Source organism: Gastrolobium bilobum, unplaced genomic scaffold (assembly GCF_033153095.1).
Source record: "Gastrolobium bilobum isolate Gb01-03AN ecotype WA unplaced genomic scaffold, APGP_CSIRO_Gbil_v1 utg19093, whole genome shotgun sequence".
Classification (NCBI taxonomy): domain Eukaryota; kingdom Viridiplantae; phylum Streptophyta; class Magnoliopsida; order Fabales; family Fabaceae; genus Gastrolobium; species Gastrolobium bilobum.
Window position 1 is genome coordinate 4,076 of NW_026900020.1, and position 127,177 is coordinate 131,252.

General features: G+C 36.7%; 3 protein-coding genes and 1 non-coding gene across 4 annotated transcripts; 3 read left to right on the top strand and 1 right to left on the bottom strand.

The window, feature by feature from the left end:
• The first annotated feature begins 532 nt into the window (after positions 1 to 532).
• LOC133294883 (pantothenate kinase 2-like) lies at positions 533 to 3,249 on the top strand. The gene is made up of 6 exons (XM_061493640.1): positions 533 to 702; positions 802 to 960; positions 1,321 to 1,404; positions 1,717 to 1,911; positions 2,004 to 2,075; positions 2,866 to 3,249. Exons 1-6 carry the CDS (start codon positions 670 to 672, stop codon positions 2,965 to 2,967), a joined length of 645 nt encoding a protein of 214 aa, XP_061349624.1. The 5' UTR covers positions 533 to 669; the 3' UTR covers positions 2,968 to 3,249.
• A 1,824-nt stretch (positions 3,250 to 5,073) lies between these two features.
• Positions 5,074 to 5,145, top strand: TRNAP-UGG (transfer RNA proline (anticodon UGG)). Its single transcript has one exon. It is a non-coding gene; the product is annotated as a tRNA-Pro (tRNA).
• Positions 5,146 to 6,604: 1,459 nt separating this feature from the next.
• LOC133294884 (dof zinc finger protein DOF5.6-like) lies at positions 6,605 to 8,079 on the bottom strand. Its single transcript, XM_061493641.1, has 2 exons — positions 8,026 to 8,079; positions 6,605 to 7,549 (listed from the first exon to the last, which is right to left on the bottom strand). The coding sequence occupies exons 1-2, from the start codon at positions 8,077 to 8,079 to the stop codon at positions 6,605 to 6,607; spliced, it is 999 nt and encodes a 332-aa protein (XP_061349625.1).
• Positions 8,080 to 29,018: 20,939 nt separating this feature from the next.
• On the top strand, positions 29,019 to 119,851 carry LOC133294882 (serine/threonine-protein kinase ATM-like). The gene is made up of 47 exons (XM_061493639.1): positions 29,019 to 29,129; positions 29,571 to 29,673; positions 29,806 to 29,940; positions 31,497 to 31,658; positions 31,758 to 31,953; positions 32,051 to 32,207; positions 32,303 to 32,442; positions 32,842 to 32,929; positions 34,228 to 34,331; positions 37,834 to 37,932; positions 38,467 to 38,523; positions 38,745 to 38,817; positions 39,420 to 39,494; positions 41,024 to 41,065; positions 41,136 to 41,206; positions 41,910 to 41,958; positions 45,185 to 45,256; positions 45,419 to 45,574; positions 45,669 to 45,758; positions 45,833 to 46,020; positions 48,661 to 49,261; positions 49,384 to 49,455; positions 55,875 to 56,036; positions 62,369 to 62,491; positions 70,492 to 70,619; positions 77,014 to 77,170; positions 77,432 to 77,478; positions 77,547 to 77,610; positions 79,829 to 79,903; positions 88,087 to 88,206; positions 88,471 to 88,656; positions 89,413 to 89,534; positions 89,624 to 89,693; positions 89,813 to 89,940; positions 101,482 to 101,623; positions 101,707 to 101,844; positions 101,933 to 102,031; positions 102,134 to 102,180; positions 102,463 to 102,655; positions 103,495 to 103,716; positions 104,090 to 104,161; positions 106,447 to 106,516; positions 107,794 to 107,808; positions 109,301 to 109,412; positions 109,532 to 109,655; positions 117,988 to 118,125; positions 119,729 to 119,851. The coding sequence occupies exons 1-47, from the start codon at positions 29,055 to 29,057 to the stop codon at positions 119,849 to 119,851; spliced, it is 5,682 nt and encodes a 1,893-aa protein (XP_061349623.1). The 5' UTR covers positions 29,019 to 29,054.
• Positions 119,852 to 127,177: the final 7,326 nt, after the last annotated feature.

A 127,177-nucleotide genomic window follows, 5' to 3' on the forward strand; every position in this document is an offset into this window, starting at 1 on the left:
TGCCATACTGACTCATTTGTCTTTTTGGTTCTGATGGGGGCTTAAGCCATCATTGCTTCTCGTAAAGGAAGAGTGACCATTTTGCCACGCTTGGCAAAATTACTTACCAGACTGTCACGCCAACAGTAAATTTTGCCAAAATGCCACGCGGAATATTTCGCTACACTGTGTAGCGAAATATGTTTGCAAGTAATTTGCTACACAGTGTAGCGAAATATGCCATATCAGGATGCACAGGCAGCAAAAATGACACGTGTCAAGTAGGCAGAATCCAAGCATAATTCGCTACACAGTGTAGTGAATTTCTGCCTGCTTGACATGTGTCATTTTTGCTGATTGTGCAGCCTGACATGGCATATTTCTCTACACTGTGTAGCGGATTACTTGCAAACATATTTCGCTACACAGTGTAGCGAAATATGCCGCGTGGCATTTTGACAAAATTTACTGTTGGCGTGGCAGTTTGGTAAATTTTTTTGCCAACCGTGGCAAAATAGTCACGGTTCCTCTCATAAATCATGTTGCAGGTAATCTGAAACCCTCCTTTTGTTTCAGGAAACAAGGCTGCTTACTCTAATTGAAGGTGTTCTTGCTGCAAATATTTTTGACTGGGGATCTCGTGCATGTGTGGATCTTTATCATGAAGGAACTATTATTGAAATTTACAGAATGAGTCGCAATAAAATGCAGCGACCTTGGCGGGTAGGTGGAGTTAACATATCTGCTGATAAGGGTACTTTATTTCTGAATTTATTCATCATAGCTGGTAATTGAATACTAAGCTAAATATTTCTGATCTAGGTGGATAATTTTGATGTCTTCAAAGAGAGAATGTTAGGGACGGGAGACAAGAAAATGCCCCCTCATAGAAGAGCTTTACTTTTTGTAGATAATTCAGGTGCTGACATTGTTCTAGGGATGCTTCCCCTGGCAAGGGAGCTACTGCGTCGTGGAACTGAAGTGAGTTCACTTTATGTATTTTGGAAAATTTAAAATTCCTGTATTGGACTACATTTGTATTTGATCTTAAGCGTTCCCCTTCAAAAAAAAAAAAAACAATTTTATTTGAATTTCAACTATTAGCAATTATAATAAATGTTTTGGTTTACTAAAGATGTTCTGGTCATAGTTGTATTCTCGGTAAGAAGTAGATACATAATATTGTTAAGATCTATTCGTAGCTGACAATCTCCAATGTGAAATATGCCTGCTTACCAAAATTATGATTTATCTTTGTCCGTTTGGCTGCTATACAGTCACTTTGGCCAATGCCTTTAAATTTTATGTTGTTACCATGATATAATGGATGTGTTCTAACAGGTAGTTCTGGTTGCAAACTCACTTCCTGCTTTAAATGATGTGACTGCAATGGAGCTTCCTGATATTGTAGCTGAGGCAGCCAAGGTTTGTGTAGTTTTGTGAACTCTAATTTGATCTCAGTTATTTTTTATGTTTAAGGGGTCCCTTATATAATGGAATAGGAATAGTTATATTATCTTTCCTTGTAATATAAACCTCCCTTTACAAATGGAATAAAGTGGTCTCGCATTCACTGTGATTTAAAAAGGAATGACTAGAGTTCATTTGTGTAATGCAAGTATCTACAAAAGTGTCGTTAGAAGTTTCCAATATCATTGACCTTATATTCAGTGTCCATTTGTTGATTTTACTGTAACCTTATAATCCTTCAGTGGAACTAATTCTTCTAGTTTACAGCATTGTGACATTCTAAGGAGAGCTGCAGAAGCTGGAGGTTTGATTGTGGATGTAATGATTAATACCTCAGACAGCTCTAAAGGAAATTCGTCTTCAGTCCCCTTGATGGTTGTTGAGAACGGGTGCGGTAGTCCATGTATAGACTTAAGACAGGTCAGCTCTGAGCTGGCTGCTGCTGCAAAAGATGCCGATTTGGTGGGAGGCTCATTCCGTTTATTTGATAGCATTACTGTGGATTTGAGAATATCTAGGAGAATGTATTCTAATTAACCTTTTGTTATCTGCAGATAATTTTGGAAGGGATGGGAAGAGCTCTTCATACTAACCTCAATGCTCGGTTTAAGTGTGATGCTTTGAAGGTAACGTCATCTGGTTTATATACCTAATAGCTATTATTACAGTCAGATGAATATAATCTGGCATTTTTCATCGTTGGGTTTTGGCTTAGAGCTTACTGAGCTAATGCTTCTCTAAACTCTATTTTCCTCTTTTCTATGATGATTATCTTGTGTTTAGAACTCCACTACTTGGGGTTGTTACATGGATTCATGAACTGATTAGGATTTTTCATGTGGATTCTATTTCTCATCAATCGGCCATATCTAGAATTATACATGCTTTTGGTCCCTTAAAGCCTTCGACTTCTAATCAGTATTTTCAGGAACTCATGTTTTTGTAAATCTTTGTGAATTTATTTATGTGCTGTACTTACTTTATCACATCAGGATAGACAACCTTCTTGCATATTGTTGACAGTTGGACTTACTCCCGAGCTAATATTAGTATATTATGTATCGGGTTAATGGCATTCTTATGGGAATGGATCCCTCGTGTATCGTTTAACTTGATAAGGTTACATGAGATGATCTTAGCTGTACATAGACAAATCAATGGTTTTCTTTTTCTCACTTTCCTAACAATGTCATATTTGGGTGCCATTAATTTGTCTATAGACAGTAGATATCATTTCACATGAGATCATGTGACACGAAAGGATCCATTCTCATTCTTATATATCCATTGCCTGCATATATATGCCTCGGTTTATGAGAGGGAAATAGCCTCCAAGTGTTTGGTTTGACACATTTCTTCTCCCCTTGTTCTTTGTCTTTATTCATTTATTTATTTGTTTGTAAATATTTTTGGCAGCTTGCCATGGTGAAAAACCAGAGATTGGCTGAAAAGTTGCTTGGAGGGAACATATACGACTGTATTTGCAAATACGAGCCTGCTAGTTTAAAGCTTCCATGAGCAGTTGATTTTCTGGTTTAATCAGTATACTTGTAGGGGATATGAAAGACACTTCTGGTAGACGAAATTTTTGTTCATATGTAACCTTATGTTTTATGTTTCTTTTGTGCACAGGGCAATATCGTTTTTTTTTCCCCGCAAACTTTTTACTGGATGCATGTAGCATTTTATTTTATTTTTATAACTTTTGTGTTTTGCAATAATCTTTTTTTCCTGTAATTTATTTTGGATATTTGAAACATTTTATTATATAAAATCATCGTTAGAAGGGTTTTCTAATTACGACAGTGTTCGAGGAATTAGTCTTGGTCAAAGAGAACAGAATTTTAGATGACGAATATGAAGTGTGCGCGTTGTTTATGCATGTCTAGATTTTCTTTTCATGTATCCTGCTAGGTTTACAAAATAGGAATATCAATTTTATTCCAACTTTTTGGTTGTGCGAAAATGAATTATGATACCCTTGACACATCTTTAGAAGGAAATGTGATTTTTAGCAACTAGTAATTAATAAATTGTTTTGTTTATTTGTTATATTGTAATTTTGTTGGAGTTGGAATTAATGGATAATAAGGCCTACTTTACCCAATAAAAAAGTAGACAACTAAGGCTATATTTACTTTTATATTTTAGTGGATCAAAATCATGTACTTTTAATTAAATGAACGACAAATATATTAAACTTTTGAGAATAGGAGTCAAGTGTATAAATTTTGGTTTTGTATGCTAAATAATAGAAAAAATTTATTTTTAAATAGGATATAGTATATGAAAATAAAGTTTGAGGTAGGTTGTGAGTTATTCCCTTGGGATTGAGGGGTTTATTTTTGGCAGAACAATCTTGGTGTTTTTATATGCCTGTAACGTGATAACTTTTTTTTTTTTGAGACGTAAAGTGATAACTTTTTTGCTTCAGTTTGAATCGATGGCTAACTGGGCTTATTTATTTACATTGTTTGATGAGTTAAGGGGAGTCAATAGCTTTTTTTTTTGGAGTTACCCAACCCTAATTATCTCTTTGAGACGAGTTGGCTCCCTCCGGTATCCCCACGAGCTTCGACTCTTTGAGCCGGCTATGGGACTAATCCGGAGTGCGGGGGAACAGTGATGGCTAAAGGTTCAGCCCCCTCCCCAAGAATGCATTCAGCGGGAATCGAACACATATCCAACTCCACTAACTCAGCGCCAAGTTACCAACTGAGTTGCACCCATTGGGTAGGGGAGTCAATAGCTACCTTCTATTGTACAAGGGAGTAATTTGCAGTTCATGAAAAGTTTGAGGAAAATAATATGCAATTTTCCCTTTAAATATGTTGTATTCATCACACTAATCATCAGTGTTTCGTGGCCTAATTGGGCACCTAGGTTTTTTCAGAATTGTTTGACTGATCTTTTTGTTAAAAAAAGAAAAAAAGAAAAAAAGAACAATAAAATAGCTAATGAACTTGGAGTTCAGTGGATACCAGCCTCAATTTTTAAGACTAGTATGCTATTATATGTTCAATCCTGTACTTATTTAATCTGACATGATAAATTCACTTTGAAAATCCCAAGCCACATTCACCATCCTTAATGCCCCTTACCTCATAGTATTGTTCCCCAACGCTTGAATGTGAATATACTATTCTAGTGTACTTTTATTAGATCCAAGAGCATATAGTGTATAGATAATAAAACCAAATAGCTGATGAGAAAGAGTTGAGCAAAATCATGAATCATTTAATAGCTGTTAGTTTTTTCTACCAAAATAAAAAATAAAAAATAGCCCTTAGTTTTGCTAAGAGGAAAATGGAAACAGAAGAAAACAAAAGGATTTAGCTGGAATGATGTGTCTGGATCACATTTTTGTTTTAGAATATTATGAGTTTAATTTTGATTTATTATCAAAGTTACAATATCATCTAACAATGTGTAACAACATTAAAGGAGTTAAATTTTTTAGGTAATAATTAATTAATTATCATAATCAAAATTCTTTAATGATTTAACAACGTTGTTACACATTGTTGTTAACAACAATGTAAAGAAATTTCGTATGTCACGTTGTTTTATTTTCTTGCACAGACAAGTTTTGTTACTAGTAATATATGTCTTCAACGAACAACTGGGCATTTGGTCTAGTGGTATGATTCTCGCTTTGGGTGCGAGAGGTCCCGAGTTCGATTCTCGGAATGCCCCAATATTTTAAACTTTTTGCTATTCTTGAGTGGCGCGTGGATTAAAAGGCCACCAAATCAAGTAGAATTCTCAGCTTAAAAACTCTGCCACGCCAGCGAATAATGTTTGCCTCCAAATAAAGTGTCAATTCACCTTCTTATGTAATATGTTACAGTAACTTGATATTTTTACTAAAGCATATACGGTTAGCTACTAATCAGAGAAAAAAGAAAAAAAGATTGTGTAACTAGTTCAGCATTCACACAGTTAAATTCCCGGGAAAAACAATGAAAAAAAGAAGAAGAAAATAATTTCAGATTGAAGTATATATTCATCCATTCTTTACTGCATAAAATTGAAATATTCAATTTTGACAATACGACAAACATCCTAGTTAGAGAAATGAAGATGTAGCATATAAAGTATTACTTGTATTATTGTATATCAAGAAAAATAAATAAAAATTCTCTGTTTCTTTCATACATTAAAAAATCTACTGAAAAATAATACTCTGTGCCTAGCTATAATGTGCTTGGTAATTGGTAAAAGGAAATGAAAGACGGTGGAAAATAAAATCGTTTACTTAATATCTTCTTGCTTGATAGGAGTGAGAAAAAAAAAAAGATGAAAAAAAATATATATAATGAGAAAACAATCATAATTAAAAACATATTGCCGTTTACTTTTAACTCTCACGCACATGCACTTAAGAATAGGGTTGGAAATTATGTATCTCACAATATAATAATAAGCAGTATTTCAATTTTAGTTGCTTTACATTTTTATTTTTTTTGCATTAACCATGCAAGCTCAAAGTAACTTTCATCCCAAGGTTATATCTGACTTAAATGCATGTTATTCTTCTGTTTTCCTTTTTAAGCCTTCCAAGTTAGATCGAAACAAGTCCCAAGTGTTATGGAATATTCAGTATTCACAATTCAGTCTCTGCATAACTGAAATTTTTACTCCAAGAAAAATGATCAGAAAAATGATTTAAAATGTCTTATGAAGATATATGTCAGAGCAGTACTAGTAATTAAGGACATAAATAATAACCCCACAAGCATAGAGACAAAGGGTTTCCATAAAGATAATAATATATATAGTACTACTGCATTTTCTTTAACTGGAAAAGAACTACCATATCTTCCTCGATGTTACATCATATATAAATCCTAAAGCTTTCATGACGTGTCGCACACAAAGACACAAATATATATATATAAACCAAAAGGTAACGCACCAAGGCAGTCGAATTGGACTCTGAAGCTTCTCATTCACACTGTCTTGGTTAAGTCAATAGAACCTGAAAACCACCAACACTACATAGGAAAATACGAGGAACCCTCCCTTCAAAAGGCTTAACTTATGTATATATATATATATATATATATATATAATATTATATAAAAATAAAATATATATAGGTAAAGTGATTGATCAAATTAACCCAGCCAAGAGAGAGCTTAGATTTTCCATTTTAGACCAAAGGATTTGTTGTGGAAGATCCATAGCCGTTCATCATGCCAGTCCATGATCCTGGACCGTTCAGATACCCAAATGATTCTTTTCCAGCATCAGAGCAACCCTGGTCTTGCCATTCAAGGGACAATAGTTTAGGGTTTGGTTTCACATCATCAATTGAGGCATTATGGTCCTCCTTAGCATCATATGGCAGCATTAGCCTCTGGCAAGAGTCCATTAAGTAAGCCCCATTATTAATTATATTGTTACCATGATCAAGGGACATGCCACCAAATGCAGGAGAACAAAGATTGTGAAAATTTGGTGACATTCCATTTTGAGTAGTACCATTCATGTCTCCCAACCCAACAGCCATACCCATATCACTATTTCCAAAAAAATCAAAATTCCTAGAACTACTCCCAATTATGCCTTCCAACTTATTTTCCATGAAGTCAATAGGCCTAGGATGGTTCTCGAACATACCAATGTTATACTTGTTATCCATGAAATTAGGGTTTCCCAATGCTCCAGCATTACTCCCAAGTAAGTTACTGAGGTGGGAAAATTGCATATCTGGGAAAGAAAGTTGAAGATCTTTGGGGTTGTGATGGTAGGAGGGACCTGGTTGTTGAGCTTGGTTTTGATTATTAGGTAATTGGTCATTGGATTTCTTGGTAGAAACTTTCTTGTTCTTTCTGCAACCTCCACCAACAGGGATGTTCCTAAGAGTGCCTCCTTTGGTCCAGTACCTTCTGCAAGTCTTGCAGAAGTACCTTGGCTGAGAGAGACTGTAGTTGTTGTAGTAGCAGAATTTGGTGTGGGTTGAATCACACCTTGGACACTTTAGAGCTTGGTCATGAGGTGGTCTTAGCCTTCTCTCTATCAGTGGCCTTGAGCATGTAAGCATGTCTCCAGATGGTGATGAAGAATCCATTCCTGAATCCTCGTGAATTGTGCCCTGACATAATTTTGCATAAAAAAGAAACAAGAACTGAATATAATGATATAAGGGAAAAAATGTGTTACGTACTATAAAATTTGTCTTGTTTGATATTAATGTAGATGTCTTTTTCTTTCCATTATTCTTTTTGTTCTCTTTCTAGCTACTCCTAATAATTTTCTTTTCCTTGGCTTTCTCTTTTTTTTTTCTTCCCTTTCCCTTTGAACCATAACACACTCCTGTCGAACTCATAATGCAAGACAGAGAGGTAGTGCAAGACACTTTATATATAACAAGGTAACTATGATTAACTAGTAACCTTCAGCAAAAACTCTCTTGCCAATTAATGTGAGAGAACTGATAAGTATGAGGGATCAATGTGAGTTTAAATCACCATCCACCAATGTGCTTCTCTCATGCGGAAGACATATGAGAATTGATGATAAAGAAAATTAGAGGCATATGTAATATACATTTTGACGTGCATGATATACCTGCAACCAATGATCTGATGATTCCATGCAGACATGCAATGAAGATAAACCCATTAACAGTGAACCGGGACCCTGTTTTCCTCTGATGGAACAATGTACTTTGTTAAACTAAAGTGCCACTACTTGTAACAGTTTGTGAATGGCATTGCACGGAGAAAGAAGAGGGACTTGAGCTATGAAGTGTTGTAGGTGTTTAAGTGAGAAGAGATATGGAGAAGAGAGGGTATGGTGTGGTATGTGTGTGTGGTTGCTACATGGGACGAGACAGCGAATAAGAAGGAAGAAAAAGGTGAGGCTAGTGAGTAAGAGGGTGCCATGTTGTCCCTCAGCTAGAATGTTAAACCCCGTCGGTGACAACAATGGTGGGCCTTAACTTGTCTCACTAGTACTAAATCTTCACTTGACAAAATGGACGTTTGGATTTGGTCACAGTCACTAGTTGTTGTTGACTTGGCAGAATGACAACCGTTGATGGTGATTTGAATTGTAACAATAGCTTCATGATCTGACGTGACAGAGGGTGAGAATATTTGGGTCCCCGATAAAGAACGCATACCGAAAGAGCACTCTACTTGTAAGCCCCACACACCCATATATTGGACCCACTCAACCTCCTCCCACAAGCAAGGGATATATTCTCATTTCTCACACGCGCCCATGCTTCTCATGTGCCCTCTTTCTTTCTTTCCCTAGACAAATAACCCTATGTTCTAAAATCAAAGCCTTCAGTTTTGGGTTAGATCCTCTATCTACTCTTCAATTTTTGCTTACCCAAATTAGATTAAAAAAAAATAGAACGTTTTTTTTTTTTTACATTATCTATTTATTATTCATCGATTACTCAAATTGGGCGGCTAAGATGATATGGACGGTAAAGTTTTCCCAATCAAATTTTAACATAATTGTATTTTCTCAATTGATTTTGCGAGGGAATTTGTGAGGAAAAGTAGTAGAGAGGATGAAATTAGCGACGAAATTTGCATAGCAATTCCCTCACTATATAGGATTTTTCTAGTAGTGACTATAATTAAACTAGAAGAATCTCTTACCAGTTGACCCATGTGCTCCGTAATAAATGAAAGTTTTTTATGTCATCACTGTATTGCAATTTTCTTCTAGTCCTATTATTGGTCTAATATAATATCTATCTATATCTTTATTCTTGTTTCAAATTAGTATACCAGTGTTAAATTCAAACTTTGAACTTATATTCCACAACTAGGCGGGTTGGTTTAAAATCTAGCTAGGGAATAAACTGAAAAGCTTTCATCATAAGGGTGACACCCGAAAGAGAAACGAGGATGCTATCTTTATGCAATAAGTATAGAAGATGAATAACATGTAGGATATAGTTGGCGTGAGGAACACACCCCACTCTACAGGAACCAAAGTACATGCAATGTCAGGCGAATAAAGTGTGTGTGTGTGTGTGCCCATGTTAATTACTGCGTTCACCTGAATTCGTAGCTAGTTAATTCGTTCTTGTGATGAGTGGATGTGGATGTTTTTCTTTTTTCATTGGGTGGTCGTTTTCTGTCTGCTTTAGTACAAAGATGGATTATTATTTCAATCATAAGCAAGTTATCATTGCTACTCAGTGCTTATCTTCCTTCTAGGTACTTGTTACTTGTTAGCTTCTGCTATGGAGTGTAGAATCATGCATTGGGTGCCTGCTGTCTGTAGGTAAAGGGTCACGTAAAGATGAAACAGTTAGAGCCAAAAGCACCATCCGGAGGATAATTTGTTTATACTGACTTCTAACATATCATGAAAGTTATGAGCGATAAACCAATGAAAGAGACACAATTATAAGCACTCCTTGGACTTATAATCGCTATAATTTTACATGATATCACAATAAGATTTGAACTATTTTACATCATTGTTTATATTTTTAATCTTACTTGTTCATCTTATTTATATGGGACAATTATAATATTTTAATTATAAGTTATTTGATACAAGTGAATCAATAGTGTAAAACTTATTATTTTTACTTTGTTGTAAGAATAACTTGACATATAATATAAATTTACGACAGCATGACATGTGCAGAGCTAAAGATTTCAGTGCGTATGATTACAAACTCAATAATGCGGTAGTGTAGCCTCTTGGCTTTTTGCCATGTATATGCACATGCCGTGCATATGCCTTTGTACAATAGTAGGTATCTTGTAAATTAACAAGAAGTATCACCTTTTGAGATAGAAATACTTCAAACTGTGAACAAACTTCATTCTCAAGCTACGTGTTTTCACTTCCTACACCTAAGTTGCTTTTTTTTTATCTTCTTTTGTTCTTTCTTTCTTTTTCTTAAAGAAACCAAATGAAAGTTCAGAAAAGGCCAAGCAACACCATACAAATTTAAAAGCTGGAGTCGTTCTTCTCAAAAACACTTAAAGCGGGAAATTTTTTAGGATGATTTTTTTTTTATGAAAAATTTTGTAAAATTTTTTCCTTAGAATTAGATACTCCTCATCCTCTTCCGATTATTTTTTTTCCCCTTTCCTGTTTTGTTAAGAGGGTATCAATAACGTTAACCCACTTTTTTACTTTCTTAATTTCCAAATTGTTTTGAGCTATATTCCGTGCATGGATATATATAAAAAGCCACTATATATTAATTATTATTTGATCCATGCATGGATCGAAGGCACAAGCTAGCGGGTAATCTGCCAAACAGAGAAAGCATGTAACTGAAAATGAAACCATATATAGTCCAACTAAAAATATTTGGTTTATATAAGCTGTAGATATTTTCCGGTTAATGTAGACTGTCCCCATGCATACAATAGAATATATCACTAGGCTTCTAATTGGTTACATATGAGTTATATATATATGCATGTGGTCCGCGATATGATGTTGGTCAAAAATTCGAACACTTATACCTCGTTATGGGTGCAGTCAATTTGGTTCTTTAGGTCCAATTCAAGGGATCAGCCCCCACCATGATAGATCTTTTATATCTATCCCAAAGTTTTCCTTTCACATGTACAGCAATGATGCACACAAGAAAACCAATTTAAAAAGCCCCCAAATCCCTTAGGAAGCCAATATTCATTATAAATCATAATTGGTATTAAAAGTTTCAAATTAGAGCACCACATATCAATATTACGGAGAAGTACATTTCTTGGGCCAAAAGAGACTGCAGAATCCAAAGCAACATTTATATGGTCCAAATAATTGTCTGATCCTGGTGTACCTGCCCATAGAAAAAACATAATACCATTATTACGTGTATCTGGAATTCTTTGGTTCATGTGCTTATTGCTTGCGACTACGTGTATGCAAAGAAATTTCAATAGTTAGTATATATATATATACGCATGCGCGACACAACAAACGGTGACTGCGGCGCGCAGGGAAATTGGGTAAGAGATTTGAAACAAATTCCTAGTTCGAGGGATTTTGTTTTGTTGTGGATCAGCGAATCTATGAGGGTAGTGGTGGGGTGGACAATATCTTTACAAATCACTACCATATTTTTTTTTTATTGGACAATGTTAATCAGTGTATTTGAGTTACTTGTCAAAAAATTTAAAATAAAATGTTAAATAAAATAAAGCTTTTAAAAATCTTGACGTATCAAATGTTATAAGCTAGCTGGATTTTTTTTTTAATTTATATATTTTAACCTTATGTGTACCGTTGGTTATTGCTTTTTTGTCCCCTGATTTGTTTTCTGGCTAGCAAATAGCAATAGTTCAGCAAGAATGATTGGTGTTTCTGCTATTTTGCAGCAAGATGGAGTCCCTTTGAGGACCCACGTAACCTCGCCTTAGGCACCCGACCATATGTCCCTCAAGATTTTTCCCTAGCTAGGGTGTCGTCGTCGACGTTATGATTACCTTCTAGTTTAGATATTGGTTCTCTTTCACATTGGGAACTACATGTCAAAAGATTGAATACAAATTTAACTTTGGCATTAATGTTTTTATGTTTATGAAATATCTCTTACGGAGTTTTATATATGTGCAGGAGATAAAATTCTCCTCTAGCATGAGAAATATTACAACATTTAGCTTTTTGTCATTATATAAGCTTGTATAGAATTTCATAAATTTTAAAAATGTATTATTTTACAACAACTTTTTTATTTGAGATGTCTATTTGTAATCTTTCCAAAAGGGGGAAAATGTGTATCATTTAAAAGGATATAAAGTTGTATCATTTTAAATGAGAGAAAGAGATAAATCATTGGAGAGAGAGTGAGGAGAAAAAGTTTTAAAGTTGTGGGCCTCACCTCTTTATGAAAGTAAACACTTTTTTCCCTTCCAAAAATTATCTCAACCTTTATCTCTAATATTTACATATACTTGTTAAGGAATTATATAATATAAAAAAAGTAAAATATCTCCATCTAACAATTTAAATTTTGGGGTTGAGTTAGCTTTTGTTGATGGTTCTCAAAAATTGAGATCCATTCATTGTTTATATGCTCTTAAATTTCCTTTTTTGCTATTAAGTTTTGATGTTTTATTCCAAGTTTGTCTTCAGGAGCAATTTATGATTAAACACAGCTGTAGCAACTAGCAGATTTGGAAATCAGGGAGCAACTCGCAGTTCTGTGCAATTCCTGAAAAATGTTTCTCATTTTCAGGAGGCCCAATGACCATTTAGAAGAGGCCCAATTTAGAATTAAAACAAACTTCGAGAAAAAGAAAGAAGAAATACAAAAGAGAGACAACAAGACACAAGGAGCAGAAAAAAAACATTGTGCTAGCATCTTTTTTTTCCAGAAAAAGAAACCAACTAGGAGTTGACACGTCAACGGAGCAAAGCGGAGAATTGAACAGTGTCCTTGCAGCATCACAACACCAAAATACAGCAAAAAAAAATACATAAAAGAAGCTTAGAAGAAGAAATTTAGGGCTGACTTGACAGGAGCAACGTCACTCATTAGAAGCAACTAATGAAATCTACACCCTTGATTAAATCAATGGCCAAGACAGTTCCTTCAAGGAACCTTTCACCTATAAATATTGGATAAATCACTACCTTTAGAAGCTTTTGGCACTCTTAGTCTATTGTTTTCCTTAGGATTTTCTTCTATTCTTCTATTTTTATTTTCTTTTTGCAAGTAGGTTTTAATTATGTTCCTTAGTATGAGCTAAGCAATTTTAGTAGGCAGGGGTGAAGTAGAAGTCCATTTTTGTCTTAGGTTGAACTTGTAATGAAAATCTATTTTCTCTAATGAAATGTGTATATTTCTTGGTATAATGTTCTAATATTGTGATATCCCTTGGTTTGCAACCTCATCCCAGGACCACTTGGTCGTTGAAACCCTCATAAGGCAGTGTGAAGCAACATTAGAAGTCTTAGGATATTTTATTCTAAGTTAGAGGAATACCCAGAAGGAGGAGCACTGTTATTTGTAAATCACTTTTGCTAGTGATCCCTTCAGCCATGCTCTTAGGAGAAAGCAAACATAATCTCCCTTGAGTTTCAACTCGAGACTCCTCAAGTATCTTGGAGCAAATACGGCCGTTTTGCCTCAACTTACTTAGGGAGCGAAATGGGAAGATGGAGCAATCTGTCTCTATAGCCTGAAAGGATGCTGGGAGAATATTTTAATTTTGAAAACCTATGACATTGTAAGAATGACCAAGAGGGCGAAAACACCAACCTAAGCCTATGATTTTTTTATCTTGATTCTACGTTATTTTATTTCTTTATTATTGTTACTTGTTTGACAAAGTTAAGAATTTTTCAACCATCATTTCTCTTTTACTCTTTGTTTCTGTCATTGTTGCTCTCGATATCTTTATTTTCTGTTCATTGCTCCCAATTCTTCCATTTTCCAATTTCTTTCAAAGCAAAGTTCAATAGAACTTAAGGGAAAAAATCAACTCTAGTCACTCAGATTCTTTGACGTTGTTCAACCAGCTGGTGACAAGTCTTGTTGGCTAACCTTGGTTTGAGGACGAATTGGCTCCTTGAAGCGAATTGCTTTTTACTTATTTTTGCTTTGTTTTCTTTTTCTTATTTACACTTATTTTAAACGCACTTTTCAAGTTGTTCCCTGAGGACGATAATTTGGGGCTCATAACAGACCCTATATTACTTGATGCGTACACTTGCGTAGTTTGAGTAGATTTGCTCTTCATTTTGATTAATTGCTCATTGGACAGAATAGTTGCTCTGCACTACTTTTATAATTAATCCTAAAAGATATTATATTTATGATTATACTTAAATTTATTATATTCAAATTCATAATGTATATTCATATTCGTAATGTATATCATAATCATTTAAAATTTTACGTTTTTTAATTAATAATGTATATCATATTCACAATTTTACTTAAATTTAAATAAAATATTAATATTTTAAATATATCAATATGTATATTCATTCAATATTATACATATATATTCGTAATGTATATCATATTCGTTTAAATTATTATTTTGTTTTCCTCGTTTAACTTTTTTTTTCATTTTTTTGTTTCATACATATCAATCACTTTATTATATATCCTTATGTATTGTATTTAAGGTTTAAAAAATAATTACGAATACCCTAAGTTTACTCGAAAAAAATATATTTCAAATTATTTATTATGAAGTTAATTTATAAATTATCTTGACTTTTTATTTATTTTAAAAATATATTTGAAATTAAAAATATTATTTAAGATAAATTAAATATGTATTATCAAAATAAGTTATTTACTTTCTTTAGATAATTTTATAACGATATCAAATAAAAATTAGATAAAATAAAATAATATTTGATTTAAATTTATTTTCTTGATAAAAATAAGTAAATGTATTAGGTGAGGATATAAAATAAAAATAATATTTGATATAAAATAAAATAACTTCCGTCGAAATTTGTTGACAGAAATAAATTCTGTTGAAAATTTTCAACGAAATCTCTAATTCCGTCGAAAAAATTGTTATCAACAAAGTTAAATTCGACGGCATGTATTCCGTCGAAAACTTTATTTTTGACATAATTTTTTCTTCGAAAAAATTGACTTTTCTAGTAGTGTCCAACTTTTTGTACATGTAATATATAACAATGGCCAATCAAATTAAGATAATCAAGAAATACATGAACAAGATTTTTTTTGTCGGCTGCATGTGCTTAAATCGGAGAAAAGATTTCTCTCATTGTCTGCATCTCTTTAAATCGGTGGATGTTTTCAAAGAACGAAAAATATCAAATCTAAGATTTCGTTGCTTATGATCTCCACCAATCATCAAAAGCATTCAATAAATGTATTTGGCTTCATTGACCGTTGAGTGCTATAGTTTTAAAATTTATCCTCAGCCTGCCACCCTGCTAAACGGGTGGGGCGGGTTGTAACATCCCCTATTTAATTATTCTAAGGAATATCACATTATGTATAAATAAATAAAATATAGAGTAGTGTGAGCTTTTTAATATTGATTGATACAACAAACTTTACTTAGTTACCTGATACATGATTCCTGGTCAAGTACATATATTTTACATTCTAAATATTTTACATCAGAGTCTACTTCTTAAACTACATTACATCAAAATAGTACATATATGTTACATCCTAACTACTTAAAGTTACAATTTATACACTGCTTCCACTTCATCTAGTCAGTTCTATATGTAAATGCTTCCACTCTATCTTGATAAAATACAGCCACCACTTGTTGATTTCCTAGTATAATATAAAACTCTGATCGGTCTTCATAGAAATAGACGAAAATTCTCCAATTCTCGCCGGTGAAACACATACTAGGCATGATGACTTTCTAGAGAGGTTAGCATAAAAACAAACACATGTGAGAAAAATCTCAGTAATTTTAAGGTTTCTTTAACAATAATCACTCAAGCCGTAATAACGGAAAATACCATTCTCTCAAATAATTTTATAAAAATGAAGTAATATAAAATAATTTACAAATAATAGATCGTGTAATATTTAACTGAAGCTAATTAAATCCCAATTTTATGGGTCTATGTATGTGAAATGGTCGGATTGGCAGAGCTCAAGCCAGATAAGACGTCCCTTACCCTATAATTGTCTGATCCCAAACCTCTAAGAGTCAATTCACAATATAAATCATATAGTTAAAATTACACATTCTCTTAACATCCTTTTGGTACCCAAAATTCTAATAATCAAGCAATCAATTTTAAAAGAAGTAAAATTCAAAACTAAATAAAATAAAATTAAAGGTAGGAATGTAAAAAATTTTAAGAAAAGAATTTAGCAGAGTAACAGTGTAATAATTTTCTAAAAAAATTTAACTAAAAAAAACAACAAATAGTGATAAGAAGAAAAATGAGAGAATATTTTTATCTCTCAATATTACCTTTCTTCGATTTCCTTTAATTTCTTTTCTCGATTTTCTCTTTGTGTTGTATCTGATTTCCCTCTTTTCTTTCTTCTTTTTTACTCTCTCCTCTCACAGATTCTTTCTTCTCCTCTTTACTTTCGTTTTGTCTCTTTTATTTTAGACCCCCCTGTGCAACTTCCTTTTGCATAGATGAAGATGCATATATATATATATATAGGGGTAATTGTAATCATTATATATTTAGAATCTAGTTAAAATCTAATGAATATTTAACTAAACCATAACTAAATCATTATTACCTAAAAAAATCTACATGTTAACCTTATCTTTCTATTCTACGTGTCCCATTTTGACATGCCATGTGTTTATTGTTTCTACCATGTATTTGTAATACATTGTATGCAATATTTATTTATTTTTCCTTTTACTTTTAATAACTAACAACAAAACAATGGTTTTAAGTATTACGTATTAGTTAAATTTTAGTATGTTATCATATAAGTCTGTAGATTGTACATGTTCATAAATATTAATAATTTATAGAGATAAAGTAAATCAATACTTATATAGTTATACATAATATGTTATAAAATTAACTATATTTGTTATTCATATTTTATAATCAATTATTTAATATTTCTTTAATAATGAACATATAAATAAATAATATATTATAGTGTATGAATTTATTTATTTATTTATTTTTATAGGCAAATAATGTTCATTATAAATATATTTATTTATTTATTATTATTATTGTTATTATTATCTTTTATTTAAATATTACATTTCTCCTCTCCTAAATAAAATTTTGACATACCTGAGAGGAAAAATTTCGGATAATTTTGTCGTAATTCTTCTTCTTTTTCCCACGTGGCTTCATGTGGTGAAAGTCCTTCCCAACGTACTTTAATTAATGGAATCGTCCTATTTCTCAGTTGCTTCAGATTTTTATCAAGGATTTGGGCTGGTCTTGTACTAATAGTCAGATTCTCTTTGACTTGTACTGAGTCTATATCAAGAATATGAGAGGGATCTGGAACATATTTTTTAAGCTGAGAAACATGAAAAATACTGTGGAGATTAGAAAGATGAGGTGAAAGAGCAAGTTGGTAATGTAAGAACTCGCACCGTTAATTAAGGAAGTTAATTAATTAATTATGTGAAATTAGAAAACAATTTCATAGTTGACCCTAATAATTTTTATGAGGCTCTAATAATTATAGTAAGTGAGTAATAATGCTGAAAGTCGCTTTTCTGACGAAAAGTGCAGATACCGGTTCTGCTAGTCGGTATAAATGCGTACCGATAAATTATCCCGAAAAATTATAATAAGTGCATCAATATTCCTAGAATAATATGTAGGACTGTGATTTCAAGTTTCAAGTTAAAATAATGGGAACTGGTGCCAGAACTGATACTGGCTATGGAAAAGCGCGTACCGGAAAGGTGCTTCAAAAAATATAAGAAAAATATGTTAAATCCTGTAAAATTTAGTAGGTTCAGAATTCTGAGTTTGGGATTAAAATGCTAAGCGTAGCAATTAACGTTAATATTGTGTGTTAAGGTTTAAGTGAGCTATATATATAACATTTCTGAACAAAACCCTAGGCCATACACTCTTCATACGTGACTTTGGTGGCTGACCAGCATTCCCTTATTGATCCATTGTCTTCCCTCCTCTATTTCTTGAGCTTTGAGGCATATTCCTTCATGAAAACTTCTCCTAAACACATGTGGTGAGTGAGAGTGGGCATTGGCAGTGTGTTGGTGGCCTTGTTCTGAGTTTCCAGCCACTGTGAGTTGGTGAGGGTGTTGACCTTGTGTGGTTTGGGTGTTGGGAAGCCATGGTCATGACATTTGGAGGTCCAAGTAGTGACCTTTGAGGTGAAAGAACCAACCTTGAGCATAATTTTCGTTTTCCTTGGGAAGTCAGAATCTTGGAAGCTGGTTGTGAGCTCCAAGAGCAACCTTTTGTTCTGTTTTAAGCTTTGGGTAAGTGACTCAACTTTGATCATGTGTTTTGATGATTAAAAGAGGTGTATTGGTATGTTTAAGGAGTTAAACAAGTAACCAACTGATATATGAACCTTGAACAGAGTAAAAATGCATGCTTTGACGTTTGGAAGTGTTAAAAATGGAACCTTAGATGGATATCTTCGCGAAATGCAAAAACTGCATTCTGTCGCGAAATATTCGGATATGGATATCTAGATATTGATATCCAGATATGATATCCGGATATTGATATCCGGATATGAGGTTTTTTGATATCCGAATATGGATATCTGGATATCATATCCAGATATTGATATCCGGATATGTCCCCGACAAATATTCGGATATTCTGGGTTTTCGAGGAACAGTGGCTTACTGTTCATCCAGAACTGATGTTTGGGGTTTGTGGACCCTAGTTTGAGGAAGTTGAACTTCTGTAATAATTGGACTAAGTCAGAATCAAGTGATTAAGGGCTTGTGGCTTTGTGTGAAGCCTTAAGATGTAAAACGTAAAAGAGAAGCGTTGTCTTTATGTTTATGCTATTGAGCTATGTTTATTGATATGATCGCTGGTCCAAATCAGATTGTGATTCTGCTGTGTTTGGACTGTGAGCTTTGGTTGAACTCTTGGCTTGGATTGTTAGCTTGCAAGGTAAGCTTTCGTGTCCTCGGTTTAGCCATGTTGTGGTTTCACATACCCCATGGGGGAATAGTTTATATGCATGCTGTGTTACATGCTTCAGTTATTTTGAAATGCTTTTGAGCTGGTATGTGCAATGGCTTATAATATGTATGTGTTGTTTCCACTTAGTCGGTAAGCCTGAGTATGTAGCGTCATACTTTAAGGGTTGTCCGGTCTACATGTTGTAGTTCCGTGACTAGAGACATACTTATGTTATTTATGTTATGAGGTATTTCAGTTAGCTGTCTTTTGCAATTTACATACATGCAATGTTTTGAAAATGAATTAAGCATTCAACTTGGCTAAGTATAATGACGTCATAATTGAAAAGAAAAAGATATTCCGCAATTATAATTAAGCGCAGCTTAATACGATGATATGATAACATTACCGGATATATACGGGGTGTTACAAGTAAGCAACTGACCCTATATTTCGGAGTATTTGAAATGGACCAATATATCTAGGACTTTGTTTTTTAATTTTGAGGGTTCTACCTACACCTGTGGTAGGAGAAAGTTTGAGAAAGACATGTTCACCTTCTTCAAAAGCCAAAGGTTTACGCCTGTTATCAGCATAATTTTTCTGCCTGCTTTGAGCTTTTTCAAGGTTTTCCTTGATCATCTGAATTTGTCTCGAGGTTTCTTCGACTAATTCTGGTCCCAACAGTTGCTTTTCTCCTTTTTCATACCAACACACTGGAGATCTACATTTTCTTCCATATAGTGCCTCATATGGAGCCATTCCAATACTAGAGAGATAACTATTGTTATATGCAAACTCTACTAATGACATATATCTATCCCAACTACCTCCTTGTTCAAGAATACAAGCTCTGAGCTTATCTTCTAAAGTTTGAATGGTTCTCTCAGTTTGGCCGTCAGTTTGAGGATGATATGCGGGACTAAGTCTTAACTTAGTTCCAAAGGCTTGTTGTGAAGATCTCCAAAATCTAGAAGTAAATCTAGGATCTCTGTCTGACACTATACTTAGAGGTACCCCATGAAGTTTGACAATTTCTTTTATATACAACTGGGCTAACCTCTCAATGGAGTATTGAGCCCGAATTGGTAGAAAATGAGCAAATTTGGTTAATCGATCAATGATTACCCAAATTGCATTGTAACCCTCTTGGGTTTTTGGTAAACCCATCACAAAATCAGTGGCTACACTTTCCTATTTCCACTCTGGGATGTCCAATGATTGAAGTAATCCTGAAGGTTTTTGATGTTCAATTTTTTCTTTCTGACAAACTAAACATTTTGAAACATACTCAGCTATATCATTTTTCATTCTCGGTCACCAAAACAATTTTTTAAAATCTTGATACGTTTTAGTAGAACCAAGGTTAACTGTGAACTTACTGTTATGTGCCTCATCCAGTATTTCTTTCACCAACCCTTCATTCCTAGGTACAACAATTCTTCCTTGAAATTTTACCAAACCATTTTCTTCTCTGATAAATCCTTTCTGCTTCAAATTTTTTTCTAAACTGGGGTCCTCCTGCTGAGCTTTTCTAATTTTCTCTATTAGCTCATTATCTACTCTTATTTCACTAATACCCAAACTTTGAGGCAATACAGTCACAAATAATCTCATGTCCCTAAATTTTTCTAATAGCTCCATTTCTTTGATCATTAAATGTGACATGTGTAAAGATTTTCTGCTTAAAGCATCAGCCACCACATTTGATTTTCCTAGTTGGTATTTAAGTTCAAAATCATAATCTTTCATAAATTTCATCCATCTCTTTTGCCTCATATTTAACTGTTTTTGGTCAAACAAATATTTAAGACTTTTATGATCACTAAAAACCTCAAATTCGACCCCATACAAATAGTGTCTCCAAATTTTAAGTGCAAAAACTACTGCAGCCAATTCTAAATCATGAGTGGGATAATTTTTCTCGTAAGGTCTCAACTGTCTTGATGCATAAGCTATAACTATTCTTTCTTGCATTAAAACACATCCCAATCCCTTTCTAGATGCATCATTGTAAAACTTAAATTTTCCTAATGGATCAGGGATTATTAAAATCGGTGCAGAAGTCAACTTATTTTTCAAGTCCTAGAAACAATCCTCACACTCTTGTGTCCATACAAAAGGAATTCCTTTCCTAGTTATCCTAGTTAAAGGTAATACAAATTGTGAAAATCCTTTAATAAATCTTCTGTAATATCCTGCCAATCCTAGGAAACTCCTGATTTCAGTGATAGTCTTGGGTCTCTCCCAGTGCATTACGACCTCAATTTTACTAGGATCAACTGATACTTCTTCCTTTGATATCACATGCACTAAGAATTTAACTTTTTCCATCCAGAATTCACATTTTGAAAGTTTGGCATATAATTGCTTATCTTTTAAATTTGTAAAACTATCCTTAAATGCTCCTTATGTTCCTCTTCATTTCTGGAGTATATTAAAATATCATCTATAAACACCACTACAAACTGATCCAAATAAGGCCTAAAAATCCTATTCATGTAATCCATAAATACAGCTGGAGCATTTGTCAACCCAAAAGGCATTACTAGATACTCATAGTGTCCATACCTAGTTCTAAAGGCTGTCTTTGGAATATCTTCAGTCTTAATTCTAATCTGGTGGTATCCTGACCTCAAATCTATTTTAAAAAATATTGTGGCTCCTCTCAACTGATCTAAAAGATCATTTATCCTAGGCAAAGGATATTTATTTTTAATAGTGACTTTATTTAATTGTCTATAATCCACACATAATCTCATACTTCCATCATTTTTCTTGACAAAAAGTACTGGTGCTCCCCAGGGTGACACACTTGGCCTAATGAACTGCTTTGATAAAAGTTCTTCTATTTGTTTCTTTAATTCAACTAGCTTTACGGGTGACATCCTATAGGGTGCAATAGAAATTGGCCCTACTCCAGGTATCAAATCAATAGAGAATTCAATTTCTTTGTTTGGGGGTAAACCCAGAATATCATCCGGAAAAATCTCTGAGTATTCAGAGACGACAGGAATATTAGTTGTATCAGGTTTAACCTTTGCTTCTGAAATATTAAAGAGAACATATCCTTGTGCTCCTTCTACTAGACTTTTCCTAAGTTGAGAAGTTGACAAAAATAAAGATTCATTGAGGAACTCAGACTCTTTTGTAAAAATTATCTTTTTATTCTGACAATCAATAACCACACAATTGGCAGATAACCAATTCATACCAAGAATAACATCTATGTCAATCATATGCAGACAAACTAAATCTATTTCAGACAATCTTCCTTCAATTTGAAGAGGATAATTTCTACAGATTTGAGATGTGGCTATTCTCTCTCCAGTAGTAAGAAAGATTTCAAGATGAGAAGGTAAAATAAAAATTGGTAATTTTAACTTTTGAACAGAAGATAGAGAGATGAAAGAATGAGTAACTCCAGAATCGAACAATACAGTCATAAGAGAATCTTGTATTAGGCCCGTACCTTGAACCAAAGCCGAAGATTGAGCTGCTTCCCGACCGTTAAGAGTGAAAACTCTTCCTCTTGCTGTAGGTTGGTTAGATGAATTATGACTTTGATTCTGCGGGCATTGCTTCAACATATGTCCAGGCTTTCCACATTTAAAGCATACCCCTTTTCCTGCTACGTATTATTCAGCATGATTCTTCTTACATCTCGGACATACCTGAATTTGAGAATTCATCCGACTTGCATTTTTTCTCCCTCCATTGCTAGCAAAATTATTTCCCGAGTTTTGTGCTTGTGGAAATCTTCCTTTGTTGTTGTCCTCATTCTTTCTCCGATTGGAAGTTCTATCTTTCTCCCTTGCTTCCTCGGCCTCCTTCATGCTTGCTTCAATATCTCTGCACCTGTTTATTAATGATGAAAAGTTCCTTATTTGATGTCCTACTATCATACTTTTTAGTTCAGGTTTTAATCCAGATTCAAATTTAGTTGTCAGCCATTCCTCATTAGGTTGATTTTGTATGTAATTAGAATATATGGATAATTCTTCAAATTTTGTCACATATTCTCCAACAGTCATGTTTCCTTGTTTCAGTTCAAGGAATTATATTTCTTTTCTGTTTCTTACATTTTGAGGAAAGTATTTTTTCAAAAAGGCATCTTTAAAGATTGTCCAAGTAATCTCTGTTCCTTGGCTTTGAAAATATCTTTTGGTATTTGTCCACCAATGCTCTGCTTCTCCAATCAACAAGTATGTGGCAAAGTTTACACAATGAGTATTAGGACAGTCCATTACTAGGAATATTTTCTCAAGTTCTTTTACCCATTCCATAGCTACCTCAGGATTATAATCTCCACGAAAAGTGGAAGGCTTATGCTTACGGAATTCAATAAGTCCTTTATAATCAGTATTAGGTCCTCCCTGAGTATTTACAGTTCTAGGTCCACTTTCACTTTCAGAATTATGGGTGTGATTTCTGGTTGCACGGTCCTCCCTCAACTCCTGAATAATTTGTTGATTAGTTACAGTCTGTTCTCTAAGAGCTTCGGCCACCCGAGTAAATGCATCAGTTACTGGGTTAACTTCTGGTTCAGAAGTTGAAGATGTTTGTCTTGTATCTGCCATAGATCTACATATATTGTTTTATGATAGTGAGTTGATCAGGCTCATTAAAATAACTCAAAATATGCATGATCTATGACAAAAAAAAAACAAGCAACTATAATAGTTTTGGTCTTTTATTTACCTGAACCGCTGCTCTAATACCATAAAATGTAACATACCATATTCTAATTATTCTAAGGAATATCTCTCAATATTACCTTTCTTCGATTTCCTTTAATTTCTTTTCTCGATTTTCTCTTTGTGTTGTATCTGATTTCCCTCTTTTCTTTCTTCTTTTCTACTCTCTCCTCTCACGAATTCTTTCTTCTCCTCTTTACTTTCGTTGTCTCTTTTATTTTAGACCCCCCTGTGCAACTTCCTTTTGCTTAGAAGAAGATGCATATATATAGGGGTAATTGTAATCATTATATATTTAGAATCTAGTTAAAATCTAATGAATATTTAACTAAATCATAACTAAATCATTATTACCTAAAAAAATCTACATGTTAACCTTATCTTTCTATTCTACGTGTCCCCTTTTGACATGCCATGTGTTTATTGTTTCTACCATGTATTTGTAATACATTGTATGTAATATTTATTTATTTTTCTTTTTACTTTTAATAACTAACAACAAAACAATGGTTTTAAGTATTACGTATTAGTTAAATTTTAGTATGTTATCATACAAGTCTGTAGATTGTACATGTTCATAAATATTAATAATATATAGAGATAAAGTAAATCAATACTTATATAGTTATACATAATATGTTATAAAATTAACTATATTTGTTATTCATATTTTATAATCAATTATTTAATATTTCATTAATAATGAATATATAAATAAATAATATATTATAGTGTATGAATTTATTTATTTTTATAGGCAAATAATGTTAACTATAGATATATTTATTTATTATTATTATTGTTATTATTATCTTTTATTTAAATATTACACGGGTCGGCCCGAGCCGTGCCCGTTTTGTCGGCCATAGTGACCTTCCAATTGAAACTTCTTGCATTCTGCATGTGTTAGAATGGAAAAAATATAAATGATATTTTTGAACCATTTTTTTACGCACCCACAGGCCTCAGATAAAATATCTCACCAGTTATCTGCATTGTTGTAAATTATTGGTAGTACCTGTAGAACCAAAAATTTCAAATCCAAGGTTACTTTGCTCTTGATCTTCAACACACATGAAAAACATGCAATAAACGTACTTGTCTTCATTGTGGCCCTTCATTACTACAGTTTTAAAATTTTTAAGAGCCAAGGTTTCCGTCTTAAAACTGGAATTTTCTCTGAAATGTTGTACCATTCCTTCACGATACAAAATTCCAGGGTTGCCACTCTCCTTGCAATGTTTCAAAAATAATAATTTGGGTCTTTCTTAAACCTTTTCAGAATATGAACAGTAGAATATCCAGATATTGATATCTGGATATTGCGACAAAAGCGAACCTATTTTAGTAAAAATTCGACATCTAGAGTTACAAAGCTTCAAATTGAGTGAGATTTAGACCTATGTGAAGCTAACATATAGGGATATACCCTGTAAAATTTCATAGCCATTGGATAAGTGGATTGGTGGCAGTTTGAGTTTGAAGTCGAGACTTGGTTGTTGGAAATTCAGTTTGCAGCAGTCACTTTGCGAAAGACATAACCAGAGTTATACAACTCCAATTGAGACATATAATATGTCGCTGGAAAGCTTGAGATGTCTAGTTTAACATAGTAAAATATAAGAATTTTTTGTAAAGAGTTGAAATTCAAATTTTAAAAATAGTAAAGAAGGGTTGAGATCACGTTCGCATATAGAGTTGGTTCCTTTGGATTGTTCTTCAAGGAAACGACTTGTAAACTCTATTGTGTTAGTGAGTGATGTTCTAAGATGTATAGGACCCTAGGGAGTTGACATAATTCCTCCCACCTTGAGTTGGTATCCCCATGTAAAGAATGACTATGTAAAAAATATTATTGAAACAAGCGTCGTAAACTAGTATATTTGCTAATTGTCGTTAAATCTTTGAAAGAGATTGTGATTTTGTGAGAGCTTATGATTATGGTCCTTAGGATACTGAGTGTACATTGGAGTATGTTGCTGATAAAGGTAAGCTTTTGGTCCTTGGTTTAATCCATTGTTTGTTCCACCAAACTCCTTGGGAGGTTAGTTTATTTGTATGATTTGTTTTTGAAAATAATATCTGTTTACATTATGAATATTTGATATATTATTGAGCTGAAATATGTTATTATGCATTTCCATATGTATATGTATGTGGGGTATTCTACATAAGATGGTAATCCTTGAGTATGGTAGGCTACATTCAAGATGGTAAACCCGTATGTGAGGTACGAGGTGGACTTCTTGTACTGTAGATTGCAGACGTACGTAATGCCTATTTTTTATTCTCTGGCCAGTAGGATGCATACACACATACCATGGACATATGCTTCATTATACACTGTTATATAATGCTCATACTATTTTTATACTTATATTATACCTGTAAGTGAACATGGCGCGGAGGAATCCTTGAGGACATCTGGTTTACTGAGATTTGTCAAAATCTCACCCCGTTTGCGAAACATTTTTCAAGTACTGAGATTATTGATATTGATGCATCTTAAGGCAAGAGGCCGGTGTAGAGATTCTAGCATGACATGAGACATGCATTGCTAGCATTGTTGTTTATATACTACCATGAGATATGATTACCTTTTTTTATGCTATGTGTTGTTTGTATTTGGGACGAACATAGGGATTGTCTATGCCTTCTTGAAGAAGCTTGTTTATTTTTGTTAGGGAACATGTATAAATTTACATTATTGAGTATTTGTAGTTTTTAATATGATGTGTATGTAGGATGACCTAAGTAACAGATTGCTGGTGCTAAGATGTATGCATGTATCACTTAATCAAATCCTTTTAGATATGATGATTTAGGAGCCAAGGAAGGTACTAGATAATTTAATTAAACCACATATATAGTTGACACTTATTGTATGTCTTAGGTAAGGACAACTAAGTACAAGATGAAATGATATGGGGCAATGAGTTTAATTTTAAACCCTCATCCCAAAGAGAGATATTTCATTTTGCCATTGTCATGGAATATCCAGATATTGGGGATTTAACATCCGGATATCAGGTATTCACATATGTCATATCCGGATATATCTCCGACATATATGCGGATATTATGGGCAAACAGATGCAAAAACAAATGTTTAAAAGGGAATGCTTGTAGACCTAATGTAATTTAAATATGGAAGGCTTAAATCCATATCTACATAGAGTGTGATGCCTTAATAATTGTAAAGGAAGATGAGAGTAGCCTAATGCTTTGTTTGGGAGTCGGTTTTAGGAGGGGAAATAAAGAAAATGGAGGATTTTAGAAAGCCTTTCCCTTGTTTGTGAGTTTAAAAAAAATGAGGGAAAGGAATTGAGGATTTTTACTAAACCCTCCAAAACCCTCCTTCTTTTTAAAATTAAAGTTCCCCCAGTTTGGGGGGTTTGAAGGAGAAAATATTAAAAATCACTCATATACCCTTAGCATTAAAATGGAAAACTACGTAAATGTGAATCATTTTTAAATGTGACATTATTAGAAAAGTCTCAAATACCCGATAGAATTATCGACGAAAAATATTTCGTCAAAAATAGTGATGAAATTTTTGATGAAAATCATATACGTCAAAAAATTTCGTCGCTTTTTAACGAAAAATATTCTAATGAAAAAATAATTTTGGGATGAAATTTTCGTCGTTTACAACGTAGAAATTTCGTCGAAAATATGATCATTTTTAGTATTGTGAAAAGTACATAAATAATTTTGTTAGAATTTTTAAATTTAATTTGTAAAATATAATAATTATATTTGTTTTAAAAATGGGACAAAATGATAAAAATATCTCATTAACCCTCTATTTTCTTCCCTTACCATTTTTTGAACTCCCAAACAAAGGAAGGTGATACCCTCTAATTTCCCCCTTCCTTTTCCTCCCTCCTCCTTGAATCCGACCTTCCTTCACCTCTCTCCTCCTTTCTTTCCCTTCCAAACTCCCAAACAAAGCCTAAATAAATAATTTAGATATGTTGGATGTCTTAGTGTGTGTAATTGTTGAGACGTTACGTTGAAGAGCGTTTCTCTCAAAGTACATAGTTCAAGTAGTGTGTAATTAAGAATGAAGGTAATTAGTAAATGAGATAATTGTGGAACAAGTAATATAGAATGAAACTAATTCGACATGCAAGTAACTATTATAAATTGATATAGAATGGAAAATTTTTTGTCACGTGCTTACACGAGATTAATTATGAATTAAAAATAAGTAACTTCCACATTTATATGATTAATTAGCTGCGCTTAATACTATTCTGATGATAATACATGGAGTGCACATTGGTTGTTACAGGTTATGTTTTTTATTTAGTTCCCATTAAAGGTATATACTATTATTGTTTTATTAATTTATTATTACTATTGTTAGTAATTGGTTAAGTGTGAAAAAAATTGATTCATAGGGTTTAAAATAGACACTGATATTTTTATCCTCCCGTGACTTCTTTCTTCTAGTAATAAAGAAGATAAAGATGAGTCAAGCCTGTATCATGAGCCCAACTTGAGAAAGAAAACTTCAGCTATTTGTGACTTATTTGATTTCCTTTTTTCATTTAGTTTTCGTTTTTTGTTTAACTTTCGTTTTTCATTTAGTTTACGTTTTTCAATTAGTTTACATTTTTATTTAGTTGTTGTTTTTCATTTAGTTTCTGTTTTCATTTTGTTTATGTTTTTTCATTTAGTTCCTATTACGGGTATATACTATTATTATTTTTATTAATTTATTATTAATATTGCTATTAACCGGTTAAGTGTGAAAAAAATTGATTCATGGTATTATTCATTTTTTGTTTGTTTTTGGTAATCTTATTATTCATATTTTTATTCTCTAGTAGCTTCTCTCTTCTAGTAATAATTAATGGCTTTTCTCTTCTAGTAATAATGATATAATAGATAAATTATTGTTTGATGAATATAATTAATAATAAAAAACTACTTTTATTTTTTCATTAAATGTACATTCAACATTTTTTTATTTAAATTGACTTTTGCTATTCTCTCTCTCTTAACGCTTCTTAGTTTTTTCTAAACAAATATTTTTCAAATAAATTATTACAAAATATGTGCAAAAATTAATCACTGGACCAATTTGTTTAATAAATACACCAAAATTTTCATTTCAATGTTAGGTTAGCTAGCTCTTAAGGAATAAATGCTCGGTGCCGTCGTGTATCGGTTTTGCGTCGTCTCACTTCAAATAGACCACTTAAAGCATTGAAACATCTAACCCTGGTTTTCCGTTGTCTAAAACCCTTCGTTTTCCCGCCATATCTCTCAACGCCCAAAACCCTAGCTTCAAGATTACACTGTGAAACCTGTGCTGCTTCCATTATTTGGATTAGATGTATAGCCATTGAGTGCGTAACGATCATGGAGACGGTCACTTCCAGAGACGTTCAAGAGATTGTAGACAAACTCTCATCCGACAAAGCTAGAGCTCGCGATGTAACCTTCATTCTCCCTTCACCAACTAACTATTTTGCTTCCTTTGGTCGCCAACAATTTGAACCACAGTAGTATTATAAATAGAGAGATAATCGAATTAAATAGTGATTTGTCTTTTTTTCCCCCTTTTCTCTTTCATGTTCTACTACCAAAGAAATTCGAATTTTCTGGATCAAGAATCTTAAAAGCTACTTATTTATAAGGTTTACTGAAGTGATGTTTCGATCCCAATTGCTGAAATTAGTGAATTTAAGAATAAAATTTAGGCAGTTTGCCGAACAGATGCTATTGTACATTCATTTCTTCGTTTTACTATATGATGCTCTGTTATAGTTGAGCCACATGATCTTGATTCATTTTTGGGATTTACTTTTTTATGTGCATCCTCTGAGGATCGTGTATTCGATTCTAATTAGCTGTTATTGTGGTGTACTGATCCAGGAAGGGATCAAGTTATTAAGTACATGGTTAGAAAGATCAAAGAACTTCATCAAATTTATTGGACAGAACACTGCAAAGCTTAGACCGGATGAAGTTGCTCACTGTAAGATTATTATTATTTTCAATAAATAAAACTTACATGCATCGGTGGATGCAATACTTATAAGATTACCCAAGCCAAGGTGTAATTTTTACTTATGATTTATTTGTTTATTTTAAATTTTTGTTGGGGCAGCTGAAACATGGCCTTTTCTTGTTTCTTTACTTATTCAATGTGCGTCGTTGGAATCCTCGAGGAAAGATCCAAACGTGATATATGCAAAGACTCTTAGAGTTGTTGTGCAACGAGCGGAAGATGCTAAATATTCAGGTTAGTTGGAGGTGGTTTAGTTCTAAACGTGCTTATATTTTTCTGCCCTTTTAATTAGAAACAAGTAATAAAATAAGAAGTTAAATCCTAAAATTAAGTGCTCCCAAAAGATGGGTAACAATCTGCGAGAAGAAAAATAAATGATTATTAGACTCCAAATGTATCCGCAACTGTAAGACATAGGTCTTGGTAAAGAATGAGATCTTGAACATTTTGTTCCTTACCAATGAGCTAATATACTCAAGTTGTAATACCCTTTTGAGTTTTTATTTTATTTTATTATGTTCTGGAAAGATTTGATACTGGCCTCTGGTGTTATTTTAGACACAAAGGAAAGAGAATTCGAAGTCCCCGAAACCTCTATGTCAACTTATAAAGATTTGACAGATGATTTGTTGCATTTTCTCTTGTTATCTTATAACATGTTAACGATCATTTTTAAGGCTGTTGGAGTTGTTAAAGGATCATCATGGATGTGTTTATTGATTCATTTGAATATTGTTGTTATTTTAAGATTTTGATTGTCTTCTTGTTACTGGAGTGATTGCTGATGTGAGTGCTTAGAAGTTAATTTATTTTTAGTTTGCTCTCTTTTAATGATGGTTCTAGTATTTGCTTTTGGTATGATTTGTGATGTTTTTGTATTGTGAAAGCCCCTTTTTCCATTATCCTTGTTTCTCAGCATTGCACTGGTTCCCATGTTTCTATGCTCTGGAGGAATTGTATATTTTCTGGAATTTCACTCTACAGGCACTCAAATGATGGGGGGAGCTTATGATTTACTATTTCTCCTTGCTCACTTTATAATGCCAATCTTTCTAGGGACTTTAAGCGAGGAACTTTCCACCTTATTTTTGATGCCCTTCCCTGAAAATCTTCTGTTTTAAATTATCATCCAACCTCCAATAGTATTAGTTCCGCACTGCTAATTCTGTATGACTTGCTGAGACACTTCCATTGTAGAGATGGATCACATGTTAAGAGCTTGCACCATGTAATTAACAGTTTAATTCAAATAATAACTAGTTAAGTTAATTATTATGTGGTTAAATAATACAATGAATTTTTAACTCAACTGATGAAAGCTAGTTTCAATGTGGTTAATAAGAAATCAAAATAAAATTAGATGTATTTAAATATATCAATACTATTGAAAAGATCGAATTCTACTCTAGAATTGCCCGTAATTTTTTGGGAAAATTTCAAATCAGGAACTTCAATAAAAATTTTACGTTGAAGGAAAAATAACCACTTGAAATGATTAATGGTTATTATGTATAGTGTATGGGCTTAAATAACCACCATGAGTTGTTATTGCTTTTTCATGATAAGTATCTTTATCGAGAATTACTTTTTCTAGGGTTTGCATGCTTTTTCTTTACGTGTGTGAAAATAAAAAAAACCTTTATCATTTAATAAGTGTGCGTATACTTTTGCGGCTTTATTCTGGCTTTCTATTCTACCTTTACCAAAGAAAAATATGAGAAACCTATCGTATAAATTTATTTTGTGACCTTTCCACCTGTGAGTTACTTGTTTTTCTTTTTATTGTTTAGGGAAAATTTTGCCATTGTCATCTGTGATTATACCACTTTTTAACCATGTTTTGGATGTCCTGAGAAATGTTCCACGCTTTCAGTCAGAGTATGGGATTATCCTTCGGCATCTATTGACAGTTAGGGATTATAGTTTCCACATGAAGAAGCCCATTTACCGCAGTAAGTTTTTGTAAACATGAGGCGTGCACCATCCCCACATCTCATCAACACTATCTTTTTTAAGTTTTTTTTTTCTTCAAATCAAATTCTTTTGGCTAGGCCTGGTGAAACTGTACATTGGTAAAGTTGAAGCGAGCTTGAATGGGAAAATTAGTAGGGATTCTACTCCCAAGGGGGAGGTGTTCCGCTATATCTTAACGCTTCAGTCGCTTTTGGGAAATCCTCCTAGAGACTACCCTAATAATCTAAGAGAAGACATTGTTAAGGGGTTTGTTAGGATCTGTTCATTCATCAGGTATTTCTTAAGGTGATTCAATGTTTTTCTTTTCTTTTTTGCTATTATTATAATCTGCTGATTAGAATATGTCACTTGTTTTTCTTACTTTCTTCAGGGAAGAGGGAATGACATCACGCAAGCTTATTGAGTGTATAAATACATATTTGTTAAATGATGGTCCTAATTTGGGCTTTCAGCTGTTAGAGATCCATAGTGCCATGCAGCAGTTTGTGTTCTGCTGTTGGCTGACAACACATGATCGAGTTCTTAAGGTTTCTTGCCATTGTATTTTAAAGCAAAATACTAGCTTAACTTACAAATTGTTTTTAAAATTTTGCAAATTGCTCTCTTAATATTTCCGTTGCAGGATTCACTTATATTCTATGCAAGGATACAGTTAAATTTAATGAGAGGTGCTGGTGATAGGAGTTTATTGGTAGAACAGCTTTTGGATGTGATTTGTAAGGATCTTGATCAGGGTAGCATGTCTAGTACTTCAATTCCGCGGTGAGTGTTTCTAATGTTATTCATTTCATATTGTTAATAATGGATCTTTTAGTAGTTTTGTAAAGAAACAATTCAATTCAAAAGCTTAAGCTGTTGGGTGATGGTCTTTTTAATGATTTATATTATTTTCTAACACACCCCTTTACGCAAGAGCCCTTTAGGCTTGAAGCGTAGATATTGCACAGGCCAATTTTTGGTTTACCTTGTGCTTATTTAATTTCACTAGAAAGTGGGGGGAGAGGGTGAGAATCAGATTCGTGACCTTGTGGTCATTGAAGCTCTGATACCATGTAAAGAACAAATTCAACCTAAAAGCTTAAGCTGTTGGATGATGGTCTTTCTAATGATTTATATTATTTTCTAACAAGTTTAAGATGATCTTAATGAACTTTCTACCAGGGGGAACAGAAATAAAGATGATAAACTTGGAGCTTTGAGTAGCTCACAATGTGGCTTGGTGGAGCTTGCAGCAGTTCTATTTTATAGGGTAGTTACTACAAACTCAGCCACCTGGTTCTGGGCATCATATTGAAGCTTATGGGCTTAATTGTTTATAATTTGTTTGTCCTTTTCCTGCAATCATTTTGATTGAGTCTGATACAATTAGTCAATTACTTAAGAATCTTCGTGGTTTTTGGTATGCTTCCTTTTTCCTTCAACGTTATTGTTTGCTATTGGGTTTGCTGGTAAACTTGGAGCAGTGGCTCGTGGTTTGTTTTAGAGATTCCAATAAAAATAAGGAGGCAAAAATGTTATGGTAGTGTGTGATATTTTGCAGTGCCCTTGTGTATTTGGTTGCAGCAGAATGCCCTCATCTCTATGGGCTTCTCTTTGCCCTTAGATTTACCTTGGTATAGTATTGTCTTGATTGACTTCTCTGGTGCTCTGCTTATGGTTTTTTAAAGTGAGTTTCCATTTATGATATGCAGAGAAGCTGGGTAGTCTTGCTGCTTTTTTTATTCTTTTATTTTCCCTGTTATTTAGAGCTTGTTTGACACTTCTTTTTTTTAAGCTAAAAGTTATTTTTAAGCTAAAGTTAAAAAAAAGCTTAAAAATAAAGTTAAAAGCTATTTGTTAATTATATAAAGTTATTCTCAGGGTTTTGAAGGGAGGGAGATGAAATAATTTGTTTTAGGGTAAATTACTAGGGTAAATGGTAAAATTTATAAATACAAGTTTAGAATAAAGATAAAATTGAAAAATAAATATGAAAACTCTTAAAAGTTGATATATATCTTATAAAAAGCTCCTCCCGGGAGCGTTTAGCTTTTTCTTTTTTTCTTCATTATAAAAAATAGCTCTTTTTATGATATAAGAGCTTTTGTAAAATTATGTTTGGCTATACTTCTCCTTATAAGGAGAAGTGAAGCTAAAAGTAAGAGCTCCCAAACAGGCACTTATATTTCTGACTTGGATGGAGGTTATCTTTACCTCACAATAGTTTTACTAGCCTTCTTTTCTCTCTAATAATGATTCATTTTCCTCACTTCCTTATAATTGATTTATCGGAATGTCACCATTTTTGCCAACTATAAAGTTATTTATGTTTGGAGTTTCTTAGTAATGTTTGTAGATTAAGTTGAGAATGTGGCTATTGTATTTTGGGTGGTTGTGACTGAAAGATCACGGGTTTAAATCCGGGAAACAACCTCTTTGCAATTATGCAGAGGTAAGGCTGCGTACAAGGATTGCCCCCACCTTTGTTAGTTGAGGTTTAATAAGGAGTGGTTTTTTTTTTACTATAAAAAATTATCATATTGCTTGCTAATCTGATTTATTACTCAGGCATGCCTTAATACAACCAGAGCCTCATTAAGTGAGAAACGGGTTAAGAGGGATCCAGCTGCTTTGATCTTGAGGGAGGCACTCATGAAAGGCAAATGGTTATGGTAATTCATAAGCTAATTTGAGGGTTGCTTTATAAATCACATTCTGTAGTATGCCATACTGACACCAAATGTGATTTTTTTGCCTCTTTTAAGGAATTGGTTTTATCTCCTTATCCTTTGTACACTTTTTCTGTCCTATAATAATAGTCCTATTTAAAAAACCAATTATTTTGAAAAGCTTCTGTTTTAGTTCATATTTATATCAGCAAACTTTTGTTTTGGGTTCGAGGCTTCTCCATCTGTTGACCTCTGTGTTCTGTGTACCCTTGGGGTCTCTTTCTCATAGAATCTTCAGCTATCTGTTAAAATCTGTGTTTTATCATGCTAGAACAACTGATAAACAATATGATGTGTTTACATTATTGCTTTCATAACTTGTACACGATCATTTTCGCTTTCACATATTTCAAAAGATTAGAAATTGGGTAGTGCCTCATTTTCCACCAAGGCCTTTATCTCAGACAATAACTTTGATGCATTGAACTTCTACTATAGACTGTGCTTGGATTGCTTGGAAACAATGGGTTCTGAATTGACTTTCAAACTCTCGCTCAGTATGAACCAGCAGTATCAAGCCGCTGAAATCGAGGGTTTGAGGCTTTATAAAGAATTCTATTAGCTCTTTTTGGCTTAAATTAGTGAATGCAGCAAGGGCATGAATTGAAAAATCAATTTCGGGTCTGGAGCATAATCATCATTTTATTGTAGTTTTACATAAAATTCCCTTCTTTACCAAATACACTTAATTTAAGATGAAAAATAACTTTTCAGTTGTTACTCCGTGTATAGTGATCTCTCTGATCTCTCTACTCTGCTCTTTACTTCTCTCCTTGTCTTCTCATATTTCTTATTAAGAAAATGTTTTTGATGTATTGGTGTGATGTTGAATTGTTTGCATTGTTACGTGTTAGATTGCTGTTAATAGCTTTATCCAATTATAATTTTTCATAGAAATGGAAGCATTAAGAGAGAAATTGATAGAGAGAGAGAACAGTGGGAGAATTCTCTAAAAATATAATTATTTTCATTATTCAGTGAACCCTATTAATAGTTCTGATATATATATAGGTAGGATCCTTTGACACCAAATCCTAACCGTTGATTTCATGAATCTAATGGTTATAATTTATTAGGTTACACTTATTAATTAATTATTAATTCTCAATAAATGAAAACACCATTAGATTGACAGAAATCAACGATTAAGATTTGGTGTCAAAGGATCCTATCCTATATCTATCTATTTATCTATATACACACACACACACACACACACATATATATATATATATATATATATATATATATATATACATACAGTTAAAACAGTGGGAGACAACTGTTTTAAGTAACACTGTTTAACAAATTCTGTTACAAGAACTGAACCTGACTAACTCTGCTAACTAATAAAACTAACAGCAAACTAATATACACATGGTGTATATCTCTAACAGCTTCCTTTCAAAGTCAGGGTGGTTGCAGTAAATGAAACTGGTCAAAAAGACAACAGAATCTAAGCTTGAAAGAGGCTTAGTGAGGATATTGGCTAGTTGGTATTGAGCTGGAACATTAACTCCAATTGAGCTTTGTCACTGACTTTCTCCTGAACAAAAAAGATATCAAGTTCCATTTGTTTGGTTCAAGAAATGGAGAATTGGATTATGAGAAAGTGACACTGTACTCAAGTTGTCACAGTATGTCACATGGGAATCTGCAGTATATCAACAGACCAAGTCTGGCCAGTGGAAGCCCCAGAAGAGGCAAGATAGGCCATTGGAGGACCTTGCGGCCTCTGAGTGTGGAGGTGGTCCAAGAATACCGTGGGCGAGGTAGGTGCACCATTAAAAGCCGTTGGTGATGAAGCAGGGATTGATGCATGAACAGGAGGTTTAGGAGGGCGAGGATCACCTGAATTTCGGAAGGGGTTGGATGTTGAGACCATAGCCAGGGTCCATTCAATCTTTGAATACCATGTTACAAATTGTGCTTGAGTACGAAAATGAGAGAAATTGCAGGAAAGTGAAAGAAAATGATAGAGTAGAGAGAGAAAACTGAGAAAGTGTTTTCTGAGAATCTAAGTTTTTCCATTTTTCAGTGAGCTCTATTAAGAATTCTGATGTATAAAGTGCCAGTTAAGAGCAGTCTAACAAATTTTGTTACACTAGAAGTGTGCCTAACTAACTCTGTTAACAATTACAACTAACGGGAAGCTAGTATACACGAGATGTATATCTCCAATATATATATATATATAGGGTCAGGATCATTTTACACCAGTGTAAGTTACACTCCTAATCTTGTCCGTTAATCCCACTTATATCTAAAGGCTCAAATTTTTAAGTAATGTGAGCCATTGGATACAAGTGAATCAATAGTCAAGATTGAGTGTAAGACTTCTAACTCTTATACCAGTGTAAGAATATCCTGCCCCATATATATATATATATATATATATATATATAGGATCCTTTGACACCGGTGTTAAACTTTGAAATGTGACACCAAATCCTAACCGTTGATTTCTGCCAATCAATGGTTATCATTTATTGGAAATTAATAATTAATTAATAAGTTTGATTTCCAATAAATGGTAACCGTTGATTGGTGGGAATTAAGAAGTTTGATTCCCAATAAATGATAACCGTTGAGTGGCGGAAATTAATGGTTAGGATTTGGTGTCAAAGGATCCTGCCACACACACACACATATTGAAATGTGACACCAAATCCTAACCGTTGATTTCTGCCAATCAATGGTTATCATTTATTGGAAATTAATAATTAATTAATAAGTTTGATTCCCAATAAATGATAACCGTTGAGTGGCGGAAATTAACCGTTGATTTGGTGTTTACATCATTATGTACACACACACATGGTGTTTACATCATTATGTAAAAATGTAAACTTTTAATACCTGTTTGTATCCTCTCTTTTTTAGCTTCTCTTCTCCTTTTAAGCAGAAGCTAGGCCAAACAGGTTTTTACAAAAGCTCTTATAATAAAAAAAAGCTCGTTTTTTATAATGAAGCCAAAAGCCAAAAGCTCCCAGGAGGAGCTTTTTTTTAAGCTCTTGTAAGCTTTTCTTGAAATGAGATTTGAGCTTTTAAGTTAAATTTTTTATGTAATCACCAAACAACTTTTAGTTCTTTTTTAGGCTTTTTTTTAGCTTTAACTTAAAAGTAGCTTTTACCTTAAAACAAAAGAGGACCCAAACAGGCTCTTAGTGGAAATTGAATTTCTTTGTTTACATAACCTGATTGTTGGTATTTAACTTATTCGGTTTTAAAGTTTTGTTTTGTGTGTAAAATTTTGGGTTTGTTGAATTTTTTGTTATCATTTTCTCATTTTACAGTATCTGCTTGTATGCTAGAATCTGCTTGTATGCTAGAATCTGTAGTAAAGTAACACACAAATCAATTTTGTTGTGTTGTGCATTATTGATGGAGATTATTTAAATTAAATATCATCATGCCAAAGTCTAACGGATGATCTATGCTACAGGAGTGCTGCATTTTGTTCTCTCACTCGAAACTACCATACTCACATTTGCAAAGATCTGTTTCTCTACTGGTTTGAAGGCATATGGATGAGCTTTGACAGGTACTTTGGGATTGGCAGGGTAAACAAAGGAACGGTTGTTGTTGTCCCTTGTTTCAACATTGGTGGCTCCCTTCATATCTTTCTTATGCAAAATCATAGACGGTTTTCTTGCCAAAATACTGCATAGAAAAGAGTGGACATTATGATTCCTGACTCTCTTGCCCTCTCTTTGCTTTTTATGGTTTTAAAATTTAAACTTTTCAGGATTGCAATCATTTTCACTTTTATTCATTCACTTCTTTTCTCTCTCATCCTCTCTTTGCTTACACTAATTTTTTTTTTCTTTCTCCTATACTCAAGTTGCTTTTTTATTTAATAACAAAAAGTAAACATTATCTGTGGGAATGTTGTGCATGCTTAGAGAGACAATTTATGCTTGGTAATTTTTCTGGTTGGAATGTGAACTTTCTTCGAACACTCAGGTGCTTTTCTCATCGTTTGAATTGAATATCTGTTTACGCATGCATGACACATCTTTGTAATGAAAGAATGTTCATCATCACCATCATTAACAAAGTTGGGATAATATTGCAGAATCCTGAATTCGGCGAATATTGATTGTGCCTATGATGGTTTGTTGTGGACTATGCGGTATGCTGCTGTGAATTCCCATAAGTGTTTCGCTTTTTTATTTTCTCTTCTGATATGCATATAAATAAGATAGTTTGATGCTTATGCAGTTCAGATCATTCTTGGAGTTTATTCCTTTTTTTCATATTACGTATATCATTCTGGTCTATTTGAATTGGCACCATGGATCCTGGTTACCATCTGAATATTGTCAACTTATGTCTGTTTTCTTGCATGTAAAGGAGTTTGCAGGAACTTTCATCTGTTCTGTTGCTTCCAAACTCAATGATGGAGATATCCTCAATTTCAAATGAGGTCTCTTTTTCTCGCACATATTCTCACCTGTCCTTCTTTGATGTATGCCACACTTATGCCTCCAAATTTTGACACTTGACATATACTAGTTATGTGAAAAGCCATTGGGGAGCTTGTTTTGGATTAATGTGCCTTTTCCCTTCCTTTGTTGTATTTTCCTTGTTTCTATGGTAAGGAGGATATCTTATTTCCTCCTTGCCCTTGTTAAATTCTCTGGAAGAGAAATTGGAACAGATTGTATGTCTTTTAGTTTGCTATTTAATGATCTGTGGATAGACTCTGTGAATGCGTTGTAGTAATCAATGAAGCTAGCAATGTAGAGAAGTGTTATAATTATTAAAAGGACAGCAAAATACTGTATGTACAAGAATCGAACCTAAACGTCTGATTTAGGCTAATTGAAAATTTTGAATAATCTTTCATTGAAACTCAAGTTTTAATTTAAATGTATTCCATAGCAGTTACTGACTTTTGACAATTTTATCATTAAAATTGATTACTTTTTAGGGCTGTTCTGGACAATTGTCACTATTCTTGTTGCTACTCCAGTATGATATTTTCTTGCTAAAGTATGCATTGATTGGTTAAACTAATTTTTGCAGTTCATCAATGGTTGGCAACTACTATGGAGTACTTTAGTGCATGGATTGCCTATTTTCAGCAATATATCTGCTCTTGTAAGTTTTCTTGACAGATCCATCCTCCCAATTTTAAGTTGTAGTTTTTTGATGGGTAATGGGTATTAAAATGATCCTTGTAGATCACTATTGAGTATAGTAGTATGTGTAAAGAACCTTGGGATACACCACCCCAAAAGCTAGCTCAAAGGGTGGGAGTGCCCAAGGCCTTATAAACTCCACATTAGTTGCACATACAACCAATGTGGGATTATATATCTCAACACGCCCCCTCACACAAGAGCTCATTGGGCTTGAAGAGTGGACAATGCAATAGGCCCAGCCTACCTGTGCTAAGAAACGCCACAAGAGAAAGTAGGGGGCGGCGAGGCTTTGATACCATGTAAAGAACCTTGGGATACACCACCCCAAAAGCTAGCTCAAAGGGTGGGAGTGCCCAAGGCCTTATAAACTCCACATTAGTTGCACATACAACCAATGTGGGATTATATATCTCAACAGTATGCAAGTGTCATTCCCGCAGAGTATGTTATTGTAAGGAACCGAGTAGACTGTGAGTGAGAAGTGAGAAAGAAATGTATATATGGTGTTCGTATAGCTGATATCAGTGAGATATCAGAATAGAAACGTGATTACAGTATAATGAAGATGAAAGAACTTGGCATCCCTGAGTATTCGCGAGGCTCAAGACTCTCTTAACTTACTTCCCAGTACACTTTGGATGCCCCCACTCCTTTCCCACTATTCCCTCTTATCCCCTTCTCCCTACCAAGGCACTTGTAACAGCCTTTCCTGCCAAGTGAGAGCACATGGTTTTGGCTTGTGAAGGGCCCAATCCTCTACAATCCTTCCTGGTGTACACCCTCATGAGGGGTTCCTAACAGTTATTAATTCAAATAAAGAGGTCTTTTGAATGACTTACTAAATTAACAGATTAAAAAGAAACTAAAAATTGCAAAAGAATGAATCAAGATTTGAGTGAAGACAATGATGATAGGACTGGTCAAAGGATCATTATCCATTGCTCGACAATGACAAGAACAATTGATATTAGTATTTCTCACAATTTCTAATTTGAATTAACAACTGTAGATAGCAATAGTTTTCTGTATAGGATTAGGATAGTTTTCCTTGCTTCTAAAGTTTCTATGCATTATTTTTTTGGGGGTATCTCTCAGATATAAAGGTAGGTTGGAGAGTTCTTTTGAGCTGATGTATTTTTATTTCCTTCACTTCCCCATTGATTTATTTGTTTCATGTGGAATCCGGACTGTTCTTATTCTTTGCTCCTTTTCTTTCTTAATAAACTATCCATATATGATTTTTGTTTTCACTTTTCCGTGATTAGAAAATTATGTCTCCGTTGTCTGATTGGTTTACTCGATATCTTGTTACTAGAAAATTGATAGAAAGTTTAGTTGCTAAAGTTTGGTTAGTTTTTTTTTTGGATTATTTTTTAGTTTTATTATTATAATTATTATTATTTGTAAAAAACTAGAAATTGTTTCTCTCTTGGTTATTTCTGCTTAAGTTGCCATTTTGATTTTGATAAAGACACTTTGATGCAGGTGGATGCTGCTTTGGTACTTCTTAGTAATATAGCCTCGAATGTGAGTTATAGAGTTTACACATTTAAGTATACAGTTAATAATAAATCTTACGCAACGTGCTTCTGTCCAGGATTTAGTGAATACATGTGTTATACCTCAAGATGTGTGGGATCTTCAGTTTTTCAAAAGATCAACTTCAATGTAAGTGTCTTTTACCTTGATTACATCACATGGAAAATATGGTTGTAAGATTCTTACTGAATAAATGAAAGTATATCATTTAAGTGTGTAAATAGATCCAATAATACATCATCGCACTCTTATCAAAGAACTGATTGGAGCTCAGGCGCTCAAATTTCCATGGATATGTAGAATACCTTGATACTATTCTTGTGATTATTTAGAATGATGACAATGAAAGAAATTTGGGTGTCGCATTGTAGATATTTCAAATAAGTTAATTGCTATTTTAAGTTTTAATTTATATATTGTAGACACATTTGCTGATTAAATACCAAAAGAAAAACCCATCTGCAAGCCATTTGATCCCTCCTACTAGTTGTGTGACCTCTCATTTTTATATTTTATAGCATAAGGACTAGTCAAATATGTAGACACACTATTACACTTCCCATGAAAGAGAATAGTAGTCACCTTTTCAGCGTGGTGTGTTTATGCTGTATGTTCTTACTGAAGTGGAATAAGCAGTGTAAATGAAGCTTTTGTTGAAGTATGAAAGCCAGAGTAGCGAGGAAAGGCATCGACCAATTATTCCGAATTTATCATTTATAGCTTTTTCCCCGCTTTTCCTATTTTTCTTGATTCTTTTCTGAATATGAAATTTGTTATATACTTGATATTACTACGGCATTCTTATTTTGCTCATGATTTGCCTTTTATGCAGACCTGTCTTGTATTTTTTCTCATGTTACTTTTCAAGGAAAAGTTCCCATGTAAGTTGCTAAGGGAGCATCATATATATATATTTTTATTTTAATATCATCTATTTACTTGATGTTAAATTCTAAATTGTCTTAAAAGCTTAAGTCTATATAAATTGTATTAGCCATGTGTGTTTTGTCCTCGGGATTTATTTTGCGGAATTGAATTTGAAGAGAATAATTTCTACAAGACTTGATTTTGGTAAGTGTTAGAATATCTTAGAATATCATAGGTATATATGATATGACATCATAGATATACTCTGGAATCAAATTAGGATAATGTATGTTAGGGACATAGTTATCCATTGCGGGTAGGAGGGTAGTGGCCAACCCTAAAAATGCTATAGCAGTAAAACGGATAGCATTATAGCCGCTACATTGAAGTTCAATTATGTGATATAAAATATAAAATATAAAATATATAATTATTCATATAAAATAATAATACATTAATATTAATTTTACTTATTCAAAATAATTAGCAGAGAGAGAAATCAAAACAGTTAATCATATATTCATATTAATATATAAATAATACACATTGGACTATTGGAGAAGGAAACATGCAGATGGTTTTTGGGCTTGACTTGCAACAAAATGAATGAGAGAGACAGATGGAACCATTCCTTCTTCATGGAAACATAGTAAGAGAGACTGAAGGAATCTGCCATAGATCGAAACAGAATCAGTGAGATATCAAGATTGTGCTGCAGTCAGAGAGATTATGCTGCTGTAGGCTTGCCAGAAAATAGGTGAGAAAGAGGGATCAAGGTCGGAAAATGAGTGAAAAAGAGAGATGAAACAGAACCACCGTTGCAGATCGAAATTTGAAGAAAATAGATCCTAAAGGACATAGGGTTCAGAAATAAAAAGGATAAAAGTCCAGTGTACCATTAAAATTAAATTCTTAGTCAATAATACCCTTAACATAAAAAAATCTCTATCCCTCCCTTGTAGTGTAGAAATTGCACCACTACAGCTGCAAAATGCTACTTCAAATTGTGGCTGCTATGGCCGCCACTGTAAATTGTAGCATCGCTTGCGGTTTGTTGGGGCTGAGTGCCACTACCCGCTACTGATGCGGTATAACGCGCTATAGCGCGGCTTTTTTCATCAAATATTCTATGTGGACTGATGCAGACACAATTTCACCCTATCTAGTTTAGTCTCTAAATTCTCTAAACATCACTTGTAAGAATCAATGTTAGGTTTGCAAATTATATTTTAGAGAGTGTCTATCCATATCTTTAACCCCGAAAGGGTAGGAGTGATTTTAGACACTTATCTTATTCATGAACTTTCACTAAAACCAGAAAGTATTTCCTTGTTTTGGCTCCTTGAAACACTCATTTTATCATGGTTCGAGAATAGGATTCGATTGAATGATTGATGATTGGATTGGAAACCTGGCCTTTTTTTTTGCTGACGTTAAGCCCATCATTAAATAAATTAGAGGTTTTAGATAAAAGGCATTCATAAATTTGATATTTGTAAAGAACCGATTCAACCCAAAAGCTTAAGCTGTTGGGTGAGGCTACATTAATGGTTTTATATATATCTCAACACGCCCCCTCACACGAGAGCCCACTGGGCTTGAAGGGTTGACAATGCACAGGCCCACCTACCTGTGCGAAGAAAGAAATTCCACTTGAAAGAAAGTGGGGGGCGGCGAGGATCAAACCCGGGACACGAGGCTCTGATACCATGTAAAGAACCTTGGGATACACCACCCCAAAAGCTAGCTCAAAGGGTGGGAGTGCCCAAGGCTTTATAAACTCCACATTAGTTGGCTCATACAACCAATGTGAGACTATATATCTCAACAATATTAAACAAAATAAATACCTTTTGTACTAAGTAAGAATTTAATATCAACCACTGTTCTTTATTCTAATGCTTCCATAATATAATAGAAATCATACAAAGTTAGTTTTCATGAATTGAGTTTTTCTCCCTTAATAAAGAAATCTTATCACATTATGAAAATATTTAATTATCATTTGATTGATTTTTTGATAATACTCTAATTGATATGAGAGAACATAGGTTGAGATGGTTTGGACATATAGTTTGAAGATCCCTAGATGCTCCTGTGAGAACAAAAGTTTTTATCAAAATCTAGACAAAAGAGAGAAAGAGGTGAACCAAAATTTACTTGGGGGAAATATTAAAACAACTTAATGGAGTGTGAATTAGATTGGCGATTGATATGTCTTCGTATGGATTGGAGGAAAGCTATTAACATTGTTGGAGGAAGGGGGTTAGACTCATCTTTCTTCCTATATTTCAGATAGTCCCTATTTAGTCATTTTTCCCTTCATTTTCCTTTCATTTCTTTATTCAGTTATTTAATTTATTTCGTCTCTATTTTTTCCTTTTTATTTTTCAATTTTTATTTTTACTACTTATTTTTTCAATTTTTTCCTTTTCTTTATCTATCTTTATTTTCACTCTATTATTATTATTATTATTATTTTTTGTATTTTTTTTTCAATTTTTCAATTATATTATTTGTTTATTTATTTATTTATTTTTCCTCAATTTTTTATTTGGGTTCATCGACCACCTACCCCAACTATTTTGTGATAAAGGTGTTATTGATGTAGATTCTAATTTGTTAAATTCTTGCATGTCATTTTCTTATTCTGTGTGATTGCCTTTTTGTATCTATCTCTCTCTCTAAATATATAGGAGTTATGAAGAGCAAAAGTTTTATCATGGGTACAGGCACAGTGGCACCTTTGACCAGGTGTCAAATATTTATTGGTTACTAGTTCTCATGATATCTGGGTGGAGTCTAGCAAAGTATAATCAGAAAGTAATAATTGTTTGATAACTGATCAAGGTCACTCGATCCTGGAACAAAAGTTGGTGCCGGATTAATCCCCCTCTATATACATATTTCTAGCTGTTGAACTTTCTGAATTGAGTCAACGAAGTAGTAGATAATTTAAATTTTTGGAACTCTATTGAATTTCTTATCTTTGTCATATATGATGAGTATATATATACAGATGAAAAATTGAACAAGCTTTAAACCTTCATATGGTCCATTTCTATATCTACTCTTGTAGTGCTCTTCTTTTGGTGACAAGTTCTATTTCTTCCTACAAAATAAAGTCCAAGTTTTGCAAATGTGCATGTGTGGGTAATTTTCAAGCTTTTTAGGTAAAAATGAAAAATATTTATATCGGAGCCACTTTTGTATTTAATTTACTGTCTCCATATTGTGCAGACTGACCTCCGGGATATTTTACATCTGAGGAAGAACCTTCTAAGAGCATCTTTGAGTAATCTTAATTGGAAGGTGCGTTTGCTTTAACTTTTTATGAACAAAGTATTTTAATCTTTCATAATAAATGTTATGAAAAATATGGTGATAACAAAGCTGAAGGGTACAGCCCAAACATGTAGGGAAAGCATAGTGTACTCTTGGTTTAGTTTCTGTTTTCTGTTCCTTATTATGCAGGGTTATTCAACTTTGAATGAACGGATGGTGTTGTTCCTTCCTAGTGCTATGTACGCACTTTGTTCAGGTTGTGTTCCTTTTACTCAATGCTTTAAAGAACTTCCTTTAGTATACAGCTCTGTCCACGTTGCTGAGGTTCTAAATGACTGTCTTAAGGTACAGCCTAGCCACTCCTGCCCACAACTAATTTTTGATCAAATAGTTTTAATCAAACAGTAGCTAAGAAACTGAATTGTGATGTTAACTGTAGTTAGAAGACTCTAGATACCAATGTCTACATGAATTTTTGGATTGCTCTGTGGAAGTTCTCACAAAAATTGACAAGGTTTCTGAAGTTGAGGTCTGGACCTTCATTTAAAGAATCTTGTATGTGTTATCATTCATGATTTCATTAAGGCAATTATAGTTTTTCAGGTTTCCCAATCGCAAAGATATCCACGTGTACGTATTCCCCATGAAATAAGTGATCAGCTATTGCATGAAATGGAGAGCTCTATTCTTGGAGCATTGGTGGAAGAAGAGATTAACCAGATGCGGTTACCTGATATTTTCTTAATATGTTCTCTCTTGTCTAACATACTATATGGATCTTTTTTCACAAGGTTTGTCACATTAAAGGTCATTCTTTATCTATATTCTTATACCTTTGGTACTACAGTTATGGTGTATATGTTTTCAAAATGGATGTAGAACAGTTGATCATTTTCTTCCCTGTGCCTCCATGTAATTTGTACTTTTGTGTATGATGAAGAAATGGGTAAAGCCTCCGCATGTTACAGAGTTAATATTGTTGTGTTTCCATGTCATTAGTACTTTTGGTATGATGAAGAAATGGGTAAAGCCTACACATTTTAGGGAGTTAATTGGTGTGTTTGTCTAACTTTTATCTCAATAAGAATTTCACTCACTTATGAAAATGGTTTTCCTCCTTTTAATTTGAAGTTTGTGTTATATATATAAAAAAAGAATTATATTGAGTTGATGTACTTAGAGATTAAGTGGGTTGGAGAAAAGGCTAAAGAAATGAAAAGTACCGGATTCGAGTTATGGTACACAGGTATAAACAAGAATAAAAATGCAGTTGAGATTGTGATTGATAAAAGTTTCAGAGACAGGATTGTTGATGTCAGAAGAAAAGGCAACGAGATTATTTTGGTTAAGCTTGTAGTGGGTTATTTAATTTTGAATATCCTCAGTGTGTATGCCCCTCAAGTTGGACTGCAATATCAACTTTGGAAAGATTTGAAGGAGGTTTTAAGGGAGATACTAGATGAGAAGATTTTCATAGGGAGAGGTCTAAATGGACATGTTGGTAAAAGTAATGGAGGTTTTTACAAAGTTCATGGAGGTTATGGCTATGGACAAGAAATAAGGTTGGAGAAGATATCTTGAATGTTGTTCTAGTTTGTGATTTGATGCTAGCAAACACTTTTTTTTGGAAAAAAGGGAGTTACGTTTAATCACTTATCATAGTGTCAAAAATTATAGTCATATTGATTTCTTTCTTGCTAAAAGAAAAGATAAAATCTTATGTGTAGATGGTAAAGTCTGTCTTGGAGAATGTGTAGCAATGCAACATAAGTTGGTGGTTTTAGATGTTTGGTTAAACAAAGTACATAAAATGCAGACGAATACTCAGAACCCAGGAATAAAATTGTGGAAGCTAAAGGAGGAAAAATAAACAGAGTTCAAGGAAAGAATGCTTTAAGAAGGACCATGGTAGTTTGATGGAGGAGCAAATGAAATATGAAACGAGATGACTATGTGTATCCAAAAAATGGGAATGGGGGTTGTTAGGGGAAAGCAAAGGGAATAGATCTCAAATGAAAGAAACTTGGTGGTGGAATGAAGATGTGTAGGAGGCAATTAAATAAACGAAAGACTGTTTTAGGTGTTTGCATAAATGTCCTAATGATGAGAATTTACAAAAGTTTAGATTGGCTAGAATATAAAAATGTTAAGAAAGCAGTGCGAGAGGTTAAAGGCAAGGTTTTCTCTGAGTTGTATAAAAATCTTAGGAGCCAGGATGGTGAAAAAGGTACCTATAAACTTGCAAAGATAAGGGATAAGAAAAGTAAAGACTTGACCTAAATTAGAAGCATCAAGGATGAAAATAAAAAACTTTTGGTAAGAGATACAAAAGTTAAAAAATGGTGGATGAACTATTTTAATAATCTTTTCAATGGGATAGTGACAAAAGTGAGGTGGATTTGGAGGACACTTATGATGATTTGAACAAAAGATTTGTGCCTAGAATCAAAGCGCATGAAGTTAAGGAGGTATTATAGAAAAGATATACTCGTAAGCTTGTACTTATTTACAAAAACAAAGGATGTATACATAATGTTCTAGCTATAGATGTAATAAACTTATGAGCCATACTATAAAACTGTGGGAGAGAGTTATTAAACATCACTTGAGAAGAGAGACCAAGATCTCTATGTAAATCTATTCAGATTTATGCCATGAAGATGCGCCATGGAGGCTATTTTCTTGATATGATAATTTTTGGAAAGATATCGAGAAAAGGACTTACATATGGTGTTTTTAGATCTCGAGAAGACATATGATAGGGTTCCAAGAATGGTTCTAGGGTGGGTTCTTGAGAAGATAAAAGTACGATCAAAGTATGTAGAGGCAATCAATGATATGTATGTTGGTGCTACTATATATACGAAGGCTTGTGATGTGATGGGCCTTTAATAAATACTTTTATTAAAGGCCCATCATAATGGAACATCAAGTTATTTTCCTGTCACCGTAGGTGTACACCAAGGCTCTACTTTGAGTACTTATCTTTTTGCTCTAGTTATGAATGAACTAACAAAAGATATCCAAAATGAAGTGCTATGGTGTATCCTATTTGCAGATGATATTGTGCTTATTCATCAGACTAAGGTTAGTGTTAATAGAATATTAGAATTGTGGAGAAGTACGTCAGGGTCTAAGGGATTCGCAGATGTATTTCTCAGGATGAATTGGAAGAAAACTACTAGCATTAGCATTGTGCAGGGTTAGATTCATTTTTCATCGTTTGTTCTAGATGATTTAATAGCATTGAACATGTCTGATAATTTTTTTTCCTTTTTTTTAAACTGGCTGAAGTATTCTATGTTATGTAATTCTATAGTTAAAAATTCAACTATAATGTGTTTTTGTCTCAATGCTCCTTTCACCTGATTTTCACCATTATTTTACCCTTTGAATTTTATTTTTATATATTTTTTTTTGAGTTTTTTCAGGAAAAAAATTGTTTCACTCCAATCAAAGTTAAGCCAATACTTGCAAGTGATGCTTGATAATGCTGCCAGAATCATTCAAAAAGACGGTGATCTCCGGGCTTTTAGTTGCTTAAGTGATGATCCTAATGGTGATGATGTGGATTCTCTTGCTGCTTCTGTTCGTTGTTTCCTTTCATCTCCTCTATTTTACAAATGGAGGGATCAAAATTTTGTGGACTTTGTTCCATTTGGTGAGGTAATCCAATCTGTGGAGAGACTCTTGAAAGCATTTGTCAATCTATATCAATGTTATTCTCAGCATGTGATGAACCTTCAGTCTGAGACGATCATGCAAGATATAGCTTCAATTGGTAGTATTCACGGTTCTTGCTCACATAACAGTAGTAAAAGCAGGATTGTGGATATGGAATTGGATGTAAATGATGATTCTAGAGACGTAGATAGTGAAGCAGTTGGGAAAAAAATAAGCAGTGGAGTTTCGTCTTCTGCAGAGAAGTGGAAAATGGGCATGGTATCACTTATTTCCAGTTTTTTCTCTGCTTCACACGTTCTTACGTGGGATATCCTCTTCAAACTAATGGAGAAAGAATATGATCCTAAGGTAGATTTTGACACAGTAACAATTGCTCAATGTCCTTGAACTTATTAGTTAAATATTGATGTTTTCTTCGTAATTGAATGGTTTCTTTTTGTTTCTGTGATTTTTATCCTTTTTAAATTCAGGTGCGTGAAAAAATATTGTATCATCTCTGTCAAAATCCTCATTGGTCTTCTGCTGCAAAATTTATTGGTTTGGTATGAAACTAACTGGGTCTATATTTCAATAAACTATTTCATATGTATTGTAAATAATAATTATTTAGTTATTATTTAGTCATTTATTTATTGTATTGGGCCAAGCCCATTAGGTCAAAATTAGGTCAAGTATTCTCTATAAATAGAGAACCCTTTGTACAAATTATTTACAATTCTATAATATATCAGAATACCTTTTTCAAGTTGGTATCTATCAGGGCTCTCGATTCTGCGGGTTCTGCTTCCGCAAATCACCATCTTTAAAAACAATTGAATCTGAAATATATTGTATATTCAAGTGTGTAAGTCTGTACAAGGAGGCTCTCTATTTATAGAGACTAAAAGACCTAATGGGATGACCTAATGGGCCAAGCCCACAATCTAGACTATTCTAATAATAATAAATTAATATTATTTCTAACACTCCCCCTCAAGCTGGTGCATATATATCAAAAGCTCCCAGCTTGTTACAAATATGATCTATTCGGGGACCTCTAAGATCTTTAGTGAATACATCCGCAAGTTGATCATTGGAATTGACAAATGCTGTCTCGATCTCCCTTGACTGGATCTTTTCTCTAACAAAATGACAGTCAATTTCTATATGCTTGGTCCTCTCATGAAAGACTGGGTTAGAGGATATATGCAAAGCGGCTTGGCCCAATGCCACGAGCAGGAGCCTTGGTGCCATCAGCAAGAGTAACAGAGGGAAGATTATTAGAAAAGGTAAGGGAAGTAAAAAGATCCTTATTACCACAAAGATGATCAGTAGCACCTGAGTCTATTATCCAGGGTCCAAGAGACGATTGAGAAAAACAAGCAACATGATTACCAGTATCTGGAGCAGGTGGCTGAGAAGAACTCTTCTGGAGAAGGGCCTCATAGTCTGCAGCGGAAATAGTCACTGATCCGGTAGAGGGCGACACAACATCTGTTTGAGCAAAGTTCATATGTGGTGGCTTCAAGTGAGGGTACTTTCTATAACAACGTTCTTCAATGTGGCCCAGATATTGGCAATAATTACACCGAGGCCTTTGTCCTCGGCCACCCTGTCCATACGACCGCCTTGTCCGCGGCCACGACCACGACCGCGTCCACCATTGTTCCAATTACCACGAGAGACTAAAGCAGCAGAATCAGACAAGAGAGCAGTAGAGTCAGTAGCTGGCACGTGTGCGGGGGCCACCTTATCTTGAAGATTCAAAAGGCGCTGAAAGGTCTAGGATATGCTGGGAATCTCAGTACTGGTTAGAATGTTCTCACGAACACTTTCTAATCCGTCAGGGAGACCAGAGAGAGTCACAACCGTAAAGAGACGCTCCACTTGCGTCCTGTACACGGTAGCATCCGCAGCATGAGGTAACATAGCCAAAAATTCCTGCATCAAAGAACGAATCTTACCAACATAAACTTCCATACGAGCTTCGGGTGATTTGCGCAAATCCATCATCTGGGAGACAATGGAATAAAGTTGCTGAATATCATTGGTGTAGAGGTTTTTGGCTTCCGTCCACACATCATAGCAGGTCTCAAAGGGAATGAAAAGATTGAGAAGAGATGAATCAATGGATTGCCAAAGAATACTGAGGAGCTGAGCATCAACTTTCTCCCATTCAGTCATCTGATCTTTGGAAATATCAGTCTTCTTAGTGGTGAGATGTTTGTCATGGCCTTGACCGGTAAACCAGATCTTAACGGAGGTAGACCAGGTCTTGTAAGTGGCAGATCCGGTCAATTTCAGAGTTGTGATAGATGGAATAGCACTTGAAATGATGCCGGAAGAATGTTTACTGGTTCCTTCCATCAGGAACAGCGATCAGACAACCAAAAAACTGTAAAAATCACGCGAAAAAGGAACAAAGTAGCGACTTTTGCACTGGAAACCCTCGAACGGAAGAGACCCACAACGAACGGGCACCGGATCTGGAAGGAGGAGGCAGAGGCGAGCCTGTCTGCCTTGGTTTGGCCGGAATAGGTGGCCAGAACAGTGCACACGCGCCGGAGAGAGGTGGCGCGTGAGGCCCACGCGCAGACGGCTGTGGTGGCGCGTGGAGGCGCGTGCGGCGGCCGTTTGGGACGGGTCTTGGACAGAAATGGTCGCCGGCGTGAGGGGATCCTGATCGCGTGGTTTCTCGCCGGAAAGGTGGCCGGAACAGTGATGAACAGTGACGGAACAGTGTTTCTGGCGATGTGAGCAGTGTTTTCCGGTCAAATAATGAAGGAGGATGACGATCTGAGATCGAAAAAGGGTCTAACAATGTTCGGAGGGTTGAAAAAGGTTGCCGGTATGATGCATGGCGGTAAAAAGGTTTGCCGGTATGATGCACGGCAGTAAAAAGAAAGGAAAAGATATATATGCGGAAGCAGAGCCCTCAGATCGAGAGCTTTGATACCAAATTGAATCTGAAATATATTGTATATTCAAGTGTGTAAGTCTGTACAAGGAGGCTCTCTATTTATAGAGACTAAAAGACCTAATGGGCCAAGCCCACAATCTAGACTATTCTAATAATAATAAATTAATATGATTTCTAACAAAAACCAACCCTATTTGCTTCTTGCCGCCGGAAAAAAAATTTTCGGGGACCTTTTGGATCGTGAGGACCCCTGTTTCACTCCGTTTTCTTAGATCTTTCATTCTACGGAGGTTTCTTTTTCATCAGACGACCAGAACAGCTTAAAAAAAAAAAATGCGGTACGGTTCATCGCGCACTGTTCACGCGGCACTGTTTACTGCACACTGTTCACGCGGTACTGTTCACAAAAGAAAAAACTTTTCTTGCTTGTTTTTTGTCTCCTCTCCATGGATCAGCTTAAACCCGTTATTGATAATATGTGTAAGCCATATGACCGTTCTTTGATCTTATCTTGTAAGAACACACATTCTACATCTCTTCTTGCTTCTTGCACTGATTTTAAAACCTCATGGATTTTGGATTCTGGTGCAACTGATCATATGGCTTGTCGTACTGAGTTGTTTTGTTCTTATCATCCTACTGTTGGTAGTCATACTATATCCGTAGTTGATGGATCCCATAAATCAGTTATTGGTTCTGGTAACATTCAAATTCAACCTTCCTTGTTTCTTAAGAATGTTCTTTATGTTCCTCAGCTTTCTACTAATCTTATCTCCACTCAAAAACTTACAACTGATTTGAATTGTTCTATCACATTTTTTCCTTCTCATTGTGTTATTCAGGATCTTACCACGAAGAAGACAATTGGAGTTGCTAATGAACAGAATGGGTTGTATCATCTCCTTCCAAAACATGCTATAAATGATAGCAAAAATCAGTTATTAATGACACGTCATCCTTCTACTGCAGAGTCTATGATTTGGCTCCATCACAAGCGTCTGCGACATCCACCATTTAGTCTATTGAAGTCTATGTTCCCTTCTCTGTTTCTCAATCAGTCGGTTGAGACCTTTCATTGTGATGTTTGTGAATTTGCAAAACACCATAGAGTGTCATTTTCTTCTAGCACTATTAAAAGCTGCGAACCTTTTTCTCTTATCCGTTTTGATGTTTAGGGCCCTTCTAAAGTGCATAGTGTTTCAGGTGCAAGGTGGTTTGTTTCTTTTATTGACGATTGTACTCGGGGCTACATGGATATACTTGATGAAAGACAAGTTTGTAGTAACAGAGATATTTATTCGGTTTCATCACATGGTTGAGACTCAGTTTGGTAAGTGTATTAAAAGACTAAGATATGATAATGGTACTGAGTACGTCAACCAACGCCTGTCACAATTCATTTCAGACAGAGGTATGATTCATGAGCTCACATGTGTTGATACCCGTCAACAAAATGAGGTTGCTGAAAGAAAAAATCGTCACCTCCTTGAAGTTGCTAGAGCACTACTTTTCCAGTCATCTGTTCCTAGTTCTTATTGGGGAGAAGCCGTGTTAGCTGCAACCTTTTTGATCAACCGTTTACCTTCAAGTGTCCTTAACAATATCAGTCCTATTCATTCTATGACTTCCTTCTTTCCTTCTGTTCCCATATTGCAGAGCCTTCCACCAAGAGTGTTTGGATGTGTTGCCTTTGTCCATGTTCATAAACAACATCGGAATAAGTTGGATCCTAGGGCTCTTAAGTGTGTCTTCCTTGGTTATACCTCTTATAAAAAAGGGTACAAGTGTTATCATCCACCAAGTCGAAATTTTTTTGTTTCTATGGATGTCACCTTTCAAGAATCTGAATTTTATTTCCTGGGTCTTCATCTTCAGGGGGAGAACAGTTCTTCAGAAGACTCATCCCCTTCCTTCTTTGAGTCTGGATCGTCCTTGTCTACTCCTACACCTCTTCCTAGTGTGTTTGCTCCTGGTGTGTCAGAACCTTCAAATACACCGAGATACGGTAGATTTTGACACCTGAATTGGTATATCAGAGGAGGAAACAACCCATACTGTCTCACCAGCAACCTCAATCGTCTGAACCACTGGTAAGTCCTGAATTTCCTGTTTCTGATTATAATATTATTGCCTCTCATGATTTGCCTATTTCTTCTGATATCTCTGATGACTTACCCATAACTTACCTATTGCCCTAAGAAAAGGGAAAAGATCTTGTACTCAATATCCTATCTCCCATTTTGTTTCTTCTACTAATCTTTCTGTGCAGCACAAAAGCTTTGTTTCGGCACTAGATTCTATTTCAATCCCAAAATCAGTACATGAAGCTTTGAAAGATGAGAATTGGGCTCAAGTCATGCAAGAGGAAATGAATGCATTGGTGAAAAATAAAACATGGGAGGTTATTGATAGACCCAATGGAAAGAAAGCAATAGGGTTATGCCCTAAAGTGTAATTCTGATAGCACTCTTGAGAGATATAAGACTTGATTAGTCGCCAAGGGTTACACTCAGACCTATGGCATTGATTATGAAGAAACCTTTGCTCCAGTTGCAAAGATGGATACGGTGAGAATCTTGTTATCCCTTGCTGCTCATTACAATTGGGATATAAATCAATTTGATGTGAAGAATGCTTTCCTTAATGGTGAGTTAGAAGAAGAAGTCTACATGGAAATCCCTCCTGGTTTTGATTATGTGAATGGAGAAAATAAAGTTTGTAGATTAAAAAAGGCCTTGTATGGATTGAAGCAGTCACCTCGTGCCTGGTTTGGAAGATTTACTAAGGTTATGATGACTTTAGGATACAAACAAAGTCAAGGAGATCACACTCTTTTCTTTAAGCACTCCCAAGATGGGAAGCTCACTGTGCTCCTTGTATATGTTGATGATATTATCATCACAGGTGATGATTTTGTGGAGAGACATATTCTGCAAACAAGACTAGCATCTGAGTTTGAAATTAAAGACCTTGGAAAACTGAGATATTTCCTAGGGATAGAAGTAGCTCATTCAAAAAAAGGAATTTTTATCAGCCAGAGGAAATATGTTCTTGATCTTCTCAAAGAAGCAGGAAAGCTCGGGTGTAACCCTCTAATACTCCTATTGAGCAGAATCACAAGATAGGCTATGAAGAGGAGAGTCCTCCCATTGATAAAGGACAATATCAACGGTTAGTTGGGAAATTGATATATCTGGCTCATACTAGACTAGACCTAGCTTATGCTGTTAGTGTTGTCAGTTAGTTTATGCACAATCCAAAGGAGAAACACATGCAGGCAGTGGAGAGAATTCTTCAGTATCTTAAAGCTACTCCTGGTAAAGGATTATTATTCCGGCGTGATGGCCATCTCTCTTTAGAAGTCTACTCTGATGTTGATTATGCTGGATCTGTGACTGACCGTCGTTCTACCACTGGTTATTGTATGTTTCTTTGTGGTAACTTGGTGACATGGAGAAGTAAGAAACAAGATGTGGTTGCCAGATCAAGTGCAGAAGCTGAATTTCGAGCTATGGCTCAAGGCATTTGTGAGTTACTGTGGCTAAAAATTGTTCTTGATGACCTCAAAATAAAATGTGAGGGACCTATGAAGCTGCTATGTGATAATAAGTCCGCTATTTGTATAGCTCATAATCCAGTTCAACATGATCGGACTAAGCATATTGAGGTCGACAGCCATTTCATCAAAGAGAAACTTGATAGCGGGTTGATTACCACTCTATACATTCCCTCTGGGCGTCAATTAGCTGATGTATTGACAAAGGGACTTTCTTCAGACAGATTTCAAGAGCTTACTAGCAAGCTGGGAATGATAAATATCTATTCCTCAGCTTGAGGGGGAGCGTTGTAAATAATAATAATTTAGTTATTATTTAGTCATTTATTTGTTGTTTTGGGCCAAGCCCATTAGGTCAAAATTAGGTCAAGTATTCTCTATAAATAGAGAACCCTTTGTACAGATTATTTACAATTCTATAATATATCAGAATACCTTTTTCAAGTATATGGGAACACATACCACTGATTGCCTTCACTATTTGTGTCTATACTTGCGTTTTGCAGGTCAGCGTAATGAATGATATTATTGAAGAGCAAGTTAGACTTAAGCTTGCTTGTGATAATGTATTGACTTCTAACCATGCTTTACTAACTAACTTATCCTGCCTGGATGCTATTGGTAAGGACAAATGTAGCCTGTGCTTGGAGGAAATTGAAACTGAACAGGTACTTTTAAATTTCAATATATTTGGATTTTTAGCTTAGATTGCCTTCTAGGGACAATGAGTTTCTAGCATTTTCTTTGAACAATTATAAAAAATAAGTATTATTTGATGAAAATAATTTTTGTGACTAGATGTTACATGTAGAACAACGCAAATGCTAGGAAAATCTGTATTAGTTACTTCTGTTAGAAAGTCTAAGTTCCGGTCTTCACAAAACTAAGTAATAATGAGACCCTGCCGTAACTTTTTATGAACAAAAGTGACAATCAATTTGATAGGATACAACCCGAAAGTTGGATGAAAATGGAAAGAAAAACTAAATAATGTATTGTTATTTTAATGAAATAGGGATAAACCCTAGTATGAGTGATTAAATCACTCAAAACAAGATAAAACAAGGATTGAATATTGTAGAAATTCACATAGTAGTCAATAGTGGGCGAGCCGCGCCGGTTGCGCATTGCGCAACCCCACAGCTATTTCCGTTATATCTAGCTATTGTGGTATATCTAGCTACTATTAATCTATTCTGCTATTTCCGCAATCGCAACTCGCTATAGCGCTATAGCATTTTTCAGGGTTTGCCTCAACAGGCTGCAATTTGCTTTTAACTACTATGGAAATTCGAGGGTCTACAACCCTCCTAGCCTAGGGCTTTCGAGAGATGCATGGTATATCCCAATTTCCAATAACTCATTAGTCTCCTATCACCTCCTCCTTCTCCCCTGTTTATCGCAGATTACTCATAAATATATCATCAGTCACCCTTAACTACAAAACCAATCACCCATAATTACATAGTCAATCATCAATAAATCAAGCCATAACTACAAAACCAATCACCTATAATTACATAATCAATCATTTATAAATTGACCTCTTAAATACACAATCACCTATGGTTAATACCCATAATTGTTATCGGGAACACCAATAATAAGATCCCTTCATTTATTATGCACACTTAATATAGTGATGGTTGGTGTATTCCTATTAATACTTCCCCCAAAACTTTCACGTTGTCCTCAAGGTGAAGGCCAGTCCATGAAAATCTCCCCCGTGATCCCACTACATGAAATGTAGGGACCCACTTATGTACGTAACATAAAAACTTCCACTGAGATCCCATTGCACTTCTACAACTACTCAAGGTTGAGGATGATAGATCTGCAAATTGGTGATTGTAATGCCATCTAATCCAACTTTGATGTCGTTCCGGTTTGTTGGGCCAAAACGAGGTTTCTTGGGTCTGACTAAGTATAACCGAACCATGGGATCACAAGACCAAATGCCACAATTGACATATGGTAAGGGAACCATGTCCCTGTGTAGGCCTGGGAATGTCGTGGGAGTGCTTTGGGTATGATACATTTTGCTATTAAATTGGCCCAATTTTCCTAAGCCCCTCCATGACCTATTTTCGTCCTTTCTCTTCAAAGCGTTGGTAGCTGCTGCAGAGATCTCTCCTCCTTCATAGGAAGGTTCAAGTCTGGTGGATCAGGTGATGGTGATAGTAGGTTGGCCACCTCCTTTGGTGACGTTGGCATTGCTAGTATGTGCATATCGCTTGTCTTAGCCTGGAATGGTGTGCTCCCTGGAGTAGCTCGCATATTTTCCCTTTCTGCGATGCGTGGTTGTTGATACAATTCAAGGTTGCACTAAGTTATATTGAGCTGAATGTTGGTCAGCACATAGGCAACATGAGCATAAAATGAGAGTAGCATAAATGAGTATGTTAAGGTGGATGTGTGGTTATACGAGGATAGATAAGATAAAAAATGAAGATGTTCAATGAAAAGTAGTAGTACCGGTAACTGAAAAGATGAGGGAATATAGATTGAGTTGGTTTGCGCACGTAATGAGACGACCTTTTGATGCTCCTGTAAGAACAAAAGTTTGTTATCAAGAGCTCGACACAAAGAGAGGTAAAGGTAGATCGAAACTTACCTAGGGAAAGGTAATTAAACAAGGCTTAATGGAGTTAGATATAGATTGGCGGACGGAATGAGAAAAGCTATAAGCAGGGTGGAAGGTTAGACCCGTTGTTATTCGTATGTCCTAGAGGGTCCTTTTTTAGTCCTTTTCCTCTTCAATCCCCCCTCTCCTTCTTTTCCACTTGTCTTTTTTCTTATTTCCCCTTCTTCATTTATTTTTATTTTTAATCTCCTCTTGTATATCATCGGGTTCATCTACCACCGTCCCCAATTTGCTTGGGTTAAAGGTGCTGTTAATGTTGATGTTAATCTCATTTATGAGTTTTACGGTAAAATTGCACATTAGTATTTTACCCAGTAAAATTTACTATTCACACTTTTTCCCAAAAAGTCTCTAAACTGTCAAAATTATATTCTTAATTTAATTTTACCATTTTTATCTCCAAAATAATATATAATTATTCATTTCGCAGGTTTAACCTTTCATTTATCTCAATTACATACTCGTCAGTATATGTTTTCCCAAAACTGTTATAGCAGGTTGTAAAAGCGTTGTGGCAGGTTTTATTGTTTATCAACATTTACTTATGTGGGTTATTATACATATACCTATTTAGTGACATAGAGATTGGAGAGAATCATGCGAAATTTTCTCTTGTCTGCTATGGATCAGTTGAGGAAGGATCTCTGGAAGGTTCGGAAATTTGTTGTAGGCTAAAAGTGGAGGTTTGGGTTTGGTTAACTTGGTAACTAAAATTTTGCTTTGGTGTGTAACTAGTTATGTCCTTTTCCGGAGGAACCTTCTTCCTTATGGCATGCACTAAGGTTTGAATTAGATTAGGTGGAATGCCATTCTGGCGCTGATTGGTACTCATGGAAGCCCCTGGAAGGCTGGAAATTTATATCATATTTCTATGATTCTTTCCTTACTTTAGTTCCTTAAATTTGGGTGTTGGTTCTGAAATTATATTTTAGGAAGATGTTTGGATGGGTGCATCTCTGTCATGGAGGCGCTTCCATGCCTTTATGACCTTTCTTCTTTACATAATGCACCAATCCATCGTTTTCAGGGCGACTCTTTACTCTAACTCATTTCTTTAAGATTCTTAATGTTAGAAAGACTGAAGATGTACAATCATTCTTTCTCCTAGAAGACATACAATCAGAATGAAATACAGGTTCATTTCACATCATAGATTTCTCTTTGCTCTCTCTCTCTCTCTATTATTTTCTTTCACTTTCCCTTACTTTCTCTGAATTCAAAAATCTATCAGATATGGAGGCCACCATCCCTACTGCTGTGTTGACCACCATCCCGGCCCTCCCTTTCGTATGGGGTGTCCTTTTGCATATTATTATCAATGAACTGATTCACAATATATATACAATTGTGGAATATCTTTTCATACACCAGAAGCAATCCTTTTCCTATCTTTTCATACACCTAGAGGATTCCTTTGCCACAACTTCTAGAGCGGGATCAGCAGCTTCACTCCATTTAGATGGCTTATATGTCAGTTTATTTGAATCTTTGGTAACATGAAGAAGATGGTTATATACCTTACTTGAAGAAGGGAGATAATCCCTTGTCAGGAGCTGAGTGCCAGCATTTTCTTAAGAGCTAAGCCAAGTGGAAAATGAAGCCCAATTTTCTTCAAATGCAGGCAATACCATAGTGTAGTAGTTGTATCGTATAATGTTGTCCTTTTTGTTTGTTCAGAGGTGTTGGTGATGTGCAAGTCTTGTTTGCTGCAGTAGTTCTTAACCATCTCAAATTGTTGATTGGCATAATGGATGGAAGGGTTCAAAGTTTTCTGGATTTGAAGCTAGTGTCCGCTAACTTCTATAAGCCAATTTCCCCAAGCTGATTTATCTGAATCAGGAGGTGGGTCATTAATCGGTTAAGTGTAGCCCCTTATCAACGCTGGCCATTTGCTGCTTAATTATTTAGCTGGATGGTGGATGATTTGCCTTACCAGTCACTTGTCAATCTATGCTCTTTAATGCTAGCAGTAAAAGATAAACTCTCTCACAACCTTAGGCTCAGTATTGTAGTTGGACCCATGACACAATAGTTACTTCTACTTGCTTGGCCTCAAAACTCTTATCCGATTTGGTGGCCATATCGCATGACAAGAGCAACATGCAGAATCTGGCTGTATGTCACTGATTTATAGATGCCCACAAAGCTAACTGATTATGCACACAAACCCTAGCAAAGAAAACACTAGTTTACAGCTATGTAGCACCGACTCGACACACGACACGACACTCCGACACGTCAATCCTAAAAAAATATGAATTTCGATACGTTGGGACACGTTTTAATATTAAATAATATTTTTAATTTATAGTGTATATTTCATTTAATATTCAATAATTTAACAAAAAATAAAACTAAACTAAAAATATCCATCAATTTAACCAAAAATTGTGTTTGCTAAAATGTGTTTGCTAAGTTTGAAGCGAGTACCAAGTAAATTAACGAGCATGCAGTCCAAAAAAATAAAATTCATTCATACACGGCATTCATTACTCTTGAGAATTTTTTTGAAAGAAATAGGCTCAATATGTTTACAGTATGTGAAATTTAATTCCTTATCTATATTCTCACTGCAAACTACACACTAAGAAATTTCTCTTGTTCTAGGAACACCCGAGACTTTTTCTTTAAACCAACCTATCTTGGCTGAACTGAAGTGTGAGTAGTTTGAAATACAAAGAGTAATAAATTAAATAGTAACGTGGAACTCTTTTCAGTTTGCAAGAGGTTTTGATGCTGAGAGCATGAAGGCTTTTGAACTAAGGAGCCGTATCCATACTCAAGCAGGTGAAGATAATAATACAGAAACATACTAACATAGAGTGATCATCAAAAGATGTTTTTTTTAAAATTTGTTTACACTAGTATAACTCAGTACCCACATCCTCAAAGAAAAAGGAAACAGTAAAACTCAAAAAAAACAATAAAACTCAAAAAAATAAAATGAGCATGCAATCCAGTAAATAAACAAGCATGTAGTCCAAGAAAATGCCACAGCAGTCATGGAATCTCAATCGAACAAGTTATTACAAAAAAAAAGAAAAGAAGGAATCAAACCAGTAAATAAGAGACCACAGCAAGACAGAGGCGGATGGGAGAGAGAGAGAGAGGGACAATTGAAAAATAGCAGACTAGTGACGGAGGCGAGGCGATAACAAAGAAGGATCCAGACCAGTGAGGTGGAGGCGGATGGCAGAGACAGACGAAGAAAGATAGCAGAGTGAGACGGACGAAGATAAGATGGCAGAGAGAGAGTCAGAGAGTGAGACACGATAGAAAAAAAGAGGCTTAGGTTAAGTTTTTTTTAAATGTTATTTTTTTAAAAAAATTAATTTTATTAATATATTTTAGTTTTTTTAAAAATATAATTTTTTTTAAAAAAATATTATGTTTTTTACGAAAATACCATTTGACCGTGTCGGACACGGTCAAATTCGCGTGTCGAAATGGTCAACGTGTCGAGAAAGTTGACCGCGTGTCGGACACGATACTCCCTATATTTTGAGGTGTCCGTGCTTCCTTGGTTTACAGACTACTAACTCGAACATAATTGGGAAACCAACCGTAAGAACAGGTTCTTGTCAAACCTCAAAATGCAGAATCAGAATTCTTACATCTGAGCATGTAGCAGTTGCGACTAATTGAGTCATATTGGATCTCATAAAGTGTGACACTTTATATCACGTGAGCAGAAAAAATACATTAAAAGAATCTCAAAAGGGTGAAGTATGACAGCGAATTGGGGATTTTAGGGAGATTATTTCGAAAAATGAAAATTTCGGGTTTATGTGAAATCTGAATCAGAGGCTCTTGATGACTTGTTATGATAGAGTTTTGGAAAGGCGATACACTGACATTACTTGTTTGGTTTGCAACTCGTATTACGTTAGGAACAAGTGCAGTAGACACAAGCCTCATCATGTACGAATCCTAACTTAAATAGATAAGCCTATAGCCTAATATATTTTTTAACAAAGTGGAAATATTCTCTGTCTCTGTCTCTCTATCAACTTTTTTTTTGGTATTCAGATTGCTATACTCATGTCTCTTTGTTGTTTCCTAATTTCTACTATATATATACCTAAAAGTTGTCTGGTGAAAGCATATGAATGATTTTCATATTATATCTTTAACACACACACAGATAGATATATATTTTGTCATAATGGAGCTTTCTACTTTGTTTCATACCAAAGTATGCTGCTTATATTCGTGTCAGACATGATTTCTAAATAAACAGGATTTTTGGTCAGAAAACATAATTATAGATATCTTTTATGAAAATTGACATCCATTTTTGTCATGATTTATTCTATAGTGTGTTTTTCTTAAGTAGCTATTGATTTGTCTATGCAGTGCTTTCTCTCACTAGGAAATGTGGTGCATAAACTTTCAAAAGTTTATCTTGATTGGTTTGGACGAGTGAAGCTGATTGGTTGCATCTGGAATCTTGTTTTACTCCATCCTCAAATTGGTCAGGTGATTTTTAGATATTTCGCGTCAAGACTAAATTGCCATGACCCTATGAGGCAGATATAGTCTTAAAAGCACGATAGGTCAAACAGACTTATTGAATAAATAGAAAACATGAACTGATATAGGGTGAAAGATACTGTGATAAGAACCCAACCAATAACATGTTACAAAACACAAATGGAGATTTGAATGAAAACAAAGATTTGTATTACTGCTATAAAACTGATACAAGGAATAGCAAATTGATCGGAAATGGAAAAAATTACAAGCAAAATAAAAATAAAAATAGGATAGTGTAGAACAATTAGAGAGACTTTAATCTCTCCCAAATTCAAGGTCTAAGCTCAATTCCAGATGCCCGTTTCAGCCCTCTCCATCGTTACTTAACCACCTATGTCTCATCTCCCATGCCACTTATTCTGTTAGATTCAATTAAATTAGGTTGCAACTAAGTGACTGAGTCAGCAGCTGGGGCCCACTTTCTCCTCCTTTTATCCTTTTTGTATACTTTCATAGATCGGACCACTTCATTGCCAATTACATGTATTGGAGAATCATTTAATCAGAAAGTTACCCATCCAAATAAGTAGGTAATAGTTATATACCGTGTTCTGGGTTTACACGATAAGTATGGCATGACATTTATATCTTAACACTATCCAACAAGTTGGAACATAAATGTCAATTATACCCAGCTTACAAATATAATTAACCTATTTCCTCTAACAGCCGTGTGTTATCTTCTAGTTGCTCTTCAGTTCTCATATATCCTATAGAGATGTGACTCGACTGAATCTTTTCCCCAAATGAATTGACAATTGACTTCATTGTGCTTTGTTCTCTCTTGAAAGACTGAATTTGATGTAATATGAGGGGCTGCCTGATTATCACACCACAATCACATTATTTTTGAACTACTCAATCCAGTCTCTTCTAACATCCGTATCTATCGAAGATCTCAATTAGATTGTGCCATAGATTCATACTCAGATTCAATACTTGACCTTGCATCAACACTATTTTTTACTTTTCCATCAAATAAGTTTTCACCCAACAAAGACGCAGTACCTTGATCTTTTCCTCCTTTCAGTTGGGAACTAGCCTTGTTTGCATCTAAGAAAGCCTCCACCCTGCTATGTCCATGTTTACTACAAGGAGGCACTTTCTTCAAATAACACAAATGTTCAATACAACTTCCTAATGACCAGTAGAAGATGTGAACTAACTCACTAGGAAACACAATTTTAGGTCATCTATCTGTGAGGTTATGTTTGCCAACAACATCCACTATATGTCTTGATCTGTTACCGATTCTCCATTATCTGGCTTGAGCTTAGAATTTGAAACCTTTGACATATTATATGACTCGCACCCAAGTAGGCCAATCTCGGTCAAGAGATCAAGAATGTGCTTTCTTTGGGACAAAAATAATTCCTTTGTTTTGTGCTTCTTTCGCACCAAATCTTTAGTTTTAAGATACCGCTTAAAGTGCCCTCATTTGTCTTTTCCAAGCCCTAGTTGTCACTAAGGGCTCGTTTGGTGGACAGGACAGGATAAGGGTAGGATATGATATGGGGCTGATAAGGATAGGATATGATATGGGGCTGATAAGCCGATATCATGTCCTATGTTTGATGAGCACCTGATTAGCAATCTGATAAGATTATGTAGAAGGAGAAAGGAGAGAGAAAAAACAAAATATAATGCAATAAATATAAATATATTGGGTAGCGTAGGGATATATTGGGTATACAATATTGGTATCCTATCCTATTGAATCCTAACCCAGCTCCCCCCATAGGATAAGAAATCATGTATTTGATAGGATAAAATGAGACAGTAGGATAAGCTAATCATATCCTATTGACCCACCAAACAAGAGATAAAAGTAAGATATGATAAGTTATCCTATTCTATCTTTTTTATCAGGTGCTCCAAACAGGCCCTAAATGTTCTATCAATTAGATATCAAAAATGCCTTTTTACATGACAATTTATCGAAGTCTGAGGAAGCTTATATGGATCGACCCCTTAGATTTATTGCTTATAGGAACTCTTAGTTGGTGTGGCAATTTAGCAAATCATGGTGTAGTGAGAAATAGTCATCCCAAGCTTGGTTTAAACGCTTTAGGGCAATTTTCCAATAATTTAGCATGACTCGTAGTGAAGCCAATCATTATGTTTTCTATCAGTATTATTATCCTGACAAATGCATATATCTTGTTTATATGGATGAACTTGTCATTATTGGTAGTTATTGAGTTGGGATCAAACTACTAAAACCACACTTATTCAAATATTTTTGGACTAAAGATATTGCAAAGCTATGATATTTCTTACGTGTTAAGGTGACAGTTTAGACATGACATCTCTGTCTCTCAGAGAAAAGCTTCAAGTATCTTAGAAGGAACTGACATGCTAGGGTGCAGACCCATTAACATGCCTATGGATCCTAATATCAAACCTCTACTAGGATAGTTGGAGTCTTGTTAGGAAGTTAATTTTCTCACAGTAATGTATAGGCTAACTATACTCATATAATTACAAAAATTATGATGTCTAACATAAAAAAGTAATAATTAAGATATCTATAATTTTTGTATTTATTACATTTTATTTATGTAATTAACTGTCCAATGTGTTGTTCAACACATGAATTCCCTTATATTTCTTTCATTTTCTTCCTTTAACATATTATCTAGAGCCTGATGAGAGGCCACTCTCTATTGTGTGTACCTTGTGGACCTATTGCTCACGATTAAAGTCTTCTCCCAATAAATCGTGTTTTACTCCATTTTTTGACCTTACTCTGTTGTGATGTCTTTATGATTGCATCTTTGGACTCTGTTTGCCGATGGTCTACTTAGATTTGGACTGTCTTCTACAGCTTGGCCCATCCTTGGTTGTTCGTGCCTAATGGCTGCCACACAATCTCTGATACGTGTTTCTCTTTCTCTGTCGCACTCTTTAGACACTGGTGGTGGCATGTTGCGTAACTCTCATATCCTCATATCTGCCTTTCTCACCCTGAATTGACCCTTTTTGGGTTGTCTCTCATCTTCTTTGCTACCTAGTGTGACTAATGGTTGGATTTGCCTTCTATGAAGACTTTAAGGACACCCAGACGTCTGTAACCCCTATTTTTACTTACTATGTCAGGGCCCCTCTCCATTGACAAGCTGGATGGAAGCAATTATGATACCTTGGATTCGAATTTTGGCTTATCAAGTAGGACTATGTGATCTACATTCTTACCAAGATTTCATGTCTTTTGTTGAGCTCTCGATCATCAAAATCCAACACTTACTCCTCTTTGAAACCATTTTTTCGCACCCGTCACTTGCGAATTGGTTTGTGAGCATGCCAAGGTTCTTTATATTGATGAGACTCAATGTCTTTATGAGTTTTGCGACATTATCTGAAGAATGTCATTTCCCCTCGGAAGTTTGAAAGTCCCATTGCTTATTTGGGGAATCTTCTTGGAGCTCTCCATGATTTTATCACTTTTACCTTTTGTTGAGAGACCGTTGAAGGAAATTGAGCAACAAAGGTCATGTTGTTCCTTTGTTATAAATATTAGGGTGTATATTTGTAATTTATTCATATTCTGATTTGATTAGGTAGATTAGTTTCCTTATTTGTTAGCCCTTTTTTTTTGTAAATATTAGAATTATTATTGTAATTATTAGAATTATTTCATTATTTTGTAATAGTTAGAATATTCTAGAAGTGTGGTGAGCACAGAGCGAACTATTCTTTCGCCTTTTACTAAAGAATACTCTAGAAGTTTATTTGGGCTTAGCCCATTAAGTTTTTGTAGTCTCTTTAAATACATAATTCTTGTACAGTTATTGATACAAATTTTATAATATACAAGTCCTTCTTTCAATTTGGTATCAGAGCTCTCGATTCTGAGGGCTTTGCTTCCGCAAACCTTGTTTGGCTCTCACTGCATCGAAAATTTTTTTTGGGTACCTTTTTGACCGAGAGGACTACTACTGCACTCTTTTTTACTCAGATCTATCATTCTACGGAAGTTTCCCTTTCTCCGGACGACCAACACAGCTTCAAAATGACTAGACAACACTGTTCCGGCGACTTTTTGACTACAACCAGTCTTAGACAGGTTTGCGCTCGCCGAACGACCTCGCTGTGAAAATCCCAGTTCCGACAGACCTCACACGCGCTCCTACAGCCACCAGTCATTCTGCGTGTGATACCTTCACGCATACAGCTTCATCGGCGCGTGACAGTGACTTTCCGTCTCGAACCACTTGGGTTCTGATCGCCTCTTCTTTCTCTTTCGGGATCGTTGCTCATTTTTAAATACGACTTCATTTGATCGTCTTGTTTTTCAAAAGGGGCTTGTTTGGATCTTTTTAAAGTTTTCTGATTTGTTTGGTCGGGTCAGATTCAAAAGGGTGCTGATGGTTCTGATTTTTTTGTGTTTTAGCAAGCATTATGTCAGACATTGAAGACACTTCAACCAATCAACCATCTCTTACACGCTTTATGGCTTCTCTTTCTCCAAATGATCTTCCTGCTGCATCAAAATTACCGTCTTAATGGAAAAAATTATTTATTTTGGTCCCAGCTTGTTCATATGATCTTCAAAGTGCGTTGTAAGATTGCTCATCTTGAAGGACCTGTTCCTGCAAAAAAAGATCCAAAATTTGCTAATTGGGATGATGAAGACTATTATTATGACGTGGCTATGGAACTCTATGACTCGAGGTTAGTCAACATTGCATGTTCCTGCCTACTGCTCTTGAGATCTGGGATGTTCTTAAGAATACTTATTCATTGAAGCTATATGTAGCAACCTACTATGATTTGAGGGATAGGATTTTTTCTGCCAAGCAGGGCTCCCTTTTTGTAATAGAATATTATGGCATTATGAATGAATTGTGGACTGAGCTTTATCAGTACCAGAGTTTGAAGATGGAGTGTAGTAAGGATTCAGCCATTCTGGCCACCTCCATTGAAAACAATCAGATCTTTGATTTTCCTTTTGGCTTCAACTCCGAATATGACTCTATTCGGGTTCAAAATCTTGGTAATGAAAAATTACCTTATCTTCTTGAAGTTCTTTATACTGTTAGGGGTGAAGAAGGTCGCAGGGCTGTCATGATGGAGTCAAAGTTGTATGAAGGATCTGTCATGCTCTCTACTCTAACTCCTTATGTTTCTAAGTCCATTGACGGATCTTTTATGATCTCGGCTAAGCCACCTTTGGTGTCCTTTTCTTCTAGGCCTAGCTAAGAGTGGCGTTGGTGCAACTATTGTAAAAGACCAATTCACCCATAGGAGGTTTGCCACTATCTTTACGGAAAACAACAGGTTTTGGAGAAGCTTGGTAAGACAACCTCACGTGATCAATCCTTTTTAGCCTCCTCAAACATTCCTTCTGTAAATAAGACCTCATAGATTCCTGGTGAATTTATTACTATTCGTCGTGAGGAATTGGAACGACTGAGGTCCTTATTTGAATCTTTTAATAAGCCCTCTGGTACTGGTACTTTGTCTTCCTCGGTTATGCTCCCAACAAGAAAGGATATAAATGTTACCACCGTCCAAGTCGTAGATTCTTTCTCTCTATGGATGTTAGCTTCCATGAATCTGAATCCTACTTTCTACATCCTCAGCTTCAGGGGGAGAACTATATAGAAGCTTCATCCATTTTCTTTGAGTCTGAGTCTTCTTGAGTCTCCCTTTCCGTTACCTACATCTCCTACCCCAAATGAGAAGGAAGACTTAGTTGCTGAGGATGAAAATTCATTTGATTCCTTATGTGATATGCCTCCTAGCGATCGACAGAAAGTACGCAAAGCTGGGACCCCCAAACTATTGTACCAAAGGAAGAAACAACCCGCACTGCTCCACCAGCAACTGCAATCGCCTGAACCGCTGGTAAGTACTGAATATACTAATTCTATTATTCTTGAGCCTGATATTAATTCTGATGACTTACCCATTGTTGTAAGGAAAGGGAAAAAGTCTTGTACCCAACACCCAATTTCTCATTTTGTCTCCTCTAAGAATCTCTCTATGCAGCATAGAAGCTTTATTATAGCTCTTGACTCCGTTTCAATCCTGAAATCAGTACATGAGGCATTGAAGGATGATAATTGGGTCCTTGCCATTCATGATGAGATGAATGCATTGGAGAAGAATAATACATGGGAAGTTGTTGACAGGCCAAATGGAAAAGAGCAGTAGGGTGCAGATGAGTGTATACTCCGAAGTATAATTCTGATGAGACTTTTGAGAGGTATAAAGCTCGACTGGTAGCCAAGGGGTACACACAGACCTATGGCATTGATTACGAAGAAACATTTACTCCAGTGGCCAAAATGAACACTGTAAGAGTTCTATTGTCTCTCGTTGCTCATTTTAATTGGGATTTGAAACAATTTGATGTGAAAAATGCCTTTCTCAATGGCGAATTAGAAGAGGAGGTTTACAGGTAGATCCCACTAGGATTTAACTCTACAAATGAAGATAATAAAGTTTGCAGGTTAAAGGAAGCGTTGTATGGTGAGATAGACTTGAAGCAATTCCCTCGTTCTTGGTTTGGAAGATTTACCAAAGTTATGCTTTCATTGGGATACAAGCAAAGTCAAGGAGATCATACACTTTTCTTAAACATTCTCAGGAAGGTAAGACCTCTATCCTTTTAGTTTATGTTGACGACATTATTATACCAGTGGATGATATAGGTGAGAAATGTGCTCTGCAAAAAAGACTGACTGCTGAATTTGAAGTTAAAGATCTTGGAAAACTGAGATATTTCTTGGGATAGAAGTTGCTCATTCAAAGAAAGGGATATTTATTTGTCAACGGAAGTGTGTTCTTGACCTCCTTAAAGCAGCAGGAAAACTTGGGTGTAAACCTTCTAGTACTCTGATTGAGCAGAATCACAGACTAGGAAGTGAAACTGAGAGCCCTCCAGTTGACAAAGGAAAATATCAATGAATAGTAGGAAGATGATATATTTAGCTCATGCTAGACCTGATTAGCTTATGCAGTTAGTGTTGTTAGTCAATTCATGCATGATTCGAGGGAGAAACACTTGCGAGTTGTGGACAAGATTCTTCAATATCTGAAAGGCACATCAGGCAGAGGGCTATTGTTGCAGAGAGAAGGAAATATATACTTAGAAGTTTATACAGAAGCCGATTATGCTGGATCCGTGACTGATTGACGGTCTACTTCTGGCTATTGTGTGTTTCTCTGTGGAAATCTAATAACATGGAGAAATAAAAAGCAAAATGTGGTTGCTAGAGCAACTGCAGACGCAGAATTTCGAGCCATGGCTCACGGTATCTATTAGTTATTATGGCTGAAAATGATTCTTGATGATCTCGAGGTGAGATATGAAGGATCTATGAAGTTACTTTGTGATAACAAGTCAGCTATCTGTATAGCCCACAATCCAGTTCAACACAATCGAACCAAACATATTGAGATTGATTTCTACTTCAGTAAAGAGAAACTAGACAGTGGACTGGTCATTACTCCATATATTCCTTCTGGTCGTCAATTGGTTGATGTTTTAATTAAGGGTCTTCCTAATGATAGATTTCAAGAATTTACTAACAAGCTGGGAATGAGAAATATTTATTCCTCAGCCTTGAGGGGGAGTATTCTAAATATTAGAATTATTATTGTAATTATTAGAGTTATTTCATTATTTTGTAGTAGTTAGAATACTCTAGAAGATTATTTGGGCTTAACCCATTAGGTTTTTTTAGTCTCTTTAAATTCTATAATATAAAAATCCTTCTTTCAATTCCCTTAATTTAGGGGATCTATTATCCTCCTAACTTTACTCTCTATAATAATGAATTTCGTTGCCTATGAAGTTGTGGGCTCTTTGTAAAGTGCTCTATTTCTTTCTAGCTCTGTATTTCTCCCTGTTTTACCATTACAACTTTCGAAATCAACTTGTATTATTTCTGACTTTAATGCTTGTCAATACCTTATTTATTCTTTTTTGGCAGACAATGATAGAACGGTTACTTTCGATGCTCAAAGATACTGACTACCGAGTTCGATTATTTCTAGCAAGGAGAATTGGTGTTCTTTTCCAAACATGGGATGATCATGAAGAGCTATTTCAGGACATTTGGTATGTTGCACTTTAAATGATCTCAGCTAGTTAAATTATAATGTTAGCCATGGCAATATTTTTAATGAAATAGGTTTTTTCACAAATTGATGTTTCCGTTACTTGAATATGAAAAGAATATGTTTTGTATTAATCTGATACAAAGAGTTGCAATATATAGAGACCCTAATGGGCTTAAGTGAGAAGCTCAGAACTAATCCCAAAGAATATTTACAGATATGATATATGTAGCGCAGCTTGATTATCACAAATGAGTGTCATGTGTTGTTTCTGTTCACAAAGATGAAGCTCCTGAATCAACTGCTTTAACCAGATTAACTCACATGTAGTAATTGCCATTGCACGATACTCAGCTTCTGCACTAGATCGAGCAACAACAGGTTTTTTCTTGCTCTTCCAAGAAGTTAAGTTTCCTCCAAAGAAGACACAATAGCCAGAAATAGAGCGCCTGTCTGAGGGTGATCCTGCCCAATCAGCATCTGAATAACCACAAATTTCTGTATTTCTCTAATCCGAATACAACAAACCTTTTCCTAGTCCTCCTTTGATGTACCGGAGGATCCTCACAGCAGCATCTCAATGAGAATCACAAGGGGAATCAAGGAACTGATTAGCCGTACTAACAGCGAAAGAAATGTCTGGCTAGTCACAGTAAGATAATTGAGCTTCCCAATTAGCCTCCGATAACGACCAGGATTAGATAACGGCTCCCCCTGTCCGGGCAATAACTTGTCATTGGGATCCATGGGTGTATCAATTGGTTTACACCCCAACATACCAGTCTCTTCTAGGATATCCAAGGCATACTTCCTTTGACAGATAGAAATGCTCTGTCTAGATTGTGTTACCTCAATTCCCAAGAAGTAACGCAGCTTCCCGAGGTCCTTTGTTTGAAATTGACTGAATAAATACTGTTTTAACTGACGAATTCCAGCTTGATCACTCGCGGTGAGAATGATGTCATCAACATAGAGTAACAAATAGATGCACTTATCAGGAGATGTGATCCTATAAAATACAGAATGGTCAACTTTACTGCGAATTAAGCCAAACGCCTGAACAGCAGAACTGAAGCGACTGAACCATGCCCGAGGAGACTGCTTGAGACCATATAAGGATTTGCGAAGACGACACACCTTCCCAGACTCCCTCTGAGCAACAAAACCAGGTGGTTGCTCCATATAAACTTCTTCTTGTAAATCACCATGAAGAAAGGCATTTTTGATGTCAAGTTGAAGGAGTGGCCAGTGACGAACAACAGCAAGAGCAAGAAATAGGCGAACTGACGCCATCTTAGCGACCGGAGAGAATGTATCGCTATAATCAAGGCCGAAGATTTGAGTAAAACCCTTTGCAACTAGGCGTGCCTTGAGTCGATCAACATGGGCATCGGGTCCAACTTTCACAGTAAAAATCCAGCGACAACCAACTATAGACTTCTCTGGAAGAGCAGAAACAAGGTCCCAAGTGCCATTGAAATGAAATGCAGTCATCTCATCAAGCATCGCTTGGCGCCACCCTGGATGGGAAAGTGCTTCACCTGTGGTCTTAGGTATAGAAACAGAAGAAAGACTAGAAACAAATGTGAAATGAGGTGGAGAAAGACGATCATAGCTCAAAAAGGTACAAAGAGGATAAGGGTTACGAGTAGTACGTGTACCTTTTCGTTTAGGAAGAGTCTCTGGTGAAGGAGCCGGATGGGAAGAATCAACAGTAGTGAGCGATGAGTCAGCAAGAGTCGAGTCGACAGGAGGCACAGTTTTGCGACGCTGATAGGTGAGAAGTGGACAGTCCTCAGGTATGGAAGCAATAGGTTGCTCATCTAGAATAGAAGCACCTGCAGCTGTCAAAGACAAGTCAAGAAAAGGAACGGGAAGAACATGATCAACCTGTGACATCTGAGATGGGATAGAATTAAAGGGATATTGATCAAGAAAAGTGATATCAGCGGAAACAAAGTAACACTTAAGATCGGGAGAATAACAACGATAAGACGAGAATAACCAAGAAAAATACATTTAAAGGCTTTGGATGTTAATTTGTCCTTACAAGGAGTGAGATCATGAACAAAACAGGTACAACCAAAGACATGTGGGGATAGAGGATAGAGAGGAACATCTGGAAGCAATAAGTTATAAGGAATGTCATTATTATGCACAGATGAAGGCATACAATTGATGAGAAAACAAGAGGCAAGGACTGCATCGGCCCAGAAGTGAAGAGGAACATGCATGTGAATAAGAAGAGTTCGTGCAGTCTCAATGAGATGTCTATTTTTACGTTCAGCTACTCCATTTTGTTGTGCAGTGTGAGGACAAGTAGTTTGGTGTAAAGTACCCTGTGTGGCTAAGAAATTAGAAAAGTCAACAGAAACATAATCCTTAGCATTATCACTACGTAAAATATGAATAGAAGCACCAAATTGAGTATAAATTTCAGTAGAAAATTTTTGATAAATAGAAAATAAATCAGAACGGTTTTTCATTAAATAAATCCAAGTACAACGTGAAAAATCATCAATAAAGGTAACAAAATACCGAAAACCTAAAACAGACACACTATGACTAGGACCCCAAATATCTGAATGAATAATTGAAAAAGGAGCATCAGCTCGTTTATTGACTCGATTAGCAAAGGAGGAGCGTATGTGCTTTCCTTGCTGACATGACTGACAATCTAAAGCCTGAAGACCGGATAAAAGAGGAACCATCTTCTGCAATTTTGAAAGATTAGGATGCCCGAGGCGACTGTGGATGAGTTGTGGAGATTCTGTTAGAGAACAAGCAACTGAAGGACTCGGCACAACCAGGTAGAACATATCCCGTGACTCACGACCCACTCCAATCGTCTTCCCCGTACCCGGATCTTGCACAAAAACAGAATAGTTTGAGAATGTGACAATACAGTTAAAAGAGTTGATCAATTTACTAACAGATATTAAATTATAAGAGATGTCTGGAATGTAATAGACAGATGTCAAGGTCAATGAGGAAGTTGGACAGATTTGTCCAATCCCATGAACAGGGGCCTTAGTGCCATCAACAAGAATAAAAGAGGGTAAATTATCAGAATATGTAAGGGATGAAAAGAGTTCCTTATTACCACAGAGGTGATCAGTAGCACCTGAGTCAAATATCCAAGGACCAAGTGATGCAAAATGAGAAACACAAGAAACGGGATTACCAGTTTCTGAAGCTGAGGCCTGAGACTGAGGTGAGGCCTTCCTGAGAAGGGTCTGGAGTGCTGCTTAGTCTTCAGAGGAGAGAGACTGTACCATTTTAAGCAGTATCTGATTGAGCTATATTAGCAGCATGCATGGTTGTCAAACTCGAGATTCTATGCAAACTCGGAAGGTCAACCAAAATCGTAAATCGCAGAATCGTAACACGGATCGTAGACTCGTAACACAAGATACAAATTATATTTATATATATTTATATGCATATAAAGTAATATAATAAGCAAATTTAATTCAACCAACTAGCAAAATAATGTCATATAATAGTCATAATCACATAATGTCTCAGACACATAAAGTCATAGCACAAAAGATCAAAATCCAAAACAATATATCAATCAAATCTCAAAGCAATGATGGAATGTCATAATCATCCTCCGCCCCATCATCTTCATCACCATCTTCATCATCATCTTCATCTCCATCATCTTGCATAATGTCTTCTCTACCTTCCCCACCAAGTTCAGAACCACCATCATCTTCACCATAATCTTCAAGTTTACGGTTTATCACACAGAACAGAAGCCAATCAAAATTAATTTGTTTTTGTTATAAAAAAAAAATTAATTTGTTTTATAAAAGAAAATGATTTTACTTTATAAAATAAAATGATTTTGTTTTATAAAATAAAATAAACTGATTTTGTTTTATATAATAAAATAAACTGATTTTGTTTTATAAAATAAAATAAAATGATTTATAAATAAAACAAATAAAACTAAGAAGACGGTAGAAGAGATCGAGACAACAGAGGCGAGCTCCAGACAAAAAAAAAACAAAGAGGAGATTGAGAATTTGAGACAGAGCAGAGCAGAGAGCACTAACCGGTGAGGGATGACCGGGAAGATGGTGGCTTGAAGCACGACAGCGAAGCAGAAGACGGTGGCTTGAAGCACGCGGAGAAGCAGAAGACGAATCAGTACATGCAAGGGAGGGACGACCGGAGAAGATGGTGGCATGAAGCGTCTTCGTGAGTCGTGACTTTCTCTCCCGCGATCTGCAGCGGTGGTGGCTCAGGTTCTAGGTTTTTTTTTAGCTAAAAAAACCTATTTATATAATGGTTTTCCGGGTCCAATATTCGGGTCACGGGTCTTCTCTCTTTTGGTGAAATCGTTGAACTCGGACGATTATACGAGTTTGCCAAAAAAACTCGACGCTTCTACCATTTGAGGAATAAAAGCGAGTAAAGGCAGATCGTGACTCGTAACAGTGTTGCTGAAGCGTAAACTCGTTCGATTATACGAGTAAACGCGCGAGTTTGACAACCATGGCAGCATGAGAAGGTCGCAGGTGAGGATACTTTGTGTAGCAACGTTCCTCAAAATGACCAAGTTGCTGACAATAATGACAACGAGGTCGCTGACCACGTCCTCCCTGCCCTCTACCATGACCACGTCCACCTCCAATGTTCCCGCGAAAGTCAGTACGGGAAACTAGAGCAGTGGAATCAACAACAGCAGACGATGCAGGAGCAGATTTCTTATTAAGATTCAGAAGATGCTGATACGTCATTGATAGATCAGGATCCCCACTAGTCAAGATAGTATCCCGGACATTATCATATTCTTCGGGGAGACCAAAAAGTGTGGCAACCATAAAGAGACGTTCCACCTGTTTTCGATATGCAGAAGAATCAGTAGGGTGGGGCAACATATCCAAATATGCTTGCATCAAAGATCGACTTTTGCCAACATATGTCTCCATATGAGTGTCAGATGATTTGCGCAGATCCATAAACTGAGACATGATGGAATAGAGCTACTAAACATCGTTAGTGTAGAGGTGTTTTGTTTCCTCCCACACTTAAGTGCAAGTTTGAAAAAAATAGAAGATGTCCAAGACGACTGGATCAATAGACTGCCAAAGGATACTCAGAAGCTGGTTGTCAATCCTTTTCCAATCAGATTCTTCCTCCTTAGGAATATCAGTAGATTTAGTCGTGAGATGGTTCCTATGTCCCTGTCCAAAGAACCAAACTCGAACAGAGGTGGCCCAGCTCTTGTGATTATCAGAACCCTTCATCTTTGAAGAGGTAATGGGCCCAATATTGGTAGAGATGATATTAGGAGAACTTTTGACAGGACGAGAGGGAGAATTAACCTCCAAATGAACAGGTGAAGTTGCTGCCATTATATTAAATCACAAGGGTATAAACCGAGTAAATAGGAACGAACCTGATCACAAATCAAGAAGAGGCGCGCACAAAAAGTGAGACCCACAAAGACCCGATCACAGATCTGGAAAGGGGAGGAGAGGACGAGCTTTTCTGTCCAAGAACGGCTGGAAAATTCCACTGGAACAGTGCACACGCGCCGGTAGAAGGTGGTGCGTGAGCACCTCGCGCAGAGGGGAAAGACCGCGCGTGACGGTTGTGATGGTGGTTCGAAAACTCGCAGGAAAACTTCTCCGGCGGCCTGAACAGTGCTGGACTGCGGTTCCGGTGGCTGTCGGAGGTGCTGACGTGTTGAGAAATTATTCTAAAGGAGCTTACAGCCCTGTATGGCTTGCCGGAAGGACGCACGACAAAGAAAAGAAAATTCCTAAGCAGTGGGCTTAGGTTTTAGAGCGAGAACGAAGTTTTAAGCGAAAGCGAGGGTCTCCTGAACAAAAGAGCTCTGGTACCAACTTGAATATGAAAATAATATGTTTTATATTAATCTGATACAAAAAGTTACAATATATAGAGACCCTAATAGGCTTAAGTGAGAAGCCCAGAACTAATCCAAAAGAATACTTACAGATAGGAAGTAATCTATTCAAATCTAATCATATCTATCCTAACAACCAATTCAACTCAAAAGCTTAAGCTAATGGGTGAGGCTACATTAATACGCCCCCTTACATGAGAGCCTATTGGGCTTGAAGAGTGGACAATGCACAGGCCTACCTACCTATGCTAAGAAATTCCACAAGAGAAAGTGGGGGACGGTGAGGATCGAACCTGGGACACGAGGCTCTGATACCATGTAAAGAACCAATTCAACCCAAAAGCTTAAGCTAATGGGTGAGGCTACATCAATTATTTATTTTCACTTTCGTGTTTGTGTAGGTTGTGGTCACCTGTTGAACCTCTAATTAGTTACCCCACTCTCCCCACCACAAAATTTTCATAAACGGATATTCATTGTCATTCTTTGGCTTTGGTTACTTTTCCAGTTTAAATTTTGGTGTTCAATTGGTGGTTTATTCGAAAGGAAAAGTTGTCAATGCAAAGGAGGTATTAGCTGCTGGTCCTCAGCCTCAACCTATAATGGAAACAGTTGTGATTACTCTTATGCATCTTGCCTTACATAGTGAGAAGATTGAATTGCAGGTAAACTATTGATTGTGACATTTGCTTTTCTATTTTTTATCCCTCCATCCCTCATGCTGGATCATGTCTAAATTCATTCTGGTTTATGTCACAAAATGTTCTGGATTTCCTTGTATTTTGCTGTGCCCTCCATTTCATTTCTGATTCTCTATTATATGCTTAACTCTTTGGGAGGATCTGATTCATTTTGTTATTTGGAAATATATTCATATGCATTATAAAGAGCCCTTTAGTTATTTGGTGATTCTTGGTGGCATGCAGGCTGTTTTCATGATCTGTGTGGTTTCTGCCATTGATCCTTGTCATAGGTAAAAATATTTTTCCTTATCATTTTAAAACCTTCGCTTTAGTTTCTTATTCCAGCAGTGTTTTTCAGGGAATTGATCTGCACTGTACTTGACAATCTTTCTGGAGAGCTTCAATATATGACTAGAATGAAGGTAATCAATGTCTGTCTTATATCTAATTTTGTATTTATCTAACCTTGTGCAGTGACTCTAGTAGAGATTGTAGTTGCCTTTGCGAGGCCCCTGTTCTCGCAGTTTGGTTCTTTTGTGACATGGGCTTGAAAAATGTTCAGACTTGATACAAATTGTTTGATTGTATTTTGATTTTTTTGTTTTGAAAACTATTTTGTAAAATAGTTTTTAAGAACTGATTTTCAGAATAAAAGAAAAAAAAATCTGTTTGATAAACTTATTTTGAAGAGTTTTAAAGTTAAAAACAAAAACATTTGCTTGATAATTTTGTTCTAAAAATATGTTTTTAGAGTAAAAAAAATTGAAAACTTGCTTGATTGGTAAAATTTTTCTTCTTAAATTTATTTAATGATTTCTTTTTTTAAGAATAACATGTTATTATTATTTTTTTATGCATATATTCTTTATAACATTTAAAAGCTTTTGCTTTTAATTTATATTTTTAAATTAATATATGGAGGAAGATTATTTTTATAACCTTTTTTTTTTACAACCTCTTACAACCATATATCATAACCGTTGATTTCCGCCAATCAACGGTTATCATTTATTATAAATTAATAATTAATTAATGAGTTTAATTTGCGAAAATCATAACCGTTGATTGGCTACTATCTATTGTTCTTCAGTTGGCATGGCACCATCTCTGCTTGTTCTTCAATCTGGATTATTTGTCCGAGTATCCCCTCCCTACCCGGGTAAATAATTCAAATATTTTTCCATATTCAAGAAATATATCCGAGTATCCCCCTCCTTATCCGGGTAGATAAAAAATAATTAACGGTTATGATATATGGTTGTAAGAGATTGTAAAAAAAAAAGGTTGTAAGTATAACTTCTCTCTAATATATGTATGCTTTTTTTTCATAAATCAATATTTTTTATCTTATTTTTTGTGTTCCTTAATATATATATATATATATATATATATATATATATATATATATATATATATATATATATATTCATTGAGCGGTGAGGTTTCTGGAAGTTGTCTATTAATTTGTTAGATGTCAACCAGCCGCATTGCATAGGGTTCTGCACTTTTCCTCTACTCTTTGCCTTATCTAGGGCATGATCCAGAATCATTGGCGTGATCACTCAATCATAATGAAGCTTCGCTTTCTCATTCACGTGTTCCTGGTGGATCTTCCACGACGAAACAAACCTCTGTTCCTTCTTCAAATGCGAAGCAGAGCAAGTCAGGAAAAGTTTGGGTCCCGAAAAAGTTTTTCCATGTTCCACTATCAAACTCTAGTATTATGGGTTTAACTGATAATTACAAGTTTGCCATTAATGAAAACAGTTGTCCGTGTTTTCCTTGTTTCCAGAATTAAGAACAAAAAATCAAAACAAAAACATCTAATTGATGTTCTCCATTTCCTGTTTTAAAAACTGAAAAAGGGATGCTGTTTTTAGAACTATTTTTAAGGAACACTCGTTATCAAACAACTATTTTTGTGTTTTTTGTTTTTAAAATTGATTTTTTTTTTCTGTAAAACGGAAATCAAACATGTCCTAAATTTCTCCTTTTTTTTTTTTTCGTATAGAAAATAATTTATAATTAGGCGAAAATTTAGTTGTATTTTATTTTTTTTGTTAGAAGAACAAATTTTGTTCGAGAATGAAGAACTGTATTTCAACTAGGGAGAGGAAAAATATATTCTCTGAAATGGAAAAAAAAAAAAGGAGAAATAAAGAATCAAGATTGTAGCAAAAACAAAGCTCTCTAGTCTATGTGCATATCATAGACGGACACTCACTTGAAACAGTAATGAGCTAAACACTAGCGAGAAACAATAAATGCATTTCTATTTTCTATACCGAAGTCCTTAAAGTTGAGAGCATTTACGCCAATAATATTGCTAAAGAGGTGCAAAATCCCCACATTTTTTCTTCCTAAATTATGGGAAATTGCTGTAGGTTTAAAGGGCCCACATAATACAAATTATTCAATGAAAGGTAGCCAAATTTAGATTGACAATTTTAATTATAGGACTAAATGACCTTTTCAACTATTCTCTCATACTATCTCCAACAATTACTTGAGTTACATGCTTTAAAGCTACATTCACATTCTAGTTCTGAGTTTGGTTCTTCCAAAAATTATTTCGTTATACATTTAAGGCTTATAAGTACTTAACACGTTTCTTTTGACTTACAAATTTCTTTTATGCAGTACTTAGAGGAGCTTTTGGGACCAATTCTCTTTTGTTGGGTAGCCTGTGGCGTAAGCTTAGTTGCACTTGTTGAGGTAATGGGTTCCTTATGTTTGGTATAATCTATTTAACAAATACTGAATTACTGCAAGGTAACAGCTTGGCTTTGCCTTAAGAACAACACCACAAAGCTTGTCAGTTGAAAGGGTAGTGTGTGCTACCTATTTATCAGATATTAACATGCTGGGGTGATATTTTAAATTCTCAGTGCTACCTATTTATCAGATATTAACATGCTGGGGTGATATTTTAAATTCTATCTGTGAATAGAAAACAAATGATTTTGGTGGGTTTTACATTCTCAATATATATGTACATAAGCCTTAACGAAACAACTTAAGCTCTTAGGAGAGATAATTGTTGCCATAGTATCAGGGCCTTTATGATTTATTGGTAGAGTTTGATACTTGTTACCCCGTTCTTCTAATAGAAAGTTAAATTGTAACGTGATAAAAATAGGGCTATGCATTGTCCGCGCTTAAAGCCTATATGTTTTTGTATGAAGGGGTGTATTAGATATTTGATAAATCATTCACGTGCCTTCAGCTAACTCTGTTAGAATTTAGGAGAGTTGGTCCTTGAGAGATATATTGGTTGACGTTTAGAATGGAGAACTCTTGTGCAAGTGTACACATTTGACAAGTAATATAGGGATATAGGGATAGAGTAGGGGTTTTCGTTCCCTCTGAGACAATTTTAGATGTGTAACCTATTAATGTACAAATACAATTGCATTCCTCTTTGAATTTCCATGTACTAATTGCTTGTTGTGTATCCAAAACTTACTTAAAAGAACTGGCAGAAGTCAAAACTACAGAATTAACTCAACACCAGTTAAAACTAAATCAAGCTTAACAGAGTAAGGATGTACGATTATAACTGCACTAGATGTGACTTCTCTGTGTTACTATCATCAACATCAACAACACCTTTATCCCAAATTAATTGGGGTCGGTGGTAGATGAACCCAAATGAAAGATACCAAAAGGTTGAAAAAAAGAAACATAAAAGTAAAAATAAAAATAAATAAATAGAATAGTAATAAAAAATATATATATATATAAATATAAAAGTAAAAAAGAAAGGGAAAAGAAGAAGAGGGGGAAAAGACTAAAATGGGACCATATGGAACATAGGAATAACAACGGGTCTAACCCTCCACCATGCTTATAGCTTTTCTCCATTCCGTTCTAAGGCATACCGTCCGCTAATCTATATCCCACTCCATTAAATCTTGTTTTACTACCTTCCTTCAAGTAAGTTTCGGTCTGCCTCTACCTCTGACTGTGTTGAGCTCTTGGTAACAAACTTCTGTTCTTACTTCTCTGTGTTACTATGATCTCTCAAAATACAGGACATACTATGACAGTTCCCTTGACTGAACAAACCTGCTACAGCGCTTTTGTATCTCCAATACAATGCTTTGCTTGATATTAAAATAACATACTCCTATATTATTTTAACTCATGCACTTTTTAGAACAGAGGTAAAATGAACAAGTGGTACACAATTATTCCTAATTGTGAGTGTAACTAATTTGCTAATTAATTACTCCACTTTGCACCATGATAGTTCCAGAGTTAATAATATCCCACTTATCACTCCTAATTTTCTGATTAATGTTGGCCAGACATCCACCAAACTTATTCAATTGAATCTTAAAAGTGCAAATCAAGAAAAACTGTTTAGCATATCCTAATATTTATCAATAACACAAATCAACAAAGTTCCATCACATCATGATCAACAAAGAGATTTAGCTCATATTGAGCCTAAATTTTTTCCTAACAGCTCAGAAGAAGCAAAACATTTTGCTTAACAAGAAATGAAGTTCCACAGTACCTTAAACTCCAGTTATGCAGATTCAGATTACAATCAATTACGGAGAATAAAAGAAAATACTAGATTACATGAATCTGTCAAATCCTTATGCAGAATTGTAAATCAACAACGAGAACCCTTCACTGCTACACTTCAAGTTCAGATCTGAAGTAAGAGTTGAAGTTGCAGAAGAGAAATGGTGAAGGAGAGAGAAAATGTCCTAATAGTTACAAATTTCTAAAACATGTGAAAAGTAAAAGTCCCCTTCTGTCATGCTTTCTATTCTTTTTATACCCTCCTAGTGCTTGTCTCCTTGAACACATCCTAGCCATCCATCTTTACTCATTTCCACGGTCATTAGGATCTTTGGAGGCCACTTGTGAAGGCAGTTGCGCTGTCCTTTTCCCATGGGCCCACCAACAGTTACAACCCGCCAACTCCCCACTTTTACCTTGCCTCTCGTCCTTTTTCCTGCTAACAATACAGACAAAGTGTCAATGCTCCACCTGATCAAGTGTTTTAAGTGCATTTTTATACAAAAGAACTTATATTTTGCAATGAAGACCAGCTTTTTTTGCTTACTTTCCTTGCTGTAAAACCAGTTTCTATACAACTTATCTTTGCTCGTCATATCTTTGCTAAATCTTATTTTTATTATGTTGTTTTGCTTTTCCCTTCACCTTTTTTATCCTCATTTTCTCTTTTATAATCCATTTCAATTTTCTTATGTTTTAAGATTCCCCGTTGTTGTACTAGAAAAAAGAGTGGATGGAGCAAGTCCTTGCATGGTTGATTCTAGTTGATGCATTCAGTAAGCTTGAAATTTATCTTGGTGAATAATTGTTAAGAGTAGTTGTTAGAATAGTTCAGTATATATAATAGAATAGTCCCACATCTTGTGGGCTTAGCCCACTAAGTCTTTTAGTCTCTTTAAATAAAGAGCTCTTGTACATTGTAACACACAATTATTCAATGTACCATTATTGTATTATTTAATCTCTAGTTGGTACCAGGAAACAACCTCTTTGCAATTATGTAAGGGTAAGGCTGCGTACAAAGATTTCCTCCACCCCATATTCGCTAGTCGGGTTTAACGGGAGTGGTTTTAAGTTGGTACCAGAGCTGGTTGTTCTGGGGATCCTCACTTCCGCTAAAACCTTAAGCCCACTGCTTAGGTATTCTCTTCTACTTTGCTGTGCGTCCTTCTAGCAAATCTTCCTCTACACCGTGCGTCCCTCCGGCTTGTCTTTGCAATTGTTAGAGTTACTGTTCACACCGAAGTACTGTTCATCGTCCGTATAGTCACTGTCCACGTCCGTACAGTTACTGTTCACGTCCGCACAGTTACTGTCCACGTCCGTACAATTACTGTTTACGTTGCCTGAAACACTGATCAAGTTTCCCGAAACACTGTACATCGCCGGAAACATTGTTCCGACATCCTTTTTTGGTTATTCCAGGACAGAACTATTCGGTTTTTCCTTTTCTTTCCAGATCTATTCTTGATTCTTAGTGGGTCACTTGTTTGGCGCGTGTTCTTTTTTGTTCAGCTATTCGGTTGATCCAATTTGCTTTATTCTGCAAGTTTTTATTGCATTCGTGTTGGCAGAATCATCTCCTGCTCCTGATTTATCTTCTGATGTTTATTCCACTGCTTATGTTTCCCGTATTGACTCTCACAGGAACAATAGATGTAGTCAAAGGTCTCGTTGTAGTTATTGTCAGCAACTTGGTCATTATGAGAAGCGTTGTTACACAAAGTATTCTCACCTGCGACCTTCTTATGCTGCAAATATAGTTCAGTTAGATACTCTTTCATCTGGTTTAGTCTCTCTCTTCTGCAGACTATGCAACACTCCAGACTCTTCTCAGGAGGCTTCTCCTCAGTCTTAGCCTTCTACTCCAGATATTAGTAATCTCGTTGCTTGTGTTTCTCATTCTACATCACTTGGCCCTTGGATATTTGACTCAGGTGCTACCGATCATCTCTGTGGTAATGAGGAACTATTTACGTCTCTTACTTATTCTGATCACTCACCTTCTTTTACCCTTGCTGTTGGAACCAAAGCCCCAGTTCGTGGGATTGGACAAGCTCGTCTGATCTTTACCTTGACCTTGACATCTGTCTATTACATCCCTTATAACTTAATTTTTGTTAGTAAATTGGCCCACTCCCTCACTTGCACCATTACTTTCTCTAACCATTTTGTTTCTGTGCAGGATCCGGGTACGGGGAAGACGATTGGAAAGGGTCGTGAGTCACGGGGGAAGGGAAGCTTCTGCTTCAGTCTTTAGATTGTGTGTCGTGTCAAGAAGGGAAGCATACACGCTCCTCCTTTACCAGTCGAGTCAATAAACGAGCAGATGCTTCTTTCTTTCTTGTTCATTCAGATATTTGGGGTCCAAGTCGTACTTTGTATGTTTTAGGTTTTCGATATTTCGTTACCTTTATTGATGATTATTCCCGCCGTACTTGGTTATATTTAAAGAAAAATCGTCCTGAGTTATTTTCCATTTATAAAAAGTTTTCTGCTGAGATTCATACTCAATTTGGTGTTTCTATTCGTATTCTACGTAGTGATAATGCTAAGGAATATGTTTCTTTTGACTTTTCTAATTTCTTTGCTACACAAGGTACTTTACACCCCACAACAAAATGGGATGGCCGAACGTAAAAATAGACATCTCATTGAAATTGCCTATTCCCTTCTTATTTACATGAAGGTTCCTCTTCACTTCTGGGCAGATGCCGTACTAGCCTCTTGTTTTCTCATCAATCGCATGCCTTCGTCTGTGCTTAACAATGACATTCTCTATAACCTATATGCTCCTCTTTATCCACTATCTTCACATGTCTTTGGTTGTATCTGTTTTGTTCATGATCTCACACCTGGTAAGGACAAGTTACATCCAAAGCCTTTAAGTATATTTTTCTTGGTTATGCTCGTCTTCAAAAGGGTTATCGTTGTTATTCTCCTGAACTTAAACTTTTTGGTTGAATTGGTTCTTTACATGGTATCAATTAAGCGTTATATTGTTTCCGCTAATGTTATTTTTCTTGATCAACAACCCTTTTATTCTCACCCATCTCAGTTGTCACAGGTTGATCAGGTTCTTTTGTTCCCTTTCTTGACTTGTATTTACCAGTTACAGGTGACTCTCTTCCAGAGAAAAGTGCCTGCATCCCTGAGGATCGTCATTTTCTCACCTATCAGTGTCGAGAGAAAGTGCCTCCTACAGACTTGTATTTACCAGTTGCAGGTGACTCTCTTCCAGAGAAAAGTGCTTCCATCCCTGAGGATCCTCATTTTCTCACCAATGGCATTAGGGATCTTGTTCCTGCTCCTCCGGAGAAGTCTATTGTTGGTTGCCGGTGGGTCTTTAATCTCAAGGTCAGGCCTGATGGCCATGTTGATCTTCTTAAGGCGCGCTTAGTTGCCCAGGGTTTTACTCAGATTTTTGATCTTGACTATAGTGACATTTTCTCTCGTGTTGTTAAGATGGCGTCTGTTCGCATGTTTCTTGCCCTCGCTGATGTTTACATGGAACAACCAACTGGGTTTGTTGCTCAGGGGGAGTCTGGGAAGGTATGCAGACTTCGTAAGTCCTTATATGGCTTCAAGCAATCTCCTCAGGCATGGTTCAGCCGTTTCAGTTCTGCCGTTCAGGCTTTTGGCTTAACCGCAGTAAGGTCGATCAGTCTGTGTTTTATAGGTTCACATCTCCTGACAGGTGCATATATCTGTTAGTTTATGTTGATAACATTATTCTCACTTGAAGTGATCTAGCTGGGATTCACCAGTTAAAACAGTATTTGTTCAGTTAAGTTCAAACGAAGGATCTTGGTAAGCTCCGTTACTTCTTAGGGATTGAAGTAGCACAGTCTAGACAGGACAGTTCTTTCTGTCAAAGGAAATATGCCTTGGATATCCTAGAGGATACTGGTATGTTGGCCTGTAAGCCCGTTGATTCACCCATGGATCCTACTATCAAATTACTACCTGGATAGAGAGCCATTATCTGATCCTGGATGTTATCGAAGGTTGATTGGGAAGCTTAATTATCTCTGTGACTGGGCTGGACTTTTCTTTTGTTGTTAGTGTGGCTAGTTAGTTCCTTGACTCTCCTTGTGATTCCCATTGGGATGCTGCTGTAAGGATCCTTCGGTACATCAAAGGAGCACCCGGGAATGGATTATTATATTTAGATCTAGGAAATACAGAAATATATGGTTATTCAGATGTCGATTGGGTGGGATCACCCTCGGATAGGCGTTGTACTTCAGTCTATTGAGTCTTATTTGGAGGAAATCTGATTTCTTGAAAAAGTAAGAAACAAATTATTGTTACCCGCTCTAGTGCAGAGGCTGAGTATCGTGCAATAGGAGTTGCTACCTGCGAGCTAATCTGGTTAAAGCAGTTAATTCGGGAGCTCCATCTCTGTGAACAGAAACAGCCTATGTCACATAATCAAACTGCGCTACATATATCATCTAATCCTGTATTTCATGAGAACTGAATATATAAAGATCGATTATCGTTTCATTCGAGAAAAGATTCAGTGAGGAGAAATCAAAACGTCATTTGTCAACTCTAATGATCAACTTGCGGATGTCTTCACTAAAGCTCGTAGAGGTCCTCGGGTTGAATACATTTGTGGCAAGTTGGGTGCTTACAATATATATGCTCCAGTTTGAGGGGGAGTGTTAGAGTGGTTGTTAGAATAGTTCAGTGTATATAGTCCCACGTCTTGTGGGCTTAGCCCATTAGGTCTTTTAGTTTCTTTAAATAGACAACTTTTGTACATTGTAATAAACAATTTATTCAATATACAATATTCTATTCTTCAATCTTAAGTGTTACTTCTTAGGGATTGAAGTGGCACAGTCTAGACAGGGAATTTCTTTCTGTCAAAGGAAATATGCCTTGGATATCCTAGAGGAGACTGGTATATTGCGGTGTAAGCCGGTTGATACACCCATGGATCCTACTATCAAATTACTACCCGGACAAAGAGAGCCATTATCTGATCCTAGACGTTATCGGAGGTTGATTGGGAAGCTTAATTATCTCACTGTGACTAGGCCAGACATTTCTTTTGCTGTTAGTGTGGTTAGTCAGTTCCTTGACTCTCCTTCTGGTTCTCTTTGGGATGCTGCTGTGGGGATCCTCTGGTACATCAAAGGAGGACCAGGGAAATGCTTATTATGTTCAGATTAGGGAAATACATAAATTCGTGGTTCAGATGCCGATTAGGCAGGATCACTCTCGGATAGACGCTCTACTTCAGGCTATTGTGTCTTCTTTGAAGAAAACCCAATTTCTTGGAAAAGTAAGAAACAAACTGTTGTTGGCCGCTCTAGTGCAGAGGCCGAGTATCATGCAATGGGAGTTGCTACCTGCAGGCTAATCTGGTTAAAGCAATTGATTTGCGAGCTCCATCTTTTTAAACAGAAACAACCCATGACACTAATTTGTGACAATCAAGCTGCGCTACATATATCATCTAATCCTGTTTTTTATAAGAGAATCAAACATATAGAGATTGTTTGTCATTTCATTCGAGAAAATATTTAGTCAGGAGAAATCAAAACGGCATTTGTCAATTCTAATGATTAACTCACGGATGTCTTCACTAAAGCTCTTAGAGGTCCTCGGGTTGAATACATTTGCGGCAAGCTGGGTGCTTACAATATATACGCACCAACTTGAGGTTAGAGTAGTTGTTAGAATAGTTCAGTGTATATAATGGAATAGTCCCACATCTTGTTGGCTTAGCCCATTAGGTCTTTTAGTCTCTTTAAATAAAGAGCTCTTGTACTTTGCAATACACAATTATTCAATATACCATTATTCTATTATTCAATCTAAAGTATAATAAAATAAAATGCATTAAAAAGTTCCAAAGCTGGGGAACATAAACAAGATACTCAGAAATCATTCAGTCAGGGCGTGTGACCTAGAAGCTGACTTTGCTCCTTAAATTCCTCAATTAAGGTCAAGTATGCTGCTCTGAATTCATAACTTGATTACATATAAACCTTGAAGCCGTATATGGCCATGGAGTGGGAACTTCTGGGAATTCCAAACTTCTAAGCAGGATTGTAAAGTGCTACTTGCTTGTTTGCTGCACTGGATTTAATATCTTGTGCTATGTCATCTTCTATTTTTTTTTGGTAGTTTATGCCATCTTCTATTTATGTTCTGCGAAGCATGATGCAATCCTCCTTTTAATTTCTTTAGTTATTCCAAGTAGGGATAAGTTTCTTCTTGATAAACCACTGTGGAAAGATAAAACCGTTTCTATAGTCTAGTTTTTTATTTGGGCAGTGGCATTCCTTTGGTGTATTCTAATGAACTTTTTCCTTCCCATAAATAAATAAATTGCTATTCTACAGACAAGGCATCTCTTCATACCAGATGCAGAACCTGGTCAGTTCCTTCAGTATTGTTTTCCATGGCTTCTTCCTGCTCTGCTTCTTCATGAGAACAGTTCCGATCTCGATTGGGTTGCCAAGGTGTGAGCAGTTTCTATAGTTGATTGTTTATTTTATATTAATAAGGAAGCTTCTGGTTTTCATCCTGTACCAACTAAAAAACAAGATTTTTAATTGCCATTGGAAAATGATAAAAAATTTGTTCTTTTACATTGCATATAAGGATGCACGAATTTCCATGAGTTGCATAAGTTTGTTTACTGTGGATCTTATTCATAAATGCAGTGTATATATATTGTTTTCTCTTATATATATTGATTTCTCTAATAAAGTTCCTTTTTGCAGGTTACTTGTCAACCTTTGACAGTTATTGTAAAAAACCACTTCGCTTCGATATTTTCAGTTTCTATGGGTTTGCATTGCAGTAAGATACCAGGATCGGAGAGGGGTACACTTGTACTTCAGAGTTCCGTTTTGCAGTTTGCTCAGATATCTGAGGATGAACGGGACAAACTCATAAAGAAACATATGGTCTGCTACTCTGCACCTTAGAGTCTGTTCTGCAGAAAATAATCTTTCTGGAAAACATTCTTTTATGTTTGTTGTTACATTTTATTAGAGAGATATAAAACCATTAATGTAGCTTCACCCACCAGCTTAAGCTTTTGGGTTGAAATGGTTCTTTATATGGTATGAAAGTCTAAGTGTCACGGCTTTATGCTTCTCTAACACATTTAAAGGAAAATATTTTCTTCATTATTTATTACAACTCATTAAATGAGGGGAAAGTGACTTTCCTTCCTTAACAAATCAAACAATATAATTTTTTTATAAAATGCATCATTTTCTCTTAATAATATTTAGATCAAAATATTATTTTGGGAAAATATTTATATTTTATAATTGAAAAGTTAGGCAGGAATAGTTTATACTAAGACCATTTTCTGATAAGTTATTTTCTGTGAAAACAAGTCGACCCTTCAATTTGTTGGTTTTCAGTTCAACAACATATATGTTTTGCATTTATATATTACATCTGCTGGGGTCTTTTTTAACGTGCAAGATGTCGGTGTTGATGTCTATTTAACATTGTAATTCACAAAATAGCGTGTGGGCATTTCTAAATCACAATTTGATTAAATTAATGTTAAGACTTGCAACTTAGATTCCATCCGTTGATATTTATATGTAATAGCAATATTTTCCTTTCATTATTAACTGAATTTGTTTATGGAGACATTTTTCTGTAAGTTTAACATTTTATTCTGCTTCTTTTTGTACTTTTAGGTCTCTATCGTGAGCTGTATTTTATCTCTGTCCTCTTGTTCATCTTATCCTGTAGTCCCTTTCTTTTCCAAGGATGCAGTGGCACTTGCAATTCAAACAATTGTTGATGGATTTCTGGACTTGTGAGTTATCTTCTCTGCCTCAGTGTGATTCTTCTGTTTCAATTGGTGTTTATATCTTGTTATATAATATGTAATTAATTGAGATGTAGGGATGATAATCGTACAAGTGCTGCTGTTATTGATAGGATCAACATATTTCGCCCTGATAGAACTTTCATGGTAAATTTTTATGACATAAAACTCGACGACACCACTTAGATATCCTTTCCTTACCTATCATTTTCTTTTTATTCTTGGCTTGGTGTTTCTAATGAATTCAATTATTTTGTAATTGGCAGTTTTTGGTAGAAATTCATTATAAAATTGCGGCAGCATCTCATTACAGGCATAAGTGCCACCGATTGGCCGGAATTGAGGTGCTTATTAGTATTCTTGGAAAGAGAGCTGCTGTTTTAAGCACTTCCAAGTAAGTTTTATGGGTCGTGATTTTATGTATTACATACTTAAACGACATTGTACACAAGAAATCTAGGGTGCATGCTTGATTAGATAATTATCATTTGTTTATTCCTGCATTTGTTAAAGTGAATGAAGTGCCAACTTATATATGTGCTAAACTTTCTTGGATACATTTGCCTCTAATATTAGTTTCCTAACGTTATTTTTATCTCATCAGCATGGTGGGAAAGTGGAAATTTTGATTTAGATATGATGCTCAAACCTTTATTTTGGGTTTTGTCTTTCTTCCTTTTTTTCTCTTATTTATTTATTTATGTGTTCTTCTTTTTCCTTTTTTTCTCAAACTTTTCGTGTTTTTCTTTTGGGTTCACCTACCACCAACCCCAACTAGTTTGGGATAAAGGTGTTATTGTTGTTGATGTTGATAATGCTCAAACCTTTGTCATGTTTTGAAACGGGGAAAAACTTTACCTTATTGGAATCCAAAACCTTGTCGTTGTCCAAATAGTACTTTTCAAGTGGTCAAGGACTTAAACTGAACTGGTTGCCAGACTTGTCCTTGTCATGGCAAATCTTACTAGTTTGAAATTATGTCTTGCAAGTGACATGTCTTGTAAGTAACAAGAAATTTTGATTTATAATTGATGAACTTGTGACAATCAACCCATGCTCATACTCTGTACATGGTTTGAATATTTGAAGGAGTGTTATGTCATATTGGTCTTTGATGTGTGTAGAATATGTAGAATATTCTAGTTAGTATTTATTGATGTAGTTGGTAATTGTATATTTAGTTGGTAGTTGTATATTTATTGATGTAGTTGGTGGTTGTATATTTATTAAAGTAATTGAGGTAGTTGGATGTACTCATTGGGTCTCTCAATGAATCAAGAAAGTATTATTCAGACAAAACACTTCTTCCACTTCTTCTTTTCTTCATGGTATCAAGAGCTAGTTATATTCTAGTCTCTTCCTCGTTCTGATTTATTTTTAAGTCATTTTTCTATTCCTTTTTTTCGTTTTAGCCACTGCCCAAGCCAGAATCCTTACCAAGACACCTCCAACCACGAAACCAAGGCCACCATTAGGTTCAGAACAAAATTCCGAGCCAGACCACAGAAGACCCGTAGCAGTACTGTTCATTACTGTAGTAATTACTGTTTCACTGTGGCCGAGATTGCTCTCATTCATTGAGTTTGGCGAGCAACCCTCTTCCTGTTTTGAGGGTCAAAATCGTATATGGAGGAACTTTTTTTCTGGGTACCTGTTAGAAAGCCATGGATGCTGAAAATTCTGAAATTTCGTCTGGAACCTCACCCCTTCCCAACTCTTCGTCTTCTGTAGACAACCCAACAATGCAGATCACCAGTCACCGTTTAAACGGTAGGAACTATGTGCAATGGTGTCAATCTGTTAAGTTGTTTATCCAGGCTAAAGGGAAGATGGGGTATCTTGATGGAAAAAAGGTAAAACCAGCAGAACGTGAACCTGGTTATGATCCTTGGGTGACTGAAAATGCTTTAGTCATGACATGGCTGACTAATTCTATGGAACCAGATATCAGTCAAACTTATTTATTTCTTGATACAGCTCAAGAAATTTGGGAAGCTGTTAAAGAATATTACTCTGACCTGGGCAATGCATCTCAGGCTTTTGATCTCAACACCAAGGTGAAATAATTACGCCAAGGAGGGATGACTGTTACTGAATACTTCCTTGCTCTAAAAACACTGTGGCAAGAGTTGGATCTTTATGATAAAGCAGACCTTCAAGGTTTAGAAGTTAATGCAAGGTTCAAAAATTATATAGAGAAAAGGCTGTCTCTATGATTTTCTTGCTGGCCTTAATTCTGATCTGGATGATGTTTGTGGAAGAATTTTGGGGCAAAACCCATTACCTTCCCTTGCTACTGCTTTTTCTGAAGTACGAAGGGAGAAGCTTCGCCGAAGAGTAATGTTGGGTGATAAGGACTCTCAGTCCTCTGATGGGTCTGCCCTTATAGCAAAGAATACTGTTCGTCCTTCTGGGGACTCAAAACGTTCTGACCGTTGGTGTTCTCATTGCAATAAGGGTGGTCACACCCGTGAAAAGTGTTGGGAAATTCATGGAAAACCACCAAACTGGAAACCAAAAGGACAGAACAAGAATCCTGCTAATCAAGTATCTTCCGAAGATAAAGGAGAGGTGTCTCATGTCCCTTCAAACCTTGATGGTGTTTTCCTCTCTAAGGCTCAGTATGAGCAATTTCAGAAACTGATATCTCAACCTGCCGAGGCAACTAGTGATGTTGCTCAAAAAGGTTTGGCATTCTATGTTGAACGTAGTAATCGTTGGATCCTTGATTCAGGGGCCTCCGATCACATGACAGGTAATACAACCTTATTTTTCTCCTATACCCCTTACTATCACCCGTCACGAATAAGAACAGCTGATGGGAAAAATAGACATCTAATTGAAGTTGCTCGAGCTCTCTTATTCACAATGCATGTCCCTACATATCTGTGGGGGGAAGCCATCTTGACAGCCTCTTATCTTATTAATCGGATGCCTTCTCGGGTTCTACATTTTCATTCTGCTTTATCCTGCCTTACTAAATCTTTTCCTTCTTTCAATGATCTTTCTTCTCTTCTTCCCAAGATATTTGGCTGTCTGATTTTTGTGCATATTCCTCCACATCAAAGGTCCAAACTTGACCCTAAATCCATCATATGTGTCTTCATAGGATATTCCCCTAATCAAAAATGTTATAAGTGTTACTCACCTTCTCTCCGTAAGGTTTTTGTTTCCATGGATGTTACCTTTTATGAGAAACAATCTTTTTTTTCCCCGACTTCTCTTTTGGTATTGGTACGAATGAAGATAAGCCTAGTAAACCAAATGATGCCTCTGTCTTACCTTGGCCTTTGGAAACAGGGGGAGTTATTGGGAAGGAAACAGGGGGAGCAACTATACCTGAATTTAATGATCCTCCTGGTAAATGGGGAAAATTTTACAGCAGGCGCAAAACACATCATCTCTAACTGCCAGGATCCTGACTCGAGTCCTTGTTCCAGCAACCCACTTGAATGTACTAGTACAACCAACATTGATATGCTTATTGCTCTTCGGAAAGGTACTAGATCTTGCACTGCTCATCCTATTTCCCATTATATCTCATATGAAAAGTTGTCTCCAGGTTTTTGTGCTTTCAACACTATGTTAGATAGTTCCAGGATACCCAAAAATATCCAAGAAGCACTTGATGACCCAAAATGGAGGAATGCAGTATTAGAAGAAATGGATGCACTTACAAAAAATGGAACATGGGAGTTTGTGACATTACCTAAAGGAAAGAAAACTGTTGGTTGCAAGTGAATGTTCACAATAAAATTCAATGCAGACAATAGCATCAATAGGTATAAGGCCAGATTAGTTGCTAAGGGATTTACTCAGAATCATGGGATAGATTATCAGGAGACATTTGCTCCTGTTCCCAAACTTAACACTATTTGCGTTTTGCTATCTCTTGTCGCCAACCTTGATTGGCCATTGCAACAGTTAGATGTTAAGAATGCCTTCTTGAATGGTGATCTACATGAGGAAGTTTACATGGATCCACCTCCTGGTTTTGAAAAAGGGGATGGTTTTGTGTGCAAGTTGCAGAAGTCTCTCTATGGACTTAAACAATTTCCCAGAGAATGGTGTGGGAAATTTAGTCAAGCTGTTAAGGGAAGAGGGTTCACCCAAGCTCAGACTGATCACGCTTTATTTTTTAAACACTCCGACAAAGGAAGAATTGCTATTCTGATCGTTTATGTTGATGACATAATTGTCACTGGTAATGATAGCAAGGAGATAACCTTTTTAAAAAAATGTTTAGCTGACCAGTTTGAACTAAAAGATCTTGGATCTCTCAAATATTTCCTTGGCATGGAAATTGCTCGGAGTAAGGAAGAAATTTCTTTAACTCAGAAAAAATACATTCTAGACCTGTTGCAAGAAACAGGTATGCTTGGGTGCAAGCCGACAGAGACTCCAATTGAAGCTAATATCAAGATGGGAGTTGAGGACGGGGAAGATGTTGATAGGGAGCAGTACCAGAGACTAGTGGGGAAATTAATCTATTTGTCTCACACTCGTCCTGATATTGCTTTTGCTGTGAGCATGGTTAGCCAATTAATGTATTCTTATAAGGAAAAACACCTTAGTGTTGTTTATAGAATTCTCAAATACCACAAAAATATCCCTGGTGGAGGAATTTTCTTTAAAAAGGGGCAGAAAAGGATGATTTAAATCTATACAGATGCAGACTGGGCTGGCTCTGCAATGGACCGAAGATCTACTTCAGGATATTGTACTTATGTCTGGGGAAACCTTGTGACCTGGAGAAGTAAGAAACAAACTGTTGTTGCAAGAAGCAGTGCAGAAGCGGAATTTCGGGCTCTAGCACATGGTATTTGTGAAGGAATTTGGTTACGAAGGGTTCTGGAGGAGTTGAAGATCTCTTATTCCCTACCTATCAGATTATATTGTGATAATAAGGCTGCTGCCAGCATTGCTCAAAATCCTGTTCATCATGACTGAACAAAACATGTGGAAGTTGATCGTCACTTTATCAAAGAGAAATTAGAAGACGGTAGTGTATGCTTGACATATATACCTACCAAGGAACAGATGGCAGATATCCTCACCAAAGGATTACTTAAGCCGACCTTTGAGAATTTGATCAGCAAATTGGGAATGATCAGTATATATCTCCCAACTTGAGGGGGAGTGTAGAATATGTAGAATATTCTAGATAGTATTTATTGATGTAGTTGGTAGTTGTATATTTAGTTGGTAGTTGTATATTTATTGATGTAGTTGGTGGTTGTATATTTATTAAAGTAGTTGAGGTAGTTGGAGGTACTCAATATAAAAAGGACCCATTGGGAAATAGGACTTGGATTCATGAAATGTGACATCCATTGAGACAGAATTTCCGACTAGCAGGATGATAACACTTGTAGCCTTTTTTATCAGGGGCATAACAAAGGAAAATACATTCGAGAGTCCTAGGATCCAACTTATTGCAAAGATGTTTATGAACATAGACAAAGACAACACACCCAACCACTCATAGCTGAAGACTCTGCATAGAGGGAACAGAGGGAAAGAATGAAGTTATTGAATGAAAAAGACTTGCATTGTCAAGGATCCAGAGGGCAAGTGGTTGATTAAGAAAGCTGTAGTAAGAATGGCATCTCTCCAGTAGCACTTGGGTACATGATTATGAAAAAGTAAGGCACGAGCAGTTAAATGTAAAAGAATACGTTGTGTATTGATCTGTGTCAGGGAGTTACAATATATAGAGATCCTAATGGGCTTAAGTGTAAGGCCCAAACCTAATCCTAATACAGTCAGAATACAGTCAGACTATTTACGGATAAGACAGAATCCAATCATATCTAATCAAATCTAATCATATCATATCTAATATTCTAACACTCCCCCTCAAGCTGGTGCGTATATATTATGAGCACCAAGCTTGTTACAAATGTATTCAACCCGAGGACCTCTAAGAGCTTTGGTGAAAACATCTGCTAGTTGATTAGATGAGTTGACAAAAGCTGTCTTGATTTCTCCTGACTGAATCTTTTCCCGAATGAAGTGACAATCAATCTCTATATGTTTGGTCCTCTCATGAAAAACAGGATTAGAGGATATATGTAGCGCAGCTTGATTATCACAGATGAGTGTCATGGGTTGTTTCTGTTCACAAAGATGAAGCTCCTGAATCAACTGCTTTAACCAGATCAACTCACAGGTAGTATTTGCCATTGCACGATACTCAGCTTCTGCACTAGATCGGGAAACAACAGGTTGTTTCTTGCTTTTCCATGAGATTAAGTTTCCTCCGAAGAAGACACAATAACCAGAAGTAGAGCGTCTGTCCGAGGGTGATCCTGCCCAATCGGCATCTGAGTAACCACAAATTTCTGTATTTCCCTGATCCGAATACAACAAGCCTTTTCCTGGTGCTCCTTTGATGTATCGGTGGATCCTCACAGCAGCATCCCAATGTGAATCACAAGGGGAATCAAGGAACTGACTGGCCGTACTGACAGCGAAAGAAATATCTGGCCTAGTCACAGTAAGATAATTGAGCTTCCCAATCAGCCTTCGATAACGTCCAGGATCAGATAACGGCTCCCCCTGTCTGGGCAATAACTTAACATTAGGATCCATTGGTGTATCAACTGGCTTACACGCCAACATACCAGTCTCTTCTAGGATATCCAAGGCATACTTCCTTTGACAGATAGAAATGCCCTGTCTAGATTGTGCTACCTCAATTCCCAAGAAGTAACGCAGCTTCCCAAGGTCCTTTGTTTGAAATGCACTGAATAAATGTTGTTTTAACTGATGGATTCCGTCTTGATCACTCCCGGTGAGAATGATGTCATCAACATAGACTAACAAATAGATGCACTTATCAGGAGATGTGATCCTATAGAACACAGAGTGGTCAACTTTACTGCGAATTAGGCCAAACTCCTGAACAGCAGAACTGAAGCGACTGAACCATGCTCGAGGAGACTGCTTGAGACCATATAAGGATTTTCGAAGACGACACACCTTCCCAGGCTCCCCCTGAGCAACAAAACCAGGTGGTTGCTCCATGTAAACTTCTTCTTGTAAATCACCATGAAGAAAGGCATTTTTGATGTCAAGTTGAAGGAGTGGCCAGTGACGAACAGCAGCAAGGGCAAGAAATAGGCGGACGGACGCCATCTTAGCGACCGGAGAGAATGTATCGCTATAATCAAGGCCGAATATTTGAGTAAAACCCTTTGCAACTAGGCGGGCCTTGAGTCGATCAACATGGCCATCAGGTCCAACTTTCACAGTAAACACCCAGCGACAACCAACTGTAGACTTCTGTGGAGGAGCAGAAACAAGGTCCCAAGTGCCATTGGAATGAAGTGCAGTCATCTCATCAAGCATCGCTTGGCGCCACCCTGGATGGGAAAGTGCTTCACCTGTGGTCTTAGGAATAGAAATAGAAGAAAGACTAGAAACAAAGGTGAAATGAGGTGAAGAAAGACGGTCATAGCTCAAAAAAGTATAAAGAGGATAAGGGTTATGAGTAGTACGAGTACCTTTTCTTTGAGCAATGGGAAGAGCCTCTGGTGAAGGATCCGGAGAGGAAGAAGCAACAGCAGTGGGCGATGAGTCAGCAAGAGTCGAGTCGACAGGAGGCATAGTTTTGCGACGCTGATAGGTGAGAAGTGGACGGTCCTCAGGTATAGAAGCAATAGGTTGCTCATTTGGAATAGAAGCACCTGCAGCTGGCAAAGACAAGTCAAGAAAAGGGACAGGAAGAACATGATCAACCTGTGACAACTGAGATGGAATAGAATTAAAGGGTTGTTGATCAAGAAAAGTGACATCAGCGGAAACTAAGTAACGCTTAAGATCGGGAGAATAACAACGATAACCCTTTTGAAGACGAGAATAACCAAGAAAGATACACTGAAAGGCTTTGGATGTTAACTTATCCTTACCAGGAGTGAGATCATGAACAAAACAAGTACAACCAAAGACATGTGGAGTTAGAGGATAAAGAGGAACATCTGGAAGCAATAGGTTATGAGGAATGTCATTGTTGAGCACAGATGAGGGCATGCGATTGATGAGAAAACAAGAGATGAGTACAGCATCTGCCCAGAAGTGAAGGGGAACCTGCATATGAAGAAGAAGGGTACGTGCAGTTTCAATGAGATGTCTGTTTTTACGTTCAGCCACCCCATTTTGTTGTGGAGTGTGAGGACAAGTAGTTTGATGTAAAGTACCTTGTGTGGCCAAGAAATTAGAAAAATATAAAAGCCGTAAACGAAGGCAAACGATATCCAATCAAGGAGAACCACACGTCTAAAGTGAGACCCACAAAGAACCAAGCACAGATCCAGAAAGAGGAGAAAAAGGCGAGAAGTTCTGTCCAAGAACGGCCGGAAAAATCCACCGGAACAGTGCACACGCGCCGGTTGAAGGTGGCGCGTGAGCACCACGCGCAGAGGAGAAGAACGGCGCGTGGAGGCGCGTTGATGACGCGACGGTGGTCGGACCACCACAGAACTGGTCGCCGGGATGAGACGGTCCTGATCGCAGGTAGTCTGGGCTGAAAACTCGCCGGAACAGTGCTCTGGTGGCCGGAACAGTGACGAGCGGCGGTTGTTGGCGGCCGGAAGTGGTTCCGGTGGCCTGAACAGTGACGAGCGGCGGTTGTTGGCGGCGGGAAGTGGTTCTGACAGTTGAAGAAACAAGCCGGAGAGACACACGGCTTAGAGAGAAACTCGCCGGAAGAATGCACGGTAAAGTAGAAGAGAACACCTAAGCAGTGGGCTTAGGGTTTTAGTGGAAGCGGATCCCCAGAGCGAAAAAGCTCTGATACCAAGTTAAATGTAAAAGAATACGTTGTGTATTGATCTGTGTCAGGGAGTTACAATATATAGAGATCCTAATGGGCTTAAGTGTAAGGCCCAAACCTAATCCAAACCTAATCCTAATACAGTCAGAATACAGTCAGACTATTTACGGATAAGACAGAATCCAATCATATCTAATCAAATCTAATCATATCATATCTAATATTCTAACACGAGCAACTTCAAGAAGATGACAATTGTTCCTCTCAGCCTTGATCTTGGAAGAATTTGGAAAGACGCTGATTGGCATATTTGGTGCCATTGTTGGTCCTTAGTCTTTTAATTCTTTTACCAAATTGGGTCTCAATCATTTTATAAAATCGAAAGAATAACTATGGTACATCAGATTTTTCATGCATTAAATAAACCCAGGTTACACGAGTGCAATCATTAATGAAAGAAACAAATCATTTATTACCAGATGCATGAGGAACTTTAGAAGGACCCCAAATATCAGAATGAATAAGATCAAAAGGCTCAACACTTTTAATGGTACTAGAAGGAAAAGAGACACGATGGTGTTTAGCAAACTCACAAACATCACAATGAAAGCACTCGTAAAACAAAAATAATGATGGAAATAAAGACTTAAGCAAATGAAATGGAGGATGCCCCAAGCATTTATGATGGAGCCAAATCAAAGACTCGGCAGTAGACTAAGACTGAGTCAATAAGGTGTGATCCTTAGCATGCTTTGCAGAAGATTTTGGCACCAGATAGTACAACCCACCTTGCTTCTTAGCGCCCCTAATCTCTTCACTTTTCAACTTTAATTAATCTCTTAACTCTCTCTCTCTCTCTATATATATATATATATCTATCTATATCTATATATATATAAATATATAAATATATAATACTTGATGTGTTGGTCAAGTGGTCCTGTGTTCTTATATCCATAATTCAAATGTTGGTAAAGGTTCTACCCGAGGCATTTAATCCAATTAGAATGACAACTTATCTGAATATGTCAAAGAACAAGCACATGAGAGTTTCTCAAGTTATAAATGATCTCACCCTCTTAATTTCCTCTTGATTGACACTGCTGGGTTTTGGTGGTGTTGATTCACTTTGTGACTGTTGAGATATATAAAACCATTAATGTAGCCTCCCCCAATAGCTTAAGCTTTTGGGTTGAATTGGTTCTTTACATGGTATCAGAGCCTCGCCGCCTCCCACTTTCTCTTGTGGCGTTTCTTAGCACAGGTAGGCTGGGCCTGTTGCATTGTCCACTCTTCAAGCCCAATGGGCTCTCGTGTGAGGGGGCGTGTTGAGATATATAGTCCCACATTGGTTGTATGTGCAACTAATGTAGAGTTTATAAGGTCTTGGGCACTCCCACCCTTTGAGCTAGCTTTTGGGGTGATGTATCCCAAGGTTCTTTACAGTGACATTGTAGTTGCATTGGCGTGGTTGTTCTCTTTTCTATTCTCATTCTCGACTTGGTGGCTTTCGATGAAGCTTCTAGCAACCTTGACGGGTATGGCATGCCTTGTTGCAGTAAGTGCACCACAAGTCATCATAGTTTTGACTCTTTGACTGGTTGGGTTTTTGTCCTTCAAAAGATTACATCTTTTCCTCCTTCACTTTGGATTATGGACACACTTCGTTAAAGGATGGAACCTTTGATCTCCTAAGAAGTATCCTCACTTGAACTAACTCCAGATTGAGCCCAACAAGAAAATGATAGAGTCTATCTTGCTCGATGAAGTCCTTTAGCACTGCTACATCAGCAAGACATTTTTTTTATCCACAAGGACTTTGGTGGACATACTATGTAACAGTCTTGTTTCCCTATTTCGTAGGAGCTGTTTTCACCTTAACCTCATATTCTTGAATAGCATTTTTGGCCGTGGTATAGGTTTACTCAACTGCATCCAAGAAATCCTTAAGCAGTATTCAGACATATACATGTGTGGTTGATTTTAAGTATCATCTAAGAATTCCTCAACCACGCCATAGTCATTGAGTCTTCTTCATCCCATTCTTCAGACATGGGATTCCTGACTTAAGGTCGAGTACCCACGAGATGACCCAGCTTCCCTTTCCTTTCAGTATTGTGCGAACGAGTTGTGACCCCTTCAGATAATTTTTTTCCATTCAGCCTATATGCGGACTGGATGTTCTGTTAGTTCTCAATGCTATTGCGACCATGCATCTTCCATCAATGGTGACTGTGCTGGAAACATCCTCTTTGATGGGAAAGTCGAGTGATAGTGAACAATGAAATCCAGTAAAGAAGGTTGATAGACGTGAGGAACCGACAATGAAGGCCGATGGATTTAGGAGAGGAAGGAAAATGTTAGAGAAATATAAAATAATTCATGTAGCCTCACTCAATAGCTTAAGCTTTTGTGTTGAATTGGCTCTTTACATGATATCAGAGCCTCAATGTCACGGATTCGATCTTCGCCCCCCCTCATTCTAATAATTAAATATTGTGGAGTTTCTTAACACAGATCGGCTAAGCTTGATGCATTATCCACCCGTCAAACCTAATGAGCTATCATGTGAGGGGGCGTGTTAGAGAAATATAATACCATTAATGTAGCCTCATCCAATAACTTAAGCTTTAGGGTTGAATTGGTTCTTTACAGAAAAACAGCGGGACCTGGTAGCAAATAAATGTTGGCAATTAAAGCCAATCGAATCAGAGAGAAGGCGTTCGGATGGCTTTAGTGGAAATAGAGGTGGTCGCCGATCGGAACTGCTCTGATACCATCATAGATTGAAGAATATGAAAATTATTTATTATTCAGATGATACACGAATGGATTGGATATATATGCCAATGATCTTAACAGAAAAGAAAAGAAACTAGAGTTAAATCCCGTGATTTAATTGTCTGATTTCTCATCAGAATAGAATAAAAAATAAATTTCTCTTCTTGTATCAGACACACACACACACACACACACTCAGTGTGGATTGAATGCTATTTGTCAACCTGCCTGTTGTGCCAAAGGTCCCGAGTCAATCCATTTGACTCATTTTGCACGTGTCATTATCAAATTTTAAATGTCTCCTTTTAGAGTTGATAAGTTTGAAGTTTTGATCTGTTTATTTCTCTTCTAATTTGCATAAATGTTGAGTAAATGCAGTTATCTTTTGAACTTGATTGGGCCATTGATTGGATGTCATGCTTTACATGAACAATGCTGTCATATACTTTCTGCATTGTTGCTACTTTTTAAAGAGAGTACATCCGCAGATATCAGCAGTATGCTTGGGGAACAGCTCCAGGTACATATTGTCACTTTTGCAATGTTCTCAATTCCTCTGATTTCCTATTTAAACCTGTATTTACTAGTTTATGTTCCGTACAGTTTCTTGTTTCAAAGTTGGTGGCGTGTTGCATTCCTTCTAAAACCAAAAATTTGTGTGATAGCACTACATCACAAGTTTTATCTCTGCTCCGTATGTTAACTGTAGATTCTGATCCATCTATGTATGGTTATGTCAAAGTGAGTTTCTTCAATTCAACATTTATCTGTTGTATCAGGGATCCACTCTGATTATGCTTTGTTGATGTATGGAATTTACTTCTTGCAGGAATTGGAATCATTCCCTGAATTAAAAATCTTTGATGAGATAAAGATGTTCCATGAAGAATTATGCCACACTTACTCTATACGTGACCACTTATTGAAGGCAAATAATTTTGATTTTCCTTTGCATTTTTGTGGGTGTAAAAAATTAAGTTTCAAGCTAATTCTCTTTTAACCTGTTATCTGGTATATTGTTCATTTTCAGTTTGTAAAGAAGTCTTGCTTTCTTCCGCCAAGGTTACTTTTATCAGGGTGATTTTCTTTTTTCCTGCGTTGTTATCTTTCATAGTTTTCTATGATGATAGCCTGATGTTATTTATTATTTGAATATAATTGAATTCCAAGCATTGATTTCATAGAAATATCTGTGTACTGTATGTGCATCAGTTTATCTAGGGTAGGAGAGAGAGAATTAATGGACATAAATTTAAATATAATGAATTATTAGATGAGCAATATTGCAATTTGATTTTGGGATGTGAAACTGCTTTAGAATTTGTGTGGTGCTTGATTCTTGAATCTGGTTTTCCTCAGTCTCCAGGGGTTGCATAATAAATTACTGATTGGAGAAACCTTTCAAAGAAGACAGATAGCAGAAGGTCATTTAAACGAGAGATATTGGCATGGTGATCATGAAATCGTGGATGCAGTCTGGACACTTGTTCACTTGTGTGGCTCAAATGATGCAGGCGGTGTTAGAGAATTGGTTTCAGATTTCATTTCTAGGGTATTAATTTTTTTACTTTTTGATTTTATAACTTTCATACTGTGGCAGAGCCAGGTGTGGGATGGAGTTTCATGTTCTCCTCCTCAGCTTATCTTTTTCCCTTTGACATCACACTTCAGTTTAACATGTTTATGCCTTTTATACTTTATTGTGCCCCTCCTTAATTTATTATTATTTTTCTGGTAAAATTTTTACGATGAAAAGGTTTTGGGTGATCACTGTCACATGTCATGGGTAAGCATGGCCTGTTCTAGGATCCCATTCCCCTACGGACAGGAACGCAATGGGTAAAGCTCTCCCCCCATAGAATTTTTGTCCCAAGGATTGAACTTGGGTCCTTTCCCGGGGAGACACATGCTTATACCACTTGTGTCATCCTATACGGGTACCTCCTAATTTTTACCTTTGTCTTTACATCTTAACTTTGTTTCCTACTTCTTATTTGCAGTCATACATACATAAAACATCACAACTAAGCTGGCCATTGATTTAACCGACAATTATTTATCTTGAAGCTTGCAGAGCCTAATTGTAATTTATTGAATTAATGGTGTTGACTCTAGGATCACTCTTTGTTTGCACGATAGTTATCTTCTACCTTTTTTAGTTCCAAATTATCTTACATAATTATTAGACAAAGAGCTACAATTAAATGTTAAATGCAATTTACATTTAAAATTATCATCATTTAAACAAATTTAAGTAATTAATATCTCATGTTAAACTGTGCCCTTCCTGACATCTATTGGATCCGCCACTGCTTTTAGACATTTGGTTTTCCCTTATCAAGTTGGTATTTCTTCTTTTTAAGAACCTTCATTATGGCTGCACTGCTGCAGGTTGGTGCAGGGGACCCATATTCTGTTGTTTTCCATCTTCCTGGCCAGAGTAGTCATATTCGTGTTGGTAAATCTATTGATATCAGTATTGCAGTGGAAATCAGTTCCAGCATAGACACATGCATCTCTGAAGAACTTTTGGTTGTCCTTATAAAATTTCTAACGAAATATCTGATGGATGATTCTGTGAAAATTGTTGATATGGCATCACAAACTCTTCGCGTAAGTTTATCCAACTGTCTATTGGCCTTTGACAAAAATCATCAATAATAATTAAAAAAATTTCTTATTCTATTCTTGTACTTAAATGTAAAATTAAATTATATGTTGATTCTATATATTGCTGTATGCCTTTTGGCAAATCATTTGTGAAGTGCTTTCACTGTTTGTGTCTTATTTGAATAACTTCTTCTCTGTTATTGTAATTTATTGTTTTGAAACTGAAAGTTAATTACTTGATGTATAGTACTTATAAAAATGCACTATTAATTGTTTAATAGTCATCTGCTTTGGAGTTTGCATCTTTCTTGCAATTACTTAAATGCAAATACTGCATTCCTTGATTTTCATATAATTAATTGCTGTGGATTTACAGGGAATACTTTCAACTGAAAGAGGCCAAAGTGCTTTACAGTCTTTTGATTCTTATCAGAGATCTCTGGTTGAGGTAATATTTTAATCCAGGCAGAAAAACGTATTTTGTAATTGTTGTTATTATTATTATTACTGATACTTTCATGTTTGAATTTCTGGATTTGCATCGGTCAAAAGTTTCTATGTGATTGTGCTGGTGCACAAGTTGGGACATGGGAATGCATGGGATATTTGGATATAGTATGAATTATTCTTTACAATGTGAATTCTTGCTTTTAATACAACACACAATATCTGTTTGTTATGAGAGAATTGTTGAATAATATCTTCTATATTAGAAAATAGATCTCATATTTTAAGATTATGAACTGGCTTGATTTGATTAGGTTTGTTTTTATTTTATAGTTTCATTGTTTCCTTTTTTATTAGTGGCTGTAAATCTTATGTATATGGATTGGGGCTATGATTGTTTTCTCAAGCCATTCTGAAAAGTCAGAACAGTCCTAACCTATCGAGAACCAACCGACTGGTCAACTTCCATCATGTTGCCGCCGCCAGAAACTTAGTCACGAGCCGTCACGCGCTTCACGTTTAGTTTGCACGTGGATCTCACCCTTCTCCCAAACAATGTTGTTTCCAGCTTGGGCAACTCATACGCCGCCATGCCAGCATTGTATTATCTCACTTTCTATTATGCCTGACTTGCTGGAGCTTCCTCTACAAATATTTGTGCCCGCCACCAGTTTTTACCCGATTTGGTAGTGGGTCTTTGATTTTCATAGTTTTTGACTTTGAAGGCACATTCTTGTTGCTCTCTTCATGTGTCAGCCTTCCTTTAACCTAGGTATGGCCCAAAGTTCAAGTATCTCCTTCGAGATTGAAGGTCCTCACATGTCTAGAAACAACAATCTAGTTCGTAACCCATCAATTTCATATGCTATCTCCGGTACCCCCACAATCACTTTTGAAAAATTAAATGTTAAGAATTATCTAGCCTGGTCATCCTATGTTGAGATTTTGTTTCTCGGTCAGGGTCTCTTTGATCATCTTGAAAAGTCAGCTTCTTATATTTCTTCAGAAGAACGGAGTCAATGGGAGAGGTTTGATTATCAAGTGTGTGCTTTATTATGGCAATCTGTAAAACCTACTATTTTAATCAATTGTAAAACCTTCAAGACATGTGTCACTTTTTGGAATAAGGCTCGCAATCTATTTGCCAATTATATTCAACGATTGTATGACTCAGCCTAGAAATTGGCCCCCTTTTGTCAACAAGATCATGACATGACTAGTTTTATTGCTCAGGCACAGGCTGTAGTAGAGTAATTGAAGATGTTTTTGCAGGTTGACACTCATTAGGGCTTGTTAAACATATTGGATAACTTATACGTGGTGCTTGTTTTACATGCCTTACGCTTTGATTTTTGACATGTCTAAGATCAACTCTTTGGATGTTGGTGTGGAGGGATCGATGTTCAATAGTTTCTTCATGGTTCAAATTTCTAGAAAAAGGGAAATTCGATGAATGATTAGAATTATGAATTATAAAGAAACTTTGGATGGGAGAATTATTGATAGTAGAAAGCTGGAACGGGGGAAAAACTTCCGAAAATGAAACATTTCCCCTAGCATCATCCTATAAGTTCTTAAATTTTAAAAACTTTGGCTACATTTTATTAAATACATGTCATTGGGCTCTATCAAAAACTTAAATTTTGTAAGTCCATTTAGACCCTATTTGGATGTGCTTATTTAAGTTGGGCCCATTAAATAAGCTCTATTGTCATAATGATTTTACAAAATAAGGTGAATAGAGTTTGGATAAACACTTCAAGAAATGCTTAAGCAGCTGGTGAAGCTGCTTTCGGCAACCTTACTTCCGTAGACTTTAGTTTGAGTGCGTGAAAATAAGCTGAAAACAACTTATTTGAGCTTCAAAATCTCTTCTATATGTTCATTTAATAACCATAAATTCTTCATAAGTGTTATTGCAGTAGAGAATCTCAAATAAGCTTATTTAAATGATGCCTTAGAGTAAGTTTTATTTAAATGGTTTATCCTAAAATTTTCTTAGGTCATCTTTTACCCTTTTGAGCTAACCATCTTCGATATTATGGATGAATTTGGATACAAAAATGTAGGGCTCCAAAATGATTGCGTGCCAAAGAAACTTCCATATAATACTGATAGCCAATAAATCTGGAAAAGACATGCTTTAGCATTCAAGTGGCACACATTTCTTGGATTTTATTTAGTTATAAACTGAAAGTTGGTGAAAAATGAAATCATCTTATTGTGGCAGTGTCTTGTCTTGGAATTATTCTGTGTTGTAATAATTTTTCGTGTGTACTAATGCAGGTGCATTCTAAAGGTACTAACATCGAACTTGTGGAAAGTTTCCTTTTGTACCTGGATAGGAAGTCAAAAGGTATATTGCTTTCCGTACATCTTTAACTTTTAGATTTTGTATTTAGGTGAGAAAGTAAAGGAAAATAAAGGAAACTGATAAGTTGTACAGCGAGAAACAGTGTGTTCTATGAACTTCGTGTTTTCATTATTCATCAAATTAACTTTGTTATTGGTTCTTTTATTTATAGAGTTGGTTAAGAAAAGTTGGAGACAACTATCTTATCTAAACCTTGAGTTAGTTACAAGTCTGTCGAAATAGGCTTTGATGTTTAGCTGATGATGTTTATCCAGTTCACAAGCATCACAATGAAAATGCTCAATAGACTCTATTGAAAATAATGATGGAAATATAGCTTCAATAGGAAAAAATAGGAAGGTGACCAAGACGCCTAAGCTGAAGCCAAATTTGTGAGACGAAGGTCTCGAAACTGGAATGATGCCAAATAACTAGTAGCGTCTGACTGAGACTACCTTCATCAGTTCTGTCAACCACTCCAATCGTCCTATATGTGCCAAGTAACATGTATCTTCGTCACGCGGATTACATCATATGTTTCTCGTTTCATTCCTATTCAACAGTTTTGTTCTAGTCCTCCTATATCTACTCTACCCAATCCACCTTATAAGTCTTCTTTCATTTTTGCCAGTGCAACATCCTCACCAGACTTCCCTTGCAATTCCATTATCCCATTATTTGAATCTAGTGCTCCTACCATGTCTATCCCTGTGTCTGTCCCTTGCCTTGCCTTTATGTGTGCGACTTACATTTCCCTATCTAGAAATTCTATGCAAACTAGGTCAAAATTGAGTATCTCCAAACTCAAACTTGTGGCTATATTTCTAGTGACACACATGGAACCTACCACTGTCAAGTAGGCCTTGGTTCACCCCAAATGGCAGTTTTCTATGCAAGAAGAATACAATGCTCTTATTGCCGATCGTACTTGGTCATTGGTTCCCTTGCCTCCTCATAGGCAAGCCATTGGTTGCAAGTGACATTTTCGAGTAAAAGAGAAACCTGGTAGCTCAATCAATAAATACCTAGTGGGTGCACCATGGACGACCATCTCGTTTTGATTCTCTAGAGAAACGATCAATGGTACGTTTGGCAGCCAATGCAGACATATCTTCAGACTTATAAATTGACTCCTTTTCTCCCAGCATAACTCTCTGTCTACTAGTTTCTCTCCGAATTTCAGCAAAGGCATCAACAAGTGAGGGTAATGTTCGTTGTCCCAATATTCGACCACGAACCTCATCAAGATCTCAATTGAGGCCAGCAAGGAAATCATAAAGTCGTTCCTTCTCCAAGTGTTTTTTAAACTGGTATTAACTTCCATTCCTTTAAGGTCGGATGCATAATAAAGATCTAGTTTCTGCCACAAATTTGTTAGTGCAGTAAAATATTCAGTAATGGTCATACCCCTTTGTCGAAAGTCCCTCAACTTATTTCTCAGTTCAAAGAATTGAGAGGTATTCTCCAGATCTGAATAATTTTGTTGAACAGCATCCCGAATCTTCTTGGCAGTATCGAAAGAACAAATAGGTTTGGCCAATCTGTGGTTCCATGGAATTAGTCAGCCACACCATTACCAAGGACTTATTAATCTCTCAATTTTCATAATCAGGAGCATCCTCAGCAAATTTCTTAATTTTTCCCTCGAGATAACCATCTTACCTTCTACCCGTATGACCAACTTAACAGATTGAAACCATTGCAGAAAATTCTTACCGTTCAACAGATGACTAGTGATCTGCATACCTAAGTTGTCTCCAGAGGATGAAAAATTTGGGGCAGATGAGGAAGCGGAAGAACGATCTAAGGAAGCCATGAATAAAGAGAGAAGGTTTGACCGCGGACCCAAAAAATCAAGTTGCTCCGATTTTAGATCTGACCACTGGAATAGGTAGAGAAGGAGTCAACGAGATAATCTGGGCAGGTCGTGTCGGAAAAAAATTCCAGGAAGGTGGCGCGTGGGCTACACCCGCCCGAAAGTTACCGCGCGTGTGGCAGTGCGTGGGACGTCCGACGACAATGGGTTCGGTGGCATTCAACTCGTTGGAGCCTTCTGAGTTGAATGGTTACTCCACCTTCTCGACTGGATGTCTGTAGGCATGGTTTCTGGGATTTGGTAGAGGTTGGTTTGTGTTTGGATGATTTTTGAACTGGTTTCAGCCTTGAGGGTGGCTGATCTAGGGTAGGAACGAACCCGCTCTTGATATCATATTGAAATATAAAAAGAATTATTTTTTCTGTATTAATACAAATGATTTACACTATCATTTATACAAGAGAGAATAAGAAAGAGTTGATAAGGATGACTCAGCAATGAGTCATTAGTCCTATCCACTAATTAATAGAAAATAAAAACGGAAATATTTTTAATTCTAATTTCCTTCACTTTTTCATTGCTCAAACCACTGAGTTTGAGGTGGACACATTAGAGTATATATCAGAAGCATACATGTAACTCCGAGTTAGATTGTTAGATAGTTCAGCAACTAATCAGTTACCACTACCAGCTAGCATAGTCAGTTAGGAAGTTGGATCACACACACAAACATGGGTATCAGAACCTTCTATGATTTAGAATATTCAGATTAGAAACACACAAGTTAAGAGACCACTGTTCTCTCTCTCTCAACATTTTCTCTCGTATTATTTTCGTTCACAAAACCTAACATTACTACTGTACTTTAATAGTAAGTAACCTTTATTCAGTGAGTTTTCTCTCTTTATTTCTCTGCAAAATGTATGACAGATGACTAATTGATGTGGTTGTCTTTTATTTTTCAGTTGAAGCAATGTCATTGGAGAAGTCTACTGTGTGGGTTACAGATGGTAAATCTTTTGAGATGTGGGTTTGTCCATTGGTTTATTCACTTATTGTCCACTGCAATGACGTGATGCTAAGGTATTAGGGACCTATCTAACTACTTTAATGTTGACCGTTAAAAAGTCATTAGCTGTTATAGTGAGCCTTTATCATGTTTTCTCTTCCTTTTTCCCCCTATCATTTTCCTGGATTTCCAGATTGTGTCAAGATATTGTGCTGTTTAAAGCTGAAGTTGCTGAGCTTATTTTGCCAAGTATTTTTGTCAATATCGCTGCAAGAAAGGATCTGGAGATTGATCTTCACAAATTAATCTGTTTGCAGGTCATATTCTAGAGATGAAAACTCTGCCCCCCTTCTTTTTTTTATTTTTAAAAGCTGATTGATTCAGTCATTTAATATTATACCACCTGCATTATTGGACTTCTATTTAATAAGCTTGTTATTTAAGCTGCTGTGAATGTGAATGTTTATTAGAACAACACTCGAGTAACACCTATGTTCTGTTAGTCAGTTAACCTGTTCCATTATAGGTGCATTGAAATATGCTACGTTAACAAGGCCTAAAATCAAAAGTATGTCAACTATAGTGTCAAAAAGGCTATGTCAATATCAGTCGCAGCCCCATGACGAGCATCGGATAGTGGTAAAAATGTTAGGTATCTCAAAATCACAATTCATCATGGCTTCTCCATCCTGGCAGCAGCTTTCTCTATAAGTCTTCTGTTATGCAGATTGGGCCTCAGATACTGATTATAGAAGATCAACCTCTTGATCCTTTGTCTATCCCAATATGATCTCCTGTGGATCCAAGAAGTAGTACTTTGTTGCCCACTTAAGAAGAGGCAGAATATAAGAGTTTGGCTAATACAATAGCTGAACTCCCTTTATTTGTATATAATAAACCTCTTCCTGGTGCCTTTTTAATATATCGGAAAATTCTAATAACTGCATCCCAATGAGAGTCACAGGGAGAATCAAGAAATTGACTTGCAACACTCACTGCGAAGGAGATATCTGGCCTTGTCACAGTAAGATAATTCAATTTTCCAACTAGTCGGCGGTAGCGACTAGGATCTGGCAGTGGCTCCCCCTGTCCTGGTAATAACTTAACATTGGGGTCCATAGGTGTATCAATGGGTTTACAGCCTAACATGCCAGTCTCATCTAGGATATCCAGAGCATACTTCCTCTGACAGATGGAAATGCCCCGCCTAGACTGTGCAACTTCGATCCCCAAGAAATATCGAAGTCTGCCAAGATCTTTGGTCTGAAATTGATTGAATAAATGCTCTTTCAACTGATCAATCCCGGTCTGATCATTGCCTGTAATGATAATGTCATCAACATAGACCAGGAGATAAACGCACTGGCCAGAAGAGCTATGCCGGTAAAAGACAGAATGATCGGCTTTGCTTCTGATTAAGCCAAAGGATTCAACAACTGAACTAAAGCGGCTAAACCAGGCCCGAGGAGATTGCTTCAGGCCATATAAAGATTTCCGAAGTTTACATATCATTCCAGAACTCTCCCCCTGAGCAACAAAACCTGGTGGTTGCTCCATATAAAATTCCTCCTGCAAGTCACCATGTAGAAAAGCATTCTTAATATCAAGTTGGAGAAGGGGCCAGTGATGAATGGCGGCAAGGGCAAGAAACAGGCGAACAAAAGCCATCTTAGCAACAGAAGAAAAGGTATCCCCATAATCAAGACCAAAGATCTGTGTGTATCCCTTGGCCACTAAGCGAGCTTTAAGGCGATCAACAGTGCCATCAGGACCAACTTTAACTGTGAACACCCATCGACAACCAACAACAGACTTCCCGGGAGGAGCACGAACAAGATCCCAAGTGCCATTGGAGTGAAGTGCCTGCATTTCATCAAGCATTGCCTGGCGCCACCCTGGACAGAAGAGAGACTAGAAACAAAAGTAAAATGTTGTGAAGAAAGTCTGTCATAACTCAAGAAAGAATAAAGGGGATGAGGATTTCGAGTGGATCGAATACCTTTTCGAAGGGCAATGGGAGGAGTCTCTGATGGAGGATCCGGAGGAGAAGAGCCGACGGGAAAGGGCGATGAGTCATCAAGAGGCAAAGGCGGAGGAGGTGCAGGCTGACGACGCTGGTATGTGAGGAGAGGACGATCTGCAGGTATGGAGGTAATTGGTTGCTCCTCTGGAATAGGGTCACCTGCAGCTGGTAAAGACAAGTCAAGAAAAGGAACAGGAAGGACCTGATCAACCTGTGACACTGGAGACGGAGTAGAGTGAAAAGGCTGCTGATCAAGGAAAGTGACATCAGCAGAAACGATATAACGCTTGAGATCAGGAGAATAGCAACGATACCCTTTTTGAAAACGGGTATACCCAAGGAAAATACATTTGAAGGCCTTGGATGTCAACTTGTCTTTACCTGGAGTAAGATCATGAACAAAACAAGTACAACCAAAAATATGTAAAGGCAGAGGATAAGAAGGTGCTCCGGAAAACAAAATACTGTGGGGAACATCATTATTTAGCACAGAAGAGGGCATGCGGTTGATAAGGAAACATGAGGTGATAATAGCATCTGCCCAAAAACGGAGTGGGACGTTCATATGAATGAGAAGAGTACGTGCAGTTTCAACTAGATGTCTATTTTTACGATCAGCGACTCCATTTTGTTGTGGAGTGTGGGGACAGGTAGTCAGGTGTATCGTCCCATGTGTATCCAGAAATTTAGAAAATTCAAGAGACACATACTCTCTTGCATTATCACTGCGCAAGATTTGAATAGAAGCACCAAATTGAGTTTTTATTTCTGCACAAAACTTTTGATAAATTGAAAATAACTCAGAACGATTTTTCATTAAATAAACCCAAGTGCAACGGGAGAAATCATCAATAAAGGTGACAAAATACTGAAAACCCAAAACAGACGTTGTTCGACTCGAACCCCAAATATCAGAATGAACAATAGAAAAAGGAGCATCAGCTCTTTTATTGACTCTATTAGCAAAGGAGGAGCGAGTGTGTTTTCCTTGCTGACAAGAATGACAGTTTAAAGACTTAAGATTGGATAAAAAGGGAACCATATGCTGAAGCTTGGAGAGGTTTGGATGACCCAGACGGCTGTGAATTAGCTCAGGAGACTCTGTGAGAGAACAGGCTACTGGAGAAGGTGGTGCAATCAGATAGTAGAGACCTCGTGACTCAACGCCTGCTCCAATTGTCTTCCCCGTACCCGAATCCTGCATAGAAAAGGATTGTTTAGAGAAGGTAATAGTACATGAAAGAGAATGAATCAACTAGCTAACAGAGATTAAATTAAAAGAAATGCCAGGTATATAATAAACAGAACTCAAAGTTAAAAAGGGAGTTGGGTTGGCTTCCCCAATTCCACGAGCAGGAGCCTTAGTGCCATGAGCAAGAGTAACAGGGGGTAGGTTATTAGAATAAGAAAGTGAAGTGAAGAGATCTTTATTACCACAAAGATGATGAGTAGCACCTGAGTCTATTATCCAGGGTCCAAGAGATGATTGATAAAAACAAGCAACATGATTACCAGTGTCTTGAGTAGGATGCTGAGAAGAAACCTTCTTGAGAAGTGACTCATAGTCGGCACTTGAAAGAGTTACTAATCCAGTTGAAGGTGGCGTAACATCTGTTTGAGCAAATTTGGCAGACGGTGGCTTCAAATGTGGGTACTTCCTATAGCAGCGTTCTTCAAAATGCCCAAGATTCTGGCAATAATTGCAACGAGGTCTCTGTCTGCGGCCACGTCTGCGACCGCGTCCACTGTTCCAATTGGAATCACTGGCCCGAGAAAAGAATAGAGATGGGGTAGTACCGGAGATGATGCCAGTCGTGTTTTTGGACGCATTATTTGAGCCCTCCATCACAAAATAAAAGGAGATGACCAGAAAATAGTAAAGAACTACAAGAAAGCAAGAAATCGCGCAAAAACGTTGCACAAAAGTGTCCAAACAACGGGTTTTTCACTGATATCTTTCAAACGGATGGGACCCACAACGAACGGAGACCAGATCTGGAAAGAGGGTGAGGAGGCGAGCAAGATGGTGGTGGTCCGGCCTGGAACGGTGGCCGGACGGTGGCTCACGCGCCGGAACAGTGGTTCGGCCGCCGGAGACTTCCACCGGCGCGTGGATGCTCCGATCAACACACGGCTTGGACAGATAGGGTCGCCTCCCTGAGCCGCTCCTGATCGCGTGGTGGTTGGTCGAAAAAGTCGCCGGAAAAGCAGTCTGACGGCGGTGAACAGTGGCGGACGGTGGTTTTGTGGCGGTTTCCGGCGATGAACGGAGGCTGACGATCTTTTTCCTGATGATACGAGGTTGAGGACAAGAAATTTGTGACTAAATAAGGGTTAGGTGTGAAAGGATGGTTGCCGGTATGATGCACGGCAGTAAAAAGAAAGGAAAAGATATATATGCGGAAGCAGAGCCCTCAGATCGAGAGCTCTGATACCAAAATGAATCTAAAATATATTGTGTATTCAAGTGTGTGAGTCTGTACAAGGAGGCTCTCTATTTATAGAGACTAAAAGACCTAATGGGATGACCTAATGGGCCAAGCCCACAATCTAGACTATTCTAGACTATTCTAATAATAAATTAATATTATTTCTAACACCAAGAAATCAGGTTTCCTCCAAAGAAAACACAATAGCCTGAAGTAGAGCGCCTATCCGAGGGTGATCCTGTCCAATCGGCATCTGAATAACCACAAATTTCTATATTTCCCTGATCTGAATATAATAAACTTTTCACTGGTGCTCCTTTGATGTAACGAAGGATCCTAACAGCAGCATCCTAATGAAAATCACACGGAGAATCAAGAAACTGACTAGCGACACTAACAGCAAAAGAAATGTTCGGCCTAGTCACAGTGAGATAATTGAGCTTCCCAATCAACCTCCGATAACATCCAGGATCAGATAATGGTTCTCCTTGTCCGGGTAGTAATTTGATAGTAGGATCCATGGGTGTGTCAACTGGCTTACACGCCAACATACCAGTCTCTTCTAGGATATCCAAGGCATACTTCCTTTGACAGATAGAAATGCCCTGTCTAGATTGTGCTACCTCCATTCCCAAGAAGTAACGCAGCTTCCCGAGGTCCTTTGTCTGAAATTGACTGAATAAATACTGTTTTAACTGACAAATTCCAGCTTGATCACTCCCGGTGAGGATGATGTCATCAACATAGACTAACAAATAGATGCACTTATCAGGAGATGTGATCCTATAAAACACAGAGTGGTCAACTTTACTGCGAATTAAGCCAAACTCTTTAACAGCAGAACTGAAGCGACTGAACCATGCCCGAGGAGACTGCTTGAGACCATATAAGGATTTGCGAAGACGACACACCTTCCCAGATTCCCCCTGAGCAACAAAACCAGGTGGTCACCATGAAGAAAGGCATTTTTGATGTCAAGTTGAAGGAGTGGCCAGTGACGAACAGCAGCAAGAGCAAGAAATTGGCGAACTGACGCCATCTTAGCAACCAGAGAGAATGTATCGCTATAATCAAGGCCGAATATTTGAGTAAAACCCTTTGCAACTAGGCGGGCCTTGAGTCGATCAACATGGCCATCAGGTCCAACGTTCACAGTAAACACCCAGCGACAACCAACTATAGACTTCTCTGGAGGAGCAGAAACAAGGTCCCAAGTGCCATTAGAATGAAGTGCAGTCATCTCATCAAGCATCGCGTGGCGCCACCCTGGATGGGAAAGTGCTTCACCTGTGGTCTTAGGAATAGAAATAGAAGAAAGACTAGAAACAAAGGTGAAATGAGGTGAAGAAAGACGGTGATAGCTCAAAACAATATAAAGAGGATAAGGATTACGAGTAGTACGTGTACCTTTTCTTTGAGCAATGGGAATAGCCTCTGGTGAAGGATCCGGAGGGGAAGAAGCAACAGTAGTGGGCGATGAGTCAGCAAGAGTCGAGTCGACAGGAGGCACAGTTTTGCGACGCTGATAGGTGAGAAGTGGACGGTCCTCAGGTATAGAAGCAATAGGTTGCTCATCTGGAATAGAAGCACCTGCAGCTGGCAAAGACAAGTCAAGAAAAGGGATAGGAAGAACATGATCAACCTGTGACAACTGAGATGAGATAGAATAAAGGGTTGTTGATCAAGAAAAGTGACATCAGCGGAAACTAAGAAACGCTTAAGATCGGGAGAATTACAATGGTAACTCTTTTGAAGACGAGAATAACCAAGAAAGATACACTGAAAGGCTTTGGATGTTAACTTATCCTTACCAGGAGTGAGATCATGAACAAAACAAGTACAACCAAAGACATGTGGAGTTAGAGGATAAAGAGGAGCATCTGGAAGCAATAGATTATGAGGAATGTCATTGTTGAGCACAGATGAAGACATGCAATTGATGAGAAAACAAGAAATGAGTACAGCATCTGCCCAGAAGTGAAGGGGAACCTGCATATGAATAAGAAGGGTACGGGCAGTTTCAATGAGATGTCTGTTTTTACGTTCAGCCACCCCATTTTGTTGTGGAGTGTGAGGACAAGTAGTTTGATGTAAAGTACCTTGTGTGGCCAAGAAATTAGAAAAATCAATAGAAACATATTCCTTAGCATTATCACTACGTAGAATACGAATAGAAACACCAAATTGAGTATGAATCTCTGTAGAAAACTTTTTATAAATGGAAAATAACTCAGAACGATTTTTCATTAAATAGATCCAAGTGCAACGGGAAAAATCATCAATAAAGGTAACGAAATACCGAAAACCTAAAACAGACAAGGTACAACTTGGACCCCAGATATTTGAATGAACAAGAGAGAAAGGGGCATCAGCTCGTTTATTGACTCGATTTGCAAAAGAGGAGCGGGTATGCTTCCCTTGTTGACATGACACACAATCTAAAGACTGAAGACCGGATAAAAGAGGAACTATTTTCTGCAACTTTGAAAGACTTGGATGACCGAGGCGACTGTGGATAAGTTGTGGAGATTCTGTGAGAGAGCATGCCACTGAAGGACGTGGCACATCCAGATAGTAAAGCCCCCGTGACTCACGACCCACTCCAATCATTTTCCCCGTACCGGGATCCTGCACAGAAACAGAATGGTTAGAGAAAGTAATGGTGCAAGTGAGGGAGTGGGTCAATTCACTAATAGAAATTAAGTTATAAGGGATGTCAGGAATGTAATAAACAGATGTCAAGGCCAAGGTAGAGGTCGGACAAGCCTGTCCAATCCCGCGAACTGGGGCTTTGGTTCCATCCACAAGGGTAAAAGAAGGTAAATGATTAGAATAAGTAAGAGATGTAAAGAGTTCCTTATTATCATAGAGAAGATCGGTAGCACCTGAGTCAAATATCCAAGTGCCAAGTGATGTAGAATGAGAAACACAAGCAACGAGATTACCAGTATATGGCTGAGACTGAGGAGAAGCCTTCCTGAGAAGAGTTTGGAGTGCAGCATAGTCCGCAGGTGAGAGAGAACCTGAACCAAATGATGCATTGTCTGATTGAGCTATATTTGCAACAAGAGAGGTGTCCCAATCTTTGTAGTTGTCTGAATCCTTCAGTTTGGAAGACGTAATGGGTCCAATATTAGTAGAGATGATTCCTGAGGAAGTTTTGGCAGGAGGAGAAGGAGAGTTAACCTCCGAGAGATCAGGAGATGCTGCTGTCATTTAAAGACCAAATATAAAAGCCGTAATCGAAGGCAAACGATATCCAATCAAGGAGAACCAGTCGTCTAAAGTGAGACCCACAAAGAATCAAGCACAGATCCAGAAAGAGGAGGAAAAACCGAGCTAGTCTGTCCAGGAACGACCGGAAAAAGACGCCGGAACAGTGCACACGCGCCGGTGAAGGGTGGTACGTGAGCACCACGCGCAGGGAGAAGGAGCGGCGCGTGAGAGCACGTGGGGACTCCTCTGATGACGGGTCTTCCACAGACTTGGTCGTTGGAGAGAAAAGGCTCTGATCGCAGGCTTTCCGGTTGAAATCGACGCTGGAACAGTGCTCCGGTGACCTGAACAGTGACGAACGGCGGTTGTTGGCGGCGAGAAGTGGTTCTGACAGTTGAAGAAACAAGCCGGAGAGACACACGGCTTAGAGAATCTGCCGGAGGGACACATGGCTTGATGAAAAACTCGGCGGAAGAATGCACGGCAAATTAGAAGAGAACACCTAAGCAGTGGGCTTAGGGTTTTAGCGGAAGCGGATCCCAAGAGCGAAGAAGCTCTGATACCAACTTGAGATTAAAGAATAATTGTATATTGAATAATCACAGTGTATTACAATGTACAAGAGCTCTCAATTTAAAGAGACACCTAATGGGCTGAGCTCATAAGATGTGGGACTATATATACTGAACTATTCTTACAACTATTCTAATAGATACAACCACCCTAAGTTTTGGGGTAAAATGTTATTAGAACAGCACTCAACCTACCTTTATGCACCAGAACTTTAGAAGGTTCAGTCAGTTTTTCAATTACAGAATATTCACGGAATACAACATCTTATTTCTCTCACAATATTTTCCTTTACTTTCTCTCATTTTCTCTCTGGTTATTGAATAATAATAATATGGACTTTCAGCATAAAGTCCAAGTACCTTTTGTTACCTTATATAAACATGATGTATTTGTTGTTGAATCTTGCAGTTGAAGGAGCATATATTTACAGAGTCTAATAAATTGATCAAATCGATTCAAGTGGTTTTAAATTGCCTTAATGAACTTCGAATTTGTCATGTCATGGAAAGATCTTCATTTGTGCCATCAAGGCGTGAAAAGTCCAAGGTGAATATAATTCAAATGTTCACTGATTATATTTCATCCCCTTCGTTTTAAAGTTTGAAAACCTTTCTAGCCTTGATAAAAAAAAATTCTTGACTAGTTCTTGAAGTAGTTCAGCATTTTTATTTTATTGATGAGCCTAGTATGCTTCAATAATGCATCTGTTGCTTGCATCTTTATAAACTAGATTCAGAGTTAATAAGTATATTTGATTGTTGTCAAAAGTTGACAATGTTGGAACTTGGAATTGAGTTGCATGCAGGATCTATTAAGTTTTTTTGATCCTTGACCCAGCTACACTACTGTTAATATCCTGAAATTAATGAGGGGCTAACCCAAACGGGCCGAACCCCGAGGGCATGGTGCCCGGAGAAGGTTGAATGGGAATACCTCCTGGCAATGTACCAAAAAAAAAAAAAAAATCCTGAAATTATGGAAATTTTGTTCACTTATAGTTAGATACCAATATAGATCGGTGGACGGTTTATCTTAAGGAAGGATTAGAGGAAAGCTATTAGCATTATGGAGAGTTAAACCCGTTTTTATTCCTATGTTCCAGATAGTCCGTTTTTAGTTCTTTTCCCCTATATCTCACTTTATTTTTTTCTTTACCTCTCCCTTCTTCTTTTCCCCCTCTTTTTTCCTTTTCATTTTTCTTCTCTTAATTATTTATTTATTTTTTCCTCTTATTTCTTCATTTTTATTTATTTTTATTTTACTTTCTTTTTGTCTTATTTATCCTTATTTTCACTTTATTTTATTTTTATTTCTTTTTAATTGTTTATTGTTATTTTTAAATTTCTAGTGTTGTTTATATTAGCATGATACTAAACTTAGCATGATGTTATTTAGATAAAGAGTGCGAGGTGGGCAGACCAGATTGACCCCTAACCCAAACCCACCCTCCCCACACAACAGGTCGGGGTGAAATTGCCAAACCTAAATGTTAGTTTCAGTTTGATTTGCAGGAAAATAAAAGTAGGTGCCATAGATTTTTAACCCAACACCAATACATTGGACATTGTAATACTCTGTACAATAATGAAACCAAATAGTACTTTTTAGAATTAAAATTATATTTAATTTTCTAATACTTAGTAAATGCTTTTACCATATTTTTAAGCACACACAGCATAGTAAGGTCCTTTTGCCTATTACAAATAATGTGAAAATCATTGATAATTTCTGACTTTAACTTGTGACGATGAGATAGCTAATAAACTACTTTTCCCCCTAAAAGATTAATTTAGTAAATGTAGACGTTATATTTAATACCAAGTAAGTTTACCACTTCTTACTACATCTCATATAATTGTTAGATTAATATTAAATCCACAGAGAAGCATACAATAGCCCGAAATAGACCATCAGTCAGTCACGGATCCAGCATAATCGGCGTTCGTATAAGGCTGCGCATGACAACCATTCTAATTCTTGGCACTGTTTCTGAAAAAAATGATTTTTTTCTATTTCTGTGCTTTGGAAGAGTTCTGCGAATTAGAATTACGTTTGTTAACATATTTTATTTTTATTCTGAGAATCAGAATTACGTTTGTTAACACAATTTTTTTTTCATTCTGAGAATTAGAATTTCATTGGGTATTAGGTTGCTATATTACAAGAAATTGCAGGTTTGGAATTGTTTGCCAATAACAACATGTGTCAATTCATGGTGAACGAAAAGGATTTCCTAGGTAACCCAATTTCTGTCCAGAATGGGTACCCATAAACCATGGAATAAACCAATGTTGAAAACAGTATAGCCAGCACATGAAAGAATTGTGAAAACTCCAGCCATAAGAATTGTTCACCCCGTATCAGTTCATTGCACAAAACCATGGAATTCGTGCTCTAGGAATAAACCCCGTATCACCCCGTTCCAGCCATAGGAATAAACCATGGAATTCGTGCACAAAACCACGCATACAGTTTCTTAAAATTTGGTTTGCAGAAAATTTGCACAAAACCATAGGAATAACCCAATTTTCTGCTTTTGTATATTATCACCCCGTATCAGTTCATTGCACAAAACCAAATTAAGCAATTATTTGTTGGGTTATTCTTTTCTTTAGGGGGTGAGGTAGTTTAGGTTAGGTGGGTTGTTCTGGTACACTGCCATAGCTAGCGAGTGAGTGAGAGTGTGAGAGAAAACTGATTTTCTTTTTGTGCCCAGAATTAGAAAAGCAGAAATTTTTTGATTCTTTTTTTTGTTCCCCAGCATAAAAAAAAACCGGTTCATCCCGAGAACAAAAAAATAAACCGATTTTATCAAACGCAATTCTCATTCATTTTTGTTCCCGGAAACAGAAATTAAAAAAAAACTCATTCCGGGAAGGTTGTCATGCACACCCTAAACTTCTAAGGATAGGTTTTCTCCTTTCTGGAATAATAGTCCTTTGCCTGGTATGCCTTTTAGATATTGGAGAATCCTGTCCACTGCTTGCAGGTGTTTTTCCCTCGGAATATGCATGAATTGACTAACAATACTAACTGCATAAGCTAGATAAGGTCTAGTATAAGCCAGATATATCAATCTTCCCACCATTCGTTAATACTGTCCTTTGTCAACTGGGGGACTCTCATTTTCACTTCCTAGTTTGTGATTTTACACCGAAGTTTTCCTGCTTCTTTAAGAAGATCAAGAACCTCTATCCCAAGAAAATATCTCAGTATTCCAAGATTTTTAACTTTAAATTCAGTAGTCAATCTTTCGTGCAGAGCACATTTCTCACTTATATCATCCCTTGTTATAATAATGTCATCAACATAAACTAGAAGGATAATGAGCTTACCTTCTTGAGAATGTTTAAAGAAAAGTGTGTGATCTCCTTGATTTTGTTTGTATCTTAATAAAATCATAACCTTGGTAAATCTTCCAAACCGAGCATGTCGGGATTGCTTCAAACCATATAACGCCTTCTTTAATCTGCAAACATTATTATTTCCATTTGTAGAGTCAAATTCTGGTGGGATCTCCATATAAACCTCTTCTTCTAATTCGCCATTGAGGAAGGCATTTTTGACATCAAATTGTTTCAAATCCCAATTAAAGTGCGCAGCAAGGGATAATAGAACTCTTACAGTATTCATCTTGGCCACTGGAGAAAATTTTTCTTCGTAATTAACTCCATAGGTCTCTGTGTACCCCTTGGCTACTAGTCGAGCCTTGTACCTCTTAAGAGTTCCATCAAAATTATACTTCAGAGTATACACCCATTCAAGTCTCTGTGTTTCCATCCTCTCAATTGCTTCATCAAAAGCCTTCACCACTTTTAATACCATTTCTCTGAGCTCAGAATTGCTAATTCCTTTCAATTTTTTTTATTTCAATAGATCTGGACCAAAAAGCACTCCCAGGATTGTAGTGCTTTGATACCAAATTGATGGAACCTTAATTTGATATAAAGAAGAAACCAAATACAGATTAACAATTACAGTAATAACAAAAGGAAAAACTCCACTCCAAGAGAACAACTTAGCCTTGAGAGCTTCCTTATTTCCTCTCCTAATTCCTCAAATCACAAATAACAATCAACATAAAGAACCTCACCCTAAACATCTGTATATAACTCATTCCTAACTAATAGATACTTTATTAAAGGCCCATCAGTTAGAGAGATATAATATAAAACCATTGAAGGACCATCACTTACAAGCTTAAGCTTTTGAGTGTAAATGATTCTTTATATGGTATGAGAGTTAAAGTGACCACGGGATCACGAGTTAAATCCTCACTGTCCCCCACTTTCTAGTGGAATTAAATTAGCACAAGGTAGAACAAAAAAATGGGCCTATGCAATATCTACGCTTCAAGCCCAGAGGGCTCTTGCGTGAGAGGGTGTGTTAGAGAGATATAATATAAAACCATTGAAGGTTCATCACTTACAAGCTTAAGCTTTTGGGTTGAGATTGTTCTTTACATGGTATTCGAGCTGACATGACAGTTAAATGTAAAAGAATACGTTGTGTATTGATCTGTGTCAGGGAGTTACAATATATAGAGACCCTAATGGGCTTAAGTGTAAGGCCCAAACCTAATCCTAATACAGTGTAAGGCCCAAACCTAATCCTAATACAGTCAGAATACAGTCAGAATATTTACGGATAAGACAGAATCCAATCACATCTAATCATATCATATCTAATATTCTAACACTCCCCCTCAAGCTGGTGCGTATATATTATGAGCACCAAATTTGTTACAAATGTATTCAACCCGAGGACCTCTAAGAGCTTTAGTGAAAACATCTGCTAGTTGATTAGACGAGTTGACAAAAGCTGTCTTGATTTCTCCTGACTGAATCTTTTCCCGAATGAAGTGACAATCAATCTCTATATGTTTGGTCCTCTCATGAAAAACAGGATTAGAGGATATATGTAGCGCAGCTTGATTATCACAAATGAGTGTCATGGGTTATTTCTGTTCACAAAGATGAAGCTCCTGAATCAACTGCTTTAACCAGATCAACTCACAGGTAGTATTTGCCATTGCACGATACTCAGCTTCTGCACTAGATCGGGAAACAACAGGTTGTTTCTTGCCTTTCCATGAGATTAAGTTTCCTCCGAAGAAGACACAATAACCAGAAGTAGAGCGTCTGTCCGAGGGTGATCCTGCCCAATCGGCATCTGAGTAACCACAAATTTCTGTATTTCCCTGATCTGAATACAACAAACCTTTTCCTGGTGCTCCTTTGATGTATCGGAGGATCCTCACAGCAGCATCCCAATGTGAATCACAAGGGGAATCAAGGAACTGACTAGCCGTACTGACAGCGAAAGAAATATCTAGCCTAGTCACAGTAAGATAATTGAGCTTCCCAATCAGCCTTCGATAACGTCCAGGATCAGATAAAGGCTCCCCTTGTCTAGGCAATAACTTAACATTAGGATCCATGGGTGTATCAACTGGTTTACACCCCAACATACCAGTCTCTTCTAGGATATCCAAGGCATACTTCCTTTGACAGATAGAAATGCCCTGTCTAGATTGCGCCACCTCAATTCCCAAGAAGTAACGCAGCCTCCTAAGGTCCTTTGTTTGAAATGCACTGAATAAATGTTGTTTTAACTGACGGATTCCGTCTTGATGCATAGACTAACAAATAGATGCACTTGTTAGGAGATGTAATCCTATAGAATACAGAATGGTCAACTTTACTGCGAATTAGGCCAAACGCCTGTACAGCAGAACTAAAGCGACTGAACCATGCTCGAGGAGACTGCTTGAGACCATATAAGGATTTTCGAAGACGACATACCTTCCCAGACTCCCCCTGAGCAACAAAACCAGGTGGTTGCTCCATGTAAACTTCTTCTTGTAAATCACCATGAAGAAAGGCATTTTTTATGTCAAGTTGAAGGAGTGGCCAGTGACGAACAGCAGCAAGGGCAAGAAATAGGCGGACGGACGCCATCTTAGCGACTGGAGAGAACGTATCGCTATAATCAAGACCAAATATTTGAGTAAAACCCTTGGCAACTAGGCGTGCCTTGAGACGATCAACATGGCCATCAGGTCCAACTTTCACAGTAAACACCCAGCGACAACCAACTATAGACTTCTCTGGAGGAGCAGAAACAAGGTCCCAAGTGCCATTGGTATGAAGTGCGGTCATCTCATCAAGCATCGCTTGGCGCCATCCTGGATGGCAAAGTGCTTCACCTGTGGTCTTAGGAATAGAAACAGAAGAAAGACTAGAAACAAAGGTGAAATGAGGAGGAGAAAGACGATCATAGCTCAAGAAGGTATAAAGAGGATAAGGGTTACGAGTAGTACGTGTACCTTTTCTTTGAGCAATGGGAAGAGCCTCTGGTGAAGGATCCGGATGGGAAGAATCAACTGCAGGGGGCAATGAGTCAGCAGGGGTCGAGTCGACTGGAGGTACTGTGTTACGACGCTGATAAGTGAGAAGTGGACGGTTCTCAGGTACTGGAGCAATAGGTGATTGCTTATCTGGAGTAGAAGCACCTGCATCTGGCAAAGACAAGTCAAGAAAAGGAACAGGAAGAACATGATCAACCTGATGGAGATGGGATAGAATTAAAGGGTTGTTGATCAAGAAATGTGACATCAGCGGAAACTAAGTAACGCTTGAGATCAGGAGAGTAACAGCGATAACCCTTTTGAAGACGAGAATAACCCAGAAAAATGCATTTAAAGGCTTTGGATGTTAACTTATCCTTACCAGGAGTGAGATCATGAACAAAACAGGTACAACCAAAAACATGTGGGGATAGAGGAAAGAGAGGAACATCCGGAAACAATAAGTTATGAGGAATATCATTATTAAGCACAGATGAAGGCATGCGGTTGATGAGAAAGCAAGAAGCAAGGACTGCATCAGCCCAGAAGTGAAGAGGAACATGCATGTGAATAAGAAGAGTCCTGGCAATCTCAATGAGATGTCTATTCTTACGTTCAGCTACTCCATTTTGTTGTGGAGTGTGAGGACAAGTGGTTTGGTGTAAAGTACCCTGTGTGGCTAAGAAATGAGAAAAGTCAACAGAAACATATTCCTTAGCATTATCACTACGTAAAATACGAATAGAAGCACCAAATTGAGTATGAATTTTAGCAGAAAACCTTTGATAAATAGAAAACAACTCAGAACGGTTTTTCATTAAATAAATCCAAGTACAACGGGAGAAATCATCAATAAAGGTAACAAAATACCGAAACCTTAAAACAGACATACTTCGACTAGGACCCCAAACATCTGAATGAATAATTGAAAAAGGAGCATCAACTCGCTTATTGACACGATTAGCAAAGGAGGAGCGGATGTGATTTTCTTGCTGACATGACTGACAATCTAAAGTTGAAGACCGGATAAAAGAGGAATCATCTTCTGCAATTTCGCAAGACTAGGATGCCCAAGACGACTGTGGATGAGTTGTGGAGATTCTGTGAGAGAACAAGCAACTGAAGGACTCGGCACATCAAGGTAGAACAGACCCCGTGACTCACGGCCCACTCCAATCATTTTCCCCGTACCCGGGTCCTGCACAGAAACAAATTGGTTTGAGAATGTGACAATACAATTAAGAGAATTGATCAATTTACTAACAGATATTAAGTTATAAGGGATGTGAGGAATGTAATAGACAGATGTCAAGGTCAATGAGGAGGTTGGACAGATTTGTCCAATCCCATGAACGGAGGCCTTAGTTCCATCAGCAAGAGTAAAAGAGGGTAAATTTTCAGAATATGTAAGGGAAGAAAAGAGTTCCTTATTACCACAGAGGTGATCAGTAGCACCTGAGTCAAATATCCAAGGACCAAGTGATGCAGAATGAGAAACACAAGCAACAGGATTACCAGTTTCTGAAGCGGAGGCCTGAGATTGAGGAGAGGACTTCCTGAGAAGGGCCTGGAATGCTACATATTCTTCAGAGGAGAGAGAGACTGTACCATTTGAAGCAGTATCCGATTGAGCTATATTAGCAGCAAAAGAAGGTCGCATGTGAGGATACTTTGTGTAGCAGCGTTCCTCATAATGACCAAGTTGCTGACAGTAATGACAACGAGGTCGCTGACCACGTCTGACTGGACCTCCTGGGCCACGGCCTCCTGGGCCTCTACCACGACCACATCCACCTCCAATATTCCCGCGAAAATCAATACGGGAAACTAGAGCAGTAGAATCAACAGCAGAAGACGATGCAGGAGCAGATTTCTTATTCAAATGCAGAAGACGCTGATACGTCATGGATAGATCAGGCTCCCCACTAGTCAAGATAGTATCACGGACATTATCATATTCTTCGGGAAGGCCAGAAAGTGTGGCAACCATAAAGAGACGTTCCACCTGTTTCCGATATGCAGTAGCATCAGTAGGGTAAGGCAGCATATCCAAATATGCCTGCATCAAAGAGCGACTCTTGCCAATATATGTCTCCATCTGAATGTCGGATGATTTGCTCAATTCCATAAACTGGGAGATGATGAAATAGAGTTACTGAACATCATTAGTGTAGAGGTTTTTTGCTTCCTCCCATACTTCAGTGCAAGTTTGAAAGGAATAAAAGATATCCAAGACGATCGGATCAATGGATTGCCAGAGGATACTCAGAAGCTGGTTGTCAATCTTTTCCCAATCAGACTTGTCCTCCTTAGGGACATCAGTAGACTTAGTCGTGAGATGGTTCCCATATCCTTGTCCAAAGAACCAAACTCGAACAGAGGTGGCCCAGTTCTTGTAATTAACAGATCCCTTCAATTTTGAAGAGGTAATGGACCCAATATTGGTAGAGATGATATTGGGAGAATTTCTCACAGGAGGAGATGGAGACTTGACCTCCGAATGAATTGGAGGGTTTGCTGCCATAGTATTAAATCACAAAGATATAAACCGAATAAAGAGAAACGAACCTGATCACCAATCAAGAAGAGGTGCGCACAAAAAGTCAGACCCACAAAGAACCAACCACAGATCCAGAAAGAGGAGGAGAAGACGAGCTTCTCTGTCCAAGACCGGCCGGAAAAAGCCGCCGGAATAGTGCTCACGCGCCGGCAGAAGGTGGCGCGTGAAGCCCACGCGCAGAGAAGACTGGAGGCGCGTGAGAGAGCGTGACAACTCCGATGGTGGCCGGACTTCCACAGAGCAGGTCGCCGGGAGGAGAGGGTGCTGTTCGCGTTCATTCCAGACTGAAAACTCGCCGGAAAAGTACTCCGGCAGCCTGAACAGTGGCTGACGGTGGCTGATGGTGGCTCCGGTGACTGTTTGGGGATGTGGACACGTGCAGAAGATGCCTGGAGAGGACTTACTGTCCTTGATGTCTTGCCGGAAGAACGCACGACAAAGAAAAAATGACTCCTAAGCAGTGGGCTTAGGTTTTAAAGCGAAGAACAAGATTTCTAAGCGGAAGCGAGGGTTCCCAGAACGAAATAGCTCTGATACCAAGTTAAATGTAAAAGAATACGTTGTGTATTGATCTGTGTCAGGGAGTTACAATATATAGAGACCCTAATGGGCTTAAGTGTAAGGCCCAAACCTAATCCTAATACAGTGTAAGGCCCAAACCTAATCCTAATACAGTCAGAATATTTACG

What these genes read in the sequence shown, in the direction of transcription:
- LOC133294883 (XM_061493640.1), top strand. Translation starts at nt 670, where the DNA reads ATGAGTCGCAATAAAATGCAGCGACCTTGGCGG. An exon ending in AAATGCAGCGACCTTGGCGG is followed by an intron (nt 703 to 801) that starts GTAGGTGGAGTT and finishes TTTCTGATCTAG; the next exon opens with GTGGATAATTTTGATGTCTT. An exon ending in TACTGCGTCGTGGAACTGAA is followed by an intron (nt 961 to 1,320) that starts GTGAGTTCACTT and finishes GTGTTCTAACAG; the next exon opens with GTAGTTCTGGTTGCAAACTC.
- LOC133294884 (XM_061493641.1), bottom strand. Translation starts at nt 8,079, where the DNA reads ATGGGTTTATCTTCATTGCATGTCTGCATGGAATCATCAGATCATTGG. An exon ending in CATCAGATCATTGGTTGCAG is followed by an intron (nt 7,550 to 8,025) that starts GTATATCATGCA and finishes AAATTATGTCAG; the next exon opens with GGCACAATTCACGAGGATTC.
- LOC133294882 (XM_061493639.1), top strand. Translation starts at nt 29,055, where the DNA reads ATGGAGACGGTCACTTCCAGAGACGTTCAAGAGATTGTAGACAAACTC. An exon ending in GCCATTGATCCTTGTCATAG is followed by an intron (nt 77,479 to 77,546) that starts GTAAAAATATTT and finishes AGTGTTTTTCAG; the next exon opens with GGAATTGATCTGCACTGTAC. An exon ending in CTATGTATGGTTATGTCAAA is followed by an intron (nt 101,845 to 101,932) that starts GTGAGTTTCTTC and finishes TACTTCTTGCAG; the next exon opens with GAATTGGAATCATTCCCTGA.